Source organism: Numenius arquata, chromosome 9 (genome assembly GCF_964106895.1).
Source record: "Numenius arquata chromosome 9, bNumArq3.hap1.1, whole genome shotgun sequence".
NCBI classification, from domain to species: Eukaryota; Metazoa; Chordata; class Aves; order Charadriiformes; family Scolopacidae; genus Numenius; species Numenius arquata.
This window is the reverse complement of record NC_133584.1, coordinates 4,092,178-4,236,356: the sequence shown is the minus strand read 5'-3', so window position 1 is coordinate 4,236,356 and position 144,179 is coordinate 4,092,178. Positions and strand designations below refer to the sequence as shown.

General features: G+C 41.3%; 3 protein-coding genes across 5 annotated transcripts in view; 1 reads left to right on the top strand and 2 right to left on the bottom strand.

Moving 5' to 3' along the window:
* The window catches only part of NCEH1 (neutral cholesterol ester hydrolase 1), a 23,166-nt gene extending 16,710 nt beyond the window's left edge, over window positions 1–6,456 (bottom strand). Inside the window, exon 1 of the mRNA XM_074153144.1 lies at window positions 6,280–6,456. Within this exon, the coding sequence (XP_074009245.1) occupies window positions 6,280–6,417 (138 nt within the window). The 5' untranslated portion in view covers window positions 6,418–6,456. The remainder of the gene's footprint in view (window positions 1–6,279) is intronic.
* Window positions 6,457–13,986: 7,530 nt separating this feature from the next.
* ECT2 (epithelial cell transforming 2) lies at window positions 13,987–40,936 on the top strand. Of its 3 annotated transcripts, XM_074153014.1 has the most exons (24): window positions 13,987–14,116; window positions 15,149–15,228; window positions 15,312–15,404; window positions 16,337–16,519; window positions 16,629–16,718; window positions 17,733–17,840; window positions 19,005–19,078; window positions 19,207–19,337; window positions 20,323–20,438; window positions 20,652–20,714; window positions 21,099–21,321; window positions 23,073–23,209; window positions 23,888–24,007; window positions 25,329–25,397; window positions 26,349–26,459; window positions 27,576–27,672; window positions 28,365–28,446; window positions 29,365–29,443; window positions 29,626–29,745; window positions 31,045–31,183; window positions 32,732–32,886; window positions 35,862–35,969; window positions 36,719–36,865; window positions 39,672–40,936. In XM_074153014.1, exons 1-24 carry the CDS (start codon window positions 13,987–13,989, stop codon window positions 39,759–39,761), a joined length of 2,745 nt encoding a protein of 914 aa, XP_074009115.1. In that variant the 3' UTR covers window positions 39,762–40,936. The 3 variants fall into 3 exon arrangements, with proteins under 3 accessions (XP_074009115.1, XP_074009116.1, XP_074009117.1); XM_074153015.1 differs by lacking the exon at window positions 15,312–15,404; XM_074153016.1 differs by lacking the exon at window positions 15,312–15,404 and having other exon boundaries at window positions 21,099–21,240; window positions 39,672–39,761.
* Window positions 40,937–51,845: 10,909 nt separating this feature from the next.
* Window positions 51,846–132,771, bottom strand: SPATA16 (spermatogenesis associated 16). The gene is made up of 10 exons (XM_074153705.1): window positions 132,145–132,771; window positions 117,778–117,923; window positions 105,991–106,080; window positions 95,264–95,348; window positions 81,340–81,487; window positions 78,049–78,195; window positions 77,697–77,809; window positions 70,395–70,559; window positions 65,886–65,969; window positions 51,846–52,185 (listed from the first exon to the last, which is right to left on the bottom strand). Exons 1-10 carry the CDS (start codon window positions 132,769–132,771, stop codon window positions 52,063–52,065), a joined length of 1,728 nt encoding a protein of 575 aa, XP_074009806.1. The 3' UTR covers window positions 51,846–52,062.
* Window positions 132,772–144,179: the final 11,408 nt, after the last annotated feature.

Sequence of the window (144,179 nt, the reverse complement as noted above, 5' to 3'; positions counted from 1 at the left end):
GAGAAGAGGAGATAATACAAAGATGAAAGCCCTGTGGGCAATTAGCCCAGAATTGCTATGGCAGCCACAGGCACAGCACATGGCTCAGTCTGGGTCACAGCTGCAAGCTTCATGCAAGCATAAAACTGTTTTTATGCACCCCTCTGAATAAACATTTGTTTTCTGAACAGGTAACTGGGGAAATGTGGCTGGTGAACTTCACAGCACCGTGAGCTGGACCAGAGCGCTGTGGCTGGCATGTACCGAGAGCACAGCAGAGCTGGATGAGCAGGAGGACCCCAGGAGAGGAGGGCTGGACCGGCTGGCGAGGCAAACATGAGTATTTTGCTTACATTCAAGCCAATTTAGCAAATAACCACCGTGGACATCTCACAGTACCCCTGCTGCCAATCTATTGCTCATTTCTGATTGCAGCTTTTTGTTTTGGGGCCGTTGGCTCCCCGTGAGCCATGGCTGTGATTTATACTCACTGCAACGCTCTCCAACAAGTCAGGCAAAGCAACCACTACAGCCACAATCTCCTCCTCTTTTACCAGGACATCCCCATAACAGGGGTTTTCAGGTAGGGGCAACCCAGGAACACCCTAGAGACTAAACTGTTCAAGACTGGCACCTTCCTCCTGGTAAGTTCTTTGGTGAGGGGTACCAGATATTGAAAGATTTAATTGATGTAAGAGAAAATTTTCAGTCAATGAAGAAAGGAGACAGGTTAGAATCATAGAATTGCCTGGGTTGAAAGGGACCTTTCAGATCATCGAGTCCAACCATCAATCTAACACTGACAAAAAAACATCACTAAACCATGTCTCTAAGGTCTATGTCAACATGTCTTTTAAATGCCTCCAGGTATGGTGACTCAACCACTTCCCTGGGCAGCCAATTCCAATGCTTAGTAACCCTTTCAGTGTAAATATTTCTCCTAATATCCAGTCTAAATCTCCTCTGGTGCAATTTGAGGCCGTTTCCTCTTGTCCCATTGCCTGTTACCTGGGAGAAGAGACCAACCCCCACCTCTCTACACTCCCCTTTCAGGTAGTTGTAGAGAGCGGTAAGGTCTCCTCTCAGCCTCCTTTTCTCCAGGGTTGTGATAAAAAGCAGACAGAGTGAGCAAAGAACTGCTGTAGAGAGGAACCGTTACTTCACCTTTAATCGCCAATATCTGTCCCTAAGAAATTAGGATTCTTCTATTGGCTCCTCAGTCGGTGAGTTCATGAAGAATCCCAAATGCTCACTGCTCCTTTGCTTACCTCCCTCAAGGACTCGTACTCCATATTAGTCATCTGTTCTGCATTAGAAAAAAACAAAATCCAAAAAAGTTTTTCTATTGCTAATTTCTATTAGCCTCTAACAGCACTCAGCACGTTGGAATTCTTTGTCCTCGTATGACTTCCAAAGCTGACACTGCCTGGGCTTCACATCTCTGACCTTTAGCCGTGAAGTTATTGCAACAGGTCGCATTCAGCCAGCGCACAAAGGCAGCGTGTCCCCAAAGCCGAGCTGAATTCATCAGCTGCTTCCTCAACCGCCTTTGCAGCTGGTCAGACCGAAGGTCCTGCACCGACCTTTCAGTGGGATCAGGAATTAAGCAAACAGCTAAAGCTCTTTTTTTTCATGCACCACTACTTGGGACCAAGCCAAATCTCACTCATGACTCAGATGAGTAATGATGCTGGAACGGGGTGACTGAACTGTCTAAGACTAAACTTCCTACCTTAAAAGATGTGGGTACTATCCTCAGTTCTGGCATCACTTTGCAAAACACAGTTCTGTCACATTAGAGTCCAAAATGCCAACTGCAGTATCTGTAGTCAATAATAGAGATTAGTCAAAAATAAACAGGATTATTTCCCCATTTAGCTGTGTGCAGAACATGCTGGTTTGTGTGCATTTCAGGCAGCTTATCCTGTTTAAAGGCAAGTGTCTATTTTATTTTACAGAACCATTTCTTAGTGCAGATGCATTATTGCCCAGTAAAGAGTATGTATTTTTAATGCTGTTACATACAGTCCTCAAAGACAAGCGCCCATAGTTTCATCAATTTCCTTTAGAGCTGAAAAGAAACCAAGACGACTGTTTTCCAGTTTATCAATTAGAAGCAGAAACTAGATTACATTTTGATGTAATGTTTTGTGCATATACCTATTCACCCAAGATGATCCGCTTTATACTAGCTAGACAGAAGTTACCTGTTACTGCAAACAGGACTTCCAGTGGGGTTCAGTATCTGCTCAGGTGCCACAGCTGCGAGACCTACCTGCCACCACTAACAACTTGGTTTCCTGCAAACCAATTCCAAGACCGTGTTCTTGTGTGAGAAGACATCAACAACTTACTTGGCTGGCTACAGCTGTGATTTACATCTGTCCAGAAGTCACATGCTCTGAAATACGTGGGTAGAGAGATATTAAGATGTCAGAAAGAATGAATTGCTGTTTTCCCTAATCCTGACTGTTGACATCCCATGCCCTAGATTTTATTCTGAAAGTGAGAGGCAGAGAAGCATGAAGGAATCTCTTGGCTGATGAAGGCAAATATGAGGATAGTTTTCTCCCCTGTACAGCTGCCTACCTTCTTCCATATACGACTGACGGCCTCTACGCCACCCCATTTGTCCTTCTAAACCTCTGCTAACAGCTGTCCCAGTTCCAAAAAATCCCTTCTTCCTTGCCATGCACCAGAATAGTAAGTACCTTGACAGCGATGTTCAGAAAAACTTATTTCAAAGGGCTTATTAAATATACATATGCTGCTCTCTTTACTCCCATAAGGGAGAATAGTTAAAGGAAGAAGTGAAAACCCCCTGTATCAATCCTGCTGTTAACAGCACAATTATGAAATGTTGCTTTAGACACTTCTTGACGGACACCAAGGCAAAGAATAACTATGGTTTAATCTATGGCTCAATCCCATAATTAATTTTATGAGTTTGTCCAAATTTCAGTGAAGCCGAGTTCTGACATACCTGTATACATATGAACGTACATAGTTTTTCATTTTTGATCTAAAATTGTGTTACATCACAGTTTTCTGTGAAAATGTTACCATGTCCCATTTTCAGACAGGTCAAGAGGGGCAAATTACTCTCAGTCTCAGTTAAGCACCTTCACATCAATTCATTAATATTATTAAAGGCTGAATTTCTCTGTTTTCATTCTGGGGCAGTATAGGACATTAAAGAAGGCACAAGAACAAGGCTCTGAAAACCCAGCTCAGTTTGCAGCTCCGCCACTGGAATTTTTGTGATGTCAGATAAGGCACTCCATCTCTTACTATCTCCGTTCCCCCCAGTTTAAGATTAGGGTAACAGTATCGGTCCCCTTCTGTAGTAGGTGTTGAAACCTACTTACATAAACTGCCCTACAAGCATTATATCTACTTTTTTTTAACCATGTGATTGTAGAAGCGTCTCACGCTAAGCCAGGACTCTGAGTCAGTCCCACGCTTGTAAAAAAAGTTGTAGCTGACTGGGACAAGACTCTACACAGAAATGCAAAACCTTCTCATTACTACACTGAAAGCCAGTGACAGTTTTATTATGTTTTATTGGTAGTTTTATTGGCACTGAGAAAACAAACACATTATCCCTAATAAGAAATTGTCACGCTTAATTGTCAGCGTCTTCGCAAGTCTATTTCAAAATAAGCAAAAGACAATTAATTGTATTTGAAGCACATGAAGTTTGTTTCATGCTCTTGGAAAAAAAGCATTACAGTACACTTCAGAGATGGTAAAATCAGAAATGTTCTTCTGCCTGCTATCAAACCTACAAAGGAAAGTAATAAATAGCAGGCTGAAAATACATTCAGAAGTGGGTGAAAGTTCAATGGTCACATTTAGAGAAATGTTAAACCATTTGGTCTTGCAATAGCCGGTAGAGGAAGAAAGGAGAAGCTGAGCTCGACAAAGGGACATATCCTTTATACCCACAGAAGCTCTCTAACAAAGTAAATACTCAAGCTTGACTTTTGCAATCCTAGCTTCAGTTCATCCATTTCCTTCTTAATGGCAGTCATTGGTTCCTGACTTTGTGCTGCGTCTCAGTGTTGGCAAGACTTCTGAACACTTGGAAAGCACCTTCCCTTTCTCCATGAAAAGGAAAGCCCTGAGGCTTACCTGTCCTGTGATTCAGGGCACCTCTAACGCCTCACTTCTTGTATGTGTCAGACTCACTTGTTCCTTCCTTTGATTTGTAAGGTACCTTACAGGAGCTGTTAATTGTTTAGTAATTTTTCTCACTATGGAAGTTTGTGTTTCTAAGGCCAGAGATGTAAACAGCTAAGAAATTACCATTTCCCCCAAACAGAGACTTCCCCACCCCAGAGAGCGGGACAGATGTGGGCACCTCAGCCCTGATTGCTGGTGTTTTCCACCCGGGCAGGCTCTGTCCTGCCAGCTCCTTGGGGATTACGACTCTAGAATATCCCAAGAGATACCCTCCAGCCTCCAAGCCTAGAGAAAGGCACCAGAATTCAGCTGACTATGCCCAACACGCCGCATAAACAAACTGAACGTGTACATAAGCCAACAGCAATATACATATATATAGTCACAGTCATATGATTTTCCAAAAATAGGTCTCCTTCAGCTGGAGGTTATGGCCTTGATTCAGGTGTTGCTGGCTGAACTGTTGGGATGTGTTTTGCCAGCAGCATGCTGGGGGGGTGGGAAATGGCATCAATGAAGTTGGTCAAGCTGAGCGCTTGCTGCTCAGTTATTTGAGTTAACATGGAGCAACTAAGTATCAAGCTATAGATTTTACTGAAAAATGAAGCTATTGTAGGCCACGTCTGCATAATTTTCAGAGCAGACATGTGGGAGGGTATGCAAGCAAACAGGTTTTATCCTATACAAGCAAACAGATTTTATTATTTCATCCTAGAGATATGCTTTGATTCAGCAATACATTTGGACCATGAGAAGATGCTCCCAAGTGGTCTATCTACTCCTAGGCTCCATCTCCAACAGTGGCAACCAGAGAAGCTATTCAGGTGGAATATACAAGTCTGGACACTGTGTGTGGTCCACTCTCCACACGCTTCCCAGCATCTGCAATTATCGTATTAGGAATGTAGAAGGTACGTTCCTATCTAGTCCTTTTGGTATCCATCTATGGACCCCCTCTTCATTAATTCATTTAATTCCTTTTTTAATATGCTGATGCACCCATCCACTCAAGCTACAACTTTTTGTACATTTCAGAACCAACTTAGTAAACTGAAATGCTGATAGGAAATTTAAAAGAAAACTAATACTTTCCCATCCATAGTACCTTACACCAGGCCTGACCGTGACTGATCAGTCCTTGTAAAAGATCAGCCCGTCCTAGAAGAAAATAAAGTTCACAGCTGGAGCAACTATCAGAAAGTTTGCAATCTCTGATCTGTTTCATACAGATCAGCGTAGAAACACTGGCAGAAAATGAGGGCGACATCAGTGAAGTGACAAAACTGTCAGGTGTGTCTCGCGACAAAATCAAACATTCAGATTTCTGTTTAGCACTACAATTCCAACTCAAGGCAGTTTAATACCCAAAACAACTTCCCTGTGTCTTCTTTCCCTGAGTAATAGTTAATAAAAAACCTATTTTTTTTTTTTGACCAAAAGCCTGCGAGTTTAGCCTGGAGAAGAGAAGACTGAGAGGTAATCTCATCAATGCTTATCAATATCTAAAGGGTGGGTGTCAAGAGGATGGTGCCAGGCTCTTTTCAGTGGTGACAGGACAAGGGGTAACGGGCACAAACTGGAACACAGGAAATTCTGTCACAACATGAGGAAAAACTTCCTTACTTTAGGGCGGCAGAGCCCTGGAACAGGCTGCCCAGAGAAGGTGTGGAGTCTCCTTGTCTGGAGATGTTCAAATCCCACCTGGATGCGTTCCTGTCCAACCTGCTCTGGGTGACCCTGCTTTGGCAGGAGGTTGGATGAAATGATCTCCAAAGGTTCCTTCCAACCCCTGCCGTTGTGTGAGGTTGGAAACCAGGCTCAACCACACCTAGTGAGACCTGCACCGCCGAACCCAGAGGAGAAGAGGGGATGCCGGCTTTACCAAAACGCGCCCGCTTGATTGACGGATGATGAGGAAGCTGCTCGCTGTGCCGGCAGAGCACGGAACCCCATCCCAGTTCCCCCTCCTCCTCCGGTGCGGCGGAGACCGGCCCCACCAGACGCGGATGCCCCCGATGCCGCCGCTTCCCCCCTCCCCGGGGACCCCCGGACCGGGAGGGCCGGGCGCGGCTCCTCCGCCCCTCCGGAGCCGGGGCCGGGTCGCCGCCGCCTTACCGTCTGCTGCACCGCCCGGAAGGTGGCATCCAGCAGCATCAGCTTCCATGGGTCCGACAGGGTGCCGGGCAGCGGCAGGTACACGTAGTAGGCGGACAGGGCGGCCAGCGCCGGCAGCAGCACCCAGGCGGCCCGCATCGCGGCCACCGCCACCCCCCGCGGGGCCCGCACCGCCCCGGGGCCGGCCTCCCCCGGAGGAAACGCCGGCCTTTCCCGTCCCCGCCGGCCGTCTGCCAGCCGCGGCGGGTGGCGGCCTTATCTGCGCCTCGCCTCCGCGCCCGCGCAGCGCCGCCCCCGCCCGCCCGCCGGGGAGGCCGCGCCGCGGAGGTCGCCGCGCCTCTGAGGGAAGCGCCCGCCCGGGAGCGGCCTGTGGCGGCCGGGGGGGACCCAGGGGAAGAGGCCGTGCCTCGCCCCGCCGGCCTGGTCGCGCCCGAGGGCTGACGGAGGTCCTTCATTGTGGGCTAGGCCACCACAAGCCACCAACGGCCACCACGGGCCACCCAAACCTGCGGTGGCTCCTACCGCGGCCAGGCCTCGGCACCGTCCCCGCCTGTGCGGTTCTGTGGGGCCGGACCGGGCGGCGGCCAGACCCACCCGCACTTGGACCCCATTTTCAGGGGGTTTAACCCCAAAAGATGTGGCCGAGGGCAGCTCTCGGCCGGCAGAGAAGGGGACTGTCCCCGCTGAGGCCGGAGGCGGCGAGGGAGGGAGGAAGGCAGTAAACGGGATCCATCCAAGTCCATCCCGGAGAATCCCAGACCCGGCGTGTCTCCAGCAGGAACTGGGGAACACCCTTATTTTAGCTGAATAAACTCTACCGTTTCCCATTTAACACATCACAAAAGATTTCCAGAAAGGCCATTTTATTTATTTATTTTATTTATTTATTTTTAACTATGTTCATTTTGTAACTGTATTTTGGACCGGGACATTTATTTTCTTTTACCCTTGGCCAGTAAGAAATTTCGGTTAAACATTTCCTGTACCAACAACATTTTCCAACAGGTCTTTTTCATCCCCATAAGCGCTTTTCTTGTCAGATAAAAACCCTCTTTGCAACGTGCAGGAAACTTAAGTACTGTAGGGTTCAGCCTCGACACAAATAACTACTTAATACTTAGTCACAGAGCTACTTTCAGCAAATGCAAATATTTATTTAATTAGCCAGATTCACACGCATTACGAATCTAATGCAGAAAAAAAGGAGGAGCACTAATTTTAACGGTAACATTGCTTTTAAAAATGAATTCGTAATACTAAAAAGTCAGGTAGAATTATAAATAGAGTCCTGGAAAGGACAATTTTCCTTTTAAAAATGGACATGAAAAGGTAATAAAAGAAAAATAACGTTGCTAAGAAGTAAAAGGTCAGCTTTTAAGCCAGCTTTACTGGAACTGAAGTAAAACCTCACTGATTAGAAAGGTTGCAGAAGAAAGTTTCTGGAATTTGTGAGGAAATAAGACTCTCGAGCATCTTTAACCTTTTTTTCCATAACAACAGCAGATGGAGTTTCTGTAATTTGGAGCAGACTAGGGATGTGGAAGGGCTGTTGGGAAACAGCGGAGCTTTGCCCAGAGAGCAGCAGAAGGTGAGATTCCTGAGGTCTCGAGCTTTTCATACCGAGTTGTCCCTTTCAGTATAATTTTGTGCTCACACCTTCTCTTTTTTACCTTGTGCCCCCTTTGCTTTACACGCTCCGTTCCCTGCCCTTAAAGTCCGCACCCACCATCCTCGAGTGTAATTATTTCTACCTGTCTCTCAACAAAAAACATTGTTCCCAAACCTCTGGCAAAACCGGGTATAGTCCCACGCCTCCCTCATCTACTTACCTCTTCAAATAAGGCTGGATGGAATTTTTCTGATGCTCCCACTGACCCCCACATACATCTTGTGCTTGGTCTCCCCCCTTCCTCACATTTGGAAAGCTCCTGGTTCTGGTTAAACTGAATAATAGCTCTTTGAGGAATCTCTCTTTTTTTTTTTTTTTTTTTTTTCTCTTCTCAAGTGCTTATAAAGAAGTCAGTTGGTTGAAAAAACACACTGCGGGCTGGGAAAGATTCCTTTCTTTTAAAAGAATAATAAATAGATAAATTAAACCCCCGAACGCTTGCAAGGTATCTAGGGGACGAGCAGTCTACCTATGGAAACTCATACTCTGAGGCCAAGAAATGGAGACAACTTCCAGAGACAACGCGGGGCACCGAGGTCTCTTTCAGGTCTCTCAGGGTCCCACCAGCTCTTCTGATGTGGCCTCCTTGTCTTTTTCCCCAAGGGACGACGAGATCCCTGCTCCCATGGAGCCCATGTGACAGGATCCATTTAATGATTTAATCCCTGGACTTTCTCCCCATGGGTGTTACCACCAGAGGAAACTATTTAACCACTGGGAGGAACAGTGAGTTTCAACTCCATGTTACATTTTACATAACAAAAAATAACAGTAGGTGTTTCAATTTCACATCCTTTTATAAGAAAAAACACTTAAATGTCAGACATCTAAAGAATAGTAATTATTTTTGCTGTCAGTCCTCATCTAAACTTCAGAGAGAATAAATGCACTTGAATAAAAAAAAATCTTAGCCACTTTTCTTAAGTGATTGCTACCTAAAATTTGGCTACGTTCTGTCACTCCCAGGAAGGAAAGCTTAAGATGGCTCCTCAGAATACCCTAGTTGCTTTACAAGATTGTAATTCTACATTTTCAAGTATATTAAAAAACCAAAAAGGCCAATGTCCAAGCCATTCTTCACATGCATCATGAGCCTATATTTATGTACTGAACATTTAGAACATTTAGGTATCACTTATAGTCTTTTTAAACCTTGAACTGTGAAGTGATGAGTATCTCACCTGTTAATCCTCAGCCCTGAGAAATACACCTCTTCTCTCTTTGCAGGTGCAACATTTTCTATCGCGTTTTGAGGATCTAGAAGTTAAGAGGAAATTAATATTACAATCATCAGTCTATTTGCAGCTCTGAGGAGAAAGACCTGGGACTCCTGGTGGACAACATGACGGCCATGAGCCAGCAATGTGCCCTTGTGGCCAAGAAGGCCAATAGCATCCTGGGGTGCATCAGGAAGAGTGTGATCAGCAGGTTGGAGGGAGGTCATCCTGCCCCTCTGCTCTGCCCTGGTGAGGCCCCACCTGGAGCACTGTGTCCAATTCTGGGCTCCCCAGTTCAAGAAGGACAGGGAACTGCTGGAGAGGGTACAGCAGAGGGCTACAAAGATGATTAGGGGCCTGGAGCATCTCTCTTACGAGGAGAGGCTCAGGGACTTGGGTCTTTTTAGTCTGGAGAAGAGAAGGCTGAGGGGAGATCTGATCAACGCGTATAAATACTTAAAGAATGGGTGTCAGGAGGATGGGGACAGTCTTTTTTCAGTGGTGCCCAGTGACAGGACAAGAGGAAATGGGCACAAACTTGAACATAGGAAGTTCCATCTAAACATAAGGAGGAACTTCTTTACTTTGAGGGTGGCAGAGCCCTGGCAGAGGCTGCCCAGGGAGGTGGTGGAGTCTCCTTCTCTGGAGACATTCAAAACCCACCTGGACACGTTCCTGTGCAACCTGCTCTAGGTGGACCTGCTTTGGCAGGGGGCTTGGACTAGATGATCTCCAGAGGTCCCTTCCAACCCCATAGCATTCTGTGATTCTGTGATTTCCCAGAAATTATACTGCAGAACTCGTTCCAAACCTAGGAGAAACCTGGTCCCTGGTTTAGGCCGTGAGGGAATCTGAAGACCTGGCTGAAAAGGACTTCGTAAAGAGTGCAAAGAAAGGTGAGAATGGGAAAAACCAGTGAAAAGCGACCTGGAACTGCAAAAAGATGGCCCAAACTGGTACTTTAGGGTGACGAAAGGACCTCAGGTTAGGCTGGATTTTGACTGCAAGTCATTGTTACAATTACTGTATGTGAAATAAAGTAACTGTATGACTGCATAACAACTGTCTTCAGTGTCAAAATTGAAATGACCTTGTATTCTAGGCTGTTATTCCGAAATATTTTCCTCATGAAAATAATCCTAATTTACGTGTCGCTCATCAGCAAATCTTTATTCACATATGCAGCACCTGCTTATCATCTTTTTCTGCTTTTTCCTGTTGTGTCTTTCTCCCAAATCATAAAACGCCAATGGACTCTTACTGGCACTAACAGCTGCTGGATGAGTCATGAAAATGCCTGAACTAACAGAAATCCGTGATATAAAAAATTACGAGTAAAATCTAAGAACTCAATCTGGCATCTAAGAATTTAGCATAAAATAAAAGACTCTAGAAATAGAAAATACATCTCTCATTCTTTTTGCACGGAGCCAGTGAGACTTTATGCAAAGTCAATTTTCAGAGGTGCTGAGCCCAGAGGAGAGAATTCCTTTCCAGATCAGAAAGTTTTAGTGTTAGAGAAAACGGTAAAGAAAATGACGGTAAAGCATTTGGTGTAATTAATTTGTGTCGGGGTTGGTGCCACTGAACCGGCTGACTGACTTTCATCTAGACCAGTCACATTTTCTCCTGTCAGCTCTTTTCCCTTGTTTCCTACAAACTGATTACTCCGCGTGAATACGCACACTGATGTCCCCGGCAGGGCAGACGCTCTGGATGGAGAGGCGGTGAGGGGAGCGGCGGCAGCCCGGCCCGGCGGGCTGAGGGGAGCCGAGCCGCGGGGACAGCTCTCCCGCACGGGCTGAGGGCCGTTACTCGCCGTCTCCGTGCAGCCCCCGGGCAGCTGTGAAAGCAGCTCCCCGTCATACCGCCAGCCCCGGCCGGCAGCCGCGCCGCGCCTCAGGCAGCAGGCGGTGCCGCTGCCCCTCCCGCCGTTCCATCCGGGTCTCTCCGCACCGGCCGTTGGGAGAGTTCGAAACCCCCCCGGTGGCCAATCAGCGCAGGGCGCTGCCCCAACCTGCGCTCGGGCCTGTGCGCCTGCCCAGGAAACGCCCCGCTGCCAATGGGAAACCGCTCAGCGCTGAGCGACAGGTGCGATATCCAATCAAAGGGGGAAGGAGGCAAAGCGCCGTCCAAAAAGGGAGAGGAAGGAGGCGGGATATCTCGGAGGGATGTCGAATGAGATGGCGGCTTACAGAGGAGCGGCAGGGCGAGCAGCCAATGGGCGGCGCGCTTAGTGCGGGGGCTCGCTTTTTGAATTGGTGGCGGCGGCGGCCGCTGATGGCGGAGGCTGGCTCTGCGGTTGGCGGCAGGTGGCATTGGCGGTGAGGGGGGAGCCGGTGGCCGGCCGGCCGGCCCTGGGCGTCGGGAGCGGGCGGGCGTGGCGCGGAGAACGCGGAGCGGCGCGGCTGGGTTGGGGGAGGCTGAGGCGGAGCGCGATGGGTGCGGGCGGCCTGGGGTGGGGCCGGGCCGGGGGCACCTCTGAGGCCTGGGGGCTCCCACGGCGGCCTTGCCGCCCTCTTTGGGCCTTCAGCGGTCTTCTCCGTTTAGAGAAGGGGCACAGCCTGTCTGGCACCTGCTGGCTTGTAAGGTGGGAGCAGCTGGCGGTATCTCATCTTGCCTCCGACCACCTCCCAGCGGGGCGGCTTGGTCACGCTCCTGGGTGGTGCCTCGTGGGGGGGGGGGGCACAGGCAACATGAGAAGTGGGTTTTTTGTAACGTTGTCTTCTTGTTTCAAATGCATGTTTTAGTGTGGGGGCGTTCTGTGACCTTCAGGCTGTCTGCAAGCTATTGGTAGGTCGTTTGTAAGCGTAGTGCTGTGAGGGCATTCAGGCTTGCCTGGACCCTGTGGTGATGGTGTTCTGCTGCTTCTTCTTTTCTACGTGAGCGGAAGCGATTAGGTGCATATCTTCCGTGTGCTGTTTGTTCTCTTCTGTATCTTGGCACTTCCAGTGTGTAAGTCTAGTGACTGGTATTATGTTATCAATTAGCATGGGGGCATTAAAACAGGGAATGTTTCAATACACCCAGAATGGAACCCCGTAAATAAATAAAAAGGAAAAGCCATAAAGAAAATCAATGCACAGCCCAAAGCATGGGCTTCTCCAAAATATACTGTGAAGTTCTCTATAAGTGTGCTCTCATATACATGTTACTAGGTACAACAACAGCAGCATGACAAGAATGTTGTTGATGCCTCAGGCTTTTTCAAAATAATCTGTAGTATTTACATTTAATGATGCCCTGAACTGGATGGTTTTTTTGGATCTGATTTTTACGTGTAACTCTCTGTGTGGTAATCATTATTAATGACATGATTTGAATCTTCCAAGATTGTGGTTCCCTCCACCCTCACTGTAATGAAGAGGTAACAGTATAGCAGAATCACAGGATCTCCTTGGTTGGAAGGGACCTTTGAGATCACTGAGTCCAACCACAAAAAAAACAAAAACACCAAACCCAAAGGTTTCAAGCTGTTCTGAGATAAACTAGCTGGGTGATTGCGGCTTACTGCTAGGAAACTTAATTCTGTGGAGTCTGCACAGCCGTGTGTGACATGAAAATTGCAACTAAGGTGGCAGTTTAGAGAACTGAATATGCCTAGAATTGTGATAGATTTGTAGTGTTGACTTACTGCTCATCACTATATTAGGAACTTAACTGCCATACTATGATGACATGAATCCTGTCCAGGAGTCTCAAACATGATCTCCTAAACTCTAGAAGATAAACTCTTTTCTATGTTGCTGTTATGCCAAAACACCCATTGTTTTTTGTTTTCTGATTTTTACTTTGCGATGTAATTGGACAGGTTTTAAAGGGACGTTTACAGTCAAGAGGAGAACAACTTCAGTTGAAGTGATAAAGAGGGTTATTATACTACAGTTGAGATACAGTGGCTAGTCTAGGTAACTTCTGATATCATTGTGCAAATATTTAAATTTGCGTGAATGATGAATCACAGGAAATGCATGGATCTTGCCTCATGCACAAGAAAAAAATGTGCTACATGCTTGGCAGGTGTCTTAGAACAAATTTCTTTGGCACAAGATTCAGGTAGCTACCCGTACAGAATATGAGAGGAAGAAGAGTTCTGCCTTTCCAGTATTGATGAATTTGTTTGATAGACTGCATCTGTGCTCTCCCTGCCTATCTGTGAGAAGACAGAACACCTCTTTATCTGATGACGAATGGATATCTACTGTATTATAGTTAATGTGGGACAATAGACTGGATCATACAGATAAACATATACATGCTTATTAACTTTGTAGAGACTTATGCATTTTGAGAATCCTAATTTTTCTTGTAGTAAATTCTGGTGGTTCTGTTCCTTAGGTGGTCATTTTTACGTAACCACAGTAACTCTAGCCAGTTCACCTGAAAAATCAAATATTAGTAAGATGCTTTGTGTACCCTGATTCTTTTGCTAATGCTTCACTTTGACAATGCTAACCTGGATCTCAAATCTAGCTTATCGTAGTTTATCACTGAAGGAAATAAGTGCTTTTAGTTTGTTGGAGTACCTTCTCTGCTGCAGCTTTCTGTGCAAATGAGTTATTTCCGTGGCAAGCAGCCTGCTCAGAACCATTTGTGTTATAGCTTTGTTGTTCTTTCTACCAATTGTGTGACTCTACTCTTTCAGAACTACTCTATCAGTGCGAGTGGGATTTTAATAAGAGTCTGAATGTTTTGTTTTCAGAAGTCTGAAGTTAATTCTGACTGCCTTAGTCATAGAACTCTTATTAATGAGCTTTTTGCAACTGTGACTTAATGTAGCATATCTATCTTCTAGCTGTTGAAGAAAGAAACGACATAATCATGGCTGACAACAGTATGCTGGTGTCTGAAACCGGGAGGAGCCTCTTGGCTGATTCTTCTGTTCTTGATTCAAAAATTATAGGAACCTCCAAAGACAATGTACTTCCTGGATCTGCTTTGGATGTTGAAGGTAACAGGAGAAGCTTATTTTAAGACCACTATGTTTTTGTAATGACTAATTACTTTGTAGGTATTTAGTAGTTTTGAAAAACCAAAAGTGCTTTGCTGAACTAAAGAATTTTATGTGGGCTAGCCAAAAGTGTGTTGATTTGGTATTCTTTCACCAACAAAGGGATTGTCTTAACTTTTAATTTGCGTTGTTATAAAAAATTTGGGGTTACAGCCATGAAATCAAACAGTTTTTCTGGCTGATGTGTAGAAAGCTGTTAGTTCCATTTGATGCCTCTTCTGTGGAATAAATCATTCCAGGTGATATTTTAACACCAGTGTTTGGAAACTACTACCGCTGCTCTGATGTATAGGATTACAGGTAGTCCTTAGATAAATAGTTTTGAGCTTGAAGTTAATTCAAGAACAAATATTGAAATGAAAAAAACAACAAAAAAGGTATTTTTGCTTTCCTGTAATGTAGTAGCCAAAATCGAGTGGCAGTCTTTTGGTGCAAATGACATGGAGCCAACAACTGTCCCTTCCTCCTAGTATTTTGAAAGCTTATTAATACATGGAGAAAAAGAAAAAGATATCTAACTTCAGTTCCAATATTCCTTGGTGAAACTGAGCAGCTACTAGGGAGCAATGAACCTTGTCAGCCAGGAACAGAGAAGCTAGAAAAGATATCAGCTGTCTGTTTTCCTGCAAGTTTTGGTATCTAATTCTGCTAGAAGCATTAAGTCAATATTTCGTTGGTTTTCTTTCTTACCCTCTGACTCTTCTTGCATGTTCTTGCTTTGACTATAACGTAACTGGTCATGAATTGCAGGATTTTGTTTCACCATGTATTAGAAAGTTTAGGCTTTATGGTCAATTAGGTATGCCTTAATTAAAGGACAGCCTTCTTGAGGCAACTTCAGACTTCTTTCAAGACACATTGTTAATCAGGAACGATGTGGTCTGCCTATATTCTTCTATATGTTATTGCTTGTTTTAGACCAAACATGGATTTTTCTATTAAAATATGAATATTATCCTTGTTTCTCTATAGAGGAAATGCCTCAAATAGAAACACGAGTGGTTTTGGTTCAGGAAGCAGGGAAACGTGAGGAGCTTCTGAAAGCCTTGGAGGTATGTCACTGGAATGAGATGGAATGCTTGTAGACTTTGAGTAACCAGTTTGGTTTTGTACTAAAAGTTCTCCTCTTCCACAGACCATTAAGATAATGGAAGTACCAGTTATAAAGATAAAAGAAACTAGTCCTGGTAAATCAGAAGAAAAACTAATAAAAAGTGTTATTCTTATGGTATGTCATGCAATTAGGCACATGTGATTGCATGCAGCATGTTGTACTTCACTGGGACTGAAATGTGCACGCCCTTTAATTTAGGTTAATTGGGCATAATGGTCACAATATATACTAATGTTTCTGATGGTGTCACTCAGAACTTGTCAAAATGGGCACTCTTTCTACAAACATTTTCTCAAATACAGAAATAATATCTGCAACTCTTAATTAGTGCTGTTTTCTAACAAGGGGATAGAAACATCAATGGAGACATTCGACTGCATGCTTATATTCAGTCAACACATAAGTTTTTGCTATGAACTGACTTCATAATTGGTTAATTCACTTATTTCAATTGAAAGCTGCTTTTAAACTTAAGTGTAAGAAGTGGTTTTCCACTTCTTGACATGAAAAACCTAGGAAATAAAATTTGGAACTAGTGATTGAAATTGGAACAGCCCAAACTTTTAGACCCCTTAAAAATATCAGCAATGAACTTAATTGTCTAAATTCTTTAGACCTTATGCAGCACGGAGTTTGCTGTTGGAAGCTGGATGCTACTTTTTAGAAGCATCCAGAAGTACCTTAAGCTGTTCTGGCAGTCTGAAATTTCATTTGTCTTTTGTTTTTAGTTGGTTATTTTTTCCTATCTGATATTTCCAGTGTTATATTATCAGTGTGAACTGATATGTAAACTAGTAATTAGAATTCTTATTCTTCAGAAGCAGGAATTGTTTTAAGGTATTTTTTTAATAGGTGCAGTTCATAGCTATTCTTATGCTAGAGAATAGTATCTCATTCAGCTTTCACCAATCCTTCTAAGAGTCTCTCTGTTGAAATCTGAATCATACGCTTTTCTAATGGTCTAAAATAAGAATCAGTTGAATTTTGATACTGGTGTAACCATGTTGCCTGAATAACGTTTTCCCCCTTCATCCCCATAAATCAAGGAAATTAAAGTGCCCTACATAAAGACAGAGACGATAGAAGAGCTTGGAGATTCTGATTCCCCAGAATTTGAGACTGTCTTCGTTGTGTCAGACTTCGAAGATTCTATCTTTAACAACCTCTGCAAAGCAGATTGCCGTGTTGTCGGACCTCCAGTAGTACTGCACTGTGCACAAAAAGGAGAGGTATGTGCATTTTAATACTAGGACCAGTAGTACTGTTATGTTGTATGTAATGTTAAAACTTTAATGGAAATAGTATGTTTTTGACTAATAAGTTTGTTCTCACTTTCAGCCTTTACCTTTCTCCTGTCGTCCACTGTACTGTGCAAGTATGTTGAACTTGGTACTCTGCTTCACAGGATTCAGAAAGAAAGATGAATTAGTAAGACTTTTTTTCCTTTGGATGGGTAAAGCTATGTTAAGTTTCTTTTCAAAATACTTTTCTGTTCTATCACCTGTGGGGTTTAACCATAACTCGAGCTTGTACGGGGGGAATGAATTGCTTTGTGGTGTTCTTCTGTTTTGCTGCATGTCCAGAGGCAGTGGTATTTGAGGATGGGGAAAAAACGGTTTCCTTGTGCAAGTCCTGTGATGCCATTTTTGGTCGCTTTTATGTGAATGACATTAAACAGCTCTAATTCAGTAGGGTTTAAAGATTTGTAGACTTAGGCTTCAGGTAAGATGATGTTTACCTAATAGTGTCCTCTTATTTGTATGTAATGTGGTAAAGTGAAGCTTTGTAGTCCTGTTCAGAGCATTTGCAGCAGAGTTATCTTGCTGCCATGCTATCCTGCTATCAGGACTTCAGTCTTGACATACCTAGATATGAAGTAGTTTGATACTCTAGCACTTTTCCATTTCAGTGATGCGGCTGGCACCTAATTTCCCTATTGGATACTTGGGAATTGACAATATGGCCCCACATCTTCAGGGAGGGGACAAACCCCAAAACAAACGCTTTTGCCCAGCGTTAGGGATAGTTACATTTGATCCGCTAGATTCAAACTAAGCGAATTACAATTTTAATTAAATGGACTAAACCAATGAGGATAACATGCTTCAAATCTATTCTGCATGAAAAGGTGAAGGCATTATGTATGGTGATCACAGGGGTTCTGGTGGCTTGGGTAGTCTTCCTCAAGCTACACAACAGGGATGTATTAAATGTTTAAAAAAAAAAAGTTAATAGCTCTTGTGATAAGCTGAACAGCTGATAGCTGTTACCTTTTCTCCTGTAGATGTGAACAAGTTGTTTTAAGAACAAATTGGACCATTTCTATTCTAGACTAATGTAACCTCTGTTAGCTTGCTTTGTGTACTATTTTTGTACCATTCTCACTCTGCACTGTACACTTCAAAAGATATACTGAAAACTTCTGTCGTCTCTATTTTTCAGGTTAAGCTAGTGACCTTGGTTCATCATATGGGTGGAATTATTCGAAGGGACTTTAGCTCCAAAGTTACACACCTGGTGGCTAACTCAACACATGGAGACAAATTCAGAGTATGTAAACTTGAGTTGGTACTTCATGGAAACTTTCAGAAATTGGTTCTTGTAGACTAAATCTATAAATTATACTTCAGCTCATAAGTTGCTCTTCTTTTTCCTGTACTAACAACAATGACTTGTAATGGCGAGTTCATCTCCGTCTGGTGTTGAGCTTTGACATGCTTTTGCCTCTGTTAGAGATCTAAATAATATAAATTGCTGGAATGCAGAGGCTTTGAAATAGACAAGTATAGTAAATAATAAGAAACAAAATGTTTAAGTTCTTACCTACTGATGTTATCAGTACTTAAGACATTGATAAACACTAGTTGATATATCCACATGCCTGCTTTGTTTGTCTGTCCAAACAATAAACTTCAAGGTAACTTGCAAAAAACTTCAGTACTCAATTTGTGTGCGTTGTCTTTTAGAAATTATTTTTAACTTGTTATGTATAACTACTCAAGTCTTTTATGTGTAAATGTGTGGTATGTTTTGGTTTTTTTTTCTGGCAACATGAAAAGGGAATCCTTCAGGACATGTATGTCCAGCTGAAAAGTAAATACAAGCTTATAGATTTTTGTACCATGGAATATGACACAGCAATACTTATGTCCCTTGAGACTCCCTTGTTTAAATTTAGTAGGCTGTTGCTTTTTTCCTTATCTGTCTTTCTAATGTTCCAGTTAGTTGGAAAGTAGGTCTTCCCTTCCCTTTAAACACTTCTTTCTGCCAACTCAAAGGAAAAATGTAGGAAAAATTTAGACTATCTTTCAAGCAGTCATGGAAATTATCTTTGGAATAGTTTCCTTCTCTTTAGTAAAAGCAAGCTGGGATGTTTGTCTTGATACAAAGTATCAACAGCAGAAAAAAGATCCTGTATTCCACTGAAATAGATTTGGTTTTGTCTTTTTTGTGAGTGATAAAGGGTATCAGACTAACAAACGGGTGCGCTTCTGAGTAAGTGTCAAAATAGCTATTGATCTGATCTCCTAGTGGCTGAAAAATTAATACATCGTGGATCTTGGGAGTTACAGCTGGGCATGATTCTTGAAGGAATATCTTCACTTTTTGCAGTATCTGTCTTGAAAAGTAAAAGCAAGGTTATGAATTTTTCTTGGAATGGGAAAGACTTAAACGGAAATACTTTGTACAACCGATGCTTTTCCTGTTTTGCAGATTGCTGTAAGTCTTGGCACTCCCATCGTGAAAGCTGAGTGGATTTATAAGGCTTGGGAGAAAAGGGATGAAATGTAGGTGTCTGTTCTCCTTCAGCCTTTACCTTGCACCCTGTTCACCTGTAGCATTGTGAGCTACTGTTTAAATAATGATGTAGCACTGATTTAGTAACCTTTTTGTTTATCTTTTCTTCTTTTCCCAGTGACTTCTGTGCAGCTGATGATGACTTCAGAAATCAATTCAAGGTTCCTCCCTTCCAGGATTGCATGTTAAGTTTCCTTGGATTCTCTGATGATGAGAAAGCTAACATGGAAGAAATGACAGAAATGCAAGGTTATTGTTTATTGTTGACCGGTAGAAAGAATGGGGTTTATGGCTGATAAATACTTCACTGAAGCTGAAATGCTGATCTGTGAATCCTGAAGCATTAATAAAGGCTCTTCAACTCGAAGAGCTAAAAATTGATTTTTAGATGTCGGTGTATGCCAAAGTTCTGGTAGCTGGTGAAGACTTCAAGCTTCCTAGGCTGATAGAAACTAGACTATTTAAAAATAATTAATTGTAGGGTGCTTGAAGATAACCGGGGAAACTTGGTACGTGATACGTATAGTCTGCTTCAGTTCTCATAATCAGTTTTGTGGTATGCATCTTTACATAATTCACAGGAAGCATCTACAATGTTTCTAACTTTTTTTATGAATCATCACCAGTATGACACTTAATTGGAAGCGTGCCATTTTTTGGTGGTATAGTACAAAATTAATAATAACATTGACAGTAACGTTGTAGCAGATAACACACAAGTCTCCAGCCTTTTATTGCCAGAGTTGCATGTAACAGAACTATGGAAGTGGGACTGGAGCACGCTTGTAACAGGCTTCTTCAAAAGAGATGCAGGTTGGCTGGGTTTGCTGGCCCCGGGGACCTGTTTACCTAAAGCTACTTACAAGATTGTGACATGCCCAGGTTGTAGCTTGTGAATGTCTTCAGGCTGAGTGTTCCTGGCTTGCTCTTCCAAGAAACAAGAAAAGCTTTCCAAAACAGTATTGCATTTATTGTCAGACAGATTTAAATGCCCTCTGAACTCTATATACTCCTGGTTTTTCAACGTGTACATGCTACTGCGTGCTACATGCTGTTTCCTAAAAGCTCTTTGCTGCTGATAATATCAGGGTGTTATGTAAACCCAATAACTAATTGGCTCACTCAAGAGTTCATTTCTCGTTAATGACAGGTTCCACAGAACTATCAAGTATGCTATTAATTTCTAACAACAATATTCTTCAGCCTTGCTAATTTGCCTTTTTTTTTAATCTAGGAGGACATTATTTACCAGTTGGTGATGAAAGGTGTACGCACTTAGTGGTTGAAGAAAGTACAGTAAAAGATCTCCCATTTGAACCCTTAAAAAAGCTTTATGTTGTAAAGCAAGAGGTTAGTGCTGACAAATTCGTGAAAGACTATTGCTGTGTAATATTCTGTATGAGAAACAAATTTTTATTTATTCTTTTTCTCAGAATAAGCCACATGCTCGCATTTAGTATGCGAACTGCCTTACTAATATACATATATTAGATTTGGAGTATTTTTAGCTTCGGATGAAGCCCCCTAACGTGTTTTTAATGTGTGTTTTCTTTTTCCTTTTAGTGGTTCTGGGGAAGCATTCAAATGGATGCCAGAGCTGGAGAGTCCATGTATTTATTTGAGAAGGTATGTCCAACTCTCACATAATACACAGCATGTATTTGGTGGTAAAATTAGCATGCACAATGGTATGCATGGGGCCAGAGATCAATGTTTTAAAGCAGCATTGAAGTTCCAGATAATCCCTTATAGATTTCATTCATAGAATACTAATTTGGAGAAAACTTTCTCTGCTGTTTCCCAAAGGTTGAACTTATTTTTACTTGAACAAGAAACTAGTGTGGTTTATTTTTTTTAATTTAAAAAAAAAAAGGGCTTTGCCTGTTTTTCCCTTGGCTTCCCTAATAAGAGTTGCGTAGTATGCCGATCTCCACAATTAACTTACTTTTGCAGTGAGTTGATGTGGACACAGCAGGTAAAACCACTAAAGTAAATTTTCTTTTACTACAGTCAGAGAGTCCTGGCCTCAAGAAGTCTGTATCGCTGCTTTCTCTGAGTACTCCAAACAGCAATCGCAAAAGACGTCGGTTGAAAGAGACACTGGCACAGCTGACCCGAGAAACGGACATGTCGCCGTTCCCCCCTCGGAAACGCCCGTCAGCTGAACATTCGCTTTCTATTGGGTCCTTGCTGGATATTTCTAACACTCCAGAGTCGAATGCTACCAACGGAGGTAGAGCTAAAAACCTTCCTTCAGACACACTTGCAATGTTTGAGAGCTCTGTGCATACTAACGATAGTGGTAGGGAAGTCTTACAGGTCTTGTTACAGGTTTCTTAACTAATTCCAGGCTTTATCCTTTTTAAAGTGTGCAGAAAAAACTTCTTCACAGTGAGGGTGACAGAGCCCTGGAACAGGCTGCCCAGGGAGGGTGTGGAGTCCCCTTCTTTGGAGATTTTCAAGACCTGCCTGGATGCAGTCCTGGGTAACATGCTCTGACATGCTCTGGGCAATCCTGCTTCGGCAGAGGAGCTGGACTAGATGATCTTTATGGTCCCTTCCAACTCTAAAAATTCAGTGAAATTCAGTGAAAGCAGAATTGAAGAGCTCAGACATAGACAGAGGCCAGGCTGCCTCTTGTTATCACAGTGAGCATGTTCCTACCTGAAGGAAAACAAGGAAAAGAGATGGAGTTCATAAATATAAAGTACAGTTCAGTGTTACTCCAAAATGCTTCAAATACTCTGCTGAAAATCTACACAAATAAGCAACACAGTTAACAGTAAATAATCTAAAAACCTCTTTAGTAGGTTACTTGGAGAAAGGAGGACAAAGATTCTTTGCTAGAGGAATTAATGGGAAAATCCCTGCAAAGCCCACTCCTCTTAAGCCTTCGAAAAGTTCTGTTGAGGTAACACTATTTGTGGCAGCAAACTGACATGTCAAATGTCCCAAGAATATAAATCACCATCTGGTTTTGATCGGTTAATGGGCAAAGAGCTTTTAATGTCTCTGTCCATGGCTCTTATGGAAGAGAGGGAACTGCAAAATTGTGGATTGATCAAAAGTTAATACCTGAGAGTTTAAAAAATAAAAAGTCCTTGTTTCATCATATAGAGAAGGTATTTGGAGTCAGTACTGTGTTAAAAATGTTCCTGTATGTATGTAAGATCACTAAGTAATCTTAGTGAGGCACAACCTGTAAGGGATAATTCGGAAGGAATACAGGACAGATCAGCTTACTCCCAAAGACCAGCTTTCTTAGAGCATGCTAATGCTCTTATAACCCCTGGTTTGGAAGTTTCTTCTAATACATCAGATAATTTCAGAAAAAGTGCTATTTTGAACGTTGGCATCAGAGTGAGGGAGCACTGATCTCTGCTGTCCAATACATGCACGAGTACTTAAAACTAATGGACTGCTCCAGGTCTACGTTGGCTTTAGCTTTAAGAGCAATGAACCTTCTTGTCTTTTTTTTTTTCTCCTCCTTCTCTTCCCTGCCTCCCCCAATAGGATGAAATACAAGTGTTGCATATAAGGATGGATTTTAATATATGGTTTTGAGCAACATACCTAATGCAAGGATGGCAGGCAGCTGAGAGATGATTGTTTATGTGGCAAAGAGAAAGTAAAGAGTAATTTTGTACATAGTGTATGTATAACTAATGTTCAGCACCTAATCCTCAGTTTCTACTAAACATAATAGGGTTAAGTCATTGACCTGCCCATAAATGGCTTATTAGTTTCAGACTAATTTTGGGGAATAACATATTACTGTTATTGTTCTATAATTAGGCTGTAATAAAAAAGCCATTTTCTAGAAAGAGCTCTATAGAAAAACCTACCTAATACCCTTAAAAAAAATAAATAATAAAGCTATCTTCCCTTGAAAATTGTGAAGGTGTTTTTCTGCTTTGGTGAGCTTTTTTAGGGACTCTATTGTAATAGAGCTCTTATTTTCTTTTGGGAATATCTCTTCATCAGAAACACCAAAATCCTGTGCGAGGCCTTCCAAAAACTCAACTCCTCTTCCGGTAAAGCAGTCTGCAAGATGGCAGGTGGCAAAGGAGTTGTATCAGACAGAAAGCAACTATGTTGACATACTGACAACAATTATTCAGGTAAGCTGGTTCTAAAGCAAGTACAGGTCAATTGTAATAAGACATCTAGTGTTTACATCAATAATTGCTTTCAACCTGTGATCTGCAGGCTTTTGAGGGCTTGGGTGCATCAAAGGTTCTTAAAAAGGTGGCAATGTAAACAGTCTCATGTCATTTTACTGGCATGTAGAAATATTCAGTAATAATAAAAGCTGGAAAATACAATTTCGAATCTGGGATCTGCAGTGGGATTGCAGTTTGTATGGAAATTCTAAGCTTCAGGAAAACATGATCTTCATGACTCAGATTTTTAAGATGTTAGTGAATAGAGAGAGATGGCAGGGGAATTTTTTTATTTAATTATTCCAAGAAGAGCAGAGTAGCAAACAGCTTACAGGAAGAGCTTAATTTCTAGAAATTTTATTTCCGTGGTATCTGATTATCTACTTAATGAGCTATGGCGTGTGTGAGTAGAAAAGTAGGTGAAAGGGGGTTATGTGGTATGAACATATCGAACTGTTTGTATCTGAAAACCACTCCTCCATAATCCACTTCTGCTAAATGGGAACAGAATGTTTCAAGATTGTGGCTGCGGGAAAGTATGATCTGGAAGGAAAAACTGTTGCTTTTATTTATGACTATTTCTGACATAATATTTGAAGAATGAAAGGGCATTAACTTTTTTGTTTAATTTGCCAGTTATTTCAAGTTCCGTTGGAGAAGGAAGGACAACTTGGAGGACCGATTCTTGCACAGGAAGAAATTAAGACTATATTTGGCAGCATTCCGGATATTCTTGATGTGCACACTAAAATCAAGGCAAGCTGCGACTTCTCCCCTGCAGGGGAGGCTTTGATACAGACTTTGAGTCCTTTTCTGCATGTTTTAAGTTGTATCTGCTGGACGGGTGTAGATTCATCCTGGTTCTGTTACATACTGTTCAATCTGTGGAATTATGTGCAAATACAAAGTACTAGTTAAGATTTAACACTGATTTATAAATATCTGAAGTATTGTTATTGTGCATGTAACTTATATTGCCATTTGTGAGCTGACTTCTCCTCTTCCTGTTTTAGTACCTCTTCTTGTAGGAGGTTTTCTGTAACTGATACAAAACCGGTCAAAAGGGCCAGTGGTATCAAATGGTCATCTCACAAGTGCTTATAACATCCATGTTTCTATTAAAGCATTAAGCAAGGAGTCTTGGAAGGATAGGTAAAGCTACGGAATTAAAACAAACAGAAAAACCCAACAAAAAAACTCCTGCACTTGTACTTGTCTGTGTTTCACAGTAGGCTTTTAAAATAGAGGGACTTGCGGACTGCCTGTAACTCAGTGGTTTGGTGGTTTTGTTGTGTTTTAGGGCTTGTTTTTTTAACTGTTGGGATCCAATCTAGCTAATAACAATAGGTATTGATATGTGCCCACTGAGATGAAAGTAGAGCAGGTGTGTTCGTGTGTAGACAAAGTTGCTTAGATGCAGTGTTGTGTTTTCCTTCATCTTTGGTGTAATAGAGATAATAGAAATGGCAGCAACAAATTAGTATTAATGGTGAGTCCTTTCCACTTGAGGTGAATCCTGAACCTTCAGCTGTGTCCTCCTGTCCCTGTTATCAGCTGCAATGAATAAGCTTGATCCTTGTCAAGCTGATACAGGCTTAACAGCTCGGTCTCACTTTCCTTGACACCCTGGTGCAGCAAGCGAGGGAAATCTATGCCAGTTCTATTTCAATCCTGTATAATGGACTTAAAAGTCCTATATTAGTTGTGTGCTCTTAATTAGAGTTGGTTGAACTGTCTTCTGTTCTTCTGTGTGTGTACTTCTTTCGTGATCATTTGGGATATGTTCTGTGGTGTGTTGGACACAGCGCTATTACCTTGTTGCAGAGTTGGGTAGTGCTGATACTCTGCATTGATTCAAAACCTATATATTCCATAAGCCAGAGGTCTCTTCCTTTCAGCTCTCAGTAGCATGAAGAGGCTTAAAGTGAAATTGCACAGCTTTTAGGATTGCCTGTTTTATCAGCATGGAAACATTCACTTAATTATATGTGTTTGGCAGAGCACTGATCCCATCTTACAGCTTATGCAGTTCACTCTTATCTTGTTTTCTTCCCCCCCATCTCTGTGTGTGTTCTAGGAAGATCTGGAAGATCTTATGATGAATTGGACTGAAAGCAAAAGCATTGGTGATATCATTCTTAAATATGTAAGTTTCTGTTTCTTTTTTTATGCATTTGAGCTGTTATCTTGCCTTACAAGGCAAGGAGCAAACACAAGCAAAGCACTACTGAGCGAGAGGAACACTAGCTTGTATCATAGTATTTTCTGTCTAAAGTTTTCAGTTGAGTTGGATAATATACGTGGTATAGGTAATCCACGTCAAGTTTGTGTCTGTCCACTTATATGAGGGAGTAAAGCTCGGGTATGGTTTGAGAACTGTAATTTGCAAGACTGCAGACATGCTTTTTACTCTGACATTAAAAGGGGCTCTTCTTCTAACCTTAGTTATCTGCTGCTTCTGATCAATAGTAAATAACTGGGAAAATAACTTTTCACGGAAACTTCTAGTGTTCTTGCTTCAAAACTTGAAACGTATAAGTGAATAAGGACTCCTTGTTTTCCCAAATACGGAATGTGCAGAACGGGAAAGCTACCTCTGGGACTGCAGTGCATTTTGACATAAGTAGTCTGCTAGTAATTTTGTGCTTTAGCTGACCTGATCGTTTTGAGGCAAATAGTGCTTGGCGTTCAGAAGCTTTCAGTCTAAGGTGTTGCTTCTAGTGGTTTAATGCCTTTTAATAGCAATTTCAGTAACTGGAGAAAATACCTGCCTGAGATTTCCAGAATTCTCCCCCAAGTTGTGTTTCTTGGTGGGAATCTGCCTTCCACTCGAACTTCTCAGCAGCTTTTAAGCTTGTCACATGTGTACTTGATGTTTCTGAGAGCGGTCTGCATTTAATCAGCAGCACTGAATCTTGGGCATCTGGCATGCAAAAATGTCAACTTGTTCTGTGAACACACATGGGTTTACAACACATTTCTTATTATTCTTTATTGAAATGTGCCTTTGAGCAGCTTTGTATGGCTCAGGGCATATGAACATATGTACAATGCTGCATAATATATAAAGCAGAGCTGTAACAGTTGTTTCTTTCAGTCAAAAGACTTGTTGAAAACATACCCTCCATTTGTGAATTTCTTCGAAATGAGCAAGGAAACTATTACTAGGTGTGAAAAACAGAAGCCAAGGTTTCACGCCTTCCTAAAGGTAAGTGTCTGCAGAACTAAATCTTTTGAGTACAGTATGGAGAGCATTACTAAGTAAACATCTTAATAGTGTAGATAAAAATGTGGAATTTTGGAAGCTTGGAGGAATGTGAACATCTTTTGGTGAGACAGAAACAGGAAATACTTGAACTTCAGTCCCTCAAGCTCCTCGTAAGACTCTTTCATAAGAGGTCCAAGTTCCTCCTCTGGTATACAGCTTTCAGGGTAGAATCATAAAATTCTCTAGGTTGAAAGGGACCTTTAAGGTCATAGAGTCCAACCATCAACCTAACAATGCCAAAAGCACCACTAAACCATGTCCCTCAGCACGATGTCTGATTATATGTGTTTGTTGCTGGAAAAAGTGCATTCCGATTTACAGAAAAGACAAGATATGTATTTGGGAGAAAGTAAAAATAACTAGAGCTGCTGCTTTTTATTGGTCCCCCTCCCTGTGTTTAAAAGACTCCTATTTGTGAAATAGCTTTTAACTTGTTTTCGGCAGCTGTGAAGTTCCAGGGAGGTAGAATCTCTCAATGTTCTTGTGACTAATGAATAGGAGTGTAATGGTGGAGACCTAACAGGAAGGTGATCTTCAAAGAAAGAGTTATCTGAAGATGAGTCTTAAGACTCTTGAGCTTTCAGATAAAGGTATATAGTTGACTGATAGTGCAGTGTAGCTTTAACTCTATATCCAACAAGTGTCTATCAAATAGTGGAGTAATCAAACTGACAGACTTCAGCTCATGTTTTCTGAGGTACCAGGAATTATATCCAAGTACTAATATCTAAAGATGGGGAAGTGAATAAGAGAACAGGCCATCCCCGATCCTGCTCTGCATTAGCATCTGAAACAAGGACTAAGGGGTTGATAATATGGACTGTTTAAACATTCTGAGAACACAAATCACATGATAAATACTGCACAGATTTGAATAAATGTTTGTTTTAACATGATCTGTTAATGACTGAGTATCTGTGGTAAAAGAGTCTCAACCTTACACTGCAATGATAGTTTCAAGGAAGACAATTTTTCTCCTAGTTTGTGATTTTTTTTTGGGGTGTATGTATGTGGAAAAAAAAAGTAAGAATTACTTTCTTGCTCCCTTTTTCCCAGATAAACCAAGCTAAACCTGAATGTGGCCGCCAAAGCCTTGCTGAACTCCTTATCCGTCCTGTTCAAAGGCTGCCTAGTGTTGCTCTGCTACTAAATGGTAATCTAGTGATGTATTTTGTTTTTTTTATTAGTTTCTGTGAAGGTGTTAAAACCTCCTTTTGTCATAATTAGCAACAGCTTTTCTCACGAAACACGCCTGATTCTGGGAGTTAATCATGCTTAATGGCAGTCAGCAAGACCAATTACTGGAAAAAGCATACTTTCGGCTAAATTTCAGTTGTTCATATATTTGTCTGCAGGATACAGATAGAGGAAAAGTTTGCTCTGACAACAGTTTGTCTCTTCAGATACAAATATAATCGAGATTCAAATGCAGCCAGCATAAACTAGAGAGCAATTCATATTCACAAGGTTTACAGCTTCATGTGTTCCTGGTATCAATCACTTGCTGTAATAATGATTACATTAATAAAAATAATATGCCACCGCTCTTTGCTTGTTAGAAAAAGACTTCAATGCTTGTCTCTGCACTTCAACAAAACCAGCATGTGGTCTTGTTGATTTTTTTTGGAACAGTTTGAGGATTTGGTTTTTGTATTGGAAGTGGGTTTTTCCCTAATGGGATGCATGGACAATTGCTACTCAGCCTAATCAAGGCTATTTGGACTCTAGGATGGCTGTAATTTCTTTAGTCACCTTATTTGACTTACAGTTTAAACTTGAATTTTTCGTATTTCTTTTTAGGCACTTGTAATATATGAGTGTGTTTTTTTTTTTTTTAAAATGTAGATATTAAGAAGCATACAGCAGAAGAGAACCCAGATAAAATAACTCTAGAGAGAGCCATTGAATCATTAAAGGAAGTGATGACGTAAGCGATGTTCATTCTATGGAATGTACATTTAGATCTCTCTGTTAGTTCTAAACTGCTCTTAGTGTGTTGTTGCTGTACATCTAGTCTCTACGTATACGTAATTGTATGTGTTCTCCCTTTTGTCACTGTTGTCACTGTCATTCTGTCCCAGAGCTCTTGAAGGACTCTGATGTTGTTACCTAGCTCTTCTGCCTGAATGTCTGCTGATTTCCTGCCTCAGCACGAAGCTGAACTTCCCGAGTTCTTATTTCTATCTATTCCCTCCAGAATGGAAGGGATGTGTTTTGTCTTTAAATCTTACTTCTCTGCATCTATCAACTGAAAGGACAGGCTATCGGTGGAAGATTAGTTTCTTTTCTGGTCCTGTATTAGCTATTCTTGGCACCGTTCCATGAGTTAATTAGCTTAAAGCTGAAGCTGTTTAGATTGTAAGTCTCACCTCTTCTGAAGTGTAGCGTATGTCTCCAGCAATGAGACCTCCTGTATTAATTGGGTAAATGTTTGTCTGATTTTTGACAACTACTTTTAAATTGTAATTATTCTTGCATTTGCTTTTTGGTGAGCTGCAGCCCTGATTTAGGGGGATAAAATGCAGGCTGTAAAGAACTGCATTGGGTTGGTCTCTGGATGAAAAGCCTGTGGGGCAGGGGAGTGGAATTATATATTAACTGAATGGTGTGTCAGCCACTGATAACAAGAACGTTGTTCTAGGTCTGAAGCTTCCTGTATGCTTAGCATAAGGTATCTGGATACTTCAGTGAGCAAGTGTGGTTGATTTTTGTATTTTCCAGTGCTGCTGTGTAAACTGAATGTTACTGCTGTGTAAACTCTGAATGTGCATTTTAGTGTCTTAAATATGGTGCTTTTATTTACTGTTGCTTGACACTGAAGATAAATATCATATGCTTCCCTCAGACATATTAATGAAGACAAAAGGAAAACAGAGGCACAAAGGCAGTTCTTTGACGTTGTCTATGAAGTTGATGGATGTCCAGTAAGTAATTTCTCTGAAGCTGCAGACCTGTAAAATGACTCTGCACTAGTTTGCTCCTTTTGGCAAAGTAAGTGAGGTTAAAACACAATGGTGCTGTTTAAAAAGATTTCCAGTGTTAAGTGCAAGCAGTAATCCAGCCCTTGAACTAAATGCTTAATGAGCTTTTTGCTTCTATCATTTAGGCCAATCTCTTGTCCTCTCACCGAAGCTTAGTGCAGCGTCTGGAAACTGTAGCGCTTGGCGATGACCTCTGTGACAGAGGAGAACAGGTCACGCTCTTTCTGTTCAATGATTGCCTAGAGGTAAGATGACTATAAGTGCGTCTCATGAACCGAATTATAAAAAGACTTAATGCTACTTATGAATATAAACAAGTAAAACTTAAAAACTTGAAGCAGAATTCTAAGTCACAGGAAGCTGATAGCTCCACACAAAATAGTTGGTTTTTCATTAGCTATTGTATAAGCCAACAGAAGTAACTAGTCAATTCTGGATGGTTAAGAGGTGTTAATGTACCTTTTCATGTCTTGCAGCCAGATAAAAATTTAAAAGCAGCTTAATATGTTAAGAAATAAATGCTTATCTGAATAGCACTTTGAGTAGTACCAATGGATGAAAAAGTGCTTCGGTTAGCAGGATGTTTGTCGTCTTAATGTTTAGTCATATTTAATGTGAGTAAATAGTGAGCCTCTGAGGTAGGTCTGTCTGTGCTTAGGCTACAAAAAATAAAAAAAAAAAAATCATGTAGTAAACACCTTAGACTTAACAGTATGTTAGGAAGAACTGGGAGGGAAAAGTAATCTAACTGGGTTTTGGAGACTTATGTGGAGAAACTGAGGTTGTAAAGGACACTTAGAAAGTACTTGCTAGTGCCTGCAGCAAAGAACACTGTCTTCACAGAAGACTAACTCTAAAATAATCCAAAATTAGTGCTGTCTTAAGCATCCCTTAGAGACAAAAGCCTGTTATTGTGACTAGTGGCGAACTTTTCCTGGGAGTCAAGTTGACTCGGCTTCAATCGCTTTGTGTAAAGGAAAGAAAGGAAAAAGAAAACACTTAATAAAGCTTCTTGGCTTATCTCTTGTACAAGGTACAAGCAACTGAAGATACCTCCTTAGAAAACATGGTAGATACCTTTGGTCGTGTAAAGTAAAAACTGACTGACCAGCCTCCACTGCAAAACCCGCTTGATGGCTGCATCCACAAGCAACAGCAAGTGATATTTCTAGGACATAACATGCCACAACCTAAGCTGGTTTATGCATATAGATGTTTTTTCTGTTTAAATCAAGATTACATTGTGGTAGGTTTCCAAGGGCTTGTTGTGCAAGGTATAATTGAGGTCTTGATTTACTTTCTTTTTAATCTTTAATTTTTGAGGTAAGTGTATTGATGCTAACTAACAAGTATTGCTGAGTCACTTGAATTGTAGACAGTGAATAGGTAGGTGAGTTCCTTGAAGATTTACATGGTGGAGTAAAATACTCTATTTTTCTGTAGCAAGGCTTTCTGTGCCTTCCTGTATACTAGAAGGCAAAAGAGAAACAAAACGATGGTAATAGACCTTCTAACTTTAATCTTTGTCTTCTACTTAACTGCAGATTGCAAGGAAACGGCATAAAGTCATTGGTGCTTTCAAGAGTCCTCATGGCCACACGAGGCCTCCTGCATCTCTCAAGCATGTTGTTCTCATGCCTCTTTCCCAGATCAAGAAAGTCTTAGACATCAGGGAGACAGAAGGTCTGTATGTTTTGAAGTGTGGTGATAGCTAATGAAAACAGTGGTTCAGAGCATAAAGGATGAAGGTCTACCTGTTGTGGGATAGAAGGCTAAGGTGTATTTGTTGTATGGTATGTTGGGTATGTGATTTTTAGTATAAGCTTCTGTTTGAAGCTCTGTATGAGCTTGAGAATTCCTTGAATTGACACCTTCTGGCTTCTCGAGGATCACTGCAGGATGCTGAATTTAGTAGAATTAGATGGCATTAGCATAAGCCAACCAGATGGCAGTGTGACTTGGAGGAGCACACTTAACAGCTCTGGATTTACAAAATGAAACCAAAAACCCAAACTTCAGTCCAGAGCATTAGACTGCCTAGATAGAAGTGCTGTTGCTGTGAAACCAGATCTTCATTTAACTGGTGATAGTGATGCTCAGGAGGAACTGTGCTTAGCATCTTAGATACAGATGATTTAAATTCTCTGGCTGCTTTGCCATACTGAGACTGCAGGGGTTTCACCGAAGTAATGCATTGCTACAGCAACAGAACTCATGCTACAACAGTGTTCCAGTCTTGATAGTGACTTCTTTAGGAGTCTAGTCAGACTAGTGTCTAGATCTATACCCTAGAAAATTAGATTGGATATTTCACTGTAGGTGGTGGTGCACACATCGTACTTGTTCCGCTTTATATTCTCTGAAGCACCTGAACACAGAAGCCCAATGAGAAATAGAAATGGCAAGAGGATAGATAGTAAAGGTGATGCCTACCTGCATTTGTAAAAGGTACTTTAGGGTTTCTTTTTAAGAAGTCTCTTTAAATTACTGTGTATCACTTAAGTTTACTTTGGGACTTGGGCAAAGGGAGCCATTTGTAAGCATACCTTCTAATATTTGCTAGGAACTTTAGCACACAAATCTTAGAAGTCAGCTACTCTCTCCTTTATGCGCTCTTATAGAGCTGCTTTTCTGATTGGCGATGGGTTTTTCCTTTCTCTCAACTGTACTTAGCAAGCTTCAGCTGTCTGCCTTAAAGGAGTATCAGCAATGGATTAATTTTCTGCTATGAAATAAGCAATGTTTGTCAAGTTTTAAACAGTAAAACCATTGTAACTTGACTATTTTAACGTGTCATATTTAGTACTGATATCTTCGTTGTTTTTTCCTGCTTTAGAAAATAGGGTAAATGTTGTTTTCCTTGTTCTCTGTGGATAAAGAAATGATCTGTCTGACACTTCATGAGTTAGAGAATGAGATGTCAGTCTTTACTGCATATAGCAGTAAATATCAAAGTCTGCAGACTATGGGATGCAGATTATTTGGTGAATAAACAATTGTTGCATGAACAGCTGATTGCAGCCCCTTGATGAAGGATGCAGACAGAACTTGGTGCTCTTGCAAGTGATACAACAGCTGTTGTATAAACAAAGATAAAATCCTTGAACCAAATCATATTCTTTGAACTCTAGCTCCTGGCAGATGGAGGGTTAACTCTTTTGAAGGTTCCCCATGAATTACATGAAAAATGATTATTTGTCTTAACCCTTTACCTCTTTTTATAAACTGCAGATTGCCGTAAAGCTTTTGCCTTAGTTGTGCGGCCGCCTACAGAACTCAACAATAAGCTCCTCAGCTTCCAGATGACAACTGAAGAACCTCCTAAAGAAGACTGGTTGAAGATGTTGTGTCGGCACGTGGCTAACACTATTTGTAAAGCAGATGCAGTAAGTGCTCTGGAACCATGTTGCTGATTGGAAATATTTCTTCCTTTTTTTTTTTTTGCTTGAAGAACATGAAGCTAAAGAACTTGTTAATAGTGGACATGCTTGAGGTGAAGTAGAGCAGAAAATATTTGTGCTAGCACGTCTGCGAGTGGTTAAAAGGTGGAAAAGGAAACAGCCTGGAAGTTAGCTTCTACAGAAGCTAATAAGTACTTAAAAAATCAAGAATCACGCCCTTCCCCCACCACAAATTAATTATAAATAATTTAAACTCTGCACTGCAGATCTTCAGTAGGGCAGGTCTAAACAGAATTGACTTCAGCTTGCTTCTTTCATGGATTTATTTCAATATACAGTCCTGGCATTATGAATCATATGTTCTGATTTAACTCTTAGGTGGAATTCTTTGTTCTACACGTTTATCTGCTTGGGCACCGTAGTGTAAGAGACAAAGCATCTTCCTCCTATAGCCGCAAACCTACAGCCTGAAAACAAGGAAATAAAGGAGGTACTGGCCTCCTCACACTTCTAGAAGTTCAGTGTGTGGGCTTTCCACAGCCAGAAAACTACTAATTTGAAGAGTAGATCCTCTCCAATTAGGGCAAGAGGCTAATGTTTTATTTACATAAGGGCTAAGCAAATGTGTTAATTATGTAAGAGCGTATGCATATCAGTCATCCAAATATGCTGAAAATATGTACAGTACATATAGTTCAAACAACTTGGGTTTAAGCTAGAAATGTCTTATGTTCTGCATTGTACTCTTACTGTACAATGTTTGGTTGTCTGTAATTTTTAGAGATATGCTTAGAATCATAGAATAGTTGGAGTTGCTTGTTTCAGGAGAGGTAGTTAAGTAATCAAAATAGCATCTTAGTTTTGTTTTGTTTGGCTTGTCATGTAGGGACTTATGAATAAGAAACTTGGCTTTGTGCTTTTCATTCCTTTTTAGGTACTGAGTAGGAAAAGTACTGATTCAGAAATGTTAATTTATTTTAATCTGTCTGTCGCTTATCTTCAGTCTCTTGATAGTGTTATGTATAACACAAAGGGATGGAAAAATGTTGGGTTTTTTAATAGAAATTAAGTCTTTGTGTAATAAATGTATCACTCCCTCTTGCCCCAGGACATTCAGAATCATATCATTATAGTTTGGGTTGGAAGGGACCATTAAAGGCCATCCAGTCCAATCTCCCTGCAATGAGCAGGGACATCTTCCGCCAGACCAGGTTGCTCAGAGCCCCATCCAAGCTAGCCTTGAAGGTTTCCAAGGATTGGGCACCTCTCTGGGCAACCTGGGCCAGGGTTTCACCACACTCCTTGTTAAAAAAAAAAAAAAAATCTTCCTTATATCTAGTCTAAATCTTCCCACTTTTAGTTTAAAGCCAATACCCCTTGGCCTGTCACTACATTTGCTGTAGAATCCCTCCCCATCTTTCTTGTAGTCCCCCTGTTAAGTACTGAAAGGCTGCAATAAGGTCTCCCGGGAGCCTTCTCTTCTCCAGGCTGAACAACCCCAACTCTCTCAGCCTGTCCTCACAGCAGAGGGGCTCCAGCCCTCGAATCATCTTTGTGTCCTCCTCTGGTCTCACTCCAACAGGTCCATGTGCTTCTTACGCTGGGAGCCCCAGAGCTGGATGCAGTAGTCCAGGTGGGGTCTCACCAGAGTATAGGGACAGAATCGCTTCCCTTGCCCTGCTGGCCACGCTGCTTTTGATGCAGCCCAGGATATGGTTGGCTTTCTGGGCTGTGAGTGCACAGTGTCAGCTCATGTCCAGCTTCTCATCAACTCATACCCCCAAGTCCTTCTCAGCAGGGCTGCTCTCAATTCCTTCATCCCCCAGCCTGTATTGATACTGAGGGTAGCCCTGACCCAGGTGCAGGACCTCGCACTTGGCCTTGTTGAATTTTGAACTTCACATGGCTCTGCTTCCTGAGCTTGTCCAGGTCCCTCTGGATGTCATCCTGTCCCTCAGGCATGTCAACTGTGCCACTCAGCTTTGTATCATCATAGAAGGCCACTAGGTTGGTCAGGCAGGACTTGACCTTGGTGGAGCCATGCTGCCTGTCTTGAACAACCTCCCATAGTGTTGACGAATTGTAATGTACTGTGTCAAATCCCATTAGTTATATTTTCTGTAACTACTACTTTGTACCAACTACATAATACTTTTTTCTTGCTGATTTAAATGTCAAATTGAGCTTCAATTCAAGCACACTTCCCCTTTTCCATGGTTTTTAACAACTCTGTGGTATCATGTGAGAATGAGATGGCTTTGACTTTGCCACATGGTGGCAGTAAAGGCTTTAATTACTAGTCTGTTAGACACTGGGCATAGCCATACAGCTTGCTGTCTAGGGTCCTTACTTATTTTTTTTCTCAAAACTTTTTTTTTAGGTAAACTACCTCTTCTCCAAATCAAAACTCAAAATAGCAACAACAAAAAACCCACCCCAGCAACTTCCCACTCCCATGTGTGCCTGTCTGCATCCCTCCATGTTTTATAAGCTGGTCAGAGATTACTTTGCACATGCTAGAGTTGAAGAATGAGGCATGAAAAAAAAACAAACTCAAAACTTGTGGCTCTGTTGAAGCATCTGTTGGGCTCAAGCCGAGAGGTTTAGTCGTACTGATAGAGCTGGAGCTGATTTCACTTGAGAAGAGTGTTAGATGTGTCAGTGAAACAAAGGGGTATTATGTTTTGAAACTCCCTAGATATACTTCAGAAGTATTGCCTTTATTTTGTTGAAACTGCATCAAACCAGATGTAAAACTACTGATGAAGTGGTTTAACAAACTGATTGCACCAGCAGTTAATTTCATGAAACATACAAAAGCAAATAGCTGCTTAACTGTATATTAAGAGTTAAATATGAATATGGCAATTACAACCTCTAAATCTCACCTAATAAACTAGAGAATGATATTTTGACAAATGGTGATGTCTGTTGACCATTAAGACTATTTTTGTCTACAGGAAAATCTCATTTATACTGCTGATCCTGATTCAGTTGAAGTAAATACTAAAGATATGGACAGTACTTTAAGCAGAGCATCCAGGGCAATAAAGAAAACATCAAAAAAGGTAAGATACTACAAAGATAGTGCTTTGCAGTAAAACCTGCTTTAGTCAGGGAATTGTGCTGGTATTCCTGTTAACAGTAGTGACAGGGAAAACTTAATCTGAACTAAAACTCTTAAGTATAAGCTCCTTAAAGAAAGAAGTGTTTGAGGTTTTGACTGAGTAGTTTTGGAGTAGCTGTGTATAGTCTTAATCTGAAGTATTATGGTCATAAGTATTATAAGGTTGTTTTTGAGTCTGTTATGGAACTCATTTGTAGTCTAATATTTTAAGTCTTTTAAATATATTACAAAAAACCCCACAGCCCTCAGCTGTAACTGTTTTTAGCGTAATGAATGGAGTTTTAAAGCTGCACACAATTATCTAAATTCAAGTACCTTCAAAAATAGGAAGGGTGTAGAGTCTGCATGCCCTGGTAGTAAAATAGATGGAATCAGCAAGGAAGCAAGCGCTGAATGCTGATGTGTGCCTGGGTATGGTTTCCTATGTGTATGGCTTATCTGCTCCCCCTCCCATGTTGTCTTCATTCTTGGACAGAGTGAGAAGAGCAGGGGTAATGGGGAGCCTTAAAAGTCAGATCGTTTTGTGGGGATGTGTGTGTGTTTGGCTAGTTTTGATGCAGTCACTTTCACATTTGACACATGTCCTACAGATATTCAACATTTGAGTGGTAGCTTATATTGTAGTAGTTACTACAGCCTGATTTTTTTTTTTGTTGTTGTCAGTGTATAACTGCTTGTCAAACATTACAGGTTACAAGAGCGTTTTCTTTCTCAAAAACACCAAAGAGAGCTCTTCGAAGGGCTTTAATGTCGCATAGTGCAACAGAAGGAATAAGTCCCAGCTCAGCTAATGAGAGTTATATAGGCAGCCGACTGACTAGTACGTCATCGTTAGCGGTAAGTGATTGGGCTGTGCAGGCCGAATAAGTAACTTTAAGATCACAGTTATTTTAATGTCTGGTGCTGATCTTACTTTTTACAATTTCAAGATCCACAGTGGAAAAGTTTATTTTTAACTACATGCATAGATGTGTTATTTTCTGAGCAAGAGCTGTTTAATGAGAAGGTTTGCTTGCTGAAAATGCAGAAAAATCTGCTGTATGTATTAGAAACTGGGAGTTGCCTTGTATGGTTAGGGTGTGTGTGGGGGAAAAACCCACTCCCTTTTGGCAGTGATGGAGTATGTATCCTCTTCTGAGAGTGAGAAACTTCCAACACAGTCATATGTTGGTTCATGCTTTTGATTTTGGACAGTATATAAAAATGTGATGTACAACCCTGAAAAGTGTGGTGAAAGCATCAGTGAGAGTAGTAAGAGGATGGATGTGAAACAAACTGGAAAGGAAGGATAGAGATATACAGGGGCTGCAGCCTGAGAGCTTTAAAAAAGGCAAGAGAATTATCTCCTTATAAATGTTTAAGAAAACTTGGTAAAATAATATATCTTCTGCTATGCCTGGCTACCTATTGCAGCTTTCTTCTGCTATATTAGGTCAAACGCCTATTGCAGTCTAGTAAAGCAGACTAGATTTGGAGGAATTTGTTCATCATCTTTGCTTTTATTCTAGTGTTTGAATAAATCTGTATGCTAGAGTAAAGACCTATTTTAAAGTCTGTAGTTTGTAGGACAGAAGGCCAAGAGCAGGATTTCCTGTGTCTTTCTACTACTGCCTGGTATGTCAGTACTTTTAATATAGAGACAATCCGGTATGTTTGAGGGTCCATTAAATTGTACGACATAAAGATATTGCCCTACTCTCCCACATGAGATAGGAAAGAGAGAGAGGTTTGGAATCCAGCCCCTCAAGCTGGGATACTAGTGAAGTTCCAGAGTTGGAAACTAAAGCTGCAGGAAACCTCTCTTGAGTCCATCGAGAGAGTCAAAGCTGTTACCCAGACATGTTGTTTTACTTCAGTAAAATCCTGGCCTGTGCTATGTGGGGATTTTTTTGATGTAGAAAAACTATAGAGTGAAAATATCAGTAAAGCTTGGATGCTTGGCTATTTTCTTGTTTGGACTAACTCTTGAACCCCTTCCTAATTGTAGATTGCTCGTTCATCCTCTACATGCAGCCTAAATGGATCTGTGAAAAACGTTAATGTGCATCGCTCCAATTCTGTTGATTGGAGCTCTCAAAATTCCAGGCCTCGACCTGTGCTGTGTCCTGGCCCTCCAAATGCTGTAGAAGAAAAAACCTCTTCCAACTTGGAAAGCTTAAATGGTCATGCCTTGGACAGATCATGTCCTCTGCCTATTGATATTACTACTTGTGGAGATGCTAGAGATAACGATAACCAGTGTTGCGCTGAAAAGTTCTGTACAGCAAATCCTCACGGTTAATGCCCATCTTACAGGAAGTGAGCAAAAAAAAATCTTTATTCCTCTAAACTAAGACAGCACGGTACAAAACCCCTATATACTGTACTGTATAAAAACCTATAATCCACGAAGTGTTTTAAATGGTGTTGGGGTTTTCTTTGACTTGTTCTAATGCATGGAGTTGGAGTCAACACTCACATGTGGTCTAGTCCTATTTCTGGTTCTGGGTGCAAAGTTAATTCTTTCACACATCCTTTGAACTTTAATTTTTCTCAGTTTTTGTTCTTAATTCATTTCTATACAATTGAATTACTCCTTGTTTCAGTTCAGTTGTCCAAGTGGCAGTGTAGCTTGCTGCCCGGAGTTGTGAGGACTTTAACTTGGTCACAGGGAAGTCCTGAGCAACTAATTTTGCCTGTGATTTTAAGTGTTTGTTCCCCTATCTGTAAATAGGGGAAAAAAAAATCCTGTATAAAATACCTTAGAATCTAATAAGAGCTGCTATATGAAGAGCAGTTTAGGATTTAATTCTCAAATATTGCCTATGACTGCAAATAGAACATGTGCCATAAACAGGCATTAGATTTTGTAGTGAAGTGCTCTATCCTTACCTGCTCAAAATACTCCTATTTAAAAGACTCTTGAAGCAGGTGCAGCTGCCTAACTACCATGACCTGTTTATATGCTGAAAAGCTTGGCTCTGCTATAAAGAGCAACAGAAGATTGCTTGTGACAGTGTCTTGAGGTCTAATGTAAAGAGAATATAAAATCTCAGTTGATCCAATGAGGTTAACTTTTAGTGCTACATATTGATGCGCTGGTTTCACTGTAATTTTAAGTCCCAGAAGCAGCCTGTGCTCCTGACACTGAAAGAGCTTTTTGCCTGGTTTGTGCCCATCCAGGCTCAGCCAAAGCAAGCTTTGACAAATCACTGTGGTGCCTATTGCATTCTGTAGCCAAAAAGCATCTAATACAGGACTCAAAGCCCAAATAAGAATATAGAAAGTTGTAGAATTTGAGGGGACCTCTAGTTCTCTAAGAGGTTGTCATATCTTGCCTTCAATTTGGAGGGAGATAATTATTGCAAAGAGTGTGATACAAGATGTACTCTAATACTTAGTTAACAGCTACTCTTCAAAAACATGTTCTTGGCTGGGAACAAGGAAAATCTTTCTTCTGCATTTTTAAAAATATGTGCATTCTAGTTGTTTGTTGCTGCTCAAAATCTAGAAGTGCTAAACAATTAATTTCAAAAGCTGCCAATCTTAAATATCTTCTGTACTGTTACAGTCCTTATCCTATATATCAAGGCTGAGAAATGACTATGCGCTATTTCCATTGGTTAGTAAATGATCAATAACTTTTTTTTTTCTTCCCCAACAGGGTGTTCCTTCTCCTTCCTTGGTCAGCCTTCCCTCAATCTTTGAAAGGAGGAGTCATACATTAAGTCGATCAACAACCCACTTGATATGAAGCAGGATTAAAATACAATGCTGTATTGTAGTGACTGACAAGCAGCTGGCTCTTCAAATGACCTGTTACTGACATTAATGGTACCTTAGTCATTAGCACTTAGCAATGATTAGCTAAATGTTAGACAACACTAAGTTAATCACAAGGGGTTTTTTAGTTGTATTGAAGCAGATCAGCTAATCAGTGGAATAAGTAACTTGGTCTTCGTTTGAGACACAGTATTCCCTCGCACAAATTTGTTTTGCTCACCAACATAATGGAAGTGTTTTCTTCCGGGGAAATTGTCTCCTTGAGGCAATAAACTAGTCTGTCAGATTTTTGAAGTGAAGATGATGTTCACAGAACTTGCCGCTAGTTTGGATGACTCCCGTGCTTGCCTATACTTCATCAACTGGCAGAATGCTCTAATGTCTGAATTGTTGATTTCTTGCATGGAGATGGATTATGAAGTACCTGACCTGACAAGTATGACAGTTAACCTGTTGTACAGCTGCTTGTTCCAGATATTTTATAAATGTAGTTGTTTATATAAAAAAAAGCATTGAGTTTGTATTATCATGGTCTTTTGCAGCCTCACTGTAACACGGTGGTACGTTACGTGGGTTTATGTGAGCAGAAAGGTTAAAGGCTATGACCAGGTTTGACCACCAAAAATAATCAGTTGAATTCTTGAAATTTCTTTGAAGTGGAAGTCTGAGGAAAATAATTACATTACCTTTTAGTAGGGCTATTAAACTCTCCCAAACCCCACACCTTCCACAGACTTGGTTGACGAGTTGTTACTTAATGTGTGGGATTATTGGTGTGACATAGTAACTAGAAGGCCCGATTTTGGTGTGTCAAGTTTCAGGTGTAATACTCCTAAGGCTTTTCCCTGGCTTTCTCACGTGTTTGTGTCTTCCTTCAAAACTGTACATTCACTTCTTTCATCTTCTCTGAACAGTTAATATGATGCAATCCTATCTCAGGAACTATCTAAATATGTATATTTATGCATTTAATTAACGGTTTAACCGTCTGTCTGTATTAGCAGGAATCCTCATCTTCTGGTTTCTTTTTAACCACCAGTATCTTGTCTTATGTCCATATGTAATTAGTGATGCTTCTGAATGTGTTGGACTTGACTGTTTTTTATATCTCTTTTTGCCAATCCAAACAATGTAAATAAACTGTTTAAAATAACTCTGCTTATGGCTTTGCTAAACAAGCTTTTCTGAGAGTCCACTTTGTCTTTTTGTATAAAAAGCATTGTGTCGGGCTCCAGCCTGCAACTGTCCTCTGATTAGCTGTATAGCTATTTCTAATAAGGTACACAGCTTGGTAGGCCTGAAGCTATCAGAACTAAAACTTTTTTTCCTTAATATATTTGCCATTCTCCCCTCTTTCCCTGGATATATGTATCCATGGCATTTTTTCTACTTACTCGTTCAAAATAAACATCTGAGCTAAACATGCACTGACACGTAATAAAGTGACTCTAGGAGATAAATTATTCAATAAATACTATGCTAAAAAATTGACAACAGTTCTTTGGGGTTTTTTTATTATTTTTAGAAGGGCATCTTCAACCTGGTAAACTCCATGCGAACTTATTGTTGGGGTTCTCTTGGGTCTGTTTTACCTCAAACCAGGACACTTAGGCTGATGTCATCGTATCATTATTCCTCTGGTCACCTTATTTGTGTTTAGCTTCTATTTCAAGTTCACTTGCAGTCAAAACCAATTGAATCTCTATGTATTGCCTAATCTTTTAGTTACCAGAACTGCACAGCTCTGTTGTTGCTAAATGGAGGGAAAAGGATTGTTCAGAGTGCTGAGTCCTCCTGCTCTTCATTTGTTATATATAACTTTCTAATGGAGGAACTAGTTCGGTTCAGCCTTGTTAAGTCTTGAAGGAGGAGAAGAACGAGGAAGACTCTACCTGCCTCCAGGGCGACTCTACCCTCTCCTGCGTTTTCGATGGATTATTATCTTAACCTGTTGTGTCATGTTTCAGCATGAGATGCTTCCTTTTTATTTAAAAAAAAAAAAAAAACCAAACAAATGGGTGTACTGTTAAAAAAAATTCTTATGTTAGGACTAAGAGGAAAAATGGCAGCTCAGTCTCCTTGTGATTAAATGAGATGATTTAAAACAGGCACTGTACTCATTACTTTGTCTGCTGCTCTTTGCCTGCCCTCTGAGGCGATGTACTCTTGCAGAGTTAATTGAAGGCACGCTTGGGCCCAAATTAGTGATATAAGACTGTGGATCCTAGGATTGTACTGAACCCCTTAACTGCTCTTGGGATAGTGGCTGTCAGAGGACCAGAAGTTGTTCAGTGATACAGAGAGAAGTGAAAACAGTGAGATTTTTGGGTTAAAATAACAAGGTGATAGATAATAATTAACACTGATTTGCTGATTTGACAACTTGTTCTTAATGTAATTACTTAGAGCAGTGTAATGTGTCTTTTGGATATTGGAGAAAAAAGTGGGAACCGTTTGACCCAATTTTCTTGCAAGACAGTATTAAAAGTTTGCCGCAGAGGGGGAACTACTGGTAAGCGAATGCAAAACTGGCTTATCTCTACCCCTTGGACATCAAATCTTGTCGGTGTCCACTGTGGTCATGCAAATGAGAGGTTTGTCCCTACCTTCTCCATTTCCAATGCTACGTGCACATGTTGTAGCATCAGAACAAGTACATGATTTTGGGGGATATTTTGGTTGGTGTTCTTTTAAATCTTAGGTGAGACTGGTTCTCAAAACCAGAATTTTAAACAATAATACTTTTGCCACCTAGCTGCTATGGGGTGTGCCTTGTAGAGTAACAGCAGGTTTTGTACAATACCGAGCTTCAAGCATGAGACAGAAAATTCAAATCTCCTGAGAAGTTTTAAAACCTCAATTCAGAGAGTTTAGTTGAATTAAGTATCACTTCTTAAGCCTTGATGCTGGAATTTCTGTATCGGGGAAAAACTGTGGGTTATGTTCTGCAACTTTTTAAGGAACAAACTTTGGGATAAAAAGGACATTTCTTTTTAATTTAGCTCTCGTTCACTTACCACTGGTAACGAGTTAGCCAGCCCATGTTCAGCGTACAGAAGAATTGCTTTCGTTCAGAGAGACTGGAACTTTCTGAAGAGGAGGTCAAATGATGATCTTTGTTTAAAACACAACCTTTTCTTCTTGCAGACTCTACAAAATCAAACAGGTCAATGAGCTCGTGCCCATTGCTACAAGACTCCTTCCTCTTAACCATTGGTCTAAATTGGTGCCTCTGAAAATTGAAGAACAGCGATCAAAGGAGAGGGTCTTCTGTTGGGTGGGTGTTAGATGGAGACGCCTCACTGTTCTGATCCAAGCTTTCGAGGAGAATGCAGTTTTCTAGGATCGTGCTCTCTTGCTTCCCTTCTTAGTATATCTGTCTTGAAGTTCTTGGTAGTAGTGGTCCAAGAGAACAATTCCTTTGAGTAGATGTCCTACATGTATGTTGCCATGGAGTTTATCTAAGTATGTCCTTCAACATTTTGAGAAAATGATGTGTTATCAACCTATCTTTGATACTAGTTGAAATATGGAATAGATCTCGGAAGTGTATCCTATGAATGGTGTTGAAGAAGCCTGTACGGCTCTCGGGTGGTAGTTTGGAGGGAGTACGTTGACTAAAGCTTGTACATGTAAGGAAGAAATAGTTTATTTGCTTGCATAAAAAAATTAGAAAAAACCCCACTGAGATATGAAAGAACCCAGTAGACTGGGTTCTCTCTGACTAAGAGACCAGTGAAAGTCTGGACCACAGGTTGGAGCTGAACTTCTCCTTTTGTTGGTATCTGAATCATGTGAACTTCATCATGTAGCTTAGTCTGGGCTTGAGTGGCCCAGCCATTCACAAGCCTATACCTAGAATTCATAACCACACGATGCAAGCTATTAAAGCATTTCTAGACTAAGCTGATTAATCTTTTATGGGTTTTTGTTCAAAGAGAAAAGGTGGAGACATTACAGCTGCTTGAGAGCACCTGCTTCTGAGTCTGTTGTAGATTCGACAGGACGGCTTGACCTGTATTTTGCAGGAAAAATAGTTGCTGTTTCAAAAATAGGAACGGAAAACTCCGCTGCGAGATGGATGTTTACAGCCTCTGAAAAGCCAGCCGTCAGAGACAAAGCAGGGGCTAGCTCAAACGCACTTTAAAAACACAAAAGCTGGTGAGAGCTTAAAAACGTTGGCGGAGTGCTCTGTGCAGCTGACGGTGGAAGGGTGAAGGCAAACTGGGGCCGCCGCGGTCTTTGCCTTGGGACCAGTTTTAAGCACGGAGCCAGAAACCTGCTCTCTCTCCCATCGGTAACGAAAGCTAAAATGGAAATGAGAACACCATGAAAAAAACAAACTAATTAAGCATCGAGTGAAATAGATGTAATGCTGTCAGACCTTCGGCAAACGAAAGTTGTTTTTTAGATAAGAACATTGCCCCTATTCAGGGCTTTCAGCTGGCACAGAGCATTCTGTCAGGCTCTGTACTAATGCAACCATGCATTTGTGTGCCTAATTTAGGCAGTTAGAAGTGCAATTACCACCCTACCTGCAAATTGTAATCAGTTTAAGCTGTCTTGGTGCCTTTATCAGCTGATCCATGCACTGACTTAAAAGTGTAGAGTCTGAGTATAGTGGGAGCTCCTCTCTGTTGTTGAAGCAAGGTATTATATATATAAATAAATATACGTATGAAGTAAGCATCTTTTTTTTCACTACAAAGAGATGTGAAGCATCCTTTTATTTTTACCTTGCCTAGGGAGGCCTAGTGTGGGTACTTTATATTAGTGAAATTAAGCAATTAAAGTCCTGATGTTTATATTAATGCTGGTAGAAAGAGGAGAACATTTGTATCTCTTGTTCCCCCTCTCTCTCCGGCCCCTCAGTTTCTTTGGGGGCTGAGGAAGAAGGAAGCATTTTGGCTGGATGCTGGAGAGCCCAGTTTTGCTGCTCACTTACCAGGAGCACTGTAGAGCCCATCCTTATTTCGCAGGAGATAAAATCTTGTGCCTACCGAAGCCCAGAACTGGGCTGTGTTCTGTCTCATCAGCTCAGGTTTCCCCAGTACCTGTGAAGATGGGATAAAGGATGAATTTTCGCCCTTCTCTTCTACCACTGCCTTCTCCATCCAGAGTTCGAGGGAAGCGCGACAGCCCGGTAAGCATGCTATCAATTTATTGATGGATTCTTTAAAATGGGATTGACTGGAATATAAATTGTATTAGTTGAGCTCTTGGAGATTTTTGTTTTGTGTACGGTTAGAAATGGTAATGTTTATTTGTCAGTGTTTGGAGATACTAACTACCTCTTATAAATATTCAGCTTGTGTCTTTACCCAACAGTCAGTAATTCGTTGGCTGTGTTGGATTGTAAGCTCCTACATGCTTTCTGCTGCTCTGTGATGGCAAAGATGATATTTCAGTGGTTTCTCCAATGTTTCAGCTGGGAGGGAATGTAAATATAAGCATAAATGATTTTGAAAATGTGCCTTTTTTTCTGTGTTTCAATGGCTCGTGCATTAGCCTTGGTATGGCTGACAAATCAGCACTGATTGCTAATTAAAAAGCTGAATATATTAAGGAGTTTCACACTTCCATTTCTTCCTCAGATTGAAACCCTAGCTGTATGAGTGAGTGCTAGTGAAGCTCTAATGGATACAGTCTAATTACTTGCCATTTTTGCTTTGACTTAACAGTTCATGAATTACAGTAACTCTGACTGACAGATCATTGCTGATTACTAATTAAATGGCAGAATTCAGTTTTATGCACCTCCAGCTTTTCCCCCCACAAAAAGTGACGCTCCATATCTTAGCAAAAAAAAAAAAAAAAGCTTTCTTTCTGCTTGTTTGATGATATGTAAAAGCGGATGGTCTCATCCCTCTGGAAAACAAAAATTGTTAGGACGCGTTTAACAATAGTGGTGGATAAATATATTTCAAAAATATAGTTACTGCTGTGTTGCTTATAAAGGAGGCTTTGGAGACAAACTGTTCGAGGCAGTATAACAACTCAGCATGTTTCCTGGCACTCTTATTCTCTTACGGATCGCCTCAGCCCTCATTTAGTGAGGACAAAGAACAGTAAGATTTTTAGTTCTTTATCTGCAGGAGGGGACGATTCATTCCCTGCCACAGGTACTCCCTAGGTCACCCAGGCACTAGAACAAATGCCAGAGTGTCTGTCTCTTTTTTTCCTCTTCATTTGCCTTTTCTATTCACCATACCCAGAATATAACCTGGTTCTTGACAGGATTACTACTCTCCTAATCTGTGATGTGTTTTAATTTGTGCCAGTGATTTTGAGGTTGAAAGTTCTCGTGATGATGGTGTCCCTCTAGTCCTGAATGGCAGCGTGTAGAGTTATGGAGAGCTGGTAAATGGTGTAACTCTGCCGTAACTTTTCTCACTAAACGCCCAGAAATATTCAGTTCTGTTTCAGACTTTAAATCAAGAATAAGGGTTCATTAGATTTGCTACAGATCTTTTCAAATCAACACATTAAAGACGCTGCAAGCTGATAAACTTTTCTTTGTGCTGATTTCAGTCGCTGAAATTGTCACAAACCCACAGCAAAACTTTTATCCCCCAAAGAGCAACTGCCCCTCTGAAGGAAAATTATGCTTCTCTAATCTCTTTCGGTTTGTGAGCATGCCCCTAAGTGTTTGAATATTTCCATACGCAGTTTGTAAAAATCCATCAAAGATAGTGCTCAAGAGCAAGGGTCAGAAGAAATGGTATGTTACTTGAGATCCCATATATCAAAAGGCACAGTGTAAAAATCCTTGGCATATAGGTGATCTTAATGGTCCCTTCTGGACTTAAAATGTATTACGGAGAGAAACCACGAAGTCATTTTTATAATTTAAAGCTTTATCTTTTCTTTGTTAGTAATTCTTCCTGTCTGAATATCACTGTTCACCTTAAGCAAAATAGAGATTATATTATCGCTGTGAGATAATAAAAAAGACTCTGCGTTACTGCGGTCAATACCTGTAATAAATGTAAAATTTGACGTTCAAATGGGTAGTGGAAAGGTCCCTTTCTCTTTGCCCTCGCTTCTTCCATCTAAAGTAAGTATTTCATATCATTGCTATTAATAGTAACACATTTGTAGAAAGACAAGAATATGGCAGTGTCTGGAAAACAAACTGTCCCAGGTCATCGCAACCGAACCACCAGAGTCTTGCTTTGAAAATCTTTACGAGCAGAAGAAGCTCATGTAAAGTCTCGAAATTAGATCTTTTGACTACAACACTTCAGAGAACATTTCCTGATCCTTGCCTATATACCCGTGTCATTCGTGATGGTGCGATCTTTCAAAACGGTTGCAGGATTTTACAAAGATGTATAAAACTCCACAGAAATGGGGCAGCTGCTTTCACCAGGCACTTCTGAAACTACACCAAGACCTACTGTGCCTCATTTTCTGCATGTGCCTGAGACACGTGAGATCCTCCTGCCCTGGTGACTCCCGAGATAAAGCTTTCTGCAGCTGACAGCCCACAGGATGGAAAAATTCCACCATTTCCTCTCTTTGACTAGGAAATGACTGGAATGACTCAGCTCGCGTAGTTAGTGTAGCAAGCGTGACCTTTTTCAAGACGACTGCCGTATGGAGCTTTTTCGCCTCTACTTTCTCCAATTTTCCTTTACTCAAGAATGACCAGCTTCAAAGAAAAAGTTCACCACTCTAATTGAATATTCTCCATATTGAGAGGGGTAAAAATAAACATTCTTCTCGGTTTATTCACGCATAAACTAGAATCATCCAAGTGTGACATCTGAAAGGAACTACATGATTATAATCTGAAATGAGAACAAAGTTCATCTTGTGCGATTTCTTATTTTTTCCCTGCAGACTTTGAAAGAGGAAAGAGATTGCAGAATCTTAATACCCATTAAAGCTCAAGAAAGCCAGGGCTGTGTGCTCCTGTGTTAACCTTTTTAGTATTCTGCTGGCTAATTGTCTGTCCGTTCCACCTTCTCCTCCCAGGTTAATGGGGTGGTTAACAGGGAGGAGGACAGGAATGGTTGGCCAATCACACCACAAAGCAAACTGAAAAGGTCAAAGTAATGGGCTGTATTATTCATGGACTATGCCTTGCCGAGGTATCTGAGATCTCACGTCTTCTCGTGATGAATTGCAACAAGAGCAAGAAACAGCCCAACGTGAAATTGGCTCTTGTGACAATGATTGTAGTTCAAATGGGAAAATGTAAAACCGTGGCCTGCTGCTGTTCTGGTTTTGGAGATTAAAGATGGGTGATCCCATCTAGCCACGGAATAAGCAACAGGTTACATTTATACGACTTCTCAGCTGGATTCTAAGTATAATACAGTGTATATGTATGTAGATTCTTCTAACTTCAGCCATGGACTTTGTTTTGGAAGTACTGAGTGGTGCCTCATAGTCCTCCTGTGTCTTCTGTGTCAATAAACGCGTGATTAGTTTATAGATTTCTTATGAGACTCCTTTTAAAGTGGTGTTTTGTTTGTAAGTATCAATATGCTAATTGCTACGAGGCCACCTAGAGGGGGCTGGCAGGCAGTCCTTGTTCTCAGGATGTTGCAATCTGTGCAGTCAAATGTGAATGAAAACTTGATGTAACCATTCTTTTCTCCTTCACCTTTGATGTGAAACAGAGGTAGAGGGGAGACACTTGCAGGGGCAGGAGTATGACTGAGGTGCTCCAAGTTATTTTCTGAGTGTTGTCCCTCTCGTTGACTACAGAGGGAGATTAACAACAGCCAACTACTGATTTAATCCCTGGCAGGGGTTGCCATTAGCGCATTAGTCCCCAGCACTGGATGTCACCAGTGCATCTCATCTTCTTCCTCTGGTGACGTGTTTAATTCTTTAGCTGTAGACCCATCCTCTGTCACTTTGAATCACAGCCCTGTGTTTTTTAAGTGTTTTTACCAGACCCCTTTGACAGAAGAGGCTTCACAACTAGTGAAAGTGAAAAATGCTTTTTAAGACTAAACGCTGTCTGCTCTACCTTCTCTGTGTGATAATTAGCGTTACAACCCAACAGTAAACATATACCTAACACCTGAAGGAGCTGACTCTGCTTGAGCTCAGTGTCCCTTCCGGGGCTTAGTACGGAGGTTCTGGCGTTTACAAGGAAGCAAGGATTGCAAACAGCAAGCTGAAGAGTTTCGAGTCTTAGGGGAGAGGGTATTTATACCTTGTTTGTGGTTTGTTTTGTTTTTTTTTTTCCCCTTTCTTTAAATTGGTATAGTGTTCTTTGCTTTTCATTGAGTGGTTTCAACTGACATCAGTTGCCTGGGGCCAGTGAACCAAGCTGTCAACAGATAAATCATTTCTGTGACAAAAGAATTCTGTGATGGAGGGAAACAAACCCCCATCATTCATTCGGCAACTAGTCTTTGAAAAAGAAGTGACCTGAAAGTGGAACTCTTGGGGAGTGGTCTCAGATGCGTCCTTGTGTATGGGACTAAAATAGCCAGAGCAACCATGGGCCAGGCCGTTTTTAATGTGCCCTTAACAAAATGGAGTATGAGGGATGAAGTTCAACTGGTAATAGTGTTTCCTGAACGAGAGGAGCCATGGTATGTGTGGAGGGACTCTTTATCAGGGAGCGGAGCACAGGAAAAGGGGTAATGGTTTTAAACTGAAAGAGGGGAGATTTAGATTAGATATCAGGAAGAAATTCTTTGCTGTGAGGGTGGCGAGAGCCTGGAACAGGTTGCCCAGAGAAGCTGTGGCTGCCCCATCCCTGGAGGGGTTCAAGGCCAGGCTGGATGGGGCTTTGAGCAACCTGGTCTGGTGGGAGGTGTCCCTGCCCATGGCAGGGGGTGGAACTAGACAGTCTTTAAGGTCCCTTCCAACCCAAACCATTCTACGATTCTATGAAATCACCAGCTGTGAGGCCCAAAGAATCATTATAACACAGTCTGCAATTTCTTCAAAAGGCAAGTTAATTATTATGTGTTTTAATTTTTGTAGGTGATCCTAGTGAATGTCATGATTTAGCAACTATAGTGCGTGCAGCAAACATCAGAAACGCCCCCCGCCCCCTTCTTCCCCGTTGTCCAGCCAAAATGTAGTATATTCACAGAGTAAAGCTGACATTGAGTCCTGAATAAAATACCATGCAGATTTGAGCCTGGGAATCTGTGCATTAGAGATGGTTATTTTTGGAAAGCAGCAATGCCCTTCTCCGTGACAGAGGCTCCTTTCACGTTCTCTTTGTGTTGTTTCGGAGCTGACTTCATCTCCTGCCAACTGCTTCAGTCTGTGGCTTTCTGGAGGCTAAAGGGCTCTGTAGCCAGGTGTTGGCCTAGATGTTTCCGACACCTAACACATTGATTTGGGCTGTGGCCTCTCCCTGTCTCTCAGTGATGTATTGATCTGCAGCGTAAGACAGGTTTTTCCGCCCTACCTGGTGTCTGAAAAGCGAGATGTCACCCCTTGTCTCGGATCTGGGTCTCTCGCAAAGCTCCGCGATGAGACTGGTACATCTTTCTTGGATCGACTCCTCCGTGTTGCATGCACAACTCTTTTTCACTCGCAATGTTGCTTTTTTTTTTTTTTTTGTTCCCAAAGATCACCTGTTTCCAGCGCGCTTTATCCTTTTTCATCACTCCAGGTAAAAATACCTGATTTTTACATTAATATTGCAGAATTGTAAGCCAGCTTGCATCAAATTAGGAGTATTTGCTTAAGAGCCTCATGATTTACCAAACTGTGCGTTGACTGTGACTTGCTGATCCGTGGGGAGCAGTCTTTCTGATTTAGTGTGTGTCTGCTCATCAAAGATGGATGATTGCCACTATGTGTCATAAAACTTCATCTGACAAAACCAACCCCATAGCAAAATAATGCCATCTCCAAAGGGCAATAACTCTTCGTTCCTCTGTCCCACGTGTTTAAGGAGCTCACGCTAGCTCAGATTTTCTCAAAAAGATTTCTTTATACTTATTCTGTTAGCAGTGAACAAAGGACCATCAAAGCTTTTGCCAGTTCTTTCTTAGTTTTCAAAAATCTTTTATGAGAGCCTAGGAGGACGGTCTCTAGCAGCTAAAAATCTGTAGGATTTAGACTTCTGTCTGTGATAAACAGATAATGGGAATTAAGTGGCGAATTGCCTTTGAGGTCCTGGATTTTTAATTAAATCTGAGGGCGGGGGTGTGTGTGGATTTTTCCTTTCTTTTCATGCTTTTGTTTTAAAGTCACCCCCGAATGAGAGAATGTAACGAACTGAGGCCTGTTTTCATAAGGTGAGGTTATTTTTTTGCAAAGCAAACACAGGGAACAAAGAGGAAATGCCAGCCTTGGAAGCGGCTGCGCGCGTCGGCTGGGGATGCCTGTCAAAAATCGTCTGATAAGGTGATCTCTACGGAGAAGTAGGTGGGTTGCTTTGCTCACTGATGACGGGTCTCGGGGGATTTGGGAACCCGTGCTCCCTTGAAGACCAAAGCGGTGTAAGATGTGCCTACGCGACAGGCTGCTGCCTCAACCAAGAGATTGGCTCTAGAAGGCAGGTGCAGTTATTCTCTTCCCTGGGGTGTTTGTGCATTTAAAAAAACCCCACAATTGCCATCAAATGGGGGAAAACAATCATCCTTAGTGCACAGGTAAGATTGAAGGACTTCACATTCTTAAACACAGGGCAAAGCTGGGCTCCTTTTTGAAATTTTCTTTCTCTTTTCATAGAATCATAGAATGGTTAGAGTTGGAAGGGCTCTTAAAGATCGTCAAGTTCCAACCCCCCCGCCACGGGCAGGGACACCACCACTAGAGCAGGTTGCTCAAAGTGTTTTCATAGTGTTTCTTGAACTTGTTGCAGATGGAAGATGCAGGATGGCACTTTTCACCAATAGATTGTACCAATATCCATCTTGTAAAGAATTAAATAGGAAAAAAGGCGATGTGAGGCTGAATTCTTCTCAGCCAAGGACGGAGGTATCTCTGTTTTCAGTCCTTCTTGGGCAATAATCAAGACATCGGGATTTTATAGAGTTTGGATGCAGAATATTCTCAGAGCAGAAAATACAGGCCCCTTTTTGGCTGGCTGTTACAACTTAAATAAACAAGACAATTTAAAATAAGCTTTTCACAGATGTTTATTCCAGCCAGTTAAGACTAATGAAGTGCAGGAGAGTCTCGCTAAAGATACCCCATAGCGAGGGGAAGGCTCATTAAGTGGAAAGGTGGCTTTTGTTGAACTATATATCAAATATCTACAGTGTTAATTTTCTTGTTCGCTGTGTGGCCATGCCTTTAGGGCTGGTAAGGGACAGTTTTGCATTTCCTGGACTCTACTGTTGCTGTGTGCTTTGAATCCTCTTCATTTTCTTTTTTTCCATCCTAGCTGTTCTCAGCCTTTTGTTCCTTAAGTAATTGTCTTCTACTTGGTATAAGTAGTCTTCAATTAGTCCAATCTGCAATTATAAAGAAGTGGTGTCAGAAGCATTTCCCTTCCCCTCTATAAAAACTTTTAAAACTTTTGTAATTAGTTTATTTCAAAACTAATTGTCATTATAAAGAAAAATACATGAAGGCTTCTCTCATACAATTGGCTGGAGTAGCGGTACCTGATTTCATAACTTATTTTTTTTTTTTTTGCCCCTTTCCATTTGGATTCAATTACTTTACTGCTATGGAATAGACTCTTTCATTGAAATTTGTACATTGAAAACAGGAATTTATCACAACTCTGTCTTTAAATGGCATTGAAAAACAGCCACTTTAAAAGGAAGGGATGATGAGGAAATTAATCTCAGGCACGTTTTTCTTGATAAGGAAAGAGAACAGAGGCTTCTGGCATTTATATGCCAAAAATCAACACATGGAGAAAAATGAGTATTCCACATTGCTGTGGCAAGAACCATTTTTCTATTAAATCAAAATGAAGTTCTGAATAAATATGTTTTCCCATGAATATAATACACTAGAGAATACAGTAAAAGAATAGATGACCTCGGTGTCCCCCCAAAATAAAAATGTAATTACTCTAATAAAGAGTACATTCAGGTAGACGCATCTTCCTTGCAGAGGTGATTTCAAAACAACCGAAAATATAGATGAATAGTACTGTGTGCAGGTATTCTGTAAATACCAGGCATTCGTAATTTCATGGCTTTCTCTCCCCATACCTTACCTTTATTCATACCCTTTGTCAGCTTTTGCGATATGCAGCGTTTCTGTAAGGTGAAGATGAGAATCATCTCCCTTCACACTGAGTTATACTCAAGACCTAGACCCTATATAATGTGAGGATCTAAAGAATCAATCTTCCGATTGCATTTTAAGCTGAAATCTTTTCTTTTTTTTCTAAAAAAAAAAAAAAAAAAAGTCCTAATCTATCATCCTGACACGCATTCAGTGGAGCGTTGCTTCTTTAGGCACAACACAGAACAGCTGACTGAGAATTAATCTGAGCGTGGCTTCCTATTGTATTTATTCATATATTGAGCTGTTAGTGATGGGCTCCTCAGCCCTGAACTTGAAGCCCTGCCATGAGTTCTGGCCACGGTTTGCGTTGGTGAGGGGTGTGCGCGTGTGAGAGAGAGCAAACGAGGCAAGAAGAGAAGTTTATGGACAATTACGTCTGCCTCCCCGGGGGGACCAAGGGCACAAGGAAGGTGTTTTGGGAGAGGAGCTCTGCCTCCTCCCCCCCACAAAGCTTCTAGGGGTGACATTTTCAGTGGGCTGGCTTTGTGTAGCACCGATGCCGTGGAAGAGTTTTCTACTGTGCTGGTGAACCTTGATGGGCTGGCACTTGCTCGTGGGTTTTTGCTCCTCTGTTGCCAAGAGATCCATCACAACCGAAGGACGGGGAGGTGGGGGCTCTCTGAAGACAGCCTCGCAGGCTGGCTCTGCCCTGACGTGCTCACCATATAAACACACAGGGAATTAGAGAAAGGAATCATTATGCTAGCCTCATCTTTAAGAAGCAGAAATCAAAGCTTAGGAAATCATTGATCTGGCCAAAAGCACACAGGAAGTCTGAGGAAAAACTAATCACTTAGTGCCAAGCTCCAGTCCAGGGGCTTAGCCATATTAAAAACAACCACCAAACCCCCAAGACTCTTCTGCAACGGACCAAATTAAATTGCCTACTTAACTTTCTTCTGCGGTTAAAAGTAATCTTTGCTATTTTGGGGGTAGTGCTTGTGTTTGGGTGGGCACAAAGTGTGGGAAGAAGAAGGGAAATGGGTTCTGGGTGATGGGTAGGGTGTGGGGTGAGGGCCAAGGAAGCTCCAGGAAAGCAACAATTTTTACAGCAGCTGCTTTAGGACCATCCAGGAGTTCCTGCACGGGCAGTGATGCCACCAGAAAGCCCCGGTGGAACGATGTTCCTATCTCAAACCACTGCTCGGCTGCCGTTGTGTGCTTTTCATATTTATAGAATACCTGTCATCTCCAGCCCCCAAAATAAGTTCTAATATGGCATATCAGGGGTGGAAATAATAGTTGCTTACATAATTGCAATGTTACTGACACAGCTGATGAGCTGATGATGTTATTTGCACAGCAGTGATGGCATTCAAACCCTCGCTGACTTACAATTACACTGTATGCTCTGAGCCCTAGCATGATTTAAATTACCATATGAACACAATGAAAATACAGTCTCTTGACAAGATTAAGGGCGGGGGGGGGGGAAGGCAGCAATGGCTTAAAAATCTCTTTTCGGTGGCTGCGGTGTTCAGTAGTGCTTATTCATGGCTTTTTAGCTTGCACGTTTCATTTTAAGAAAGTAAATTGGAAGCATTATGTTCTGCCTTTTTGCCTTGATTTAAAACCTCCCTGCGCCCGTTCCTCTGCTGTCTGGCTGCGGTGAGCCACCTTCGGGGCTCTCATTGGGAAATGCAAATTTTTCAAACCAATAGCTTCACTTTCTTTTTTTTTTTTCTGCTCTTTTTCTTCCCCCCCACCCCTCAATAACTGTTGAAATAGGAACCCGTGTGGATGGGAGTAGGTAGAAGGACATAGTTTGTAGTGACTCGTGTCAGAGCCCCAGCTGTTGCAGGAATGCGGATTTTGGGAAAGACTTGTGACTTATTCCCAAGCAGAGCAGTAACTGGCCACAGGGTGACGATGAGACCGAATCCCAGGTTAAATAGCCAAACGCTGCAGCCACTGAAGCCCAATTAAGAGCTCTGCAGGACTGGTTCACAGTGGAGCATTCACAACTGGTATTGCCAGTGGTTCACAGGAGGCTCATTTCGGGTCCGATCCCAACCCGTGCAGAGATCAATATCGTCGTGTCAGTCCTTTGCACTATTTGGATTGTGTTTCCCCACCTCTAATGCCCTGATCCACGTAGTGTCCCCCTGTGCCACCAACTGTGCTGGGGAGCTGGGTGGCAGCATCGCATCCGCTCTACAGGAGCCATGCTCAGATCTCTGTAGCTGAACTCGCTGTTTGATATCCTTGGAGTGAAAGTCCCTTAGATACTCTCCTGAACGCATGAAGCCACTCTTCTCCCCTCTACCCAGGTATATAGTGTCTTTACGGTCTTTTTTCTCAAATGCCTGGTGACCTGAGAACTTACAAAGACAAATTGGACTTCAACCTATTTTTAATCCTCCGCTGCTATGACATCTCACTTTCAAGATTTCCTGAGTATTTTCCCCCCGTCCCAGTTACTCCCAGTGGCGAAGTGGCAGCATTTCTACTTTGGATCAATGTCGCCAGCCCTGGCCCAGCTAGAGGCTCCTCGGTGCACGACTGCTCATCTGTTCAAGTTCCTCCTGTTTCTTCCTCGTTAGCTCTCGATTTCAGGCTGCTCCTGACCCTGTTTCTTTCCCTGGATTTTTCTCTCTGTCTTTAGCCTGGCCCCTGTACTCAGCCGGAGGAAGCAGGCAAAAAAGGGAATGGACAGAATGAAGATTGAATGGGAAGAGGGAAGAAATAGAAACAAAAGGTGCCTTTAAAGCAAATTCCATGCTCGGTCCACAGCACATCCCTGTGGTACCTCTAGGTGCTTTGGGGTCCAGCTAAGCAGAGAAGCGCAGTGGTCTGTGGACAGAAATTTGAAAATGGAACCAGGTACTCAGTAAATGAACTCTACTCAGTAGGGTTTATTTTGCGCTTTTTACTTTAATATTGCATTTATTTGGAATGGCCCCAAAACTCTCCTCTGTGTTTCAAATTCTTGCATTCATAATATCTTGTGGAAGATACCGATGGTGGAAATTGTCAGTTTGGGGAGAGGCAGAACAAAAACCAAGGGTTTTAACACTTAGAAAACATGTGGGCTTCTACAGTAGTAGAGCTATGTAGTGTTGGTATTTCAATTGTCTGCCTTCAGTTTTATGCCCATGAGCCCACGGAGGTACCTGGGGGATCAAAGCAATGGGCTAATGCTGGGCCTGATGCCTAAGGCTTAGGGGAATTCGATTAGGAGAGAGAAACCTCTAGGCTCGTGGCTGAATGAAAAACAAGAAAAGCAAACTTCTTTGGCCCACATGAAGGAAATGACGCTATTTTTTTAAGCCAGAGAGATGAATGGAACAGACAAAACCTTCGTGTGTGCCCTAGATGGCACAGCCTTTGCTGTGTTGCTGAGGTACCAGCACAGAGCTGCAGCATCAACACTCTCAGGAGTATTTCTGTTCTTTTTTTCTTGGGGACAATCAGCTGAATGGGTGAGGTTGTGTGCGCCTTTCCTCAGTGCCACACGTCGAGGCGTTTTTATCCTGACTTGGAGTGAGAAGATGAAAAGCATAATTAGCACACCAGAAGTACCTGGATGGACTGTAAGTCAATTAGTCTGCTCTGAATTCCGGTTCTGACTTTGCTGGGAGAAGAAAATGATCTGTGGTCCATGTGGATACCGAGACGATCAGCTCGTTCTTAATTGAAATGGTTTTACATTGTTCTCTAAGGTTGGGCAGAATCTGTAAATACCCGTTCTTTTTGGGACACTCATCTAATACAGTTTATGTCCGCAATGAAAACACGGAGCTCTTTGGGTAACAACGAGGTAACAGGGTTGGCTGGAGGGATGGACTGCAGAGGGTCTCATCAGGTGAGGCAGAATATAGAATCATAGAATCATCCAGGTTGGAAGAGACCCTTGGGATCATCGAGTCCAACCATCTACCCTACACTACAAAGTTCTTACCTATATCATATCCCCCAACACCACATCTAAACGTCTCTTAAACACATCCAGGGATGGTGACTCAACCACCTCCCTGGGCAGCCTATTCCAATGCCCGACCACTCTTTCTGTGAAAAATTCTTTCCTAATGTTCAGTCTAAACATATGGTTTCCCTTTGGCTTAGGATTTGCTTTAGACCTACAGGAGTTTTTGAAGTGACATGACATGGATCCACACAAAGATAAGGAATGCCACGGGCCTTGCTCGGTGCATATAAAAATATTTCTAACCCTGCCCTTTTGTGCATGTTGTCCAGTGATGGATAAAGGGGAGAGAGTCGCTGCTGTGAGCACTGAGTCCTGCTCTCGGATGCCATCCTGATGGATTCGCTGGCAGCAGGGAGGGATATATAAGTAGCACTTGCTGGCTGCAGCTGAATTACAATCACTGAACGATTTTGGTGTGAGGGACCTCTGGAGGTCATTGAGACCAACCTCCTCCTCAAAGCAGGGCTTTATGGGAAGCTCACATCTTCTTCTCTGAAGCACGTACTGCATTTCTAGCAATGCCCTACCAGTCACTTCTGAACTTGCCTGGATGCGTCTGGTTTTGCCCTGAAATAGCACAATACAAGCATATTCTTTGCCCTTCCTATGCACTCATCAGGATAAGACATCCCACATACGGTTCCTAATTATGTGATATGTACCAGCTACGATGAGGGAACACTGCGATACTATCCATCATTCAGCGTGGTTTTGTCCAAGTCCTGATGGGCCACAGATGTCATGAAACTTGTCAACCTTTGCTGCAAGGGGGCCGTTCCAAGGAACAGATGTCCATGTTTGATGCCTTACTGACGGTCCAAAGGAAGCTTCGTGGCTTATCCAAAACTGGGGGAGCTATTCTCCTCACAAATTAACTTGAAAGCACACGCCTTTTTAAAAAGATCTGCGTGAATCTGAGTAGAAATACAAAATATAAGTTATAGTACCTGCTAAAGAGCTCAGAATGAAATGAGAAAGAGCCAGGATTCCATAAGGAAAAACTCAGGTAGGAAAATAACTTTGTGTAGGAAAAAAAAATGTAGATGGATAAGCAGCAAGCAGACTCTGTAAACTGGAAAACTGTAAAAGTATGTGGGTCTCATGGATCCATGTGTATACGTTCTCTATAATGCCTAAAAAGTCAAACTTCCTAAATCCCAATACAAATGGGGGGAATTGGTCTCAAATAAGAAACAGGTGCTTTTGAAAATATTTGCAGGAGCTATAAATAACATGTAATGGCTAAAAGGATTTTCTAGCGTACGGAATCTATTTTTATTACTTGGGAGCTATTAGTAACAGGAGGTAAATGAGCTGCCTTTAAACATGAAGTGCCTCTCAACGTTTTCCTTTGTCTCCCAGAGCTACTTGCTGAAGCACTTTTTGGATTGAATATAACCAAAGGAACAGCACTTGAAGGGCCTTTGAGTAAGCGGGGATGGCTGCATAGAGTAGGGAGGAAAAGCTGAACACATGCTTGAGAAAAGCTACTGATATTTTGATAAAAACGAAACCCCAATGTGTACCTTCCATTAAGGTCTGTCACAACAAAGGTTGCTCAGTATCTGGGGGGGGGGGAAAATAATCATGGTTTTACTGTTTATGTGTTAAGTGAAGTGCGTTGGAGTGGCGCTGGCCGCTTTGGGAAGGGAGCGGGTTGCACGGTAGCTCATGATCTGAAGGGCCACGGGCATGCCAAAGTCATTTCCCTGCATTTGCTTGGGGATGGAACCCAACTGACTGCGCAATTCCTGCCTTGGACCTGCTTCTAGAGACGTTCATAGCTTCTGACGCCCATGCCAAACATAAATATGTTGTCCCTCATGCTCCATCTCTGTGTTCTCACATGCCTCGTTTGTACACACCGACCGTCTTTAGAGGAAAAAGTCTGACAGACAGCGCCGTTGTGCGTTTCCATCGTAAAGGAATGAGTTCAGTGAAACACGGAAAACCAGTGTTCGCCAGCAGGTTCTTAGCACGCTAGCAGAGCTCCAATGCTAAAAGCAGATGGAGGAAAGAGTATTAACTGCTGATGAGGAACTGAATAAAAAAAATCATATTGATGCTGGCGATGAATTACATTTACTAACTACTTCACAATTCAGATGGTCCGTTTGTACTTTATCGGCTCTCCTGAAATCAGTGTTTACTGTGAGCAGTCTTCTTGACTCGTGCTATTTTTCACAGCAGCAACAATACCTGGTAGCAAGTGTTTATAGGGCTGGAGACCTTCTCTGGTAGAGGGCAGCAGGTAAGCAGCCTGCTCATTCATAACTGACAGCTTGATTAGAAAGGGCTGGCGAAATATTTATCTAAATCCTTACGCAGGGATTGTTAATGCCCAGAATTGCCCGTGATTTAACTGCCAGGCAGCCACAAGCAGCTACATTATTCCAATGTTTAGGACATTTACTGCTCAGTTGCTAGATTTGCTGTTATTTAAAATTATTCCAGTGACTTATCGCACCTTATAGCTTGGTGGAATAGACCAAAGCTGTTCTCATAACAAAATACTCTTTCCCAATAGCATTAGCAGTGTTTCGTTGCAGCTCTGATGGTCTAAGAATGATGGGTATAGATCATGCCTGTTATTAGACCAACTGATTTAGCTGGAAAAAACCATGCTTTTACGTACAGGAACTTTCCTTCTGGTGCGGAACAGCAAACTAGAAACTTCCCGCATCTGCTTCAGACTTGAATAAAACCTTGTGTACCCAAAAGCTCGCTGTTTCTTAGAGTCACGGCCTCTGTTTTTTATATTGCAACGCTGGTCTGGCTGTGCTCGGGAGGTACAGCTGTTTAGTGTGTGGTCACTAAATAGCTCAGCTTTATATTAGATGCTGGTGTCTGGAGGGTGGGAAAAAGGCAGGGTGCAATTGCTACTTCCAGTGTAGCCGAGGGCCATGTAGGCATCTTGCTGGGGCATCTTTTCTTCTCGTGTGTGAAACACAAAGAGCCAGAGGCTCACAAGGGCAGGAATTGATTTTAGGGACTAGGAGTATTGATAACTTCTGAAATCCCATTGTCACCTCTCTCTCGCACAAAGAGCTCTGAGAATGCTGTCACACTTTTACTGTCCTTACAGTGGGGCTGAATTTATTAATGGGACTCTTCGGTTGTCTACATTTCTTTTGTACCACCTCGGAGTCAGTGGGCCAGTGCTCGTTTTCTGCTCATGCACTCTCCTAACTTCCTCTACCTGATCTGAAAGATTCATTCAATGCCAGGTTAGAAACCTCTGCCGTAGTTTCTTCTTGTCCCTCTTAAGGCTGTTGCTGATACTGAGTTAATCCTTTCCAGAATGTCTTAATACGCTTTCTCTAATCTTACCATGAAGCCAATCGTCGGTCAACTCTAACAAAAATTTTTCCGTTGCTACCTGGTTGCTCTGCTCTTCTTTTCCTTCACTCTCATTCTACCTGAATCGGTGCCACTAACGTTATTTTCCTTTTGGATTTGGACTTTTCTGACTTCATTCCACGTTAGATATTACATGTTAGACTTCCACTCCTGTTCCAGAGAACGTGCTTTTCCTACCCTTTCCCATCCTTTGCTTCCCACTCCCTTTACACAATGAGTCCATGCGTTGGTGAAACACGTGGCTGCGTCACAGCCCCAAGGTGAGAACAAACCAGGAGCCATTTCCCTTCTATTACTTCAGGAATAGCCAAGTTGACTCAAGAGAGTGCACCGAAACGCATCAACTTTTGAAGGCTGCACGCTTTGAGAGCCAGCGCAGCTCCCGGTGGCTGTGGCACCGGCTTGGATGACTTTACAAGATGTTACAAAGTCATATACATCAAATAACTGTCGTCGGAGCCGGCGTAATACTATTCAGCAACACGTCCACTTTCCATCCACACACTATGAATCTCCCTCCTTGCTCCTCGGGCTGACCGAAACCTCGCAAGTCTATGGCCCTTTTCCATGGCTTGATTTTCAATTAAGAGATAATGTCAGTGGAAGAGCACAGCTCACCAGAGAGTGTTCCCCTGCCGTTGCAGAAGGCAGAGATGTAGTAAGCAGAGGTCAACTCCTGAAAATCTGTGTGCCTGGCTAAAAGATTATATAATGCGTTAGGCTAATTTTCCTTCATTTCATATTCACATATATTAGTGCAGCTTTTGTTATATACTTATCCTTATGTAAGTTACATCTGTTCTTTTATTCACTCATCCATGTTTGCTCTGCTTTCAGATTTATGAAACAGGCATTCCACTGAGCTCAGCAAATGATGGGCATAATAACTTATCTAAATTGCAAAGTATGTGATGCCCTTGAGGTAAACTCAGATGTGAAGGTTTTATGAAGTGTCTCACATGTGGAAGTGTAGGAAAGTGTTTATTTGCCAACTCCTGTCTATCCTTTGGCTGCTCAAATGATGGTAAGAGGATCCTATGAAACTGCTATGAAAGCCTAGGGGCTAAACGGAGAAGCAGAACTACATTATTATCTTCACAGGGGAAGCAGAGCTGTACTGGCACTTGCGCTTATTTGGCTCTCCTCTCTTTGGATGTCAAAAGTTTCTGGTTGATAGGCTTTAAAGTATCTATTTATTTAATGAAATGCCTCTCACTGTAACAATATTGTGGGGCTTTATTAATGAATTTATTCTTATGAGATAGGAAAGTAATCTCTTTTTATTTTTTCTCTTACAAGACTGCAGAGAAACAAGGGCTCTAGAGAGGAAAGGAGGAACCTTCCTGCTGTTTTATGTATCTGAGATACTCTAAACCCCTCTCCCTGTCTGTAGCTGCTCTGGAATCCTGCAATGGCCATGCAGAGACCAGGTTCCTTGAGTTATACTAAGGACCAAGTTTTACTCCTCATCCCAGCATTCATGTTCACAGCAGATGTCACTTACGTCACATGTAACGCTGTCAGCAAAGAAACCAGTCAAGAGTGGCCAGACCTGGCTACTATGGTAGTATCTTCACTTGCTTAAGACTCAGTGGTTGGATGGAGTCTTGTGGGACTGAGTCAAATTACCAGGTTAGTCCCCCTCAGTCTTGGAAGTTTCCTGTTCGTTCCTGCTGAGCTTTGTGCATCAGAGGCCATTGCTCAAACCACTGGGCTAAGTCAGTCTTGTTAAAATACTAATTTGAATTAAGAAGCGAATTTACACTTTAAAATCCAGCAAGCAAAAATACATTTCTACCTCTGTTCACCGGTGAAGACTTAAGCCTCTTTAAAAGAGGAGGTTTGATGCTTTTTCCCGTAGCGTTTCCTATTGACTACTTTAGGGGGGATTCCCATTCATAAGGGGGGGCTTCAGAGAAGTCTGTTCTCATGACATGCTGATGGTGTGATATTTACGTACCTTCGTCACTCAACCTATAACACAATTTGGACAGAGCCAGTAACTAAAAAAAAATATTCCGAAGCCCTGGTATGGTGCCTTGAATCCTCTGTAAGCCCAGCAGCCTGGCCACCAGCAAGTTCAGTTTGGGAATTTCTGACAACTATAAAAAGAAGGAAGGCAGTAAAAATTATTTTTGGAGTGCCCATGGTCCTGAAGTATACTGGGACTCAGTCCCTCCGTTAATTGCTTGAAAGGTCTTAGACCAGGGTGTCTGTTTTCCTGAATTGCTGATACAAAGCTCACATTTTATCCAGGGGACTGCAAGGAAAAGTGTCAGTAAAACCCTGCAGAATGGGGATTTTGTGAGACTGACCCAACCCTTTCTTCCTGCCTCCGAAGCATTCTTTAGGGGTACCTAGTACGTGGGTAAAGCCTCTGTAGGAGGATGTTTCTTAATCTCCCAAGGTAATCTGGGCTCTCCTGGGTCAGGTCTCCTGGTGGCTGGAGAATCTGTAGCCTGGTGAGACCGAGAAAGGCATCTTCCTTGCAGTGATGTTCTCTTTTCTCTAGCTAATTACGAGGTCATTTTTCATTCCTTTGTATTTAAAGCTTCCAAAAATAATTAGCCCATTTGATGAATTAGTTCCCTTAAAAACATAAATTTGTAAGTGAATTGGATGAGCAGCGCAGCACCCAAAACACTCGAAGCTACTCATATATTACTTCTTTGTCAGTCCTGTAAATTCAAAATCGCCCAGATTAATTTCAGACTAATTCGATGAGCCCTCCACTGTGACAAAAGGAAAAGTGTTTGGGTGTCAGGCTTTGTGCCCTCCTATGTTAGGTTTCAGCCTGAATGAATTTTTTATGGCTGACTCTGGTATATAAAACTCTGAAAACGGTGGTTTGTAATGGCAATTCTGACAGACCCTTTAACCATTTGGAAAATCAGCACTGCTATAATTCCGCTGCATTAGAGAAAAATTTTGAGTGCTTTCATTAGGTGCAACAGCTGTTTCTATTGCAAAAGCTGAACTTCATTGGTGGTAGCGTAGCTGTCAGCTTTCCGGAGTCTGACATTTATAGCTGGTTGTATAAACTCCTTTATGTTCCTTTTTGCTTTCCAATATATGTAAATGAATTCAATAGCAAAAATACAAATAACTACCTTGTAACTAGATCCGTGTGAAGGTTCTTTGTAGGCTCCTACAACCAGCGATGGTACAATGAGCGAACGAACTGAACTTTTCGAAATGGTTCTAGCACAAGTGACATGCAGTAATCCACACCACATCAATTTTTAATCATCAGATTTAATCCTCCTCCTTAGTAATGTATTAGAGTTCTTTAACCTAGCGTAACATTCTTAATTAGAGCTGATTTTAAAAAAACACAACACAAACCAAACAAACCAACAAAAAAAAAAAAACCCAAGCTCCCTGAGTGTTTTCCTGTCTCCTCTATTAAAAGAGATTTTTTTTTTCTAAGAACGCACTGACTATGTGCTGAAATCAAACTTTGGAAAAAAAGTAAAGTAGCAAAGAAATATTTGATGATGTTTTTCATTTCTTTGTTCTGATATAATATAGAAAAATATTTTCGTATTATGAAATAAACAGTGAGTTCCGCTTGGAATTATGTGCCTCAAATCAAATTGAGTTGTGAAAAACTGAAATGTGAAACTATGTTCAGAATGCAAACAAATTTTGAAGTGACAAATTTTAAAATGGCAGAGAGCAGATTTTCCTGGATTCAGTAAATTTTGTTCGCCAATATTGAATTATGCACAGATTTGTGTGGCATAATATGGGATACCAGTCCATTTTTAAATGTTAGCCTGATTTCCATTAAGTTTATACTGAAAGTAAAAGTATCCAGAGAAATATAAAGCAGGTGTATACATACATATGAATATACTGAAAGAAAATACTGTGTTTTACTGAATTTACAATGAAATATTAGCCAGTGTCTGTTGAAATATGTGGGGATCTTTTTGGTACCGTCAAAAACTTTTAACGAGCCTTTAATGAATATCTAGATGTCTGTGTACTTGGTCTAACTTTCAGCCCCGATCCTTTCTCAACAGCCTCTGAACTGAGTTCATTCAGAGTTGTGAAAATCAGGCTAAATATTCAAATACCTCACTGTGGATTAAAATCCTGACTTTTGGAAAAACTTTGGAAAACTGATATTTAAGTCTGTTGTCTGAAAAAGGGAAGGATAAGTGCTGGAGAATTACAGGGAATAGGCTATCTGTGAATATATCACTGACTCTTTGCATTCATCTTGCTAGCAATGGTTATTATATTTGGCAGGAAATACGTACGTAATTGTATAAATATATATATAACTGCATATCATATGTAGCGTTTGTGTCGCAAAAGATTCTCATGCGATCTGTAGGTAGGTGTGAGAGATTTAGAGGCTATCCTGCTGCGATGTAAAAGCAGAATGAATATTTATCTTTTGTTTTGCTTCACGAGCGTTTGAAAGAGTCTGTCTATAATTTGGGGCATTTAGGTTTTGGTTACTTTCTGAAAAGGTTCTGTACTTGGAAAAGTTTATTATGAGCCACTGATCTGACAGCTAACTGAGGCAATACACCCACACAGGCTTTCTCTCAGAGGAGACACCTTCTGAGAGTTTAATTCAAATCACTCGGAAACGTGGACTCTGAAAATACCTTGACCCTCCACCCCTGTGGTTTGTGTCAGACGTCTCTGTCCTGTTTGCTCATCCCGGTTACGCTGGCTCGGTGCAGCCAGGGTTTGGTTTTTCAGTATCTTCCCTGAGATCTCTCTGTAAAGCCTAAATCTCAGAACAACAATTCCAAGGCCCACTGGTGCAGAAATTCAAACCCTTTGTTCTCCAGTTGCAACCCAGGGCGAGCACGCATCCGTCTGGGATCTGAGGGAGCCCTAAGACATGGGGTCAGACCGATGCTCTCAACCGTTGGCGATATCTTCCCTTCCTGGTGATGTGTCACTAGCCTTTTCCTGGGAAGTGGCTGGACGTCAGTGGTGTTGAATGCCCAGAGCTGTGATTTGCTCTCCTTTGAAAGACTTCGTAAAAATGTAAGATGCTCCTGTTACATCCCAGCCTGACCTATTATTCATTACGTGGGGTCAGATTCCTCTGTACAGAGAACCAACGTGAAACTCCCGGCATTTCACAAATCCTTTAAGAATTAAATTGACCGGTTGCTGTGCAGAGACTCCAGAAAGGCATTTACATGTCTCTCGCCTCTCGCGTCACCAAAGCCTCATCTGAGCTCCACTAAGGAACCTAATTTGTTGGGCTGAATTTTATTCCCTAACGACTCGCCCCCCAGCCCAATTAGCACAGTACCCCATATGACAAAGGCAGAAGAGAATTATCAGCTAAAAATAAGCTATTCAGTTGTTTGGGGTTTTTTTTGTTTGTTGGTTTGGTTTTTTGCATTAGATAACCACATGAGGCTATTAACATGGACAAAGATCAACCGTAGGGGCTAAAGCAAATAATAAATATGTATTTAATAAATCTGTGATTTGTGGCTGGTGCCTGAGCACTAACAGAGTTCAAGGCACACAAACGGCACCTACTTTCTTTTCTACCTTTTGAACAGATATGACTCAGGTGGACATTTACTCCCCAAGGAACAATATACTCTCCTACCCTTTGCTGCAGGTTTTTACCTTCTGAATTTTATTCCACACACGTCCTTTATCACTTCTTCTTCCTTCAAGGGTGTCCATGGCATCTGCCATTAGTGACTGCAGCTGTGGCACCAAGATAAAAATTATCAGTGTGGAATTCACACAGAAATAACTTCTCTAAATACACAGATTAAAACCTAATTAAAAAATCATTTGTACGCTGATGATTTTATTACTCATCTTTCACACAATGAGCACTGCCACCTCATCTTCACTTCAGCCATTACATTGTATTATTGTGGGTATAAAATACTTAACAATGGGAAAAAATCCTTTGGAAAATTTGTATTTAAGCCTATACGTTTTAATGCAGTAAATGTTTATACTTAGTAAAGGGGAGACTTGGGTTGTAAAGAATAAAGGCTCCATATTTCATTCTTTAGCTGTCTGGGATATTCTGTGTCGTACATGAATGCTTTTTAGTATTTTCTCCCAAGGCTAATGTATCATAATTTAAGGCAGCATGTAAAACCTCACAAGAGGACAACACTAAAGCTGAGATGCTTTTACTGTAGCTGGAAGTATCGAGCTCATTTTCCCTGCTTTTACTATCCTTTTTCTCTGGCAAACTCTCCTTTCTCCCCATCATTCAGCATAACGGAGCATAAAAACAAGGCTGACAATTTCTAGTGTAAACTATAAAAAGAAGCTGTAGGAAAATACTTGCTAATCAGTCCTTAGTGTTAGAGGGAAGGCTAAAATTCAGGTTAGTTGTAGTATTGCCTCACTCCTGTACCCTTCCAGCTTTGTCCTAATATTGCACCCTTCCCAAACACTTGAGAATGTTTCGATTGCTCTTAAATCAGTGATGGAAAGACAAGGGTCAGATCCAGGGTCTCCTCCTGTGAGCAGCCATTAGCATCGGCTTTTAGGAACAAATTGGGAGAAACTTTTATTTAGTTCCTGTGATATCGCTGTGCTCTATTAGGTCTATTAAAAAATGTTTAGCTGGTTAAAGTGAACTCGGACAATAGTTTTTGGTTTCTCTTCCCAAATGAATTACTCATTAAAAGTCTGTATAGACCGGTGGGTATAAGCCTTCATAGAGAAATTGTCTCTTCTTTCTGTACCCGGACAGGCAGCAGTCTAATATGAGTACATAAGGTGATGAAACTTAAAACACCAGTGTTTAAACTCATCTGTGCAAGACATAAAAACTCAGCCTTGATGTTCAGGGAGCAGATCTGTATTTCCTCAAGTTTACCTTCACATTCAAGTTTTTGAAGTTAACATTCTTCGTGTCCCAACATTGTATAAAGGATGCAGGAATCTTCTTTTGAATCTCTAAATAAATTTGCTACTGTCAGTTCTCGCCTGATTTCTCTGGGCTTGTCCAGCCATTAAGTTGAATCCTATTGGTCCAAACTTTTGATGAAAACTCTTTTTTTTTTTTTTTTTTTTTTTTTTTTTTTAAGTCATGCCTCAGTATTCATGAAAAACAAAACTGCAAATTTCTGCCTCTGGCTTTAATGCAAAAAGAGTCCAGAACCTGTCAGAAATTTTCCATCAGAATACTTTTATAACAGATAATCTCCTCCTATGAATCCAGAATAGACACAGCCCAGAGATTAAGGGTATTAAGGGCAGAATGGACAAAGCACAGATCCTGCGTCAAACCAGGCAGAGGAGGAACCGGTCAGGGGAAGGGGAGGATTTCTCCATCGCTTTTCTTGGACTGATTCTGCCACTGGGGCAGCAGAGACCAGGACATCCGGGCTGGAGACTTCATTTCTTTGAGCAAGAAGTTGAAACAAGAAAACTTTCCAATTAAAGTTTCACTGATGTTGGTACAGCCCAGGGAAAAGCACCCAGTGTGAGCTCTGGTTTTGATTTTTACCACCCAAAGTTTTTCACCAGCTCTACTGGCAGACAAAATGCACACGCTACAGGAGCGGACAGTTGGCAAACCGCAGTAATTCTCCCAAAGCTGATTTTTTTTGGAAAATCCCCTCCAAGGAAAAATGCCGCCTTTTTAAAAATATCTTGTCCTCATTTGGTTTTAAATTGAAATGGATTTTTGCTTTTTTAGCAAGCTTTCATCTTGATTTATGGTGTACAAATATGGTGATACTGAAATCATAAAACTTGGAAAGACTTTCTTCAGGGCTTTTCCCCACTTGTAGTCAACTGTCCAAGCTAACTGAAATCTTTGTTCTCCCAAGGGTCTATAAATAAATACTGTTCTAAAAAGGCCTTAGTTGAGGGTCTCTGTGCCGTAGATTAGGACTCTATTTATTTAGTTACAGAAAGATGTTTACACAGAAAAGTTTATAACTGAAATGCCTGTGGGATCCTTGCTGTAGCAGTGCAAATTGCACTATTATAAATTCGGTGTGGTTTAAACTTTCTACAACTTCTACTGTGTGTGATAATACACATTTGGCATCTTTAGCATTTTCTAACTCACACAATTTAACTGCCTTGCTTGATCATAAAGCCTTATCTCAGTTTTACCAACGTAAAGTCAGAATGACCTGAAGAGGAGTTACTTTAAATTTTTATTAGTGCAAGTGAGATTAGAATTTGGCCAGCTCAGTTTTCCTCATGGAAAAATTTAGGTATCTCTTAGAAATGCTGCTGAAGCACATGGAGTCAGCCTGGATGCTGCCATTCTGACCCCATGGACATGGAGGGGCTGCCTCTGGAGCATCCAGTGAGAGCTGATGAATCACACCAGTACAGCCCAGTCCCTTAAATGTTTCATCCAGCCTGGAGCCCAGTGAAATGATGAGGATGACAGGCAGGCTGAGCAAATGAGGATCTCTCACTCGCCCCCTGGATGGTTTGGGAGTGCAGACCCAACGCTGGGCAGCAACGTTCTGTGCTCGTTGTGGTAGGGAATCGGTCCCTGCTGGCGTGAGGAGCCCGTGCTATTCTGGTGCCACCAGGAAAGGTAAAGCCCATTAATCACTCCCTGGTGGAGCCACTCAGCAAGTTTTTGCTCGCAGTCTTGTGCCTTAACATTGTGGTGCCTGAAGTTTCCTAAAATATTCTAGCTACAAAGCATCCGAGCCTCCATTTGCACACGCCAACTACAGATATATTTTACAGCAGGATGACAGGACAAAGAAAAATAAATGAATGCTGAATTAATACATTTTAATGCTCTGGACAGGGTAGCTGGTAGAGATTTTCTGCCTTTATTCTCTTGAAAATAATTTTTACCTTGGGCTCAGTAAACAAAGCGTATGTGTTTTGTTGAAAGATTTACAATCTGTCACTTAAATCTCCCAGCACGGACCATCTTTCTGCCCAGTCCTACCCCTAAGAGACTGAAGACCTTTGTCTTGGGTGGCCTAGAGCCTCCCCCAAAAAGCTTTCCAGGGAGGTCAGGCTTATGATTACGACATGAGAAGATACAGGCAACAGTGTAATAGCCTGCGCCGAACGTGTGATGTACTGAAAATATTGTACCCTGGAGAAAAACCCACCACTGAAATACGTACCAATAACTCAAGACCCTTTAGTCAACCTTGAAATGTGGGCCTGCTGCAGTTTAATACTGGAGAACTTGCATCAAAAGGAGAATGCCTTTTAATAGCACAGTTTCTTCGCGATGTCGTTTCCCCTTATCTCGCGCCCAGACTTCAAAGTCTGGCAACCACCTCCCGCAGTTGCGGGCCGCTGCTCGTCTTCCCTAAAGCAAGCTGCTGTGAAGCTTTAATTCTGTAGAGCTTAGGAGCTTTGCAGGGCTGCAAACAAACGTCAAGGGACTGGCTTTGGGAAAACCAAGAGTTTTTTTAGTGAACCGAAGTTGGATCAGCAAAATTGGACTGCATTGAAATGCAGGGACTGTGGAGGGAATTCTTTTTTTTTTTATTATTTTTCCTTTTGCTAGAATGAAAATGCTTAAAATTTGCATGTACGTGAGCTCCCTCCCTCCCCCATCAGAAAACCCGACAGCCTCGTAGAAGAATAACCATAAGGTGCACTCTGGTTGCCCATTATCCATATACTATCAAGCTATTAATGACTCGAGTCTTTCAACAGCCCTGCTACCATCACTGCCCTTGTTTTACAAAGGGAAAACAGAAGCAAAGCAGGTAAATCGGTTTATTCAGAGGCAGGGAGTAAGTTGTAGATGGAGCCAGGCAAGAAAATCTTTTCTCTGCTTTCCCCCTTTCTCCTCAGCTTTAACCAGATTCGGCCAGTTTTTGCTGCAGGTGGCTTCTGATGTTAGATATCTTAAAGTAGCACGATCTGAATAATTGCAATCATTTTCCCAGACTGATTTGGGGAGGTTTGGGGGAAAAGAAGAGGTTTTAAAAATATGCCTACAGATGAGTCATGCTGGTTCTATAAAAGTCATCCTTGCAGGTGATTAGCACCTCCTCTGACAAAGGCACTGCAGTAGGATTTTAAAACTACTTTAGGTCTGCACATTCGAAAAAAATGACTTCTGTGGCAAATTGCAGCGCAGCGCTCGGCCCCAACCCCTTCCCTCCCTGCCTCTAAAGGCCAAAACAAGTATTAGGAATAAATACTCACCAGTTTGGCATCCTTCCTACTGATGTCCTGCAGGTAGGGAATGGTTGCTAGCTCAGCCATGGCTTGATTAATCGCTTGGGACTGTTCCTGGCCTCTCTGCAAGCGGCCGAGGAGGCTGGCGTAATGCAACTTCTCTATCCCACGGGAACACGCGCAGAGTCGGTCCTGTTTTCCCAGCAAAAGCAAGCAGGTTACAGGAGAGTCGCAAAAAACCCCACAGTTATCCTTTGAGTTCCGTGCCTTGAGGCTTATCATCATGTATATTTGTGCAGGTAATACTATAAGCAATATGGCATCCAGCACCTTTAAGATAATGCTGCTGACAATCTTTATAGAGGGGAAAAAAATAAAAAAGGGCTTTCTTTCCACAATCTCTCTAGTAGTACGAAAAAAATAAATATGTAGTCATAATATATGTGAAGGGGAGACAGGAGATAACAAACATGAATGCAATCTTCTCATTTGGAAATGGCTTTTCCATAATCCCCTCTGTTAAATATTATCTGACTTTTATGGATTGCTTTTAAAGTTTCAGTGAAGAGGTTGAGAAAAGCGTTGCAGTGTGTCAGCTTACGGCTCGTTTGCAGACTAGGCAAATCCGTAGTTTTCAAATATATAACCTTGAGGGACTAAAACCTGCAGAGGTGGTCTCCGATCCTCCAGGCAGCTAGGCACAGGGTAAATTTTAAGCATGTGAATACAGAAACTCAGCCAAGTGCTTGCATAAAATCTCAGCACCTGCTGAAGTGTTTGACGGATGGCAGCCTTACCGCCATATTTTCAAAAGTATTCTGGTGCCAAAAATGCAAATAAGCACCCTGCTGAGATTTTCAAAAGCAATTTGGCCCAGATTCTCGACGAGATGTAGCCATTGCATATCTGAACGCTCAGCCCTTCCGAGTCAAATTTCCATTCATCTAATCAGGGTTTTGAACGTATTTAAGTGCCTGAAATTCCAAGAATTGGCATCAATTTTCAAAACCACTTCCAGTATTTTTAGCAGACTTTTGTTCTGGCAGTTGCACGCTGATACTGCCATTTCCATACACTTCCAGGTAGGTGATTTAAAATCCAACAGTATATTGAACAGGGTGAATAGAAAGTTTTGACTGACATTTATTTTTTCAATAAATGGTGTCCTGTTTTTAAAATTAGCTTCTCTTGGCAAAGAATCTCGGTCTTTTGGTTTGATCTCTATCTTGGTTATCCAGAAATTTGTACTAGGCAAGCATCAAGTGGTATCAAAATGACTATCAACATAGTTCTTGTATCAAGCTTAAGAATTTAATAAAAATGCTGTTCTTGCTTTCTATACATCTTACAAGAATAATAATGGAAAAAAGCTTAGTTTTCTTTTAATTCTAGAAAAATACAAATAATCCCAGTGTAGTTAATTTCACCCCTTTTAATACAATATCTAATATAATTGTAAAATAGTACAAAATAAGATGATGCGTTGGAGACCAATGGCAGGAATGCAGCTTTAATCTGGGAGCTCCAGGTAGGAAAGCAACTGGAAAAGGAAGATCTGAGCCAACGAACTGGTATTTCCATGAGCAGAGGGGGAGAATCAGGCACTGTACAGGGAAGAGGAGCTCTGGTCAGCAGTTCTCTGGAGTATCGCAGATAGCTCCAGTCAGCTGTGTTTGGAGAGGTTAATTTAAACCCAAGCATCATGGAGCAGAGAAGCCAGCACGGTAGGAGATACCTCTTTTGAGAAAATTGTGGTTTGATTAGTCTGTTAATGAAAATGCCAAGAGCTTATTATTCTTCTCAATAAACATAATGCAGGGCTAAATTCCAAAGAGGGCAAACATCTGAAAAGGAAAGGAGAGATAAAAGACAACGATAACAGAAGGACCATTGTGTATAAATAGGTTCAAATAAGACTGGGGTGGCAATTAAGCTGCTTATAATTCAGGTTAAAGGTCTGCAGTGTGTTTCAGCAAGAGTAGAAAAGGCAGAAAGCGTAACTAGTTCGAAGATGGATTTTATTCAATTTATGAATAGGATACTATGCAACACAAAGGTGTATAATAGCAGGTGTTTTAACTTGAGGAGTCAGGAGAGCCCTTCCAGGTCTGCTTTCTCCTGAACTTCTGTTGACCCACCTCTAAGAAGGGAGACAAGGACAACCTTTCTTACAAACTATTTTTATCACTTCAAGAGTCCTTTTCTGAAGACTGAATCTAGCATTAGTAGGAGACATCAGCAAGAAAAAAAGATTTCTGTGGTCTCTGATATGTGAAATTGTAAGTCTGACACAGTCTAGTTAGCATGGCACTAAAGCGAGGAGCAAAATGGAGCCCCATCTCTACCTGATCATCAGTGTTTTAAAGTCAGAGAGCTGTGTCCCCAGGTGGAACTGTGTGCATTAAAATGAAGAGAAGCAATCAGTTAATGAGAGAGAAAGAGAGCTTTTATCAACATGAAATGGTCTCACAACATTTTAGATGCAGCTAAAGCTTTTTCCCCTGCTATTTTTGACATCTGCCCAAAACCTTTTTGTGTAAGCACTAAGGAATGAGTATATTGAGTCATCAGCTAAGAAAGCAGCTAAAAATCCTCTCTCGTCATGCTGTGTCTGTTGGGGGCTTCTCCAATGATTAAGAAAGTAAAGGCAAAAAGAAAACAATTTTTTCTCTGCTTGACTCTCCAGAAAAATATGAGAGCGTGCCACGTAGCTATGGGAAACCAATTGGGCATCTGTGCCAACGCGAACTCTGCGGACATAGCAATGCTATCTAAGTTCATAGGAGGTTGGAAGTAAATAAATAAATAACCAACAGTGGGGTGTTTTTTTTGGAAGGGATTAGCAGAGGCTGAACGTTGTCAGAGGTGGCGTTTCAGTGACAATGAAAAATGCAGAAAGGGAAAGTAAATAACTGGTGCTGGCAGGGGAAAAAAAATTCCACGGGGAGCCGAACCATGTGATGAGAATTACATGAACTATAGCAGAATTCAAGGGGCTACTAAACTGCAGTAAAAAAATGTAGTAAAGTGGCCAAGCAATCAGATGAAGATGAAACCAGCCCAGGTAGGCACAGTGAAGGTTAAGTAAAGAGCAAACTTAACTGGAGGCTTCAGTGGAAAAGAGTTGGCTCCTTTAACAAAGAGAAGAGAGAGGAATTGGGTAGCAAAAGGACCAGCAAATGCAGTGTCTGGAGTCACAGTTGCATCCTGGTTAGAAATGGAGGAACATGTTAAGGCAATAAATTAATAAATTATGTTGCTGTTACTTCCTAGATGGGCCTCAACCCCATTGTCTGGTATTCCAAGGAGAATTTAAAGCAAAAAAGCAAAAATGAGCAATTGATGGGTTTTCTCTTGAGGACTTGAATATTCTTAGCGGACAGCCTCACCTGTGGTGGGGGTCCTTCCAAGAGAGCTTCCCCAGAAAACTTTTTGCTTCATGAATTTCCTTTAAACTAAGGAAGAAAAAAGGTGTTTATCCCCAGACGCATCTTTGAAGACCTTCCTCCAAGGAGAGGAATAAGGTCCTGATACTTGAGGATCAGCTCTGGGACATTCTTATTTCTCTGACCTTGGGCTGAAAAAGCACCTACAAAAAGCAGATCAGCCTGTTCTGGATGGAGTTTACCTGCTTTTGCTAAATACCCAGCACTAATAACCAGAGCAAAGATAGGACAGGTTTTCATTGCAAAAAGGAGCTGGAGAGCATGTGAGAGGAGTGAATCATGTGTCCTTTCATGTATTGAGAATTTTGGGATGATACCCCCACTTTTTGCGTTTATCTATACTCGTGAAAGGAGTCATCCCTTATGCCACTTCTATTTATAAATAGAGTTTAATTGCTGAGCGCTAGGAGTGCTAAAGAAAAAGCAAAGTGGCTGGTCAGCCTGGATTTAAAGCAGGATCTGTCGTATCTAATGCATGTGGCATGTTCAACCATCAGCTTTAAGAGCACCACTTTGCAAAAGTCTGGAATGCCCCCCAGTAGTTCTTTTCTACTGTGGATTCTTTACTGCTATTTTTCAGCTCAAAATCTGAATGAAGTTATGCCTTGCAAGCAGCTCTGTAGTGTATTGCAAAATAACAAGCGGAAAGAATCCATCATAATGTTTCTTTAATGCCCTTGGTATCCTCCAGAAAAAGCGTGTGCTGAAATCTGTATGTAGGAAACACTTTCCCTCTACTTAAAAAATAGACAACACAACAGGGAGGTCTGTAAACGTACACATCACGCTGTGAATCATATGGTAGGTTTTGTTCACCTTTATAATATGAGCCGTCTAATAAGCCCCTCTGGCCACTGTTTCTCCTCTTAAGTAGCATCTTGTACCGTTGACGTGGGACTGCGGTGGGAGAAAGGCGAACTTGGTGTGTACAAAGCAGCAGCAATTACCCCGGTGAAACCACTTGGTAGAAGAAGCGCTTGCCAGTGCTGGTAATCTCGTTTGGAATATGTGTAGCTGAAGGTCTGAGCGATATATATCTTTTAAGGCACGTACAATAACCTTTGTGTCATGGTACGTATTTCTGGGGAGATGAGGTTTATGGCATTTCCCCACCAGCGGCGAGTGATGGGGGAACGGACTGTGACATCCTCTCTCAAACGCCTTTTGCTTTAGAATACACAATTGTCCCCTTGATTCAAATGGGACTGCTTGTTCTTTATGAAGAAGTGGGACACACACACACACGCATGCATGCAAAATAGAAAGGACTCTGCTTTTTTTTAATTTTTAACTTCATGCTTTGCCAACAGTGGTGCATGTGGAAATCGTATAATTAACTCTAGGTTGCGTAGCTGCAAAACTGGTGTGGCAGAATTGACTTACATTAGGTGCTGCCACGGGTTAATTAGCTCTGCTTTAGCACTGAGATGGTTTTTTTTCCAAAAAAAAAAAAAAAATATCTGATTAGGACAAGCATTTGGGTTTGTACGTTTGTGTCTGCGAATGAAGAAGATGGAAGAAAGGAATGTTTGTTGTATTAAAAACAAATATATTCTTTTGTCTTCTTAAAGCAAATTGCAAAGCTAAAGTCTGCGTCTGAAGGTTGTCTTCCAGAAGTTTTTAATTTAGTTTGCGTGTGATGGAAATATGATGAAATCTTATTTCTAGCTTGAAGAAAATCTTGGAATACTTTCAAGGAAGCAAAAGTGGCCAAATCTCTGCCAGGCCCATAAAGAGATTTTAATCACCAGTAGCAGAGAAGTTCTGGCTCTGGGCCTATCTGTATTATCAAGTATAATTGGCTTTGTCATTTGCTCTCAGGGTCAGAGGTTCTGTCTTGCCCGGATCTTTCAATGCTCTGAAAACTGAAGGGAAAATGAATGTGTTGCCACCAATAACGGATGCAGAATTAGCAGCTGTTTGTTCTAACTCAGTGATATTTTCTGCTATCTTTGGGCTTTCCTCCTCTCCATTAAAGCTCCATACTGACCCCCTGGTGCCTGGTTAGAAATCTATAGGACTGTGGTTCAGACCTGTTGGCCCATTCTTGCTGCTGCTGGAGGTGGCCCTTGGGCAGACCTGGCCGGAACGGCGGGGATGCTCTGCTGACCTTCTTGGCAAAGAGGCAAGTTTGCTGCTGACTTTGGTGCTGCTGGGATTTCAGCCTGTATTTTTGGGAGCCCTCTTCTGTTTCAGCAAAAATATTTAAATATTCTTTATATATGTGAGGTCTAGAGCTGGTAGAAAATATTACTGTGTAGGAGCAGTGTAAATTCATACAGCTAGCGGGGACTGGCTTGGCCAAAACGAACAGACCACTCTGCTCCCATCTCTTACCTGATCAATTTGGTTTCTTTTCCCTATAGCCTGGATACCAGATACCGCATATCTCTGCTTGAAACATGTGGTCCTGTTCCTCCAAGTCCATTTACAGAACAAAATAGTTATGGGGAATCCAAAAGAGACGTGATGGCAAAGCTGCTTCTCTTCCTGATACTCTTTAGAGACTGAATAATAGAGGAATCTCATCTCTAAATGAGATGAGAGGAATCTCATCTCTAAAAGCTCGATGTTGTATCCAAAGAGAGAATTGTGGGGTCAAAAAATTTTGTAAAAATTGGAGTTTTACTAGGGCTTTCAAAAGGACTAGGGTTTTATTCTGTATCCAGTACTCAGCCCACTGTCTGTTTATACCTCTAGCTTCTTAAATGTTGGAAGTGCAATGCACACAGCAATAAGAGGTATTTCACTTTCCCAGAGATGCCACTTCTATTAGCCTGCACATCAATAACTTGGGCTTTTTGGTCGTCCGGAGCCAACAGCGCATGGCTTCAGGAGAGAACTGGAAAGAAGCAGCTGTGTTTTTCCCTGGGGACGTCTGCTCTCAGCCTGCTCCACCTGCCTCCCACCGAGGCAGATGCTTTATGAGCGCCCATTTTGGTGAAGCACTAAGCACCTTTGCCTCCCACCAAGTGTTGCGAGTTCAGGCACTTACTGTTGTTTCAGCAGCTGCTCTCTGAGAGCGAAGGAGATAGAGCTTCCCCAAATATCTAGCTAATGCTTCTTCCTTGCTAGAGGTTGCTAAGTAGCAGTTATTGTCAACCTCCTATCTGGTATCAAAACCTAAGAATATAAATCCTGTGATTTGCTAAGACACCTCTGACGAGGAAATGGTTCTGATTCCTTCAACATACAGAAAACTAAAAAACTGTTATTGCTAGGGAAAAAACGTTAACATTAGCATTTACAATCTGGGCAGGAGAGGCTTCTTCCACTTATTTTCAGGAGAATAATTTAAGAATTGCATTAGAACAGTCTAGTCTACATGCAAATTTGATTTTTGACCTTTTGTGCTAATCAAAAGCCACGGTGCTAAAAAGCTGTGTACGTTATTGCAGAAAGTATGGAGTAGAATTAACTAATATACCTTCAATATGGTTGTAACAGATTTGAAGGTTGTTTCACATCCTTCACTACATAGGGATCAGGATCTAAATCACTAGAAATGTTTCAAGTAGCAGTAATTAACTCTTGATGGAGATCGTGGTGATACGTGTAGTGTACTATGGGTATTAAATATAGCCAGTAGTTTTGGTGGTTATGTGAAGAAGGGATATAATATAATAGGCCATAAAGACTTGAGAAAATTGCATGCAAAGTGATTTTAAATAAACTGGGTATACTGTTAAATAGTTAGGGCTACTTTTTAAAAGTATCTAAACCCCAATTGAACTTTATTCGTAATGCAATTCACTGAGCATTTCTGGACACCGGAGGAGCATGTGCAGAATGAATTACCCACCAAAAAGCACATGTTATTCACACACTCACAGCCTTCTGCCACGACACACACTACACACCAGAAAGTGATTTTTATACTCACAGTTAATCTGGTACTTCTTATAAAATCCATTACCGGCAAGATCTTTTTCCCGGTGTTATCCCAATATCTTTGTGTTTCTTCTGCCGTGAGAGGAGTGAAAGGTGCTTTCCGGTCTAGGAAATGAAATCACAAAACCATATACTGTGTTTATTCCTATACGTTTTCCACAGAGGGTCGAGCAATATGATGGGTGAACTGGAGGAAGAGAGAGGAGGATGGGGAGAGGTGTCTGGACAGTCAGGGCTGCCGGCACAGAGAAATGGGTCCTGAGAAGGCCTCCGACCCCCCTGATTTAGCAAGGATGATGGAGGTCACCCCTGAGCTATCCCAGCTATCGAGAAAGTTAGCGTACCTGAAAAGACTGGCAATGTTCTGCTTGACCACCTTTCCAAGGTTTTTCCAATATGTTTGTTCCGGAAACCCAGCGTCAGCAAGTACTGCTGGGGAGGCAGGGACGACCACTCCGCCGTCTGCGGCAAGATGTGAAGTCCGTGAGGATCTGGAATATGGAAATGAAAACAATTTCCCCTGTCACGTTTCTTTTCAGTTACAAGAGAAGTTTTTGGTGTTTTTTGCCTTTTTTTTTTTTTTTTGAGGAAAAATTAGGAAGTCTAAGATGGAGTGATATGTAATCCAGAAAACTTGCCAAAACAAAGGTGGCCAAACCAACCCATCCAGCTACAGCTGGGTTTTGAAATTCCAGACTCCGCAACCTTTTGCATCAACAGCTTAAATTTTGCTGATGCACAAGACAAAACTTGTTCTTCCCATTTATGCACTTTTCAGTGCTGATCATCCAAAACATTAATAACTCAACACGTCAGTAACATAACATCCTGATCCTTTAACTGCAAAAGAAGCTGTTTTGTCATCCTCTGAATTTATGAGCTCTGATTTCCTACAGATCTGTGCTTTTTATCACCACCACCACCTCCACCGTAATCCCAGGCTTCCTATATGTACTTTCCCATCCACCCAGCTGGCACGTGGCAGCCTGTGCTGGGGCTTGTCCAGACTTTGTCTCTGCCGCTGCCAAACAAACCCGTGTGTCAGCCGAGTGGGTCTGCCCTGACCTCGGCGGGGACAGATGCTCAGAACAATTGTACAAACCGCCTTTGCTTAGGGAACCAGACCGGTCCTTTCCTCCCTCCCCTTCCCCCTGCAAAAAAATAAACCTAGATTGAATGTCAGTGTCACTTTTCACAAAGGAGTGCTCTGTTTTCCGTCAGCTCTGCTTTTAAGATGCCAGGCTGTGTGGTCACAGTGACAAATGGAGAACCCTACTCAGAGCTCTCCGGACATACCCCTATATAAATCAAAGTGAGTGGACCTGATATTTCCCTTGCAGCATGTTCTGCTTCTGATGGATTCTCAATTTTGCGATGAGCTGCATTGTGCACTTGGATTTAAATGTGTATCAGCTCCTTTTCCTTGGCAATAAGGAGAACTTTGAAATCAATTCAGTCCTTACACTTGAGCAGAACTTGGACTAAAATTGGATGGACGATTGTTACAAAATGGGAAGATTATTTAAAATAACATGTTTGTGAGATGTCTGGCATTTCACACCCACTCTTAAAATGGGGTTTATCTCATATTTTTAATTTACCTATGTAAGATACAGACCTGCAGGTCGAATGCTCGGTGGTACCACACCAACAATGAGCTAAACTTGTTGCTTATGACGGTTTTTTTTGGTGAGCAGTGTGATGCTAGGTCAGATCTGAATAGACAAGTTGAGAGAACCCTAGTGCTCTGGTTGACTTCAGCTAACACTGTTGTGAGTTATCTCAACATTGAGTTTAAGAAAAGGAGCTGCATCTGCTCTGGGAGGGTTTCCAGGAACAGAAAGGAGAGAGGCTGGGAGAGGTGCCACCTGCCTGAGATCTCTCACAGTCTCAAAACCCCAACACACATTGTTTTTTCTTGGGTATCTACCCCATTTAATTCCTAGAAACTTCAGTAATCCCAGAACCTGCACTCAGATAAATTTGTGTAAGTCTTTTAACCAATAGATTTTAGTAAGCCAGCCTATTTGAGGGCAGAACTGGCTCTACTCAATCTGTTGTATAGTTGAATAAAGTACTATAGGACTGGGATCTTTTACCTCCCTTTTTTTTCCTTCTTCCTTATTGGGAGGATTACGAAAATGACTGGTGACACATTCAGAGTCATTCAGTGATTTATGAACACAAACTGAGTTTCAGTGCATCACTTGCGTACTTTTTGTGGCTTATGTGCTCCTGGAAGTCTCACCCTTGTTGTATATTTAGGAGATTACGTGAAATATGAATGTATCTTTTAAAAAAAAAATTCAGGGAATTTTATTTTATGCTTTTTTAAAATTTAAATACTTTTGTCCCTGGAAATTCTCCACAAAGTCACATCAGCAAGTAAACTGTAGACAGGGATTTTACAACCTCCGTGACACACAAGTCCCCATTTTCCTTCTTCGAACCACCCCAAAGCTACTGCCAGAAATTCAATACACGGGTGGTCTGCAATTTGCAAAACATGAGCTAGTTTTATACTGGTTTCCTAAAGCGAAACAAAAATGAACAAAACAAGCTTACTTGTGCTAAATATTTGCACAGTTTTGTGGTAAACACTTGGTTTCCTAATTCCTATTTGTGTTTTTCAAATAGATTTTCTTTTCCTCCCTAAAGGCAGAACATGTATTCTTTCGGAAGCCTTATTTATCTGCGGAGTGCTGGGACTCAGCGCTGCTGTGAGGACTAAGCCATCATCTCTGACCTGGGTGTAAATCTCAGCCTTTCAGACCACCCTGCTGGAAGCGGCAGTGAGAGGTAAGCTGCACATTTCGTTTGTGTGATGAAGACAGAGGCTTTCCAGAATTTGACCTGAGAAATGTGCTTTTTCCTTGACATTTCTCAATCACCAACTCAAAGCCGAGCGTTAATCAGGGTCAACTATGTTCCAAGTCACCAGGTTAATGACAGTAAGAAATGCCTTTTATCCCTCTGCCCCTCTTTTGCCAAAAAGGCATGCCCATTTCTCTTGAAATAAGGCTGTGGTCACTAGAATTTAGATGTCTGTTTACTCCAGGAGATGCTACCTGAGTTCACTCTACCAGGAGATGACAGTGGGCTCTGCAAAGCCCTTGTTCGCTCTGGATCCTACTTGTCTTCAACAGGCTAAAGGAAACCTGGCTCTCTAATCCCACCCCTGCATCTGAGATGCTCTCAAAGGTGGTAGTCAGTCCATTAGCGCTCGTAGAAGGGAGGGTGGTTTTGGAAAGTGAAGACCCTGCTGCAGGGATGACCACTGGTGACCGATGGAAATCCACGGAGATGGGAATGAACCTGGATTTTGCTCTCACCACAATACACTGCCAATCTATCTTTGAACAAAAGATTAGTTGCAATAATGAAATTCAACAACTGAAACACGAGGTTTCATGGATAAAAATAATCTTTATGGGGATTTGCAGTGTAAAGTCTGCGCTTTGCTAAGTACTGATTTGATTACCTAAATCGTGTACAATCATAGAGCAAATCTCAGAAATTAATTTTCTCCCCCAGAAGTGTAGAAACGTACAGGCTCATACTCCAGGCTCTCTCCAACTCTTTAGGTCAGCCACACACACAAACAGTGCTTAAAAGCACGTGAAATCTACTGTTACCTGTATATATGTGCTCCACGTAATCAGGGTGCTTTTTAGCAAACACGTCCTTTATCTTGTCCTTGTTGTCAGCCTTGACTTCTGTCACAAACGGTGTGTACATAACTGAAAAAGATTCTTCTCTAGTGATGGCTTCTTCAATCATAGCCTAAAAAAGGCAAAGAAATGATACATTTCATGTTGGTTACCGGCTAGTTAAAAAAAAAAGAGGAAAAAAAAGAAAAATAATTACTTTCACAGATGATATTTTTCCTTTAATAATTGCACAGTCATGCAAAGATAACATATTTTGGTCTTGAATATTAATTAGAGGGGAATTTAAATTAGTTCCAGAAAACACTGTCTATCTATACTCAGAAAATCAATTTAATAGAGAAAGAACATTTGTAAACAGTTTTCAGTGCAGCGAGACTATGTCTTCAATGAGGAGAGAAGTATTAGATAAATTATCTTTTAGATGAAAAGAAAAAGTGATTCCATGCTCTCTGAAGGTCACATCTTTCATCTGAGGGTTTTAGTCAGTCCTTGGGAGCTGGTTAAACAATACTAAGCATTCATATTGCCCCTTGGGTTGGCATGAATCAGACACTGTGTCTATACGGAATATTAGTCTTAAAATATTGCATTTAAACACCATTTGCATTAAGAGTAAAATTCAGTCCTGTGCAGAGGGCAACATGAAGCTTATGAACCTTGTCATCCCTTAAAAATGACTCAAATGATGCATTGGGCCGGTCTTATGCGGAGAGGTGGATTTCACACTTGGTGGACCCCGATGAACTGGTGTTGGAACTGCCAGGAGGAGCCACCAGCCTGGAAAGAGCCTTCCTTGGTACTCTTATCGACCAGTGCCAGGCAGGTTTAGCTGCAGTTCCTCCTGGCTTGGGGTTTGGGTAAGTTCACATTCAGCGCTGCTTCGGCTGCATCTGTTGTTAACAAAGATTGTCTTCTTGACGTGGACGATCCTTTCTGGAAACTGGGAGAACCATGAGGCTTCATTAATGTATCGTGGCAAAGGCGTAAACATGGTTAATAGTGACAATACTAACACAAGGTTATTAGAGACGGTCAGGAAAGCATGAGAGGAAAAGATATATATTTTTTAACAGGGTGTGTGGGTCTCCCAGATCACCTTATACACTGAAGTGATTCACGGAAAGTATCATTATGGGACTAGCTTGGTGTTTTATTGACAAGCCCTCACTTTTGTTCTCCAGTCTATCCTCCACCTATGTTAAATTATCCAAGACATAGTGTGCCTCTGTGAGTCATTTAGCTGACAACTCTTCCCACCAACCCAGAAAGGGAGGCTGAGAGTGCCAATCAGTTAAGTGTCTATGTCCTTCTCCTTAATGTCTTTAGACAACGGGTCCTCTGATATGGCCTTATGCCATTTTATTTCCATCCTGTTCATTGGTGTGCAGAAATACCATAGAAATGCTATAATTGTTTTTGAGCAGATATTGGGATGGGCTGCCACGCATGCACCCTGAGTGCTCTTATAGCGAATACTCTGCCTGGATGTCGAGGGTACCACTTGAGGATTTGTTTATATTTTAGATTATTATATTTAGTCAGTCCATTATCCTGCATTTACTGGAATGGAAGCAGTCTGGAGTGGGCAGTATTTAGCCCTGGAAAATTAACAGGCTTCAAATGTGTGTAACGGTATCATGACTACCTGGGGCAGTAATAACATCCCCCTCCATCCCCATGAGGAGGAGTTCCAGCTTTCCACAGGCACAGCCGTGTTATCCATGGTTAATGCCACAGATCTGGAGGTATCAGACCAGAAAACAGCAAGTGTGTCCTCCTGCCAAGGTCTCGGGGGCCTGTGAATGGATCTGTGCTCATTCCGCCCTGGGGGAATACTTACCAGTCTGCACTGACTTATAGAAAAATGATTTTAGGGTTTCATATTTCTATGGACTTTAATTATCTTGTCATTCAGGCCCCTTAGAGGATCAGTAGCAAAACAATGGTACCAACCTAGCTTTCCAAAGTACATTTTCCAAAAAGCCGAGGCCTACTTGTTCAAGTTTTACTGAATTTCACGTGTAAATATAGGCACAGAAATCGGTCAGCCTCATTTCGTGTGAGATGTTGGCTATTCTGCTGGTTTTCTAGAGCTTGGGAGGAATTTCCTAATCCGGATCAATATGAGTGTATGAATGTGGTTTTGGGTGTATCCATACACTTTGGATTTAGGAGTGAGGTAGCAAGATGAAAACATGAGAGGCTGGACCGGACAAGCTCTGTATTGTGTCTGCAAAGTTCACTTTTGGCTTTATCATCCTCAAGAACTGCTCAAAGTCATGCTTATTATATCTGTGCATCACCAAGTACCCATGGCTACTCTGCACAGCAGGCAAATAGTGACTAGCTCAGAGGGCAATAACGGTAAAATGTCAGACAACAGGGAAAAGAATAGATCCGTAGTTTCTGGTCAATACTGCTACTGAAGGTATTATTATTACCCAAGAGCATATTTTTTTTTCCCCCAAGCTACTGACCCTGGACATAGATGCTATTTGTTTTATTATCCTCTTGGATTTTTATGGGGTAAAGTCTTTAAGGATGTACAACTTCAGCCCATAAAAACTTTGGAGGAGAAAACTTTATATGATGAAATCCCTAAGGATTTTTCTCCTAAGCCTTTATGCACTGAAGTCCGTGCCCGTGGATGAATATTTGCCAACACGACCAGGAAACGCGGTTGCCTGGACATCATTTGTCGTGCAGCTACCCAAGATACAGTCACCCTGTGGAGAGGATTGCAAGGGCTTCAATGGAATTTCAAAATAGTCATTGCAGAGAGGACAGGACGACTGCCTTTTTCCCATTTGCATGAGTTTCGGTGTCTTTCCATCTGAAGGATCCTGTCTGCAATGTTCTCTCAGATACATCAGGGAAGACGGTGCTGCTCTGGCGTCAGAGCGGAAGAAGTGTTAGGCTCTTTCATGAGTATGGGGGCAGCAGCTAAACTGATAATGATGATAAAGAAAGTGGAATTTTTTTGCGTATCTTGCAAATGAGCTCTGCAGCGGTATCTTGTCACATGGTGCTACACTCCAGCCTGCAGTTTCAGCAGAGGTAGGAAAAGTGGAGTCCTTGAGATGACCTTAACGCGTAAGAGAGAGCTCCTTTAACAACGTACAACAATGTAAGGACCATGATTGACTTAAGTCCACTGAATGTGGTGGTTTGCCTCAGCAGCAGACAAAATCTCTCCCCTCAGTAAGGATGCGAGAACTCGCTCAAGAAGAGGCTGCAGAGTAATCTGATGATAGGGAACATCTTTTTGTAGTTATGGGACTGACTCACGCTCTGCTATGTCAGGAGGTTTATATCTCTGTTTTGGAAGTGTGGGGAATCAGAGAAAATCTGCAGAGAAACCATCTGGAGACAAAGTATCTCAAGGAGTATTTATATTGTCAGCACTTCTATTAAAATAGCAGTTAATTCTTTCATGTAACACAAGCGTTCACAAGGTTTGAGGGATGTATATTGCTTTTATGACAATTAAAAAGCCAAAAGACATTCCTAAATGACAAACTCTATTTTAATCAAGGTTTTAAACAGATATTTGACCTAACACCACATACTGCTCTTCTCCGAGCACCTTGACTCTGCAATGTCCTTGCATTCTACCATATCTAGTAATGTTATATTTCACAGACTTTTTAATAAAACTTTTTAGCCTAAACAATCTTATATTGTCCCTTCAATATGCACTAAAATTCTGTTAAGAGCTCATAAAATGAATAGGTAGATGGACAAGAAACAAAGTTTTCCTGTGCCAACTTTTGATGGCAAATGATATAACTACTTAAACATTTTTATGAAGCTCTTGCCATTTTGCCTGCTTAGAGCAGACATAGAAGAAAAATGGCACTGTATCAGCAACAGTGGCAGTAGTTTTCCCTGCTACAGTCCCTAACCTTAATCCTCTTTAACTACAGAAAGGTTTAATTTGGAAAATCCAATTATCTTGACATCTAGAATTAGCCAAAAATTTAGATATCTTTCTAGTGCCTTATCTCGCAGCTGCAGTGCACACTCAGCCACTGTCTCATTTACAGTGCAGCGGGAATTGATGCTTTTATTGATGATTTTTATTAATGCAACGATATCAGTCAGGGTAAAGCCGTTAGCCTCTTCTATACACTGCTTCCACTCTTAGGCCGGTAGTTAGAATTATGGGTGCACTGCGGTGAGACCTATGCGCTTTTCTCTGTATCTTTCCAACCATAAAGAAGTATCTGGCAGCCCTGCCACTAAGTCTGTTGCTGTTGTGATATGAATATCTTCTCACCAGCATGATCTTCTTACATCATTTTTATTTTTTTTTTTTTCTTTTTTCTGCGGGGAAAAATAAGTAGACAGAATGCCAGAGCATATCCTTTTCTCAACATGTTTACGGTATGAATAAATCATGTACCATACAATAGACGAGAACTTTCTGCTTATCTGCCATGTAATGCCTCCCCATTAATGTAGGTCACATCAAATATCAGCTTATTTACGTTCTTAAGTTATTAACGTATTTAAGTCTCTGCGAGCTATTTTGTATGCAGTATATTTTGAAGGCGGATTTGCGGAGCGCCACAGCGATAGATCCGCATGTTCCGCTGACTTCCGAAAGGCAGACGTACTGCAGATGGGTTACCTTAAGCTTCGAGTATCTGTTTGATACTCCAATAAGTACCTCTTTATGTTTTGGAAGAAAAGAAATGCGTGCTTTATATCCTTTCAAAGAGATCACTACTCATTAAAGAAAAAGCCCGGAATACACAGAGTATGGAAAAGGCTGGAGGCTGCTCTTGAAGCTCCCTGTCTGTGATGCCGGCAGGTGGGAAAGTGGGGACTGAGGAGGAATGGAGAAATACAGCTCTACTTCGGGGAACCTCTCTGCCCACAAGCCTGTCCTCTGCCTCTGGTCTCACAAACTCAGGTTCATGGAGAGTGCCATGGGAGACCTCAGCTCCTGTATCACTTCCTACCAACCGAGAACCTTACCATTTTCTCCCAGCACAGGGGTAAATGTGAAGGATTTCAGTGTTTCTTTGCGTGGTGGAGCATCCCTGAGACCAATGAAATGAAGGTTACATGTGCTTTGCACGGCTGATCCAGAGCGTTGAGGAGGTGAGCCGCTGTCACTGCTTGAATGATGGTTTGTTGACATCAGTAGCCACCCCGTGTGTCTGTTCCAGGTGGCAGGTCCAGCTCCCAGCCTCCCTGCAGAGGTGGCTCCTGGACCACCTACTCCTGCCTCAGCGGGGGCCTTGTGACTCCCCAGGACACTGTGATGCCAGCAGAGCTGGTTCAGCGGAGCGAGCTGAGGTCCCACGGATAGCATGACTACCATGGCTCTTGACTACCCGGCTAGCTTTGGTGCAGACACGCTTCCTTGGCATGGTAACGGAGGCAGACACAGATCTGCAACGAGGCGGTGAGGTAGAGGATGCAGATACCAAAGAACCGTCCCCACGAATGGGCCAATTACCCTCTAAATTAACGACTGGCCAATAATTCTAAGTGAAGCTATTGGCCAAAACCACAGATTTTTAACCAGTTTTGTTAATATTGCTCCTTTCTTAAGGATAAGAGAGTTTTCATGATGAGAAATGCCCTGTGACTGCTCTGACCAGTAGGACCTTACGCCAGCACAAGCCCTCGGCTGGTGTTGGGTCAGCTCCACATGGTTCCTGCTATGTCAGGAACGTGTCACAGTTTAAACAGCAGGGTTTTTTGTGTGAAAGGGAATTATAAACTGTGATGAGTTGAACAGCTTTGGTATCCTGGGCTCAGAGAAACATCTTAACGCTGAGAGGCAGAGCTAAAGGTTGAGCATCACTGAATGCTTTAGGTGAACGTAGTCAGACCCACTGGCCAACACCTGGACGCTGCATCCGTCCGGTGATTCAGACAAGTGCTTGAGAGACACAGAGTGACCCTGGCAAAGAAATACCCCTGGGAGAAATGTGGGATGCTTGCTGTAGGGACTTTTCAGGGCTTTTAGCCCAAAAAGAGTAAAAAAAAAAAAAAAAAAAAAAAAGAAAAGGAAACTAAAATGCAGAAACTAACTGAAGGAAATGTCAGTCCTTCCTAGCACTGAGCTCAACAGCTTTTGGGAACTTGACTTAAATGTGAAGAGATGAATCAGACAGCCAGAGATGGTGACTGATGTGGTTAGCCTGTGAAATGGACAGCACTGTTCAAGGGGGCAGCGCAAAATCATGCCTGAGTCATTGCAATAGCAAACTACTTTATGTGGCTGAATGGCGGCTAATTTAGTAGAAGACAAGTTGACTGTACATAGAGGTGTTTCTGAAAAGTGACTTTATCTCTTTTTGTGTGATGTCCTCTGTAGTTCTTCACGAGCAGATGTACAGCTGGAAAGCCACGTAACCAGCAATGATCCTGGGAACAGCACAAACCTCTGCCTGTAGCTTCATCTCCCCGAAGAAAGGAGACGGTATACAAAGAGAGGGAAGACGATAATGAATGTGTAACTTCTTAAGGACCTTTGCAACTCGAGGGAACAGTAAGGGCCTGAGAACAGCACAAAATGGCTGGTTTTCTCCAGTGATTTGTCAGGTTTTCTTTGTAAGCTCTGCTTTGCAATCCAGTAAAAGACAGAATGAATTGAAAATTCTACTTGGGAAACAAGCACATTGCTTTTGAGCTGCCCTGTAGGGTTTTTTAAATGGTCTGGAGCTTTGCCGGCCAGGTTGTTCCTGTTGAGCATCTTTGAGACATGATTTATGGGCCCCTGTTAACAGTTAAAACCCTAATTGGGTTGGTATTTTGCTTCATATTGGGATTTCAACAGCTACCAACTACAGGAAGGTATGTGTTGCCTATTACATTCAGCTAATATAAAATAAATCCATCTTTCCTGAAATTAGAGACAATTAATCCATCTGTTTTAATAATTGTGACATTTAAATTAATAACTTCTCTTAGCATGTAAATATAAGTATGATTCAAGCAACCGTTATTCTACCATGAATGATCTGGTACCAGAAAAATAGAAGTAGGTAGAGAATATGTGGAGGTAGATATTATTAAAGAAGAAAGAATACAAGAAAAATGTTAAATTCCTTGGTTTTGTACATGTAGAATTGTTTCTGGAATGGAAATATCAGCGATAACAACAGCAATAAAAAGCTCCCAAATCAGTATCAACATGATAGAAACTCTCTGTTATGTTATTTTATTTGCCTTCTCAATCCGGTTTTCAATTACTCCATATTTTCACTAGTGTACCTGACAGCAGAAGGAAGCTGATTTTTGCAGCTGAGAGTTATGTCTTACAAATAGTGTATTGCAAAGTCAGACTGGTCTGAATCCCTGAAATGCCATACATAGGAAAAGGCCCATTCCGCCCTGAAAAAAAGGTTAATAATTTTCATTTTAACCAGTTGCTTCAGCCACGATGCAATGAGAACGTAGGAAACCCCTGAACTGGTCAGAAGCTGCACTGAGATGACCTGGATACCAACGAAGTGTCAGCAGAATGAGCTGCTTTTCCTGCTTATGGGCCAAAATCTTTTTGTTCGTCTAAAGTGCGGGATGAGGAAAATAATTACATCCCAGTTTTCCACCAGAAAATGAAAAGCTCAGTGCTTCAAGGCAAGCATTGTCCTTCAAAATGGCCGTAGATCCAGAAAAGGGAAGATTGCCTACTGGTTTTTATGAAGAGAGGTAAGAGAAATGTTATCTCTTTTCTGACACTAGAAAATTCAATAATTAGTACTTAAAGCAGCAACAGGCTCCACAGACTTCTGAGACAATATAGACTTACAGATATTAGGCTCTTAGGTCTGCCTGTACACACAACAGCCACTGATCTCAACGGGATTTTCCCCCAGATTTGATTGAAGAAGGGACTTTTCTGCAGCGAAGTGTGGCACAGCATGATCTGCTAAAACAGCCTCAGGAATTAATGAGAAAGACACGTTTTCTCGGTGATATGATGGCCAGGCTGCCCAGGGAGGCTGCCTGTCAAATCCTATCAGTCATTCCATTAGGAGGATTGCAAAACATCCCTGCCCTTGCCAGCTTGGAAACTTCACGTTCCACGGCAAGACACAGGTCAAGCGTGAGCACACAGGACCGCTGATGGGTCTGGTCACCGGCTGGGACCACGGAAGAAGTTTTGGCTACCAAGAGCTTTTTCCTTTCAACTTTCTTGCCTTGGATCATCACCCCGCGAGGTGCGAGATAAAGCTGAGCTCTAAAGGAGTTGACAGTGCCCATCGCCGCACCATGGGTGCTCCACCACCTTGCAGGGCTGGGTGATCGTTCGCTTTATTGTGCGCTGTGCGTATTGCTCTGCGCTCCCCACAGCCCAGATTGTTTGGGATGGAAGCACCTGATGTTCATAACAGCAACGAGAGAGCACAAAGCAAATGTCTGAATACCCAAACCTCCACGCCAAGCCAACGCGTGTGCCGCTGGGAGCTTTCTCCCTGATGTTGAGTTTAGCTGACAGAAATATGCTCAGAAACACAAGTCCGCGAGCTCCGTGCACAGCAGTCACAGAGCCGGTGGTTTTCAACGTGCTAAGAGCAGCTCCGCGACGGCTGCGATCTTGGCCAGAACACTGGGGTTGAACTGGAATTAAAGCTAAAAGCCCAGTTTGCTCCGACGCAAATTAAAGGTCTCCATTGGAGCTGCGGCAAATAAACATTGGCTACGTTACGGAGTTAAAGGCTTTTAGTGCAGATGGTTATGGAAGCGTACGGATATGAACCTACAAGCTTTGAAATGCCTTCCTGGGGTTCTGTTGGTTTCTGTAGCGGTTCTGTGGCAGTTTCTGCACGCGTTGCCGGCGCAGTGCCACTTAGTGTGAGAGTTCGGCTGGGTGGGAATGACTTTGGATGTAAGTGCGTAATGGATGCTGGAGTTGAACTTTTGGTATGAAATAGTGTCCTGGGTTGAGAGACACAGGAGTAACTTTTCTTCTAATGCTGGGGAAAATTGCACTTTTAGAAGACTCTAGTGTCTGAATTTGTGAAAATATTTACTTTATAGCCAGCCAGGCTCTGTGGGATTCAAGGTTAGTGTTTTTCGAGCCTTGCCAGGTGCAGGGACAAGGAGGAGCAAGGCCTGGGCATTTGACCCAGGCTGGCCAACAGGAGTATTTCATACCATGAACGTCACATCCAGTATAAATTAGAAAAGTTTGCTGCGTAGCGGGCTCTCTCTCGCTCTCTCCCTGATGGCAGCGGTCCGGACAACTCCTTGCCCCGGTGCCGGAGCCCTGAGCCCTTCCCTTCCTCCTGAAGCCATTGCACTCCCAGTGTCTGATACTTGCTATCCACTGCTGGGAGTGCACAGCTTCCTGCTGATATAGATGGCTGAGTATAATTTCTGTATATCTTATATCAATATCGGGATTAATACTGGTTCTTTAGTATTATTGTTAATTATTTAGTCTTAGTCTATTAAATCTATTTATACTTCAACCCTTGTGTTTCTTTGTGTTCCCCGATTCCCCTTTCCGGGTGGGGAGGGGTCATCGGGTGATAGAATAATTGTCTAACGACAATAGATTGTTATGGGCTCTCTCAAACCATAACAAATAGGCCACATGCTTTTCACAATGGAATAATAAGAGCAATTAATTTTGTGGTGCGCTAATGAGTTAAGCCTGAGATGTTTATAAATTAGGTAATAAAGGCACTTTATACTAAGATGTCTGTGCCAGATACTGCTGAAATCAGGCTGTGACTTTCAAGATTAGTTGCAAAGTTCATGTTTGACAACGTTGGGCATTTTTGACATTGTAGGATGGATGTGATGTATTTTTACTCATGGAATGAAACAGCTGGTTTTTATTGCACAGTTTTTAGCCAGAGGAAATAGTTTACAAAGGTGTGAGTGAAACTGGGCAGTTTGGAGAGGGACTTTTCCTATGGGATTAAATATCTCAAGTCTGTTGTTTGTTTTGCTATTACCAGCTGAGAAATTGCATTGCTGACAATAAATGCTGGGGAGCTTACCTGACTACAGTAATAAGTAAGTTTAAAGTTTGTCTTGCTGCTACCACTCTGAAGATGTCTATCATAATACGTTTAATAACTTTCAAGTTATTATTTACTGTGATGAACTCTATTTAACTCTCCTGTTTTTAATCTAACAGCCAATACACAAATCATCCAGTGCATATTCTGCGGTGGGTTCTGAAAAAAAAATCCCATCTGTTTGATTATATGTTAACTTGGAATGTATATTTTCAATCCATGGAATAAAATATTTGAACAGAGAAAAAGTCCCAACTTACTGAATAATATTATCCATTGCAAATTACCTTTTCACATCTCATCAGCATTATACCTTTATCTCAGAGAGTAATGGAAGGCGGGTATTAATATTCAAAACCAACACAGGGCATTAGATATTACATATCACTGTACAGAAGATCCAGAAATAGATGATTTACTTTAAAGGGGATAATCAAAGAAAGCTAATCAAAAAGCTAATCAAAAAGAATATTTAAAGTTGCCTTGATCATGATCCATAGGTACATATACAGGGAGAAGATAACCAGTACCAAAGGATCTTTCAGCTTTCAGAGATGAATGCATAATATAAATTGCTGGAAGTTTGGACTGGACAAGTAAGATCCCACCTTCTAAACTGGGGAGAAACAGAGGACAAGCATGCAACAAATCATCTGTTAGATGGGTTATGGTAAGTATTCTCTTATTAAGTTGTTTAAATAGGGTTTGGGCAATTTTCTCAAAACTAGCCTGCTTTCTTCTTTTGGCACCAGCGCAGGAAAGTGAGGGTGCAATTCTTTAGTGTTTTTATGCAGGAAGTCAGATAATTCATCAATATGAGCCCTTCTTGCTTTAAAAATCTGACAGTACAAGCCTTGAAGTGTGCCTAAGAGGAGGTACAGTCACATGGAACAGATTACTGCTGAAGAAGAGGAAATATGTAAAAGTTAATAACGAGGAGGGGAGCGATTTGAAGATGTTTTAAGAAGAGTTTTGAAGAAAGAGAACTCCTGGCAGTTGATGTCAAGGATAGAAGAAGTTCAAAGGAAAGTATAAAACTAAATCAGGAGAAGGAAACCAAAGGAGATACAAGATAAAGAGTGCTCTGAGCATGAGGAATAGATCAGGAGAGAAAAAAACAGTGATTTAGAAGTAGGATAAATAATAAAGAGCTTTGCAGATGTGAATTAAGGGCCTGAATTTTTTTCAGTAAAGACATCAGCTGAAGGATTCGAGTGGTCTGTACAATGTTTTGAAGCCATGAAAGAAGCAGAAGACAGGCTGTGAGGAGGAAGTTTCCAGCAGTTAAAAGAATTACGAGAAGAAGAAACAAAAGTAGTCAAGGACACACCGTATGATTATATACATGACCTGCTGATCAAAGCAGAGAGTGACATAGCTAATCTAAAAACCTTTCTTCGCAGAAGTAAAAAACCAAACTGTCCTGTTCACCATCCATTCCCTTCCTCCTCAGATAATTTTGCTCACGGTTGTGAGCCAACGCTAGCGAATTCTGGGGCAGAGGAGTAGTTAGCAAGAAAAGCGTGCATCAATAGCTGTTGCTTTGGTTACAAAGGCACATGAGCATGGATAGTCGTGACAAGTTATTTTCAGCTTTACACCATGAAGTAGAGAGAATATTAATAAAAAAAAAAAAAAAAAAAAAGATTATGTTACCTCTGCTTGGTCTCTCCGTGGTGGAAAGTCCCAGTGCAGTGTCACATGCTACATCATCCCGCATAATCGTTGCCGTGTGCTCTAATGACATTGAAGTCACCCCTGATGCTGAGTGCACAGAACTCATCAGCTCGAGGAGGAAAAGGTTGTTACCGGTGCTGGGGATATATCTCCACGAGCAGCGTTTCTTAAGTGCTAGCTATTAACTTGAGTGGGAGCGGTACTGGGCACCCAGCTGCCTCCAGTGCCTGTGTGTCAGCAGATAGATACCGCCGAATCCTTAGCCCAGCCCACGCTAAGGCATATGCACAAAAGGCACAAAATTGCAGAGCAATCTCTGTCTCCCAGTGAAAATCAAGCGCGGTGGGGGATCAAACAAATGGTTAGATCTCTACTGACATTTCAAAGCTGCTGCAGGCAAAGATGACAGCAGCTCAGGTTGAGGCGGAAGGCAGAGGAGGAGTGGGAATGGGGCACAAACAGCATGGTGGTGCCTCTTGGTACCATGGGGGCCCAGGGAGGCCCACGCACGAACTCTCCATCAGGAAAAGAAAGGAGCTGTGAGCTCCAGACTGAAGCAGAGATGAACCAGACTCCTACCATGGCCAAAATAATTTTGGATGGTGATGCTAATATTGTACAATGATGGTAATGGCTGGAGGTGATCCGGTAGCTCCATTCTGGTCTGGTTCATTCCCACCTTAGCCCAACCACAGCTTCTGATTTAGACTCTGTGAAGAGACGTTATGATGAATCTTGTCCTTCATGCCACTTTTTTGGCCCTGCTACATAGCAGGACAGTCTGAACCACCAGGGGAAAGGACAGCTATGACAGCTCCTCCTTTAAAGGTTTATTCTTTGAAGCTTCATGTCCATGACATCAAGAAGGGAAGTCAATGGATATCAGTGTTAAGGGACAGAAAAAGACATTCCATTCGAAGAAATGACCCCTTCATAAAACCTGTTTGTGAACTCAAGATTTTAAATGAGTCTGACCCAGTGGGGGAAAAAATCAAACTGTTCTGTACAGAAGAAATTCTCTGCTGGAAAGCATATAAGAAAGTTCACAGGCACTGCAAACACTAGCCCAGTGGGTAATTCTCTGAATGAGATGCACTTTGCACTCACAGCAGTACTGAAATTCAGCAGCTCCCAGGACCGAGATTTATTCCATTTTACCTATGAGAATGCAACTAATAATAGTTTTAAAAAGGAAGAGTTTACCATGTGAGGGAAGGTAAAAGATCAGATTCTGATTGTTATTACTCTGGCTTATGTCAGACATAATTTGCACTACTTCACGTCAAGTACAGATGTCACAGATGTCCTCACAGAATAAACCCAAAAATAAACGCGATCAGAATCAGACTCTGCAATTTTGTCGCAAGGGACATACATTGTTCCTAGTATCATTAAATTCCTCGCATAGACAAGGAGGACCTGAGGGCGAGGTCCACTCTGGGACATGGAAGGGTCTTCCACTGCCTGAGGCCCAAACGCTGCGGTCCCTCGGAAACGCACTTTGATTGCGTTGATACTGGGGAGGGGGTGAACTCTGGGACACCACTGCTCTTGATAAGTTCCAGCACCAACGAGCCTCTCCCAGCAAAGGATCTGTTATCCATCACCTCCAAGTTTGTGTGAGAGCTCTCCTCGGAGCAGAAGGGGATACCCTTAAACTTAAATTTGTGCTGATGTGGCTGAACAGCCATATGAAATAAGTATCACTCAAGAGATGAGTCTCATTGAAGTCAATGGTCTAGTCCCCACAGAAGCAATCTTTGTAGACTGGGGTCTTACCCAGCCATTCTTCACAGAGCACTTTAGGTTCCTCTGAGACCATTCGTTACAGTCATTTTTTTCCTCCCCTTCCAGTTGAAGAGTTTGAAAAGGTGTCAGAGGATTAGTATCATGCAAATTGCAGAAGGAAAGTGTCACTAGGGTAGGAAGACTTCACAAAAAATAGCTTAGGGGACTATACAGTATCCAGAATTAAATTTTATAGCAGTCCATAAAATTGAAGCATGAGCCAAGGGTTAACAACCTTGAATTTTGCCCTTAAAATTAGTCCAAGAAAATCTAGTTCATTATAAATACAGTAGTACTATATAGTGTCCTGTTGATTGATATGCCCAAGAGCTACCTTTGTCGGCAGTCTTTTAAGCAGTAATCCTTCATTTTGGTCTTAATAGTGAGATGGGCACCTCCTTCCTCATTGGCCTATCAATTTTTACCTGCCAATACAGTTTGATGAGCTTGCTTGTATGCTGCTCAGTGCCTCCTGTCAGCCAGTACATATAGTCAGCAATCATGGCGCTCCTGATGACAAAAGCAGAATAAATGAGTGTTCAGGGAGAGAAGGATGTATATAGCAATATTTAAATGAGGTAATATTAAAAGAGTGTAACATGAAGTTTATATCAAAGGCTTACACATAATTTTCAGTCTTTGTCCAACTTGAAGACAAACATTAGTAAACATTTTTCAGCTAAACTCTGTCTTTTCTTTTAATAGCTTTCCCATATTTTACTCTGAGCAAATATTTAATGACTACTATGCAATATTTTAGTCTGGGTTTGTTTTTTTTTGTTTTTTTTTTTTTTTTTGCTTTAAAATATTTGTCAGTGAAATATCTTATATGTAAGTACATTTCTTCCAGGACAGCATCAACAGATATAGTGTCCTGTAGCTTGGCAGTCTGAGAATATCAGTTGTCTATGACAAACTCAGACACAGTTCACCTTTGATTAAACTATATCTTAAAAAAAAAATCCCAAAACCAAAAGTAATCAGCTATCTTGCTACCTAATTGAGTATGCTTTAGTACTCCCACTGTCTGTGACAATCATTGCATTACTCTTTCTAGACTGAAGGATATTAAGAAACTATTGTGCGATGGATATTAATGCAGAGTCTTAACAGACTTTAGAAAATCAGTTTGCTTTTATGGCTGCCTCTCCACACTGCTCTCCTTTTCCTTTCCTCTAGAGATTCCAAATCCAATTAAATGTGACTAGATGTAATTCCAAATTGTCACTTTAGTCAATTAAACATATAATAATCTTGTGTACCTAATTACTAGCACCAAAAGTTTATTTGTTGATGTAGTGCTATCAGTGTGTACTTCTGCATGTTCTCCTTATCATTGCCTATATATTAATTGTGCTTTGACATTACTGTAAATTGAATTTGAAATTTCCCCCTAGTTGAAAGTGTCTCACAAACAGTAATCCCAATCCTGTTGTAATATCCTTTCAGAATGTACTTCCCAAGGCAGTATTATGTTCTTAATGAGATATAACCAAAAATACACGGATTTAACAATAAACATTTCAAAACAGGCCCAGTATCAGGAGGTAACACATTGTTAGAAACAGGAACTAAATCTTCCCTTAGATGTTCTCACACAGCTCCCACTAATTTCACTGGGAGAAAACCAATTCAGGAGGATCCATGGATTTCTGCATAAGGACTGGATTTAGCCATAAGCTTTATCCAATGCTCGTTTAAATTATTGGCAAAAATCCTCTTGACTGCACTAGAACAAAGAGCAGTTTCTAATTGAACATCGTTAGCCCAGCCGGCACAGGATGAAGAAAGGATGAAATCCTCATTGCCCTGAAAATCATTGACAAAATTTGCATTGACTCCAAATGGTGCCAGGGTTTAATCCCAGGAATGACATATGGATCCTGTGGATGAAGCAGAGGAGGTGAGCAAAGCATTCAGGCAACGCGCTTGACCTGGGATTGACCACCAACTGCCTGTTGGTGATGGTTTTGGGGAAAGATGTTCACCATGTCCTGAGGTGCAAAAGGCAAATAACCACGTGGCATAAAACTGGGAGAAGATAGATCTGTCACGTTATTCTGTACCTTTTGGTCTACTAGAGGTGGTCTGCAAAGCTTCCATCTCCTGTGACAATGGCAATAGCTGTCTAGGAACCAGCGTATGCAAACAGTGGTGGCCTCTTGTGGCCACCTCATCAGAATGGGACTTTCAATCTAAATTTAGAGCAATTCTCAAGCCCTTAAGCCTTGTTTTTGGAGTCAAAGGACATTTGCAAACGGTCATTTACAATTTGGGCTCCTGTAGATATATCACCACTCAAGCACTGTCATTTCCAAGATTAAAACTGGCAAATCCTTTACCCCTAGTGTCACCCTGTCAGTGCCTGCCATGGGTCGAACACAATCAGGTGACACAGGAACAGCCGTGTTATGCTTAGCCACCTGCTTTTGTAGGTGGAGATGTCCACAGAGCCCTGGACAAATCTGGACTCACTTCTCAGACAAGTCGCTTCATCTTTGTCTGCTTCTCAGCATCAGCTGTGAAATGCGGGTGATCATATTTGACTGATTTGCTAATTTGGTGTGCGAGTCCTCCTGGCACAATCTTTTGCTAATTCTTTGCCGCAGTCTCAGCACAATGTCACTCTGATCGTGGCAGAGGTCTCCAGGCTTCGCTGCTCTCCAGACAAACGCCTTTCCTCTTTATTCTTCCTTCTTAATTTGTTCTTATTTAAATAATCAAAAGCACGCTTACATTTGAAGCATTCGTGTTTAGGTTTTCAACATCTGCTTTCATCCCTGCTAGATTTCTCCCGTACTGCCGTGCATTACGTCAGGAATGGTGAGGCACATCCATAGAAACCCTCTGAGCCTTTCAAGTACCTCCATCACAATTTTTCTTCTCAGTTCCTCAGCCATCGAGGAGCACACACAGGTCAGGACCGACGCTTGCTACTGTGACCTCGGGGCTTACGAGGGACTTAAAAAAATTCCACTTTCAAAAGAAACACAAGCATTAAATCTCTATGTGGATGGCCTGTGTCCAGCCCCAAATGCGCCCAAATCGGAGAGTCTTCTTTGAAGGCCTCCAAGGCTCAACTCACAGAACCAAAGTGACCCATGCAAGTGGGAACTATGAATTTCCGGACACGGGTGAAATTACACTGTCTGAATACTTACAGGGCTGGGCAATGAAAAATATTTAGGGACCTAAACACTCAGAAACCAAAGGACAAATTGAGATATTTAGGCAAGTTAGAAGCCTGCCTCCCATTGAAATACATGAAGGCATAAAACACGGAGCTGGGCTCCTGAGTCCCAGTGAGTGCCTATCCACATGGCCCATAGAAATCCAGGCAACAAAGACTTTCAGTTAGAGTCTGATGAGCCCGTGAGACACTCTGAAATGAGACTTAAGTAAAATACTATTGAAAGTAATCCTATTTATGAAACTATTATTTAAGATCCTCAGCCAGTGACCAAACTCATTAACATCTTTTTCTCTCATCATGTTATCAACATGGCTGATGTATGAAGTACATCATATTAGCATATTATACATACTACGTACTACTTAGGATAGTATAAACACAACCATATTAGCATTTCAGCAGTATGTGAGGGCCTGAGGAGGTCCTTCTTCCCACCTCCTGCAGTCACAGCTCCTGGGGAAATGGGAGCTTGTGAAGAGCTGGATGGAAGAGGGTCCAGTACAGGTCAGTTGGGACCAGCGGTTACGTCCTGTGGAAATGCTGAGCAAGTGATATTGGCCAGCTCTGATTTGTACCTCTTGAGTGACTACTTAACAGTTCAACTTTGAACCTTCCTGAGCACAAGGAACATACGGTACAAAAGAATGGGAAAATAGCTCCCATTTAGACCATGTAATGCATTTTTCTGGATGAAATGCCATGCTTTATTTTTACAGTTTTTAATGATATTGGGATCAAACTCTAATGATAAGGAACAAAGATACATGCATTCTCTTCCTACTTGTGACACTACAACTTCAGGTGATATTCAGAAATATTGGTCTTATATTTACGGATCCATCTGCCACTTTTGAGTTACTCATTTGAAATACTTATGAAGGTGCCCGAGCTTCAGGTGTGCAGCCCACCAAAGCGCTCTGTTTGCCATGAGAACTGAAGTAGTTCTGACAATACACTATCAGAAAATATGACACTTCCTTCTATCAAAGCATGAGGCTTTATATTCAAATGGGTTTTTTTCCTAGTTGATAGTTTGGGCCAGTATGGGCTGGTGTGAACTTCTATAATGTAACTAAACCCACCTGGGTTAAAGCAAGCCTGGATCCAAAGGTGCCTCGCAATATCTGCTCAATCCGGCCACTTGGTGGTGCAGAACAATAAGATATATTTCTATACATGCAAGTGAAGAGCACACCACACATTCTAAACTGTGTCCCTCAGCCCATCTCCAGACGGGCACAGGACTTGTAATGAAAGAGTGGAAGGCAGCTCTTGCTGCCTGACAGCTGCTGACACTAACAGCCCCTGCACAGCCAAACCCTTCGCAGCAGCCCCGCGAGTGGGTGACAAGAAAATGGATGGTCTGGGTCTAAGAAACACGCGGAGTTTTCTGGAATGCACCAAAGTGTTACACTGCCAAAGAAGACAAGAAATTAGCCTTTGTTGCTAAATGCTCTTGTGTTCATTTACCACTGTGAATACTAGAAAACAAACATAAGGGCAAGACTCAAGGTCAGCTCCCTCAGCCTTGCCCGCTCCCCCTGAGCTGCACGGAAAGAGAAGAAGCCCTGAAGGGGAGAGGAGGATTTCTCTGCAGATGGCAGAGCCTCAGGGATAATCACAGCCCATGCACATTAGAGTAACTTTTACTCTTCTACGCTATTCAGCCCAATTGCTGCTAAGATCAGGAGGCTGGTAAGTGGCAGAAAATTACCTTTACTCCCTACCTCAAGTGATCTCACCTGGATCTGCAGTAAGTGGTACTAAAGGAAGGCCTCAGCCACTGTTGTGTGATGTTAGCCCTGTGCAGATCTACCGTTTGGAAAGGGTAAGTGTATCTCAATTTTCTCAGTTTAACAGGGATTTTAATATTCCTGATGCAGACATCTGGGTATTTGAGATCTCTAATACAATAGGACTGAGTTTGAGATACGAGATGCAAAATAAACTGCTGCTCCCTTTTGGTTGACCTTTCTTATTTCCTTCTGAGAATAGAAAAGGAAAGTGATGTTTGTAACTGGAGTAAGTAGGAGGTAGTAATTTTAATGCAATTATCCTATTTGAAAAATGAACACAACAATAACAGCTAATTTTTAAACATCTCCATACATCCTAAATAAATGTAAACTCATTACTTTGAGGTTGTGGACACACTTGGAAACCATCAGATGATGGGAGATAAACAGAACTCCAGAACACTGAGCAGGAATGAAATGACTAATGCCAGGATTTATCTATATGTACACTAGCCCCAAAATGGGGCAAAAAGTGTTCTGAGAATCCCTGTTACCTAAGAAAAACCCCTTGCTATTGCTAATTCCTGCAGATGTCTGGCTAAAACTTCATTTTGAGCATTTCACCAGTGAAACTTAAATGCACTGGGAAGCTGCTGTAAAACTCTTCTGTCCTGCCAGACCCTTCCAGGTTAGTGGTGGGGTTTGCTTTCTGTCTTTGCTGAAGTTTCTGGGTCAGTAGCCCGTTGCTAGAAAGCAGAAATGAGTTTCCTGCAAGGAAAATGGTACCTGTGTTGAGAATGCATTTGTTATTATCTGTCCCATGCTTGCATGCAGGTAACAACTTTCTGCCTTGTATTGAGATTGCTCTGCAGTGATAACAAATGTTTCTCATTTAATGGCAACTGTCATGTATGGACATAGAAATTGCTTTCCAAATGTGAGCTGAGCAATGCATGGGGAAGCGACAAGCCTTTTAAAATGACAGGGGATATCCAAGAAAACAGGTTGCTAAGCCCAGCAGGATCTTGGGCTCTCCATGGTCTGGGGTGAAACAAGCAACGGTCACCGCGTATGTGCTGCACAGATCCCAGGAGGTATGGGAGGTCCCAGTGCCCGCGTTGGCTTCACAGTCCAGCTGTTTGCAGAAGGGATAGGATAACTGGGACGAGCTGTTTGTAGCAGAGATGGGATGAAACTTTCAGAGCGACGTGGTCCATGCTTGTTTTGGCATCTAGCTGGTGTTGGCTCTGCTCTCTTGTATCTCTTTGTGCCTCGTGGTCCCTGGGTGAGGGATGTACCTTGTGCTGTTGATGTTTAGATTTACATCTGGCAGGGGGTATGGAAAAACCAGCACGGAAGGCTGCCTCTGGCCTCTGCTGTGAACCTGCCTGAGCAAGCTGTTGTTTGACACTTGGACAATCTCAAGTGATAAAGAATGATGTGTGCAGTGCGGAAATAACGGCCGGTAATTTTAGACACAGGCTAACATCATATGTTGGTGACAAATTAAATAATGGGCCACGTGGGCTTTCCTTTGGGCTTCAACTGATCTCAGCACTTGTCAGAGCTGCTCTCCTAGACCCGATTTATGAAACGCTCCTTCTATAGCATTGCTCTGGGGAGAACGGGGGCCACCAAACCAGCAGAAGCTCTCAGATCACTTTGAGGGGGGGGGGAGGGGAAATTCCATTTTTTTTCCCCTTAGTTCTGGGGAAGGTGTGCTCCCTTTGCAATGAGCTTTCTCACAGTGGTGAGAGATGACTGCTGAGATGGGGGGGGGTCTGTAGCTATGACAACAGGCTTTTTTTTTTTTTTGTCCTTGGTATAAAATTGGAGGGTTTTTTTTGTTTCAGTTTAGGAAAACTGAAACAATTAAGATAGGTGAAAGAATATAAACTTTCCTCTGGTTTTCCGCAAGAAAACCTAGGCAGGATGCGCAGGCGGGTAGCACGGATGCAGGTGTGTGCAAGAGGCAGTCAGCTGGTGACTCCTCCAGCTTCTGTCCCCAACCCCAACTACGTATACATCTTCCCTTAGTGTGACTGTACGCTTTGTAAAACAAAACCAGAGATGCAAACTAACCCAAATTACTTACTGACTTTTCAGCCACTACCTCTTCAAGTCTGACTAAAATGGGATGCAGACCTGAACTCCTACTGAGGTTTGCCACTTGGAGACCAAGTTTGCTTTTTAGCTGATGGGATTATCTAGATTATTATTATTTTTTTTTTAATGGGAATGTCAAAAAGCTGAGTCAGCCATATCACAGCTATTAAGATGCTAAAACTTCTTCCTCCTTAAGTATTGCTTACCCCTACTCTGTGCAGTCAGATGAATATGAGTTGTTTGTTCTGGCAGAGGGACAGACAGTCTGTTTTCCCCTACATGTATACAACTAATTTCAAGTCACTAGTGTTCTAGCTGGTGATAAAAGAGCTATCTTAAGCTTTTTCACAGAACACAGTGACACTGTTAGATCAGCACAGCATTTTGATTAGCAGAAAGATGAGAGCTATACAGCTTAATGATAAAAAGGCGCAAAATCCCTTCTGTACTTAAAACTCCAGTTTTCAAGCAAATAGGTAGCCATATTTTTCTATAAGTTACAATTTTTTACCTTGCTGCTGATTCAAGGCTATTCAGTGTCAGCAATAGCCTGCACTAAAGAAGTAAAGAAGAAAAATGGCTTTCATGCCTTATTGCTTGTCTGGTTAGACCTTCTGCTGTGGATGTGTAGGAGGCAGATGTGGGGTCAAAGCCTGTGGGCTTGGAGGCTCAAAGGATGCCCAGGCTGCGATACCTCTTCCTTCAGGAGCTTTGAGGATCACCCTTGGGTTCATGTTCCCTTCCTGACACTCTTGTCCTTGAAAGGAAGGGCTGGTGGTTTGGCTGCTCTGTCCTTCAAGATAGTATGAGCCTCTGAGGTTCTTCTGTGGCTTACACGTCCCCTTGCACATGCACGTCCCTTATCTCATCCTTCCCTAAGGCAGCAGAAATTCTTATATTGCTGGGAAGGTTGGGTTCTCCTCAGCCTTTTCCAAGAGCATTTTCTCAGTTTAGTGGCAAAAGCGAGCCCAGGACCCTTTCGTGAACTTTCCATCCTGGTTATTGAGTGATCTTTTGATCAGCTGTGACCATGTGCCCTTTGGCAGGGTGCTTCCAGTAGCTGCTGTTGGAGGCTGACCCTAAGCCTGAACGCCTTCTAATGTCTAGAACTTCCTGGTAACTTCCAGACTAAAATTATATATAATGCATTTGTGCCCATTTGTTCAAGGGCCAAGACGGTCTTTCAACTGAAATAGGTTTTCTCCCTTCTGAGGTTTACATCTTTACTGTGTTTGTCAAGAGCAGTCTCCTAACATCAGGGATACCAATAGAGAAGAAATATATTTACTAGCTGACATCTTAGTGAAAGCGTTTGCAGCACTTTGGAATTCATCATTGGCAGATGCTGTGACCCCACAGTGGTGTTTCTAGGATTGCTTTACAATGCCAAATGGCCTTAGGCTGCTCTCTACATGGTAGCATCCTATCACAGTGCTATCCCGAAGGAACCGCTGTGCAGCTGACAAAATTCAGAAGGGATGCAGATACGGGCATATGAGACTCCTTACGTTAATTCAGACGTCCTTGCATTTAGACTGCTTCATATGCCTATTCTCCTGATAGTGGGCAGTGTGGAAAATTACACATAGAGGAATTTGAGAGACACTTAAATTACAGTTGACCCCACTCTAACCTATGGCTTTCTCTGAACCAAAGAATTCTCTCTGGTACTTCCTCAGAGACAAAATCTCAGGGGATCTCAGCTTGATAGGTAGGCTGAGTTAAATGTGATTATGCTTTCTGTTTGTGCCAAGCAGTCCTGCTCACAACCATGCTGTGTGCATACCCATACCGTGTCCTGGGCGTATTTAATGGGCTCTACAATAACTTAAAAAGCAAACGAGGGAGGTGGGAGGGCAAGAGATACTTAAAAGCAGGAAAAGGAATACAGTGACCTTGTTCTTGTACGTAAAGAAGGCAGAATTAAATGACAGCTTATGCTAAGAAAAACCAAGTCTGTATTTCCAGAAACGGCAACACTCTGTGTGCCGTGGTCTGTCTGTAACGAGCAGAGTACATCCTGCACCATTAGTGGGGTTCAACTGAGACCAGTGACTCCAGTGAGACGACAGAAGTAGTGCTAAGCTTAGTTTAACACAATCTGCAGAAGCAGCTCTGCACAGTTGCTATAACACTATGTTAAACTAGGCTAAACTCTGAATACTGCTATAGTCACTGCTTTTGGAACCACGCTGGATTCAGTCTGTCAGAATGTTCCTCTCCTTTACAAAATACATACTCTCATTTAAAATCATCGTTTCCTGAAAGCTACTCAATATGGGGAAAAAAGGCTGACACAGTTCCCTCTTGCCTGCTGATGTAGTAAACTTACTGATTGCTTATCTGCAATAACACCAACCACCTTTTTTTTTTATTTTTATTTTTGAAAACATATTTATGTACACCTCCTTGGTTCATACTGTCTTCTCAAATATGGGCATTTATATGTATTGCTTCTTAGGAAAGATTAGTTTCTAAAAGGGTATTTTTTGTTACCTTTTATTATTGTTACTATTTTTTTAAATCTTCAGTGTGACTTCTTCAAGGGGAAAACATTCTTCCCCCCCAACTCCAGCACCCCAGGCATTTCCCCTTGTATTATTTCACTTGTTGGGCTACTAGTGAATTTTTGGGTTTGAAAGTGTCCTGACCAGGATTCCCCATCTGTCACAAAGCAACATACTTTCCTAACGCAGCTCTGACATGTCTGGCTGATCAGTGGACCTCAACTGTTGAGGATTCAGTGGATAATGATTCCTCTCTGAATAAACACCCCAACAAAAGATTTTAGGAAGAAGAGACCATTACCAGTGAGATATAAAAGGAGATCTGGGAACCATCACAACACTCTATTGTTTTTCAACATAATGTTTCACTTCCTTAGTTTGAAAAAGCTTTGCTTGAAATGTGAGCCGTGTTTTCCAAAGCAAAAAAAGAAAAGGTGCGGGTGAGTTTAAGGCCAAGTGAAATATTCCAGGTTTATCTGAAATCATATTTCTAAAGAAATGTGGAAAAACTGTTTCCTTGTCTTGGGGAACTGATTTCTTCTCCCTGTCCTGACGTGTGAAAGCTACTGAGATTACTCTGACATAATCTCAATGTGTGTCCTGCAGAAGGAAAAGTGCTCGTCCTGGAGTCTTTGGCTGAACTCCAGCACAGAAAATGGAAGTTCATCTTCCCAAATCCTCTCTATAACTCTGCTTGGATAAAGACTTCTTCCACTGCCCGTACAGACTGTTTTGCTGCTATTTTAATAGCTTCAGAGCTCTACCATCGCTAGCATCCATCTTAAATGATGAGCAAAGTGACCCTTTCAGTCTCACGCCTAATTCCCGCTGACTGTTCTGCCATTAGTTAGCTAATGATTTGTGAAATATTTTGTGATATACTTTGTGGTCTTCAGCCGAACAGTCCTCTGTAAGTGTCTAATGTTAGTAGCAGTGACGATACATAGCAAGTCACCGTTGCATTTCCCCATGCGTTTCTTTCATTTAAGCACGTTAAGGGGCTAAAAACTTCTGCTGCCTGTTGAAACTTTTAGGTTTTGGCAGCGTTTCTGCAAGCACACAAGCAGAGCTTCCTCTTGCAGGCTTTCCTCCTGCCAGCAGTTCCCGTTCACACCAGCAATCTCATCAGCTGCACGCAGGCTAAATTTTGCAGCATACCACAGTGTACCATGAGATCTCGATTTTTTTTTTTTTTTTAATTCTTTTTTTCTTTTTTTTTTTTTTGCTTTCACCCACATCCGCTCAGAGCACGCTTGAGCTTCTGCCCAGGGTTATGGGGAAATCAGGGAGTGGAAGATGCTTGTGTGCATGTAGGTTTTGTGCCACTGCAGCGCTGGGACCTGCTCAGGGCTCACCCCTGTGCCCGAGAAGGAGTAAATGCTCCTACATGCATTAGTCTAACTGGAACGAGGGACATAATTGGGATTATTCACGTTACGCCAACTGGGAGGATTGGAGCTCTGCTGTCTGTGAGATCATATACACAAAGCCGATACAAAGCTCCCACTGATTTTTGGAAAAGCCAGGGTATAAGATGATATCCTTACTACTGAGAGCTGGAATGAAAGAGATGTAGAGGAGCCATGAGAAATCCAGGAGCAGTGGAGTACCTTGCAGCTTCGGAGTATCTCTCTAAGTACCTAAACACAGCAGCTTGGCGCAGGTGGTTCCGGAAATAAGCTGGGTTCAGAATAATGCTCCTTAAAAAGATAAGAGAGGTGGACAGGTTTAGATTTCTAATTCTTAAATCATTAAAAGCTACTAATAATCAAACCGTGACTAAGAGACATATTGTATATGCTTATTCTATACAACTCAACACTGTATGTCTCAGCTGAAATATGAACTGTCACTTTCTGTCTCTTGACAGCTGTGATATATGAACAAGCATTATTAAAATTTTTATTGAGGTTATATCATAAACGCAGTTTCATTAGGGTTTTGTGTATTGTTCTAGAAAAAAAGTTCCTGTGGTAATATTCTATATTGCCTTTCGCTTGTAGATAACAGGAGCAAAACCACTACAGTACAACTTCTTGTTAACCCCTAGCATGAGTGACAGTCGTCTGACCCATCTACCTGGAAAAGCTGTGCAACTGGACTGTATTTTAATGTTAACTTGGAAGTTTTTCAAATACTTTCTGTACAAGTGATAGGTTCTATGTGGGTGGACCTTGGCATGTTTCTTAGACCCTTAACTTTACACCTGGAATTACATCTGTTAACAAATTACAGGCTTTAAGGCAATATCAGAAAGAGATGGAAGGGTAAAAATAGCATAAGCTAAGGAGTTAGATTGGCAGGCAGGGTAGCCTTCTGATGTGAGCAGGAGGAGGGCAAGAGTGACAGCTCCTTCTACATCTAATTAGTTCCACTTGTGATATCTCCAACAAGTGACTGGCTTCTCTGGTCAGCACTTCTCCCAGTGTTTGGAGAAAAGGTACGTATAGTGTGTTCTAGGATACAAAGTCTAACTTTTATCATTACATATGTATTTTATAAAGTAATTAATGGTAGCTTACAACACCAGCAAATAGATTAACACTACATTCTATTACAAAGAAAACTTGCAAACTGGCTTTTGTTTCCTCATTGAAAGCTTAGAATATCATGTTAGCATTAAAAACTACTACTTTTGTGATTTCAGTTTATTAATAACCACAGAACTAATCCTCTTCATAACCAAATCATTTATTAATGTTTATTCATTGTCTTGAAAGTGACATAGATATATTTATGTAAACACATTCTGCTATAAATTCTCATTTATGGAAACACCCAGTGCATTTTAGAAGACTGCATTTTAGAAGACCTGTAACTCTATTCTGTGTGTATTCAGCACTCGTGGACTGTATGTCTGTGGCCTTCAGAAGGAGCTTTCAAAATAAGTTAAAATCTAAAAGTATCTCTGAGATGCTGTAGACTTGTCAATCAAATTAACTCTGCAGGCACTTTCTCCAAGGCATCCAGAAGAAGGCCTGAAGCTCTGAATGGTTACGTCGACATTTGCAAGTAATTAGATATATCAGGAGTGGATCAGTAGATCAGACAAGATAACGTTGAGGCTGCTACATCTATATCGTAGACAGTTGGGGCTTTTATTTCAGGCTAGAGAAAATCTGTTTCCCTAAGCAAAGTTCCCCCGTGTGTGTTGCTCAAAGCTGTCTTGAAGGTCAGCCGTTGGTTTGGATTCCTGTGCCTTCGTTAGGTGCTACTTGTATTTTGGACCCAGCTCATGTAGAATGTGCAGGTAGTTTTCTCTGAAATTAATCTAGTTTGTGAGTGCGAAAATTGGTCTGTGAATAATCTAGTGTGCAGAAGATAGAGAAAATTGGGTAAAGTGCATCAAAATCCTACTACTGCGCCGAACCAAAGCGCTGAGGTAGATGTAAGCAGTGACATTTCTGTTCTGGCACAGTAAAGCTTTATTCTGTATCCTATGGTGGTATAGGAGCTCGGAAGCATCTCGGAACTATGCTTTCCCTGTCCAACGTTTGAAAAAATGCTCAGAAACCTGTATTGAGAGAAAGCACTACCCTGCAGGAACTACATTTTTGGAAAGAGGTTGTGTGGGGGGAAAACCAGTGACAAACAATATCATATAACTTAAGGCATTACTGGAGGAAGTCAGACCTTAGTGACTGGGGACGCCTCTAAATATTGAATTCAATAAAATACAATGTATGAAACAGCACAGGAGGTTAAAAATTAGTTGCTCTTAATGAGGGGAATGAATCATTCTTATCAGTAATGAAAAGATAATGCCAACAGCAAACACTGCAATTCTCAGCCAAACAGGGTTCAGATCTGAAGCTTAGACAATACTGATGGTCACCAAAACTTTATTTAACCAAAACAAAATCATCAAAACATCAAATACTATCACTTTTTAATCATTTGACCAAAACAGTAATACCTTACACAGATGGCAACTGGTAATTCTGCAAGCTATTTTAAAGGAGATCATTGTTGCTGTAAATTGTAGTCAACAGTTGATAATAGTAATATTGATCTCTTTTCTCCACCCCCAAAAGTTATCGGTTCTACCGCAGCCAAGCAATAGCACTACGATGAGAAAAAATTAAAAAAACAATAATTCCCTGGTAGTTAACAACACATTTTCTGTAAGTCTTGGAGCAGGATGTGCTGTGATAGGCTTATAATAAATATAGAACTATGGCAGATTTTCATAGAATTAGATATCAGCTCTCCCTTTTCCATCTTGATTTTTTTTTTTTTTTTTACTAGTCTCAAAAAGATCAACTGCTTCTCTCAATCTATAAGTTCTGTACGGAAAAACATCATAGCATGCCCTAATAGCTTGAGCAAACATCAGAAAGCTACCTTTGACTCCTGGCAGTTCGGTTTGATGTTGCTGGGCTCTCTGTAGCCTATACACTAGAAGTAATTCTTGCTGCATTACTGCTCTGCCCTAATGTAGCCCTCTGCTGTACCGATGCAGTTCCAGTTTAGTAGCCTTTGTGCAGAGCAGGGCTAATTTAATGCCAGGTGTGCCCTAAAACTGTGCAGGGCTACCTCTTTGGCTTTTAAATTTGACTCTGATGTGTTTCAGGTGAAAAGGGAAAAAAAAAAAAAAACCAACCAAAAAAACAACCAACCCAACTGAATGAAAATAGGAAGCAAAGGAATTATACAAACAAAGGTTAAGAGGAAAACCCTAATTCCAGGAAGTTCTCCTTCAAATAGGAGCAGATGGGAGACCCATCTGGCCAGGCAGAAATGTGCCAGGCTGTGCATACTGAGAACAAGACCATGCTCCAAGATCCACCTCCAGCCATGAGCAGTCTCGATACTAGGCTGGTTAATCCAGTAATTAATTAGGAAGGATGTGTTTCAAGAGGGAGGCTTGAAAGAAGAAATGGGAAGGGAAGAAGGTGGTGGACACAGCGGCTGCAACACAGTCAGGACAATCTCCATGTGTGACGATTTGCGCCCTGAGCAGAAGCATCATCCCTTTGATCTTTTTACTCCTGTCTCTCTCAGGGGAGCTTCAGGTAGAAAAAGTTTTGACAGGAAACGTCTGAAAATGGGTAGCTTTTATTTTGCACAGAGAAAACTTCTAATCGGCAAAACTGCAAATAAAGTCACTACATCTGAAGATTAAAACTTGTATTCTTGCCAGGTTTTGCCCTCATCTGTCAAATGACTAGGCTAAAGTAAACTTGAAATAGATTTTCATTTATTTTTCATTTTCACTGTAATCCAAAGACTGCCCTGTTAAAAGCCTTTCGTAAATCATTTGGTCAGTTTTTCTCAACAAAACAGTCCTTAAGTAATGCCGTATATCAGCCTCTTTTTTGACATTTTCATTTTTTCATCTTGACATCTCCTCTTAAAGATAATACAGTGTTTGTCCTATTATCTTTTTTCCAAACTGTGAGGAGGGGGCAAGAAGGCATGGACTCTCTCCCCGTCACAGCAATGGGAGTACGCGAATCAAAGATGCTGTGGTTTTTCACTCCAAGTTTTTCTTTCAATCTTACTGCCTGGTGTTAAGAAAGCAGGTGTGGCAAGAAACTCGGATCGCTACATCAAACCTGGCTGCTTTTCCTCTAAGGTGCACATTTTCCACCTTTTCCTCTAAGGTGCACATTCTCGAACAAATTCCTTCCCGAACGTAACGGGGATTTAAACTCTAATCTGACTGACATGAAAAAGTGCCTCTGCTACGATCCACCACGTCGTTTGTGTTTGGCCTTTATAGGCCAAGAAAAAGCCAATGAGATGATTCTGTAGATGAAACAAGTGAAAAAAAATACACTGCACTGCTAAAGCAGGGAAAAAATGAGTTTACATTTTTTCTCGCTAGTACTGTGGAAAAAAGTTGCTCGTAGAGGTTCCTGCAGTATTTCTTTAATTAGAGTGGCAGAAGCTTTTTCTTTATCTTATTTGTCTGGGCTTTCCTGTGATACAGTGTGGTCTTCTGTACAAATGCATTTTAATAGTCAATTAGAATTGACTCTCAGAGAGGAACTGGGTGATCTATCTGGAGTAAAAATTCAGTGCCAAAGCAGTATGTGGAGGGAGATGAGGGCCAGCCTGCCTTGGTGTGGCCACGTGCTGCGCTGGCACGGCCACGTGTCCCTGGCATGGGGTGACTGTACCGATGTAGTCGCTGAGCTGTTCTTCACCAGAACGTTAAATACAGTGTCAGTGCAGTCAGAGTGTCAACCAGTATCCAGCAGAAGCGTGTATTCAGTTGCTGTAGACTAATACAATGCTTTTATCTTCAGTGAATACTGTCAATCAGTACAGCTGATGATCCAGCCCCAATATACTTACAGATGAACCTGACAAATCCTGTACAATTACACTGAACCTCAACTTTCTTCTTTTTTCCTTGTTTCATCTCTGTGGCAGGTAGCTTATTATCTGCAGTGTAGTACGAGTCTTGCATCTGTTTGAGTCTGCCATGCTCCGTTCTGTGATCCCAAGGGCTGGCTTAAGAGTTCAGCTCTACTAGAGGCAGTCAAATTCCTGACACTCAAATTTCTGAACCCTGTGGAAGCCAAGAATCAGCCTTATCATATTTTCCTGCAACTTGCACGTGTGGTTGTTACAATTTAAATGAAATCATATCTGAGGAACTCACGGTGGTACATTTTGCTTGCAGCTAACTTTGTATTCTAAACCACTTCTCCTCCTGGTGCTGTTGTAGGGAACTAAGAGGAATGTGCCTTGGATACAGAAAAGCTTATGGACTTCCTTGCTCTATGTGAGAGTTTACGAAAGCTGACATCCTGAAGAGGGGTGGAAAAACCCACAAACCCTCCCTGTAGCAACAAGCTGGTGGAAATATTTGGTAGGCTTGTGAAAGCAGGTATGCAGAAGCCCTCTCTCCCAGAGGGCAAGAGAGCAGTGCTTTCAGTGGGCCCTAATAATTAAAGGGAGACGGAGGGTGTCTGTGATGAGGAGAGCCACCTGAAGGTACATCTGAGGGAGGTAGGGTCTTTCTCCCAAGCTTGGGTTCAGTCTCTTGGTGGCTGGACAGGTTCAGACTCATCAGTCCATGGGAGTTTTCTTTCTATTGCCAGCAAATGCCTGCCTGTGACTGTGCCCACCCTGGTCTGCACTTGGGGACCTTCTTCCCCTGCAGAAGAGCTCTGGTCCCTGAAAGAAGGAGCACCCTTCCCTCCCTGCCCTGGCCACTCTTTTTAAAGAAGTGACATCAAAAATTAGATAACATTTGTGTTATAGAGGAAAAAAAGCTGGAGGACAAAGAGGCCATAAACACTTGATAGATGTACAAAAGCAGCTGTACTGATCACTGCAAAGCTGGCAGAGTCCAGAATGGGTCTCTGGTAATCTGATAAATCATTAGGAATCCTTTCTAATATAGTCAACATCCCTGAACAAAACAAAAAGCTGCGAACAAAGACAGAAAAGCTTCTACCAAACAGGTGGATCAAGGAAAAGGGCCAAATCCTCTTAGACTGAAGGAGGATGCCTGGCTTGTCTTTGTGCAGTTAGATGTTTTTTGTACAACCAATCAGAAATAGATGCAGTTATGGCATCTGCGGGCAAGGACCTTCAGTGCACAGAAGAAACCATCTCATGAAGTTTTCATATCTAAAGAGAAAGGAAGGGAGGAAGTGTGGGTTCCCAAAACAGGTTTCACACAACGCCTTTTCTCTGTCAGTAAAGTGAAATATAACTGCCGTGCTAAAAGGTTTTGCAGCAGCAATTTGCTTTGAATTGCAAGCATAAGATAAATGTGCTATACTGGTCTCAATTCCTCATCTGTGAAGGTGGTAAAAAGGAGAATGTTCTCCGGTCCAGAACAAAAAGATATTTAGAAAGATCTTGTTTCAAACCTCCCAAAACATCTTAACACAAGTGGAGATACTCTGCATTCCCTGTCTTGCTTGCATAATGTACTGCCCACTCACTTTCCAGAAAGTATCACTTTCTTGACCGCCAAACTTTCTGATGCCATTAGGACTGTTGTCACATATCCCAACTCTTATAAAACTATCCAATGTTGCTAGACTTTTTCTTCCATAAGGAACTGTATTTCTTCCAGGGTATTTTTTTTTTCCCTAAATATGCTTTTCCTTAATAGGATCCCACCACACGCCATGTAGATAAATGTTTTTGAAATATAGTATCATCAAAGTCAAGGGAGAATATAACCTTTGACCTCACTGGAGGAATTCTCAGCCCATACAATAGGAACTATGTCACTGATACATCAACCTGGAAACAACATACGATTCAGAGTTCAGAAACCAGAGAAACACTTCTAATTTAAAAAGTAATAAAAAGTTGAAGTACATAGAAATATTTGAAATGCTGCATGAGAAGGAATTATTTTTTAAGAGTACTTCTGGTTTATATTATCTTGAGCATCTCAATGGAGTAGCTTTGTATTAATAATATCTCATCTATTATGTATATTGCAATATGCCTAACACAATTGCTCAAGTAATTAGGTGCTTCTAATTCTCCTCTTTCTTTTTCTTCCCTTTACTGAGGAGGTGAAGTGATTAGGAGAGTAGTTTAGAGCAAAGTATACATTACACTACAGACTTCCCACAGATTAGCAGCATCAGCCATTATGTTTCTCATTTTTCTACTTCCGCCTAAAAAAAAGCCATGCTCTTTTTGAGCTCTTCTTCTATTCTGCCTCTATTTTAATGCCCACTGACTGCACTGTATCATAGCATCATTGCATTATTTATTTTTGATTATTTAATATTTCACTAGAATTCCATTCTCCAACTTACTTTAATATAGTTCTATTTAAAAGGTGCCAAATAAGGAACCCGGGGAATGAAGAAGTAGCTGAATATTGAATTTTTAGCCTGAAAGTTCTGAATTAATCTGGATTAAAGAGTACTGACTTATCATGTCTGTAATACACTGACCAAGTTTAGAGATGCCTTTTTTTTTCTGACAGATATTGTATAAAACTTCATCATTAATAATTATTTTAAACATTTTTTAAGTGTTTTAAAAGTCACTGGGGAAAAATGCAGAGGATTTAGAATTAAATCTGTGAGGTTTCAGCTGTTTTAGATTTTTTTTTTTTCCCACTGTGCCTCCATAAGAGATTTCCCCTGTTAAGTCATCACTAAAGCAATCGTGTACTGCTTAACAGAGGTGCTATTTTCTACTTCATGTGTCTCCCTATGAATTGTGCAAGAGGCATTAGAGAGCCCTGCCTTCCACCGAACACATAAAAAGGCATAGCAGAAAAAAGCTTTACAGATTTATTACGTTCTCTATGCATTGCCTTTCTGGGAGGGAGGGAGAGAACTGGCAGCGGGTCGTGCTGCGGCGCAAAGTCTGCAAGGACACAGGAAAATCTTTGCTAACCCCCAAAGGTTTTCAGTAGCTCCGTAAAGCAGTCCTCATTATCATGAACATATTATTCAGACATTACTTGGAGATAACGTTAAAGGAACATACCACAATGTCTGACTCTTCTTCCTGCCCTCAGACCTTATGTCCACAATTTCCAGATTGAGGGAAGGAGGGCAGGGAGAGAAGCCCAGGGATGCTCCCCAGGAGGCAGGTCGCAAACTTCTTTCCAGGTGGCACTTCCCGACGCATGTCCTGCCACCAGCCATGGGCTTCCTGTGGCCCAATGGCAATTCCATTGGGAAGAGGTGCAAATTTTCCCCTGCTGAAGAGCTAATTTCCAAAGGAGTTTTATGACAGCAGCAGCCCCACTGAACCTGGGCAGGGGATGATCAAAAGTAGGCAGAAAAGAAACAAAACGCTTTTTGTCACTTGCTGCGGGGTACGTGGTGCTAACCTCTTCCGTATTTTCTAGTGCTTGATCCATGTACAGGATCTCTATGAACAGCACCCTCTGTTTAGGCAACTGCATCAAGGCACGTGTCTGTCATTTTTCAAATCTTATGCGCCCCGAGGACCATAGTGGCTGAGAAAGTGTAAGCGCAGCAGCAAAAAAGCATATTTCCAATAGAAAAGCTCTGTGCTATTTTCCCACGTGCAAACAGCAAGTCACATGGTGTCAATGCCGATTTATTTTAGCTTGCTTGGAGGGGAAAAAAAAACCCAAAAACCACCAACAAAATAAAGGGGATGTAGTCTCATTGACTATCGGCTCATCAAAAGCCATGTGTATCATGTTTTGAAGGATCCTCCATCTTCAATTGTCATGGAGTTCAGCATTGCTCTCTCCAATTTCAAACAAAATTGAATCTTAACAGTTGCAGAGCTGCGTACGTGATGCACCATGGGTTGTTTTTCCACATGCGACCGCAGCTTTATGGATTTCTCTGTTGGGGCCGGCCCTCTGAAGAGCAGGCATAATTGAGGGACTGCTCTGCTGAACTGCTATGCCTGGCTTAAAGACTGTTTTTTTTGGGGGCAAAAACTCAACCACTGACATTATTAGGCTGAGCAACAGAAGGCCTAAGTACTAATCTGAGGTTTCTTAGTCAGTTCTTGACTCCTCAGACCTTCACTGTTTTGCCATCTGCTATAATTGAAAATTGCCTTCTGCAACCAAAGGGAAAATCTAATTTCCCAGCAAGCCATATGGGGTTATTAAGATCATTAAACCCTGGTATGCCATAATGCCTGGGCCAAAAGGACCACAGGGCATGTAAATATTGTGTGATTCATTTTATAGCTTCAGATTGCAAGTTAGGAATTATTTTGATGGCTATCTTATGATGAAAAGTGGTGGTCAAGTAGCTTACTGCAGATGTTGCTTGGTGAGGTCAATCCATGGCGTGTTTGTTCACAGCTGTGATGGATGAGAAGGGGTTTTAATAGTGTTTGATAGCGAAGGGTAAATCTTTTGTACCAGCCTGACAAATGATCAGAACCCAGCCCGTGTCCTCAATTGTGCCAGCCATACTAAAGGCAGCCTCACATTTTGATATTAAGAAACCAGAGTGTCCAACTTCCACTTTACAGGAGGACCCAGGTTTGGCTTCTCGCACAGGATCTAAAGCTGATGATATAAATTGTACTCCTTTTCCTTTCTTAAGAATGGGAAAGCTATTCCCCTACAGATGCCTGTTCTTGAACATTTTAAAACCGAGCTGCTGGAATTTTTCTTTGTTTTCTCTATTTCTCTAGTTGTGATGTTTCGTAAGATTTCTTCATAGCAAAACTCACTTCTATGTATTTGATACAACCGTGTGTGAGAATATTAAAGCTGATTTTTGGTTAATAAGGCTTCAGAAATGAATGCAGGAGCTGTGAAATTTACATGAAATTAAAGAAAGAATAGTTCAGTAAATGCAAATAAATGCAGAAATGAATATTTTAATTTGGATTCATGATTAATGCCAAAGGATTACCAGCAAACCATTACAATGTGGTGATGACATAAAAACTCAATGGGAATAAAAATTCTATATGCACTAGTTAACTGATGGCAGTAAGCTATTTTTAGTAGGAGAGCTCAGAGTAATTTATTTGTGTGGTTTTTTTTTTTTTTTTAAAAACATAGCTATTGATTCTATTTCAAGTTTTGTCTTGATGTTACTTATATCTTAAAATATTTTTAATACTTTTATACTATTGTATGTGTTCCTGTATTTTACAATGTGACAACTATGGTCAGCAGATCTATTCTCATTCTGCAAGTCATTAAAAGAATTATATTGAAAATAGGCGTTCCTGATTGCCACTTCTTGTGATATGTAACCAGAGTTAAGAAAAAATTGTTATAATTATATATAAGAAAGAAGAGTGAAGAATTTTTTTACCTACTTCAGTCTTCTAGTGATCTCAATCTGGCTGCATTTATTTTCTCTGTAGATCATGGCTTCTGTTTTTAAGACAATTGAAACCAAAGCATGTCTGAATAGGCTTTAGTTTCTGTAGCACTGGGGTCAATACATCTTACTATTTTGAAATCATGATAATTTAAAGCAGGTAAAGAAAATTCTTTCCTGTTCTAATCATATTTATACTGTCTAAAGAGCTTCCTCCTTATTTTAGCGTTCTTGGAAATCACAGTTAGAATAAGAGAGAGATCGTTATCAATTGTCCAAAAAGTTGGGAGACCAGTCAAACTTTATATACATTTTTTTTTTTTTTTTTCCCTAATGTGGTCTTTGAGAAGCCATGAAAAAATGTGGTTGGCTTTTAGTTTGCATGAGGAATGTGTGTTTTGGGTGGGCTTTTTTTGGTTGTTGTTGGGTTGTTTCTGTGGGGCTCCTTCTTGCTGTTGTTGGGTTTTTTAATGTGTTGGTGGTGTTTTCTGGTGAGGATTTTTTATTTTTAATGAATCTCTCACTCTTTCCTGTTTCTTATGCTCTGGCTCACCTAAGAAAATACTTCACCTGAAAGGAATACAGTTTATATGCCTGTTAGATATGCCCTGGGAGTGCACCCAATGTTCTCTAACCACTCATGGGCATCCGGGCCCCCAGATGGTACTTGGAGCTAGTCTGAAGGATGCACCCCCGCAATGTGGATAGGCTACAGGTAGACACAGCTCTACAGCCAAAAAGTGCTTGGGAAAGGGGTGGGGATGAGTGGGGACAGGAGATGAAGACCTTGTTATTAAGTTGGGATTCTCAGACTTCCTTTGACGTTGCGTGTGGCTAAATGAACCTGCTGCCATGATGGCATTGTGTTTCTGTACCAACACGCTATTCCTCCCCACTGTCTCCTGTGCATTAGGCCATAGGCATGTGCCTCCTCTTTTGTTGTAACTACTCTTTTGTGATTACATTAATTTGAGATGGTTGTATGAAAAAATCCTCACCCTGCACTAATTGCAGTGTCCATCCTAATACATCTCATATAAGGGGGGAAAAATGAACAGAGACCTCAATAATGAAGTGTTGCTGGTAGGACATTCATGCGCTTAACAGAAATTATCGTTATGCCTGAATGCTAATTAAAGACAGAACAAACCCAGCAAAATCCTAACTCATCTGAAACTAATGGGAATTTCATCTCTTCCATGTGCAAGTTTTGTTTCTGTCTTCTTTATGTGGTGCTGGTCTTTGATGTGGATCAAAAGTGAGCCTATGAAGGAATTATGTAATGAAAATAATTTGAAGTCATCCTTGATCTAATCTGGCTTGAAGAAGATCAAGAGCTCTTAATATCATTACCGTCACATAAGGTTGAGCCTGTTTATATTTGTCTAGCTTCAATCTTAAGGGTGCCCTGAACTATGTGCATGACTCACCTGCAATATCCTTGCCTACTGCGTTATCACAGCAGTAAAAAAAGCATGGCTATTGCGGGTTAATGTCTTGAATTTTGAGAATTAGTCTGATCTAACCATCAGTGCAAAGTGTAACTTGTGTTTTATTGATTCCTCTTTTCTCATTATTAGACTGATTCGTCCTACACAGGATTTATTCATAGTCTTTGCTTAATTTTTTATTCCAGTCTTAGCAGTGTATCTAATCAATATTTATTTTTACCTGTGTGAATGATTCAGAGCATCATCAGGCTTCTTCAGTTTTAAGTAGCAGGTTACAAGCTTTGTTTCAATAAAACTGGCAATACTGGAAATATCTTCTGGAGATGACTCAAAGGCACTGTCTATAGCAGCACCTTTACTGCAAAGCTGTGCAAGAAACAAAAGCATTATTTACTAATGTTATAATACACCTTTTGTTTGGTAGTAATGTTTTTTTGTAACTGATAAATGGAGAAAAGTGACTTCTAAGTAAAATATGCCCTGACTTTAACTAGAGTTAGCGCTACAAAAATCAGTACAAATACACATGAACATAATACAAAATGCAGTGTCATCTTCCCGGAATGGGTAGCCGGGAGAGTAGATAATCAGCTAAAACCTAAAAAAAACCTGTTAGGAAAGTATCTGTATTTTTTTTCCCCTTTTTCAAAAACAAAGGCTCAACTTCAGGCTCCTAAATTCCATGGCTACCTTGAAATTGAGGTTGAAGGAGGCATCTCACACGGTTATTTACTTGTTTCAGTAAGCCAGTGGTGAGCTCTGCCGTAGGCTCTGCTGCCTCTAACCCACGGGGAGGACAGCAGAGAGTGACACAAGGCAAGGAAACCAGAAACTCTCCCCCTCATCTAATGGGAGGACTTTTCCTTCAGGAAAACTGCTATAGAATCAACCATCTTTTCCATCTTCTTGAGCCATATAGAATTTAGCAGAGAGAAACATCATATTTTCTCTTTAAAAAGTTACTCTTTTCCTGATGGATAAATTGCCTGCTGTTCATCGCAGCCAGTGACTTTCTCATTAAATAATGTTCTATCTCATTATGTGCATAATTAGATAACCCACAACTCCTTAAATTTTCGGAGAGTCCTCAGCACTGGCAGAGCTACGATACTGGGCAGGACCACCTTTGGTCCTCAAATCTTCGTTTCATTAATCTACAGGCAACCTGATTTTTGTAATGCCAAAGAGTCGTAAAAATCAGCTTTTAGTTCTTAAGAAAATTCAACTGTAAGCGATTGGATACAATGGTAAACCAATAGATTAAGTCTAAGAGTCTTGTCTTTAAGGACAATAACCATATAGTGCTACTAATGAAAATGCAATTGAACGTCCTTTGCTTGGATAAACAATCCTAACAGGATTGTTTAGCGTGCAATGATTTCATCTGACTAAGTGACTTCACTGCGAATCAGCTTTAAAAGTAGATTTCTAATAAAGATTGACAAATTAATATTAATCTAGGCTGTGTGCTTAAACTCTTGGATCCCGCTGAGACCAGTGCTGAGGACGCTTATGGCGCTGAGATGCAACCGCAGCCTAATGTGGATGAATTCATCCTCTGCTTTAGATGGGGTAAAACCAAGGGGTTCTCACTTAAGTCTGCTTTTGCCAGTCACCAAAGCTTGAAAATGGGAGGAGGAGGATCTGGCTGGTTTCTCTAGCTCCTCATCACTAATGAGTTTAGCTATAATAATTAGTTTCCTGTGCCTACGTAGTTAAAATCCAGTGGATGATCTTTACGGGGTACAATGTTAACTCAGCAGTTTGAGATCTCTTTAGATTAGATCCGTCAAGGACAAAAAGCTATTCTATATATACATCTTTCTTCCTGTATGTGATCCTTAAAAGCAAGAAGGATTATAGACCTGTGTCCACACTTAGTACCTACAAAGCTAACCCTATCTTCGAGATTTTTGGGCATTGGTTAGATATCAGCTCAATGCTTTACAGGCAACAAGGGTCATTCAAGGAGGTGTCCCCCTAGATCAGGTGTGAGAAGTACTTTTTTTTTTTTCGTTCACATCCCTTCTCTGCTGAGCAAAGTTACACAGTATGTGTAATAACACCCATACATTTAAGATTTTCTATCATCTTGTTATCAGTAGAAGTTATAAATCAGAGAATTCATCAATTTTAACTTTGCTCATGGTACCATATATATCTGCTGAAGTGTCTCTATGGATAAGACACGCTATATGTAGCTAAAAGACCCAGAGAATTATGTTCACATCAGTGAACATAAAAGTATCATCAAGTTTTTCTGTAATAACACTTTTCAGCTGAATTGGCCATGCTGTGACCTCTGTTAAATTTATGGGGATGAGAAATTTGAGGCTACTCCCTGGACTTTCAAGTTTTTGAATGATTGTGAGAAGAAAAGAATCGTTTAGGCATCCCTTCAGTATAAAGTGCCACAATTCAGAGTTTCCTCGAGTCTTACTGCTGATACGAAGAGTTATGTTTAGACCTGCATAACCCCTCAGTTATCTTTGACAAAAACCAAGACATGAGACTCTGTAAACCATATCTGAACAGATAAGTATTCAGAAAATATGTTTAAGTACAGTGAAGATTAGGTTCTGCCAGGTCTTCTCTGAGATGCCTCAGAGTAAGAGTTCAAAGAAACGAATAATAACTCAATCTTTAATCTCACAGAATCAGAGTAATATTTTAAAGGGTTTTCCCTGTGTTTGGGACCATTTAGATTGTATACTTTTTATATCCCAAACTCTCCTGATTTTTTTGTGTAGCGTTTCTGCAGTGAACTAATGTGTTTGAGAGAGATCCCTCCACACTAGTCCCATACAAATAACAGCAACATGCACAAAAATAAGATTCAACCTAATTTTACAGAAATGGCTCCTTCTGTACTAAGCAGAAAGGTTATGAATATACAAAATAGCCCTGGCATCTGGTATTAGTGAGATGCACAATTTAATGTACTCATTGATGTGAGGGGCATTTTGGTAGCAATATAGACACCACTGTAAAGGTTTGGGTTGGGCGAATCATCTCAGCACAGCTGGACAAGCACATTATTGTTTTTCAAGCTCTGATGGAGAGGGTACCGTTTTTTTTTGTGTGTGGTTCTTCACCCTTTACTGCATTTTGCTGGCACTTCTGAAAGGAGGTTGTAGAGTGGTGGAGGTCAGTCTCTTCTCCCAAGTAACAGGCAATAGGACAAGAGGAAATGGCCGCAAGTAGCACCAGGGGAGGTTTAGGGTGGATATTAGGAAAAATTTCTTTGCCAAAAGGGTTGTCAAGCATTGGAACAGGCTGCCCAGGGAAGTGGTGGAATCACCATCCCTGAAGGTATTTAAAAGACGGGTAGACTAGTGTTGAGGGACGTGGTTTAGAGGTGGATTTGTCAGCGTTAGCTTGATGGTTGGACTCAATGGCCTGAAAGGCCCTTTCCAACCTAGGCAGTTCTATGATTCTGATAAAAGGACTTGGCTATGCAGCAGGAGAAAGGACTGTTTCCTTGCATTGTCCTGTCTGCCACTGGATATTGAGTCTGAGCCTTTTTGGGGGGTGAGGCAAAGAGTACCAGAAAGCACCTGAGAAAGCTCATTTGGGGAGGTTCCCAGGGGAGGAGTTAGGCAGGAAAGAGGCAGGGAGCTGGGATTTTGCAGCACAGATGGGGACAGGGAGAAGAGTTGTAGAAAGACTCACATCTGAGTTTCAAAGGGGAAGAGAAAAAGGAAAACTTCCTAGGGATCCAAAGGAGCCTCTGTAGCTACAGATTGTTGTAACTTTGGGAAACCCTGCTGGACTGAGAGCAAGGGAAGAAGAAAGGCTGTGCCATGCACAGGCATAATGAGCAGGGAGGAGATTTGTTTGCAATTTTCATGTTTCACCTAGAACTGAGTTTGCTTTATCTTGCTGTAGTCTGCAGTCCAATAGCACTACCTTTGAAGATCAAAAGGGCTGTTGGTGTTTTTGGAGTGCTTTAAGCAAAAGGTAAAAGCAGCTCCATCTCCCTCCTCTGGATACCTTAAGGTCTTGTCACCATTCAAATATAGATGTGGGCTTGCAAAGGCAGTTAGAATTTGTACCGTTGAGAGTTTCTTTTCCCAGAGTGATGTGACAGAGTTTTGTTTCCATCCTACACTGGCAAACTTGCTGTTACATCTTACCGAAGATGCATCTTACCATGAGCTTTTGGTTTGCAGACATCTGGCCAATGTCTTGGAGGCTTGAAGCAATCAACTTAAACATTTGAAGTTTTGCGGCCAATCTGGGGTTAAAAGCCTGAAATGTACCATTTTATGTCCTTTAGGAGCACTAGCAAATCTAACAGTATTTTGTATTTTCAAACTTAGTCTACCTGAGCGTACCCCTGTCAGCAGATTGGAATATTTGTCCTGAAATAATACGAATAAAATCCTGCCAAAATCCAAAATACCCTACTTCCGTAGGGGCTCTTGTTACACCTGCAGGCCATCGTGCAGGTTTTGTGTACGTGCCTCCTTTAGAAGACTGCTGAGTTATCCCATCCAAAGAGTAACCGAGTCTATAAATGAAATGTAAGGAATGAAAACGTTACCTGCAATTTTTGTGTCAGTGGTGAACGGATGCTGGTTTATGTTATGTTTTCACTGATAAAGGAGATTTCCCTTGCAACATGTAGGACCCTGTAAATACATTGCTGAAACCACAGTCGCATAAAAGCTTGTGATAAAGTACTTTGGCAGAGGTCACAGGACAAGTCTGTGACACTGTGAACTTAGCATAGATCTTGTTGTGGTATTAAGGCTTTAATTTTGGCAGTAGCAAGCAAGGAAATGTTATGAGTAAAGACCTCCCAAGCATTAGGTAATAAGAGAGAGAGAGAAAAACATCCCCCCAAACCCACCATGGCCTTGGTAAAAGACCAGTGGAAATGCTGATCGTTAAGGTATCTTCCTGGTTAGCACGTGTGTAATTTGGGAGAATAAAATTAGAGCTCTGATGATCGGTACGTTGGCACTTTGGAAGTGTTTGCACTGAAAACAAGGTGAAAGGTTCAGGTGTAAGAACCTGGCAATGGTAACAGTTTACTCATCACTACCATGGGTTTTGTGTATGTTAAATTCAGGATTATCGTTTGTCTTAAAGAAGCAGGTGCCCAGTAGATACCCATCTACGTGCGTGGATATAGATACATATCTGATAGCAAATTGAATTTGGGAAAACAAGTACATTTGGTCAATTGCTGTGTGACAATGATTTTCTTTTCCAAATTCCATGAGATCACTCATGCTTTGTTCTGGCAGACTGAAACGGTTAAGAGTTAGTTTGAATACAGCAATAACCTCCTAGCCTTGCTGAAGCTGATTGCTTTGCTTTTCCTTCTTTTTCTTCTTTTTTTTTTTTTTTTTTTTTTTTTGTTAGCAGAGGAATGTTTAATCATGCCTTTCCATTATAAAGATAAATTTGTGGTTTTCCCTGGAGTGATTTTTAGAGTGGCTAATCAGAGGGACAAACCTGAAAAGGCAAGAAATATTTAATTAGTGCCTTTTCTTCTGACTAGCCAACAGTCCTAACCAGATGCCTTCACTTCAGAGCCATCCAAGTAATCAGCCTGGTAACGTCACTGCGTTGCACATCAGGCACCTGGCAAGCCGAACACGAACTGCATCCCAGAAAATGTCTGCTAAGGAAGGCTACTTCTGAAAATAACTCTGGAAACTTGATAGCGAGCCTCACACAGGGCTGAAAACAGACTGCTTTTTGCATAGTGCACTGTAATCCAGTCCTTACGATTATTAGGCACTATCAAAAATACTGCAGGAAACCAGCATCACAAAGAGCAAGTTAATGGCGGTTTTGTCTCAGCGGAGAGAAAAAAACCAAAGTCAGTATGGAGAACAAAAGGGAAGGGATTTTTCTCTCAATGATATTATTTCATGCAGCATAACTTTCCAGCTTCTATTCAAAGTCACACTGACATCTTGGTATACAATTTCAGTCAGCAGAGCAGGAACTGTGTATATATAAGCCCCTTGTCTTTATTGTTAATGAGATTTGTGTAAATAACTTGCTAGAAAACATATTGAAAATATATAATTCACTACTAAATGTGAATGCAGATGTCAGGTAAGAAGAACTAAATTTACTAGGCTGCCTGCAATGTGCTGCGCAATGGATAATTCAAATAATATGTACGCATGATATTTTTGGCATATTAGCTGCCCTATGCAGAGTTAGCACTGGATTCTGTAATGGTAATGTGTATGCAGGGCATATTTGCTTTCTGGGGGATATTATTGGTTACACAGTGCTGGCTGAGAGCCAGATATACCTCAGATATGCCGAGTTATGAGAAATGATCCTTATTTCTATTTGGAAAACCACTGTCTGCAAGAAAATCATGGATCTGGTGAGCATTGACTTTACCAGTTGAATTTACCAGGCTGCTTGCCCTTGCAGTGGGGTCTGGTGGGGTGGGATTCAGTCTACTTTCCCCATATTTCTGTTCAGTTTATTTTAATCCCTATGTCTAGGCTTAAATTCCTTTTTCGACTACAACCAGCCTTTTTGCAGGAACCAGGTACATGGAAGGGATTTGGTGGCCAGCTCTGGCAGAACATTAGAGAAGTTCAAACCTAAATTTCATGCTCCCCAAAGGCTGGCAGATTTGCATTTCTGTCACTGGTTTGGCCTGTTTTGGAGACTATAGTTCTCCACAAAAATGAGATTTCAAGTCCCCACCAAATTCAGAGGATATAGAGTTTTAGTTTGTGCTCATTTCTAGATGGATGCTGCTTTATAAAAATAAACTTGACGTGAATCTTTCCCTCCCACAGAAGCTAACGATGTTCCCTGCAGCACTCCTAAGCCTCAGTCATTCCTGTTTATTGGCCCGACTTCAGATAAAGGCTTTACCTCCCCCCAGTGCAAACTTAGGGGTCTTTCTCATATGGTAAATTTGCTTCAGAAGCATTAAATCAGGAACAAAGGTTTTAGGAAAATATCATCTGTTTAACTTTAACTTAATCTGTGTGCTGTGCTATAAATCTGTGCCTCTCATTACCAATCCCTATTTTATGGAGTGTTCCCGTTATCAGTACCGCCAGGGTGAGAGGAGTAGTCACAGAAGCGAAACAAAAAAAAAAAAAAAAACCCACAGCAACCCCAAAGCTCTGTAATGAAACATATATTGTGGAATCAATATACTACAATAGTTTCTGAGGAGCTTTATATTCCGTAGAACATGCTGAAATCTCCTTTATAGATTGCCTTTGTAATACAAAATTTGTCAGTCCTGTGCTGTGAGTCCATCCAGGATCAAGCCAAACCGAGGATGGTGTAAATATTCCACATGAACACCAAACAATCAGACAAAAGTCTGAACTGATATCAGTACCTCCTCTTGATAGGATTGTAGTTCAACATGCCCACTGGACTTCGAAGCAGGAGCATCAGTCTGTTGATAGCGCTCACAGGAGGAGCTGGCCAAAAATGAGTGGTTTTTTTTGGAGGCAACTGTCAGCTGGTGTGATGTGACTATATTGTAGCAAGATTTTGAGAACTGTCATGATTGCTTGGAAAAAGCAATATAATTTCAGGCCAACTAATTTAATCCCTTTGATGCCAAGAGATTTGCTACTGCTAAGTCCAAACACAGAGATATCTCTCTAGCGCTTTTATTAAGGCAAACTATGTGAAATGTTCACTCCATTTTGATAGACAGGATTATTAGGGAAAAGCAATAATTTGCTGAAGCCTTATTTTCCTGCTGTTTCTGGGTATGACGTTAAAGTTATTTAGCTGCAAGGCCAGCTATCCCCTCTCTCTCCACCTCAGGATGGTGTGGATTTGGAAAACTCCACCAAGAATCCTCTCGACAGTATTGTCAGCATTAGAAACACTGAACACATCTATGCCTCAGGAATAAACAGAAATAAAGCTCTTCCCTAAAGTAACCTAAGCAGAATTCATTCCCCACTACTTTTTATTGTTTGGTTCACCTCTGTAAAGCTTTTCAGCATTTATATTCATTTTACACTGTCAAAAGCTGAACAGGAGTAAGATAACAAATGGTTCTGGTAGCAGCTGTCACCACCTACTGTCTGTGTATGCCTGTGTGAATCTCTAAATGGAAATAAAGTACTTTAATAACACATTTTCTCTAAACTGTCCTCATGGATAAAGTTACTCTCAAATCAGTCCATGAACACTTTCCAATTCGGTGCCCACTTCAGCCTGCATCTCTCTCTCTCCTCTGCAGAGCCGAGGTAGGTATGCAGCACTATGATTTAAAGACATTTCAGATAGAAAAATACTTTAACAGCACACCTTCTGTGACTGCCGCTTGCCTGCATTACCTGCTTTTGGTGTTTGAACCCTCTCCTCGCTTGCCTAATTTTCTTGCTATAAATTAAGCTGATTGTCCACTGCATTTTTGGGCTGCCTTGGCTCTAGTCAGGAAGGGGCCAGAGCCACAAATTAAATACAAATTGCTCTGCCCTCCCTGTTCCTGTATGATACTTCCAGGAGCAGATGGCAGCTGGGAGGATAAATACCTCCAATTTCTTAGAGGCATGAACATAAAAGAAACTCTGCTTCGAGATGGGCTCTAAGGCCCTGCTTTACATTGAGATGGCCGAGGTAGCATCGCACCCTTGGGTTTATCTGTTGTTGGGTATCACAACGCCTACAATACATATGGGGAGCTGGAGGGTTTGGGCACCTAAAGCTTTTGAGATACCCTTTATGGATCTAGCCAGCAGTGACCTGCCCTGAGCCATGCCAGATGTTGACTGTTGAACAGAAGCCTGACACCATATCTTTCAAGATGGTCTAGTGCCTCCTCCAAGCTTATCCCAAGTCCTCTTTTTTTTTTTTCCCTTTTTTTTTTTTTTTTTTTTTTAAAAAATTGTGTTACCTAGGGAGGAATCTACTACATGGACCTCATCTCCGTTTCCCGGTGGTTGTAAAACATGTGGTTTGTGTGTGTATAGGTCAAGGAGGCTTTTGATTGTAAGTGACAAGTGGTGGGTGATAACTATTTTTAATCAAATATAGTGCTTAACATTTACAAAGTATGGAGAAAATATTTGGTGCTTTTGAGCACCTGTCACCTCCAGGTAAATAATTTAATAGCATGCGAGGAAGCCAATTAGACTTAATTAGAAATTGACTGATCTGCTTTGGCACCAAAACGATTGGAAAATATGACCTGTCCTTTCTGGAATAGGGATTTTTCTCTTGTACACACACATGAGTGAGGAAATATATTGTTTTATGGTCAATATGTAGTATTCCTTTGAGGAAAAAAAAGTACTTTATAAGCCAGATATGTAACAGCAGTTCAGGCAAGAAGAACAGGGGCACGAATCCTTACAGACAAATAGCTGTGCAGTTCCTCAGCTTTATTTCATGGTGATGGGCATGTTGGAAACGTCTAGAAGATTAATAGATTCAAATTCAGTGATCAAAAAATGGGAGCATGTCCAAATGGATCATTATAACAGATTCCCACCCTATCCCACAAGCCAGATTTGAACCATCTGTAAGCTTCCCATTCCTGGTCTAAAATTTTCTGCAGCCGTAAAAGACAATAAGTATCAGTAGAAAAAAAAAAAAAAATCCATTTCTTGGCTTTGCAGCCTAAAAATATAGTGATGGGACTACAGGGAGAGAAAAACTGCTGATTATAAGGGCTGGTTGTTTTTTGTGTGTGTGGTTTTTTTTTTTTTTTTTTTTTTTTTTTTAAGCAAGTGAAGTGAGTAGGCTGTATTTAGGAAACTACTTTGTTATTAGAGGCTAAAAGAATATTTCTAGAGAGTAAAGTCAGCATCTCACACTCGGGCTTTGGAGGATCAGTGACTCTGCCGTATCTGATGTTCTCTGTTCAAGTCCTAGTCTACTCCCAAGAAGTTTCTAGAGGACCTCTGCTGATGATAAAGGTAGATAACACTAGAAAGATGGTGCTAAAAATAAATATCTAGCTTTTCATGTGTTTTCCCTTGAGGACTTTCATGGTGTTAAACTGTATGTAGCTCTTGCACAGCTCTTCTTGGTCAGAGGGGGTAGGGAAAACTCTGTAAAGTCCCACTTTCTACCCCTTGCATTCCAGTGGGTGACCAGGAATTTGAGTCTCTGTGCTCTAAGCAAGCTGCCTGTGCTTTTCTAATGTGCCCCACCAGTGGATAGACTACTTAAGATGAATCTCTTTTCACATTGTATTTATATAGGAAATACCCATTTTTTTTGCTTCTCGTGTTAAGAAGTTGATGGAAGTCTTGGTTGAACCATGCTGCCTAACTCTACACTGGTACCCAGCTATATCCACGAGGCACAGTTGCTTTCAAAATATTTGGTTTTTGCAGATATTGTTGCCTGGAAGAGGGAGCGTGGTCTCGACAAAACCTTCCCTGCAAACAGTGAATCACAAGGCAATGAGCCACAGGAAAGGTTAATCTAAAAACTCAAGGTGCGCAAAAAAGATGGCACTAATGTTTATCTCCCTGCCATAGGAACGGTGCCCGTAATAGCCATCTGTGGAAAATGGAGATATTCCAGCTTGTGGAAGGCACCACAACAGCGCTCTGGTGAATTAATCACACGCTGTTTGAGGCCCTCACCTCACACGTGGGATGCATTTCGTGTCTCTGAGATATTCTACGCCGAAAGCTGTGTGCTGAGATACCGTGGACTTCTTTCTGTGCACAGCAGTCATGAACCTTTCTCATTTATTTTTCAGTCATAGGGGAGGATTATTTTCAGAACAACAGGGTCTGAAATTTAAATTTGTGTGGGTTTCAAACAGGCTGATGTTTCTGAAGCCTTTTATGCTCTCTGATATTAGGAGATTAGTTTGAGACAAGATCTTTTGATCCTCATAAAGGTATAATATTATTTTGTAGCTAAGCTGTTAATAATTGGCTAGAGATTTTATAGATACATGTGTATGGTTTCCACTGAGGTTTTAAGCTAAGGAGTAATTTCTCATACCCTTCATATCCCAGTCCAGATGTTCAAGTCCTATTTTGCTACATTCTAGCAGATGGATGCCAAAAATTTCAGGAAATTTACAGTGTTTCTCAATGCAGTGTGTATAATATAGTGTATATCATATTATTGAGCTAGAAGGTAGAACAGTGAAGGCTATTGCCCCAATTTCTTCAGCTATTTTCCTCACTAGCAAGAGAAAGTACTTAATTCTTAAGCTCTAATGGTGAGAGTTCTCCAAGGGAGCATTATTTTTTCCTCTCCCAGGCCAACTGTAATGCAGCTGACTAACATTAAGTCCCTCCTGATTAATTTAATGGTAGCTAAATAGTGCAGAAATAGTGAGAAGCCACCAATTCTTCTCTTGATAACACTGCCTTCCTGATGTCTGTGGTAATCAGCAGCATGCTGTCCAACTTATAGAAGTCTTTAAATTAAACAAGCATTTGGTTTTCCTTTCTGACTAATAATTTTCCTTTTTTAAAATCCCAAATCCAGTGCTAGACATTCAGACCTGCCTATTATTTGCATATCTGAAAAGCAACTTGACCTAAAGAATGATAACACCACATGAATATACAGATGGATCTAGAAAAGACATTTTGGCTTAGAGAAGAGCCAAGAAATAATTCATATTTGCAATGTCAGGTAGCAATAACTTTAGTGGTAGTATTGAAATTTAACGCTATGCACAGGGTTTTCTGAATCAGAATCTTTAACTCAAAATGTTGTAATGGCACACTAAAACCTTAATTTCCTTAAATCTGAAAAATGTCTGTAAACATTTTGTACCAGAAACTGTAACTGTGAATTTTCTGACTTTTGAGCTTGTTACAAGTCACGCATCTCTTTGCCCACGGGAAATGCAGAGGAATTTTTGTTTATTTCTTCAAAAAGCAATGGGCAGAACAACCATGGTTCCAATCTCAGCAGTTTGAGTTTTCTGGGTTTCCCTGAATCATCTCCAGTTTGTCTATATATGAACAAATAGACAAATTGGAGACAATGCAGAGAAAAGCAACAAAAATGATACAGGGGTTTAGGAAACCTGACCTGAAAGGAAATACAAAGATGATTGAATTTATTTAATTTAGAGAAAACTGAAAAGAGTTATGCTAAGAGGTTGCTTGTACAGAGACAATAGGGTGGGTAATTGCTCTTCATATCAAATAAAGACACAAAAAACATTATAGGCTATTTTGCACCATGGAAGATTGGGAAAGGCTTTCTATCAGCTTGCTGATATAGATGAGAAGTCTGTTTCACTGGAGATTTTTAGAAACAGTACAGAGGTGTCTTTCAGGGATATTCTGGTTTTTGCTTTTGAGGAGAGCTGTTTTAAGAGACTACTGAGAAACCCCAGCCCTACAATTCTGTGGTTTCCCGATCAGTCCGTCCACAATTCCAGGAAAGAACTCTTTAATCTCTGCTTATTCTTTCACCAGGATGTCTATTAGCGAACCCTTCCATTGCCTCTTAGGAGGAGACAAGTACTCCTTTCCTCTGAAGTGACAAGTGTTTTTGTCCCCATCACAGCTCATTTCTGAATGTAGGGAAAAAAAAAAAAAAGCCTAAAAAAGGATGGCACTTCTAAATTTTACTTACTTGCTGCTATAATATTTATTGTTTTAAAATAAAATGCCTTCAGCATTGTAGAAAAAAAGTAGAAAGAGGATATTTTCTTGTCAACTGCAAACCTCTAATGTTTTACAAATGTTTTTGAATTAAGTTTGGCAGTAGAGTATTGGAACAAGTCTAGTTGGATGGTTTTTCAGGATGTCAAGCGTATAGCTGAAGTGATTGGGGTCAGAGTGGAGATAAGACATTAGGGAGAGTCCAGCCTGCAAGTCTTCTATTCTAATCACCAGCCATATTCCTGTAAAGTGGCAAGTGTTTCTCTTTTTTAGTTATTTTATTTGCAACACAGACACTGGCCTTTAAAATCCTCGCAGCTACGAAGAGTGGTTTTTTGCATCATGTATCATGGAAAAAGACAAGCCCTCATCTGCACAGTAAATGTTAGCAGCTGGGTTAATTGTGAGGATATAGGGCATCTTTTAAGGTTTGTAAGACAGCTATGCTCTTGGAGATACTGCTTTATCTGTTACTGTAGCCCTAATGCTACCTCTTTGAAAGCAGCTACTATTTAACAGGTTTAACATTACTAAAAATTGAGATGCTGATGCCATTATTAAATTTCATTCTGCACACAAGCAAACAGTTTATCATAGTCTGTTCCCAGCAATTGTAATCCAATTTTTGTTATCTCACATTGTTTAAAAAAAGAGAGAGAGAGAGAAAGATACTGTACATCAATCTGATAAAAATGTTTAAATAACTGGTGCTTTTTTGTGATTATGCCAGTTTTATAGCAGCATTATGGAAACACGACAGGGTAACTAAAATCTGATTACGTTTAAGTCCTTGCCCATTATGTGATTATTATGAACCATGACTTCTACTGGCACATTATGAATTACATGGTCATAATACAAGGGATTTCCAATGTAATTAACTGAGATTAGCAGCACTAGAGAAATCTGGGAATAATGATACAACTTTGAACAATCAGTTTTACTGTAAATGCTGCTAGCTCTGGCTTCCAGGAACCAGGAGGCTGGTGGATGTAACCGTGACCTACCTGCTGGAGTTCCCTACACCTCTCTCTTCCCTCCCCCTGTGGAATTAATTGCAACCTTGCCAGAGTGTTAGGAACTCCCTCTTTTACTCTTTTCTTCTCTCATTATACTGGTAAAACTCAAGGCTGGCTAAGATTTTCAAAAACATCAAAGGTCCTTTTGGGGGGGGCTCAGGCTGAAACTGGAAAGGGCTCTGCTTTTGAAAACGTAGAAATATTACTGAAGAACAGATCTGTTGAAGACAGCTCAATTTGGAGCACTTAAAGGCAGAAAGTCATGAAAAATCACAGATTAGTTTCAAAGAGCATAGCCAAGGTCATGTTATTTCTTTAGTATCTCAGGCAGGCAAGAAGTCTTTCTTTCCACGATAAACCCAGCTCTTGGCTGCTGAAGAGAAAGCTGACTGTGTCCAGAGGGGGTTGCTCACTTCTGGACCTGTCCTTTCTCATGCAGGAAAAAAAAAAAAAAAAGATTTCTACACAAATCCAGTGGTCATCTTCTAGCTTTAGAGAAAAAAAGTGAAACAGAGTGCATGATGCAAATGCTGTAGGGGGGAAAAAAGAGGCTACAACAGACCTGGTGTTTAACAAAAGGGTTAAACATTTCACCCCGTAGTGCATGGACACCTGGGGTAGGTGGGAACTCCCCTGACTATTGAGATATCCTTTGCCCCTGATAGAGCTGGGATTAAAAAGAACATTTATATTTTTTTTTTTTTCACTCTATGGAATTTAAATTTGCTCTACTTATAAATACGGTTGAAGACTTAGAGAAAAATACAAAATCACCTGAGATTTTTTGGTTTAGTCCAGTGCCTCCCTCCTTCTGGGATTTATTTATAGCTCTTAATTTTCAGATTTCATGTGAAATTGCATCTCAGGATTTTTATTAAACCACACACATCCCAGGTTTGTGCTCTTTGCTCTCTTTTGCTATTATTGCACCCAGCCAGTACCATGGCAGCCTTTCATTTACTTTGCTGTGGTGATCGTACGTCTTTAACCCCGTACCTCCAGTGCTGCTGAGAACTGCTCTGCTGCTGCCGCGTAGTTCTTCTGCCCGTAGCACGTGCTGCCCTCCCGCAGGGTCCTCTGAAGCTGTTTGTCAACCTGGGGCAAAGCGCTGCCATCGCCTGCGCTCAGAGCATCGGCTTTTTTAGACCGACGAGGCGCTGATTGTGTCCTCGTAGACACCACAGGCCCGACAAACTCAAAGGAAATGTCCTCCTCGTCCATGTAGACCAACTCCGTTTCTATGTCCATGAGGCTTTTCAGGGGAATATGAGACAGAGGTGTTGGGATTAGCGGATTGTCAGTCTCTGACGTTGTTTCTCCTTTTTCCACAGCTGGTTCTTCATTGTTTTCTGATTTCCGCTTACGGCTTTTTCTGTCTATGTCATTACTTTGTTTTCCCTTTTTATCTCCCTTTTTCTCTGTCATTTTTATTCTCTCTCTTTTATTTTTTGCTGCTCCATCCCCAAGGTGTTTTTTGACCTCTTGCCTTGTTTTGGGAATATCATTCAATTTGTTTGCTGCTACCTTTGACTTCTTACTACTACGCCTTTGCTGAGAGGTTTCATTCTTGCCATCCGTGCTTGTGAGATTTTTTTGGAAGTTCACATTGCTTCCTGATGCCATGACTTGAGCAAAGAAAGAGTCCTAGGAGAAAATAAACAGTTAAGAATACCCAAATGTTGCAAAACCAAAAAAAGCATGCAAATTCTTTCTCCACCAGGTGTATTGTAGACACCTTTATGAGAGAAAACTCTTCAATAGTTAGTACGTAGAATATCAGACTCGCTGTGATTATTTTATCTTTCCTGTGTAATAGTTTAAGGCATCTTAAATATCCATTTTCAAGAGCTATCAAAAATATTTGTTCATGTAAAGTAATACCAGTGTATCGGTTTGTTGTATCTGCAACAAGAAGGGAAAATCTGGCTCTTAATCAAAAGAAAAACAACCAAACCCCTGTGACCGATTGACTCGCATTGTATGTATTTACGGGGTGCAAAAAATCACCGTGGCCCGATTTTTGAGAGCTGGTGAGCACAGTGACTGAGGGTAGAGAAGGGTGTTCAAAAATCAGCGGAGTGGATGTTTGCCAGAGGGGCACGAGCTCCAAACTGCATTTGAGCAAAATTCAGATCCGGGTTTGGGTTTCAAATCCATTTCTCATTGAACCGTCTGCAAACGACGTTGAGTGTTGGTCATAAGAAGCAACCCTCCCCCAGTAGTTAACAGCCTAATTCTCAGTTCAGGGAACTGCTAGTGGATCCAAATTGGCACAAAAAGGTGCAAAATCAAGTTCATAAGCCTCCTCTCAACACCAGGTCCTGTACAATAGGAAAGGTGACTTGAGCTGCGCTGTAAACTCATAATTGCGCTCAGATTCAATGGAAATGTTGATTTTCATCTGCCCCTGCTGACTTCACAGTGAAAAGGTGGAAAGCACGGGTAATTTTCTTCTCAGGTTTTCCATCAATTAGGAAAAGTTTAATTGTAAATAGCTGTAATGATGACTGTCTTTCAGAACGGTTTGTTAAGCATAAACACTCAGCCTTTAACCTTGTGTTGCAGTTTAACAGACCTCCATATGTCAGTACCAGTTTAATGTACTCAACTGCAGGTACAGACTGTACAGAGGAAAGATACGTATTAAACGTATAAATATATACAAAATATATATTATTTCTGTTTGGCCAGAAACAGATTTTAAGCAATAAGCAAGTTGGGTTTTAGTGAGGGCTCTACGGTGCATGCTACGGCACTTGAAAAAGCTGCTGGAATGTGTCCTGGATGCTGTGGTACGATGAACCCTTATTGTTCAGGGCAATGGGCATTAGGCAACAGGCAGGAATTTATAGAAGGGGATAAAGGGAAGAGGCGAAGGCATTTTAAACTATATGAGAAACTGATACCAAATTTTAATATAAACAGGGTTTCAAATCTTTGTCATATTTCCTCCCCCCCCCTCCCCTGGCTAAGCCAGATTGCCGCCAGGACTGTCACCAGCCCTGAAGCAGGGAACTTGTTGATTTCTTTGACATTTGTTCACAACCTCCAGGCTGAAAACTTTATTGTAGCAGAACTGCCTGTGGAGAAACTTATTCCCCTTTCCGTGACTGCAAGAGAAGGAGTGAAAGGCGAGGGGATAATTGTGTGATTTAAAGTAATTTCAGCAGACTTTTTTTCAGCAATGTGCTGAGCAATCACAACTCCTACTGAGTTCAATGGGGATGGAAAACCACTGGCCCTTCCCAGATAGTGCTCCACACTTGTCAGAATAGAGCTCAAAGGAATCATATTTATAGCAAGCTATTTTGAATGGCAGCAGTAAAGCAGCTGGAAAAGGCTAATGTACTTGCATCTGGCAGCAATTTTACCTGTTTGTAAGACATTCAATCCCTTTTTAAAACAAACCATAGCATAGCCTAAAGATTGGAAGCTGCATTTTTCAGTGCTGGCTTCAGCACTAGGTAATTTAGGAAATTATGATTTATCTTAGCTGTGCAGCAGAGCAGAGATAGTCTAGCCAGCCCCAGCACCGGCTGAGGGGATGAGCCTGATCATCCTCGTGCCATGTCATGCCAACATAACGGTCACATACAGGACCTGTGGCAGACCTCCAGGTAGCCCCACAGTAGATGGCTACCTGAGGTTCTGGAGGGGGAACACAGGACTTTCATAGCCTCATGGGTGGGCTGTTCACTGAAGGTCCTGTAGAACTCTAGAAAATGAGATTTAAGTGCCTACATCAGATACAAGTTTGTAGAAATTTTCCTCTGAGCAGCCGTATAGTACTGAGGAGCCCTTGAGGAAAATCAATGGACTCTTCTCACCAGAAAGCTCACAAAGGCAAAGCCCTATATCTGACAGGGAGTTGACATCAGCGTGAATGGGCAACTGGCTGGACCAAACTGTTTGCTATGAGACTGTCTTAACAAGTTTAAAATAATTTGCCATGGAATAAAAAGCAACCCCAAAACCAGAGCATAAACCGTGAAATACAGACCAGTAATTCTTTAACGCTTATGGATATTTTTCCGGTGGGCCAGCACCTGAAATGATCTTTGCTGTATCAAGTGGATTTAGACTGCTCCTATTGTATTTTTAGGTATTCACACTGATTAACATGACTTTAAGTTGTGCAATGGAAGCACGTTATAACTCAGGCAGGCTCGCTTTAATCACTGCCTCAATAAAAAAACACTTCCAGGGAAAAGCTTTTAGAAAATCATTATCTTTGTCAGTTAAGTATTTTCCTGAGACTTTGGTTAAAATGTCTGTTTTTTATTTTGGAAGCGTTTACTGTAAAATGCTTCTAATGAATCACTATGCAGGGGAATATAGATAGACAATTTAGCGTTATAGTCAGAAGGAAACTACTCTAAATTTGTGAGCTCTCAGGAATGATCTTCCTGATTAGTCATAAGCAAGTTCAGCTTTTTGCTTATTTGAGGGCTGAACTTTGCTAAGAGATCTCTCTGTCCAAGGCACTGCCAACCACTACGGCCAAGTGTTGTTTTGTTGGGTCTATTGGTGAGGAAACCACATCTCTCCAAATGGAGAGGGTTGCATGAAAAGAAGAAACATAAGATCATTTATCTTTTAAAATCTTCTGGTTTTGTCTGTTGATTTCCCAAGGTATCCAAGAAAACCTTCTTGGAGAGAGTGGCCTGCCTACTAGATAACGTAAACTTTCTTATGTGTATGATCTCATGATCTCATGAACCCTATTACTTATGCTCTTTGTTCTGTATCTAGTTTGATTCTGCTTTCAACACCTTCTGCTATTATCTCACATCAGATTAGAGAGGAACCTGCTGATAAATCACACTGGCACTTCAGCTGGCACCTAGTTGTTAAATTCTTTGCCAGTTCTTTGATGAGATCTTTTTTTTTTTTTCCTTCAGAATTTAATCTTTGATTTCAACCAGAAAAGCTTTTGCCCTTACAGTTGTGAAGTAAAACCTTTCTAAACACCAAAGACTGCAGCGCTATCTTCCTGAATCTGCATATAGCAAGGCAGAACCACTGGGCTATATTCAGCACTGATTTAAATGGAGGGCCAGGAGAGAGGAATTTCTTCTAGCAGTTCTCAGAGGGGATAAAGCTGCCTTGAAACCGACCCATCAGATTGCCGTTACCAGCTCTCTGAGACAGGAATTCTGTGGGGCCGTGCTTCAGAAAAAAGGTCTGTTTCCCCGTTTCAGTAAAACCTTTCAGCAGACAGCACAAGTCACTGTTTCTGAGGATCACAGCTGCCTTTCATGGCAGAGGCTGTGGAGAGAGAAGCAAAATCAAGGAGAGATTCCCCAGTGCTGGCCTGCTGGATCATAGGCTTTCATGGTTCGGTGGTCTAGAGGGATGGTACAGCAGCTGGGAAGCAGAAAGGGGACTCAGTGATTATTTTTCCTACTCTGAGCTAGGTTCCTTACACTGACCATTCGACAGCAGTCCAAGTGGACCCGTGCTCTGACATTGAATGCACCCCACGAACCCCTTGCTAAAACTCAGAGACAAATTAGGCATCAGATGTGGAGAGAGCAATAATTCTACTTCCCCCCCACCCCGATCAGAACTGGCAGATATTTCTGTTGTCGCCGTTTTGTTTTATTTTCACTTCCTCTGCAGCATAAGGTACAAGCTGCCTTGTTCGGGATGGCCTGGCTGTACCTCATCTGCTGTCCCAGAAGCTCTAGTCATTAGTGGTCCATCTGTATTTTGTGCTCTCTGCTGTGAATGTTCAACGCTGTGCGGTTTCTAGAGGGATAACATCACAACGTTTTTCAGCCAGAGCATGACTGTATCTGCAACACACACGGATTTTATGCAAAGATGCCCCATCTGTCTTTCACTGAGCTCACTTGGGTACCGGCAGCCACGGAGTTGTGTTAGCCTGATACCCCTCCATGGTTAATTCACCCTGCTAGAAGATACATATAAAGACAACTGCCGTATTGGTATACGACTTAGACAGTGATGGGACTTTTCCAGAAAGTTATAGGAACCAAAGTCTTTCATCTATAATAGTCTTTTTCTCCCAGAAGGCCATTTGAAATCACAGGGCAGTCATCTGTTACAGTTCATTTCAGTGCAAATGTTGGATCAGACGCAACTGCATCCCAAACTATGGAGCAAGTGTAAGAAAATTATACCACTGGTGCTTGTACAAGTGTTATCCCACTCCTTCAATGTCCTCTAGTACAGACAGAGAAATATAGTACTATAAAAAACACATCCAAAGCCCCACAACAGATAGGTCATTAGCTGCCCTCCTCTATAATAATTTCACTTATATTGAATTCCAGATATCCTGATCCATCTCTAAGGTGAGGATGCTCCAGTTTTATCACTTAAAAATGAAGTGAGATTTATCTGTATTAGATTTACAGACAGACTTTCTGAATGAGCGTGTGCACCGGCAACAGCTATGCTGAGATCTGAACTGGAGATTTTTCCAGTCCATCTTTCAGCAGGATGACTTTTTAAGCACTTCCTTTACTGCTGAATACCACAAAGGCTCAGACAATCTATTGATGACGAAGGTCAGCACCTTCTTAGCAGCCCATAAAGTGAGTCTCTCACAATCAGGTTTCAGACTTTTTAAGATTCTGGCCATTTCTTTAGGCAATGAAGCAACCTAGTTCTTTTATCTTGCTATTTTTATTGTTTGAAAGCCTGAGTCACATATGATCTTTTTTTTATTTTTAGTTTTCTTTTGGGGAAAAAAAAACCCCACCTTAATGTATCTCTTTTTGTTCAGTACTCTTATTTCTTTGTGATAGACATAAGTAATGGCTCATTCAGCGCAAAATCAGAACTCCTTACATTTTTCTTGCTGTGATAAGGGCACGCTTGCCATTATTACAGCTGCATTGTCCACATTGCTGCAGTAAAGGTTTTGTCAGCACTTCCACCCTAAATACTGTTTGCGCTCACTGTATTTAACCTGTTTATAAAAAAAAAATAAATAATAAATTAGGCTCTGGGCTGAAATTTGGCAAGGGGTAATCATGTTTGGTTTTTTTTTTTTTTTTCATAGTAATTTGCAGGGTTTTAACCATATTATCCTAATTGCTCTTTGAAGCTGAAACTCACATATTAATTGTTTATGTGGTGCTGAGTACAACAAAGCACTAATCTCATTAGGCTATAGACATAAGAGAAATATTAAACTGTATTATAATTATGGTTCACAGCTATCAGATAGCTAGTCCACTAGGCTCTCTTACGCAAAGAAGTAAGCTTAGGCTTATTGTTGTTCAAAGTAATGCAAATCCAATTCCTTCTATTACTCACGATAGCTTATGGAACTGAAGTTGAAGGTAAATGTGACAGAAACAGAATGTAAGAAACGAATCCTGGTTAAAATCCTTAACGTGTCTTTAAGGATAATGTGCAAAAAGAAATAGGAAATACAATTAAAATAAACAAGAGAAGTTTTCACAAGGTATGTTAATAAAGTGGTTGTCATTGCCTTCTTGAATGGTGCTTAAATGCAGAAAGGAAAGGATGGGATGAAGTTATGTGTCCAGGAATCCAGGATTCTTCTATGAAATAGTTGGGCATTGATTGGGAAAAAAGGAAAAATAGATAAATCCCTATTCCTGCCAGCTTTGGATAGTCTTGAATAGTAATGGGATCTGCTTCCTCTCCCTCCTGAATCTTTTCCCTTCTTCACTCTATGTTTTGTCTGTCCTATCTTTCATGCTGGCATTTCTTGCAGTAAGGATATAGACAGCCATGGTCCTGCGGAACTAGCTTGAGTGATTTAAGAGATTGCTTCTCCCAGCTGGTCAATACTACCCTTCTCTTCTACTGCTGCGGCTCCTAGTGCATTTCTGTACAAATTAAAACAGCTTAGGGTAAACAGATTCGCAGAAGTACCTGGGATCTGAGCTAATGCATTTCATTAGGCACTGAAGCAGGTTGGAAATATGTACCATGAGCTTGGAGTACCCAGTATGTCAGCCATGGGAGAGGAGAAAAAGAGAGGGGGGTACGCAGAACTGGGAAATTTCTGCTCTGTCTTCTCCAGTGAAAGCCCATCATATGTATTTATTTGGTTTGTTGGCTTAACCAAGACTGCGTTCTTTGGCACATGGCTGCCAATCTACAACCAGCATTAAGGCAAGCTTTTAAGCTTTGGGTCATCATCTTAAAGGATTATAGTAGTGGTTGAAATGGGTGAGCCAGTCTCACGAGACAGCTAAAACGAAGCTCTTAATATTTTCCATTTCTTTGGTGTTTCGTCCCCTCCATGTATTCTTTAAAGTATTATTTAAAAACTCTATATTATTGAGTATCACAGCAAAAGTTAACTGCCAACAATTTAACACAAAATTAGGCACCTCAATTAACTATTCATTGCGGTAGAGATGCACAAGGATCTTATGGACAAATTGTTTGAATAAAATTAGAGCTGTAAAAGGACAGTGGGCTAAAAACTACAATTATAAATCAAAATCAAGAACAAACCAGAATTCCCCCCAGCAGCATATCTCAGGATGGTAAGGCAAAACAAATACAGAAAAGAAGCATCAGTGATCACAACCTGGAAGAAGGAAAAGGAAGATTCAGTACATGGCGAGGGCTCAGGATACGTGGCCAGTAACTAGTGTGAATAAAGAAAAATGAAGAGAGAGAAACTGAGGACATTTTCTGCATATATGTTTTAGGCACGGTGTAACTGTCATCCTTACACTCCCTCCTAGTGAAATACTTCCTCTAGAAGTGTGGGAGAAAAATACTGAGAGACAAAAGAGACAGCAGGGAGAGCATTTCAGCTCTGCGTAATGATGTCATCCTATTAGCACAAAGCCCTGCATTGTCAATTAGGGAAAAAAGGTCAACGCTGTGTCTGACGGGGATGTGAAGCCTGGCCAGCCTTCCTTGATTGGATTCAGCAGCTCAGCACTGCGGGAGCAGAGCGGTTCATTTTCATAGCTAAAGGGCCACTGAGAGGAAAGAGGGAGAGAAAACGGAAATTTCGAAATGGCAAAGGTTTCTACAGCAGGCTCCTGAAAAGTGGAGTTGTGAGAACAAATAATTCTTCTGTGTGAGGAACAAGGATGTATGTGTGCGCCTAAGGTATAAACAGAGCAGTGAGCTTAGGGTAATCCCTAAATGAAAAGGAATGCAAAGATTGGTCCTACAACTGAGATGTTGTGCTGAAAAAGCTTGAGTTTGGTTGTTTGGTTTTTTTTTTTTTTTTGGTACTGCAATATTTCCTAATTCTGTTGGGAAGACAAGAAAGCAATTTTTGAAGAGATTACAAAGCAAACGTCCAAGTGTCCTACTTGCTCTCATTCTGAAGGAGATGAAGAACTATCGATTTTCTGAAAAGATTGCTTTGAAATGGTGGGAGCTGAGTACTTCTAAAGAACGAGTGCAGAGGGGCAAAGTTTGGTTTAGGAGGGTTGCCGCAGACTGTGCTGCGGGCTTGATTAGATCTGCCAACGTGCTATTAAGAGGTCTACATCTCAGAACTGCTCTGGGCAGCCCTGCCTCTGGTATGAGGCAGGAATTCAATGAGAGCTCAGAGTACAGAGCGAGCTCTCTTTCACTTCACAAAATAAACACATTCCTATGGGACCAGGCTCTAGGAAAGCCCAAACCCAAAGGAGAACATTGGCAGACCTATAAAGACTTCCATTAGCTATTGTGCACTACACAAAACATATCAGCCGTCAGATCCATGGCAAAGAAGGTGCCTGACACCTTGCACTGGCACTGAGATCAAAACACAGAGCAAGAGAGATGTGGCTGAGAATACAGATCCTTTTCTTGCTCTAGCTATACCAGACAAACAGGTTACCGTGATTGAAACCAACCCAAGTTGCTGGTCACCACCTCAGGATGGATGTCCCCTTACTGTCCCCTCAGTTCTGCTCATTAGCTCACGTTAATCAAAAAGATGTTAGATGAGAGCTACTGTTTTAGCTGTTGGTGTTTCCATTCACCAAATGCAGAACTCTACCACTACCTCTTGTGATGTTTTATATGGTAAAACAGTAGCTGCAGCATCCAAGCTCCTAAGTAGGACTATTCCATTTGAACAACTTTGATAGTGATCCTTTTGCTAACACTATGTAGCTAGAATGAAGCCAGGGTGTACAGAAACTTGGCAAATCAGTGCTGGAGCTTTGTAAGTCACCACATTTATTGGACACTTAGTAAAGGATCTAATATCTTTCTTTATGTGCCTAATTCTTTGCTCTAGTACTAACAAAAAAAAAGCTCCCCAAATCAAAGTCATCCAAAGGAGCAACAGGAAGAAAAGGAAGGCATGAGGATGGGAAAAAGAAGAAAGGGAAGTCGTCAAGTAGGTAGAAACTAAGAAAAGGTTTAAAAAGGCCATTATCTCAAGATGCAAAGTGAATTTTAGTGATCTGAAGGACTATCTTTCTTCTGAATGTCCTTCCATATTGATCCGCTTCCCTGTAGGGGGAATCTCCCTAGATAGATGTCATTAACTGGAATTCCTTTTTCTTGTCTTTTATTGTTGTGGCTTTTATTTCTTTGGTGCTGTTCTTTATGACTGTTGTATCTGATTTCCAATGTAAGAGCAATAAATGGAAGAAAAAACATAAAACCAGTAGAGTACAATTCAGGGCGAGGGAACAAGGGAGCAGACAGCGGGTGCTGGTGAGTCCCTCCTGCTTTTCTCATAATGAGGATGCTCTTACAGCAGGGGTGCATGGAGACTACAGCCTAAAGGGAAATTGGAAATCTTAAAGACCTAGTCCAGATCTTCCTCTGGTAAAAATTAACACTGATCTGCCCCAAAGATTTTAGCAAGTCTGGAAAGATGGAAGCTATGAAACTTTTGACTACAAATGAGTTCCTATGATCAGAAATTCATCTTTGCAAAGACGACCATGCAAACAATATTCCTCTGTATACCTCAGCAAAACAAAACTAAGTTCTCTTTTGCCAAGTTAGCTACTGAATTTTGATGACCCCAGCAGTACAATTTGTCTTGAAGCTTCTGCTCAAGTCACCCTTAAAGGCAGTATTGAAATTCTTCTGCTTGGGTTACGGAGGCTAATAAAGAGTCTGGTAACTGGTGGGAGGGTACTGAAGCATTCATGCATGTGAAATCATATGCACATCTATAACCTGAGATTCTTCTAACACCATGAAGAGAAATGCAGAACTACTGGTGCTTAATTCTCTCAAACTTTCAGAGCTGTTTTAAACTCAGGTACCCCTGCAGTGAGAGATAGTTAAACAGGATGCTTACAAAAAAAGCCAAACCAAAGTGGAGAGGTTGATTTCCAAACCAACAAGGCTTTTTATTTACCTTCAACAAACTGTCTTAACAATTACTATTCAAGTATACTGAAGGTATGGGCTAACCAGAAACCTAGAGCTGGCTTTACTGGGTGGATTATACATACAGCAGTGAAAACTGTAGGGTACACAGGAGTAAAAAAGAGGGAGAAAGTTTTTTGGTGGCAATAAGACCTGTTGAGATACCCAAAGCATCATCACCAGGGACTAATCTGGCTTGGAGTCTGCTTGATTAAAAATAAGAGACAATAATTTTCTTATGGCTCCATAATTCAATTGAATAATTGAGTTTGTTTTCTAATATTACTTTGTCATACAGAATGATCTGTATGTTGAAAGCCCTGTTCAGGCATAAACTAATTAATTTTCATGGCAGAACCAGTCCTGTGAAGTGCTGTGCTTCTACAATCTAAGAGAAATTGAGGAAGCACAATAACTCACAGGGTGAGGCTGAATTTCCCATTAGATATGTAATTAAATACCTCGAGTCCCACTGGGACGCAGAGATGTTAAGCAGAGATATTAAATGAGTTAGCCATAGCTGCGCATTGGTCCCTTTGGCTCCTGATTCAGAGCACAATGGTGGCAGATATCATTGACCCATCCTTTAGACTTCTTCACATCACTACAGTCGCCTTACATTAATGATATACCTCCAAGGGATTTCATCTCAGATACAGTATTTCTGCAGTAATACTAGACAGAATGAGGCAAAATTCAGGGGTCAGAATATACAATAAAGCATTTAGATAGTTTATCTATCCACCTCCTTATTCCACTAGCCGCTTTAACAAATGTTCAAGTTATGCTTATTCCATTTCTCACAATGTGGAATAATGAGCTTTAAATATTCCTAGGCAAAAAAAGAGCCTGGGAGGAAGGAAAAAGAGAAAGACGGAAAGATAAAAAACATATGTGACACCAGGTGATGGACTTCTGAGTAATTTGAGGATTATACTAATTAAAAAGTTATTTTAATACTTTCCAAAGTCATCATTACAAACCTAGAAAATCTAGAGTTAGGGTTTCTGGAGGTTTTTTTAACCCATGTATTAAAGCTATGCATTTCATCCTTAATTGCTTTGTAATTTGACATGCAACGGTTTAATAGTGGCAGCTGAAGCAAGTGCAGTAACCACTGAGAGCTAAAGCGTGCACAGATGAGAGCTCCTGACAGGCAGAGCTTCAATTCAGCAACTTTGTACAGGCAATAGAGCTGTAACATAAAAGTTAGCAGGAAAGAAAAGGTTGTGAAAAAGGACTGGCTGAAATAACTCAGATTAACATTCAAGGCAGTTCTTTGACAGCTTTTAGTTTCTTAGTATGGCTTCTGGTTTTAATTTCTTCTTTTAGCTTAGTGTCTTCATTTTTCAGTGAAGAAATTGCCTTTTGTGAAATTATTTTGATCTCCGTGAATGTTTATTATCTCTGCTGCTTTATTTTTGTCAATATGAAATTTAACCTTGAAGTGCTACAGGAATGGTAGGGAATTTTTTCTTCCTTCCTTTGATAAATAGAAAGGTACATGGTGCAAGTTCTATAGGTACAAATTTCCCATTCAGGACGTGCGAGCCGACCTGGGCTTTGACATGCTTATATGCAGCAGCACAAATTTGTAAGAGCAGCGACAGCCAAGAGAAATCCAGTGCCGGTTGTGAGCCACTGAAAAAACAACAAAAAAAATTTGATCCAGCTGTTGACTTTGCATGGTTTTGTTCATTTTATTAAATGCGTGCTTGGTTCTT

Excerpts from the sequence above, each read along its gene's own strand:
- SPATA16 (XM_074153705.1), bottom strand. The coding sequence starts at position 132,771 with ATGGCATCAGGAAGCAATGTGAACTTCCAAAAAAATCTCACAAGCACG. Across the intron at positions 95,349-105,990 it reads AGATACTCCGAAGCTGCAAG|GAGCGCCATGATTGCTGACT; the intron begins GTACTCCACTGC and ends TTTTGTCATCAG. Across the intron at positions 77,810-78,048 it reads AACATTGCCAGTCTTTTCAG|ACCGGAAAGCACCTTTCACT; the intron begins GTACGCTAACTT and ends TTCATTTCCTAG.
- ECT2 (XM_074153014.1), top strand. The coding sequence starts at position 13,987 with ATGGCTGACAACAGTATGCTGGTGTCTGAAACCGGGAGGAGCCTCTTG. Across the intron at positions 35,970-36,718 it reads TAAAGAAAACATCAAAAAAG|GTTACAAGAGCGTTTTCTTT; the intron begins GTAAGATACTAC and ends CAAACATTACAG. Across the intron at positions 36,866-39,671 it reads CTAGTACGTCATCGTTAGCG|GGTGTTCCTTCTCCTTCCTT; the intron begins GTAAGTGATTGG and ends CTTCCCCAACAG.